Genomic DNA, 144,179 nt, shown 5'->3' with positions numbered 1-144,179 from the left:
CTCTCCCTCTTCGTATAAGTCACCTACCGTCTGAATTCCCAATTGCTCCCAGTCCTCGAGAGCAGATCAGTCACTCACATGAGGAAGTGCCGTCAGCATCCCCAACGGGATCTCCGGAGCATATGGATGGAGGAATCCCGCCTTACGCTGGCTACGATTCCAACATGACCGCAGAGTACTCTCCTCCAGTGACAAGTCCCTGGGTAGAAGGCCTGTTGTAGGACTATATATGAGAGGATATGCCTTTGCATCCCTGTACCTCTCATATGATCAGGGCCCCGGAACTCCAGTGCAATCGCTTGTGTGAGAACCTGTAACTGTGCCGCTAAATAATAAAGTTCAAAGTCCGGAACTGCTAGTCCCCACTCCAGCTTCGGGCGCATCATTTTGTCCAGTGCTATCCGCTTCCTACCAGATCCCCATATAAAGCCTATAACCATTGTTCTCAGCTCCCTGAACACCACCGGTGGGACCCATACGGGGAGTGTCCGGAAGTAATAAAGTAGCCTCGGCAATGCCACCATTTTAAGTAAGGCTATCCTCCCCAGAACTGATAATGGGAGCGTGGACCAGAATGCCAGGTTCCCTTTTAAGGCCCTTATACAACGCCCTATGTTCCCTTCCAGGACGTCCGTGGCATCATGATAGATCCGGACCCCAAGATAAGTTAGGCCTCTCGGTTCCCATTTTATGTTTTGGGGAAGGGCTGGAGCCACCGCACAAGGCCGTATCGGAAGCAGGCTTGTCTTACTCCAGTTTACTTTAAGCCCGGAAAAGTCTCCAAACCTAGTCATTAGAGTAACCGCCCCCCGCAGTGCCCCCCCCCGTGTCTTCCAGGTATAAGAGTAGGTCATCAGCATACAATAGATACGATGCGGTATCTCATTCCGCCACAATCCGTCAAAGCTCAATCCCAGTCTTGCCTGCACCGCTAGGGGCTCTATTGCCAGTGCAAACAACAGTGGGGATAGGGAACATCCCTGTCGTGTTCCCCTTAGGACCGGATACTGGACAGATATCAGTTTCCCCAGCCTCACCCTCGCTACCGCCAAAGAATACAAAACTTTAACCCAAGACCCAAACAGCGCACCAAGATAGAACCGTTCCAGTACTTTATAGAGGTATGTTCATTCTAGGCTATCAAAAGCTTTTTCTAGGTCCACTGAAAGCACCGCCGGCGCGTTGAGATCACGATAATCAGTGCCCATTATCCTCATGAGCCGTCGTATATTCGTGGAAGTGTTCCTAGTCGGAATAAAGCCAGCCTCGTCTGGGTGGACGAGAGTGGTCATGTGCGGTAATAGTCTAGTTGCTAGTATCCTACTCAGTATCTTATAATCGGTTGTCAACATGGACAACGGTCTTTATGATGTTACATCCTCTCCATTCCTGCCTGGTTTCAAGAGGGGAATAATCAACGCCTCGCGCATGGTGGACGGTAGCCGACCCAACTCCCTAGCCTCCTTATATACGTCAAGGAGACGAGGAGCGAGCAGATCTATATACAGTGCATAGAATTCAACCGGCAATCCGTCTACTCCCGGAGTTTTGTTCCGAGCCATGTGCTTGATTGCACTGCGGATCTCATCTAATGTAACATCTCGTCCCAATATTTCAGCCTGTTCCTCTTTCAAGTGTGGAAGCTGGAATTCCTCCAAATAGTCATCTATTGCTTCTCCCTCCACTCGTAAGCTACTCTTATGTAGTAATTCATAGTAGCTCAAGAACCGTGCCATAATCTCGTGTTGGGTATACACTATAGAGCCTGTTTCTGTTTCCATAGACAGCACTGGAAAACCTCTCGGTGTCGGATCAGCCAGCCAAGCTAACAATGATCCGGCTTTATCTCCTTCCGCGTGCACCCTTGCTGTATAACTCTTATAGTCGAAACTGCGCAATCTCTCTACCTCTGTCGCAGCTTGTTCCTTTGCTTCTAGTAATCATGTGTGCGCTGTTGGTTTCTCTGGTCGTTGTTGTTCCAGCTCCCTCAGTTTCCCCTCAGCTTTATCTACATCATTTAACAGCACTTTCCTCATCCCTGCATATTTGCTGATACATAGCCCTCTAACCACCACCTTGAAGGCGTCCCACTCTACTGCTCTAGAAGAAGCCATTCCCTCATTTTCTGCAAAATAGTGTTCTATACCTTCCTTTATCGCCGTCCGGTATGCCTGATCGTCTAGTGTTTCTGGACGTAAGCGCCACGTAGGGATGGATGACCTAGTCATCTCCCAATTAAGAGATATCAATAAAGGGTTGTGATCGGATATGGTCCTGGCCAGATATTCGGACCGTCCCACCATTGAGGCCAGCGATCGCGAGCACAGGATCGCATCTATTCGAACGTGGAGCTCATGTAGGGCCGAAAAAAAGGAGTAGTCCCTATCCCTTGGGTGCTGATTACGCCAGATATCCACCAAACCCCACCTTTCCTGCCAGTTCAATCTGCTCTGTGTGAGCCGGCGTACCGGTGAATCCGCCAGCGGAGGGTGAGACCTATCTAGTTCGACATCCGTGAGTGAATTGAAGTCTCCCCCTGCCAGTACCGGGTTAGTCAAATTATGTGCTAGGGCGCCCGACGTGTGCTCGTAGAAGTGCGCCTGATCTGCGTTTGGTGCATATATACTGCAGAGAGTGATGTCCCTCCCATGTAATCGGCCCTTTACTGCCACATATCTGCCCTCTGGATCCACAACATGTTGTGTAGCTTGAAAAGGAACCCCAGCTCGTATCCAGATCAGAGCTCCTCTTGCAAATGCCGAGTACGACGTGCAGAAGACCTGACCCCTCCATCTACGCTGTAGTGCTTGTCCCTCCGCCTTAGTGAGATGAGTCTCTTGTAGGAAGGCTATCTGGACTCCTCTCCTAACTAAATACGCGTGGACCTTGTGACGTCTTGTCATTGTGTGTAAGCCTCGCACATTCCAGGAGATGCTAATCAATTCAGGTAATGTTCCCATTGCTAGTGAGCCACCTCCCCCTGACTGTTTCCAAGCATCTGCCCACACCAAACATACCCGTCTTCAAAACATCCCCAACTTTCTGCCACTCCCACCCCCCCAGAACAGGACCCAATATCAATTCATCAGCCCCCATCCAAACGCAAAGAAAACAACCCAAACACTCACCTATATCTCACAGTAGTCACTGCGGGTTTGCCTCATGGGCTAGTGGGGTGCAACTCCAGCCCGACAGGCAGCTGCACCAGCTCCCACCCCCCATTGCCACAATCCCATGTTGGAAGACCTCGACATTTGGACCCTTTCGCCGAGAAGCATAAGGTCACCATTTCCCTGCTCTGAGCAGCTTCAGTGGTCCATTAGCCTTTGCATCCCCCACCCCTTTACGCATCTAGTACTCCGTCAGCCGTCCTCTGCGTGATCTTCGGGCCCTTGAAGCTGTCCGTTTCCGACAATTCAGTTTTTGAGCATGTTTTATGTCCTTCCGATTCAGTGCCCTGTGTCAATTGAGTTTTTTGCATCCCAGACAGAGCCAACACCGCCTGCGAAGCCGCCTCCCGAGTTGCCGCTATGGCCTCCAAAATGCGGTCCAGCTGTTGTTGCAAGTCCGCAGGACCCTGCGTTGTCTGGCCTTGCACATCTGAATCCATGGCCCCTTTCATTTTCCCCTTGGGCTTAACCATACTGAATGCTCCGTCCCTATGACTCAGTTAGCTCTACTAGTTCCCGTAGAGGCAGTGGCATGCAATGCGCGTTCTGGTATACTGGTCGTCCGCTGTAGGTCCACAAATCATATACCAATGTGCGTCAATAGGGCAGGTCTCTATTACTACCAAAACATATCCACCGCAGACGTTCCAGCCTTAATTATTAGCCTCATGCGCTTGATCGTCAGGCTGCTTTCCAACACCGATGCTCAGTAGTGTAAGCTCCGGCCCTCTTTGTTCATTGCGCGAACGCGTTGCATGTACAGAGAACCCTGTGATGGGTGGAGCAACGTTGGTATGTATGGTTCGCCCTGCTTTCACTATGAGATGCACCAGTCCGGCTCCACCTGCAGCGTTTCACATGCCCCCTCCATTCAATCATATATCTAGAGTCTTAGCGCCTTGCACAGTTCCTGTTCTAGTAGCTTGCTCCGTCTCTGGGTCAATCCGGCCGCACTCGGTGTTGTGCTTCCTCCAGTGACACAGCACAACACCTCTGCCCCCGTGCACCTTTCTGCTTGCATCTTAATGGCGGTAAATGCTGCCCCAGATGTGCTTTGCTGTTGCGGTGTCCCGCTAATTCACCCGTCGGTCGTGCCGCTCCCCCAGCTGGTGTTAATTACGCCACGTTTTACGGGCTTGCATTCGTCTTCCGCCAGCACTGCTTTACTCCGCCGAGGGCACAGGCAGTATCCACGTGGCCTCTTGGTTGCTGGTTGGTGTCCCCATTAGCTAGTCTGCTGCGCCGTCCCTAGCTCGCAGGACGCGGCCCGCCCACACCCTGCCACCACCTCCGCAGTGCGGTGCCCCAGGCTCTCCACGCCCCAATCACCCGGGTCTCTGTAGTCAGGCAATTCAGCAATCGCTGCGGCCGCCGCCTCCTCCGTAGTGTCTCAGCAAAGCTCTGGGGTTCGGGTGCTTCTCGGTGCTATTTGAAAGGGTCTCCGCCTTCTGCCGCTTGTTCCCCCGTGCTGCTCACTCAGGGGTTATTGCTCTTCTCCTCCCACTCAGGCTGCGGTCTCTGGGTGTTAGTGATGTGCGTTTCCTTCCCGGACGAGCGCTCTTCTCCTCACCAGGCCGTTTCGCTCTCCGCCTTTCGTTTGCCTTCACGGCGGGATCACCTCCATGTAGTCGTTGCAGCACTCGTTATTGCTCAACGAGCTCGGGTCCGGCAAGGGCTGTCCTCCCCGTGGTAGTCACAGCTTCTCTGGCGGAACGTACCCGTCCTCCACTGCTGTCGCGTTCGGCGGACTGCAGTCCCCACGATGCCTTCGGTCCGGTACGCTCGGCTCTGCCTTTTCAAGGAACCAGGCGGGCCGCCATCTTAGGCCGACTCAGTGCCGTAGCTCCTTTGTGCCGTTTATGTTGCTGCACAGCCCTGGGAGGATCCGCGATCACTCGCAGGTCCACCGCTTCCTTCTCCTACTGTTCCGATGCCTATTTGATCGGATCGTCGGGTCTGATCGTCAAGTTTTGCAGGATAATTGCGGGATCGGGCGCAGAGCTCCGAGCTCACGCCACCATTCCCATCGGCGCCGAAGCCACGCCCGTGGTCAGACAAGTTGATGATAAGATTTTCTGTTTCTAGGTTCTCTTGGTCCAATTCCTTAATGGATAGAATCTTTTTGGCCCTTGATCTTCGGGTTTTTCTTTTTCCTCTGAAGATTTTGTATCGTTTTTGCCAAACCCTCTGCCTCTTCCTCTCCCTCTGCCCCTGTATTGACCATGATTGTGTGACATGCTTTGGTCTAGATTCACTAGACGCATTTCCTCTAAAAAAGACAAATGAGGAAGGGTAGTTGTTAAGGCGTTCTTGGCAGTAGTTAATTCACTTTCGCTACCACTCACATCCGACTCACTTCCAAGTTCGCTCATAGGTTTAGATGTTTTTTTAGCGTAGTTTGATTTTAGTATTTGGAATCGCTTAGCAAAGGTGAGAATTTGCCCGTTTTTGTAATCTGCTTCATCACGGGCAAATTTGCATGGTTTCCGTTGCTGTATGTCATCCTCGTATTTTTCTAGCCGATCATCCATTTCTTTACGTAGTTTATCGGATTCTACCTTGTCTTTCTGTGTTATTTTATCTTCCAAGTTCTTTATTAGGGAGTATATTTCTTCCAAATCCTTTTCGGCATATTTAATTAATATGCGCATCATATTGTAACTGCACATCGTGTTATTCTTCCCCCAGTCCCCTAGCATGTCAGTTCTGGTGTCTGGATGCGTAGGCATGGTAAAGATCCTTAAGCCCCGAGGTATCCTTTCTACTTCGAGATATTTTTGCAAAGTTAAAGCCTCCCAGCTTTTGCTTATTTCTCTTTTATATTCATTTTCAATGGAAATAAATAGTTGTTTTAAAGTTGGATCAGTATTTAGTTGTACTACTGATTCAGTATTATTTGATGACTCTCCGCCGGTTTTTGTCAGAAACATTGTAGCGATTTTATCTACACGTTTATTTTTCCGTGCTTCCATTTTTTTTGGTTTTTAAAGAGATGCTTATAATGGTTCCAGACGCTACTGAAATAGTAATTCGAAAACCTTAATAATAGGGTGTTTTCCAACCGCTTGTGTTGTATGTTTGCAAAGGCCCGTGTTCTTGTTTCGATTAAATGTTGCACTCTTAGAGATGTAGGGCTGTTTGTTTTGTGTCAGAGTTAATCAACGTTCCTATTTTCCGGAAACCACCGCCAAAGACGATAACATCGCTTGAGACAGTTTACTGCAATGTTTCGATGGTCCCTTCCACAAATCGCTTCGAGGGGGAAGTATGGTGCAGAGACGTTACATGCAAGATTTACTGAGCACTTACCTGCCGGGGAGACTCCTGTTCGGGCGGCGTTCTCCACTCCGACCTCCAGCGCTCGACCCTGCAGGATTACTGGTGCTGACTTGCTCAGCAGCAGTGCACGTTAGTTTTTTCGCGTTTTCCCTCCTCGGGTGCTTCTGGTTTCAGGATCGGTTTTACAACAATGTGGCTTGATTTCCAGAGCAACACAGCAGCAGGTGCGACGTTGAGCTCAGCCAAGAGCTAGAATCAATTTTTCCACAAGAATACGCCGCACTCAGGAACTTTTAAGTTTCACGATTTTATTTCACATAGCCCAGTCTACACACCGACGCGTTTCAGTCTTGCGGCCTTAGTCACGGTTGGTGGTATTACTTTGAGCTACTGCTTTTATTTCATTTCCTGTTGACATACCCATGAATTCTGGGACATGTAGTTTAAAGATTTTAACATAGTATTTCCACAGTGCAGACATTCTTTGTTGATGTAACTATTTTTCGTTGCATGTTAACCCTTATTTACATATTTACACATGTTCATTTTAATTTTCTATAGATGTTATTGTGTCCCTGAGCAATAGTAACATTTTACAATGTTTGAATTATTTTTCAAGATTTTACATTTACCGTCCTTAGATGGAATATTTTCTCAAAAACCCTCATTTAGAACTGTCAATAGTTTAGTTTGTATGAAATTTGTATACAAAGTAAAGCAAACTCATAAGGTAATTTCAGAACCCTTAGTGGGGAGGGACTGGACAAAGCAAGCCGGTTTTGTGTGTGTGTGTGTGTGTGTGTGTGTGTGTGTGTGTATATACTTGGTCCACAAGCCCTCCTAGCACTTTCTTTAATTCCTACACAGCCGGATTCCTGGGAGCTGGTCAGAGATTCGCCAGAGACGTTTTTTTACTTCCTGTTCATTGATTGCACTGTCAATTACATAGGAATAGTTAATTTGCATACACTCCTCACAAAAATCTGTGGGGTCTTCTCCACTGTGCATACATTTTTATCACACAATGACTGCCGGGCATGAGCTTTAAAACATTTGTTTACAAACTTTAGGATTTACTTTGTGATGGTGAAGGCCTTGCTTCCATCTGGAGGGGGGTCTTTACTGCAGAATAACGAGGTGTGGTTTGTGCCTCTTTCATTGTGATTTACAATTTTGCCTTCAATGGCTATTTTCATTGCTCTAACTAAATTCTTTTTGAGTGTAAGTGTTAAGGAGTATGAATTACTTGTTAGTGCATTTCAATTCACCAGACTTTAACCAAGATATTGAGTTTATATATGGAATACTGAAAAATATATACCAATCTAAAGCCATATCACCAGTGTTCCTTTATGTTAATAGGCTCAAAGCGTTATACAAAATTTAGCTTATCACCATCTTTAAACCTCAATTGCAGTTATATCATGTATAATCACTCTTCTCCTCCCTCCCAAATAGCATCCTAGGGGATTCTCTATTGCCCTAACACTGGAGGACAAAGAGAAATCAGTGATGCAAAATCTGATCTGTTATCCAGTGTGAAGGATCAGTGCTTTTACATCCTGGCTGGGCTCACTGGGCATGACACTCTGAAGGGATCACTAGGCTCCCACACTTGATTGATTGCCAGGAGTGAATGAGACCCTTTCCCTGGTTTGGCTCTGGCATCCCATATTAGCCCATCGTTTGGCATTCCTACTGGTGATTTAACATGCATTGTCTACAATTACTGCTTCATGGGGGAGTCAGACACGCAGGGTTTGAGTTACCATCCCACCTGCCCCCACCTTTAATAATCACTACAGGCTATTCAACTGGTAGATCCCTCAACACCCTTTTCAGGCACTTACCTACCTCCTCCAAAACCAACTTAAGCCGCCGGGACACTCCTTCCACACCTCCAACCAATGCAATGCAATTCATTCTGAGGCCATCCAGAGCCAATCTCTTGCTGTGCTATAGTCTGGTGTGATGAAGAAGAGTGCCTACCAGACACAATTTATATGTACCATTGTAGAGTGTTGTGCTCTAAATGCATTCACTGATATGAAACACTGGGTACTTAGAGAGCCTGATTTAGAGACTGACCAACAGAAATTCTGCAGTTACTTCTGGATGGAAATTGTATATCTCCAATTCCAACAGTGCTACAGCTACCAGATTTGGACAGCTTTGCCATTGCTGCATGCAGGCATATTTCTGCCAGCTTAATTTCCCTCTAGTTTTCAAATTCCAGCAGTGAAGTTTCTATCGCAAATCAAATATATGTCTAAGATTTAGTTGCAGTTGTTTGCACCTGGAGACCTGGGTTCCTATCCCCCATTTGACAATTCACCAGAAATTAATGTGACTCTGGCATATTTCTCCTTCAATGCTTAAAATGTTAAATGTGCATAGTCGAACTGTTAAAAAACTGTTTTAATGTTTTCTAGTCAACCATCTAATGAATGTTTTCACCTTCCATTTCCTAAGATACACTGCAGTGCTTAAATTCTAAACAAAATAGTTGAGGGACCCAGGTTTGGTTAGGAGCCTGTCACCGATGATGCCATATCCTAGTAGCGATGAATACCAAGACTACATAGTCTTGATTTCACCTCTTACCTCTTTCTTTCACCACCTTACACTTCCCTTCACTCTGACTCACGTCAGTACTTTTTGGGAAACATCCTTTACCCCGCAGGCTCAACAACGACCAGCCTTTACAACACAGTCACTACCCCAAATGCGACGTTACCACACGCGTGTTGTTGGACAGGTGTTGGATTTTTAAATCCAACACCTTCCCTACTGTGGCATAGACTGAAGCTGGTGATGAAGCAAAGCTTCGCATCGTGACTTGCTTTAGTCATGAACCTCGCTCATGTGTAATCAATTAATAATTTGTACGTCTTACTAATCTTTATTTTATGTATGAACAAAATAGATGAAGCTTGCACATGTGTATTTCTAATACAAATTAATTCGAGTCTATAAAATGGCCGCCGCTTTGAAATAGCTTCTGCGCATGCGTCAGTCACACTCACGTGACCGGACGTATTTGCAGGTTTGGAGGGAAAAGATGCGCATGCGTAATACATAGCTTTGGTAATAACGTGGTACTGCTCGTGCAGTCGCTCTTGTGCCAGTGTATATGTTGCTAACATTTAAACTGCATAGTATATTTTTATAATGATAAGTTGAAAGTACAAACCCAATGATGTGTTTACATACATATATTTCTATGTATTAATTTGTTCTCGCTTACTTTTCATGTACTGCGGGGAATGGGGGCCCGAACCATTTGGGAGCCATATTGAAGGTCCCTTCTGCGCACACTCGTGGAGCACTGAAAGGTGGCAACATTGGACAGTGGAACTCAGCCAGCTGGCAGCCACAGTCAAGATGCTCATGAGAAAGCCACCTCTGCCCTACGAGAACGGAAAATGTTGCTCCTTATATGATACATTGTGTATTGCGCTACTGTTTGCCGTGCAGTTTCTCATGGGAACCCCAATCTCGCTAGGCGGTACCCTGAGATGCAAAGTAGGCCTCCAAATAGTCTGTTCTGATTGGTGTGTTACCCAAATCCTACCTTAGGACCAATCCAAATTGAGGGATTCTGACACTTTGCAACATTTTGGGGGTGGTACACCGTCCCAAACAGTATATCTACCCTGGGTTCACCTAGGGAAATTGTCCGACTTGTCTGGTTTAGCTGACCTGTCACTGACCCAACGCACTCAATAGGTGACTGAAGATACAGAGTACTGCGGAGAACTCTGTCCGAAATTGACCATAGACTAAGGTTTTACTAAACCTTAAAGTGCTGGCGAAGCACTTTGCTGGGAATTCGCTGACCCAATCGGGGTCTTGATCGATAACTGCAGAGAGGGTGGAGCGCAGGCGTTGCTTCCGAACTGCAGGTGCCGGTCCTGTCCAGAGGGTCCTGTCCTGAGGGGTTCCTGTCCTGATTCCTAATCTGAGGGTTTCCTGTCCTGTCCTGGGTGTCCATTCTACACCTGCTGTCCATTGAGGGGTATCCTTCCTTGAGGGTTTCCTGTTCTTAACTGACCCGTGGCCAGGGTTTGGTTTCCACACCAGTATAGGTAAATATTGCTCTGAAATCTTTAAATCTTGCACCTTTCTATTTTTCTGTCTTTTGCTTCAATAAAGACACACCTTTGCACATGATAAATTTCCATGCTGTTTCCGCATCCCTTGAAATTATAAAGTCATTGCATTTATTTCATAACGTGTTCCTATGTTACCCTACCTGTTAGAAATTATATTTTGCATTGCAGTTTGTCATTTTCTGATATGGTCTAGAACCTCCTTACTTAAACTGTCTAAAGAACTTTTGCCCTAAATGCATAGCATATTCCCGTTGCATCTCATATTAGCATTTCAATGATTACCCTGACTTTATTTCTCTATAGTTATGTACTTTTTATTATCTTGATTATTGATTGTCTTATTCTTGTAAATCTAATGATTTCTGAGAACGAACTTTAGATAAAGACTTTAAAACTTCCAGTTGTCCGTGGTCATTTTACATAGGATTTGAATGTTATTTGGGTTGGTATTTTGCTGCCTTTCCTTTTACAGCTAGCTCCCTGATCCATTGTGGTCATAGGTACCCGTGTCGGTGGATGGTAAGTCGGGTACGCTGAAGAATAACAGTAGGGAATTCACACAAATTGGTAGTAGACCGTGAAGTCACCCGATCAATGTATATGGTGAATTGAAATATATGGGCCCGAAGCCGGAAGCGGCGAAATTATTGGTTGGGTGACCTCGCGCGCTCTATCAGTTTTTCTGGTAGCAGAGGTATGGTTAGGGACTAGTTAAAGGTTAGGTAGGACTAGTTAGGCTAGTCAAGTCGATAGCTGCTAGTATATTGATGCTGCTATAAGAGCGGCCGTTCCGACGGACCTGATCACTCTCTTGAACTGTGTCGCTTTTAAAATTTATGAATTGTTTTAAAATTGTTATTCTTGTTCTTATATTGTTATATGTATTAATCCATGCATTTGTAAAACGTCTCGTTCAGTGTTGTCAGAACTACCCGGGGAATTGAATGGCAAAGTGGTGAATAGAATCCATTTGCCTTGAGGTCGCAGGCTTGAGGAAAGTTAGGTGCAGGTTAGGCAGACCGGGAAGCACTAACTAGGGCTTTTTCTGAATACATGTGTGAATAAATGTTAGTAACGAGGTTCATTGGCAAAATTCCCATAGTGGCGTAACCTAATAAGGGTCACATCGGAAGAGTAGCAGGTTCATCGGAGCTTGGGTGAAAGCAAAGGGGTCCGCTGGGAAACCTTAGACTCGGATATCCCGGAAAGAGTGGATGGGTCTGGGGAAGTAACAGGTTCACTGATGCTAGAGTGAAGGGTAGGCGGAAGAGATCTACCCGCAGCGTGTGAAAAGTAAATGGAAGTAGTTTACTTGCAGTAAAACAACTCTTTTTCTGTCTAGACACTTGAGCACTGTGGCGAATGTGTATTCGTTGTAAAATAACCAAGCACTAGCACTTTAGAAAGAAAGAAAGTTTCCGTTACCTTGTGAAGGGAGGGAGTCAGTCGCGAAGCGTCTCTGACGTCACTCCGTGCCGCGCTGGGATTGGTAGAAACAGCGGGCGGGTAGCGGGGCTGGAATTGTGAAGGAGGGGTGAGCGCCGAAGCATGAGAACTGTCTCGCGAAAAGGCCGCGCACCCATTGGCCGAAAATATTTGAACGCGTGCACCCCATTGGTCGCACGGAATTGCAAGACGCATTCTGATTGGAGGTAATTTGTAAACAAAGTTAAGCGTAGAAATCGTATGTGGCACTCGTATATTCCAGAGACTAGACCCGATCCAAGAAATCAAGGGTTTGAAAGGGATCAGTGGAAAGCCAATAGATACGATATTATGTACGGAACTAAGAGAAAAATGTCCCTTGTAAATAAGGTGAAGAATTACTTCAAAAAGGACAAACCGATTAAAACCAGAGAGGGCGTTATTGTTCCACCACCCAATACTCCCGCCTCTTTCATGATGTTTGACAGAGGGTACAATACCTGTGTGTGGTTGGAAAATTGGGTAAAGTACACAAAAGATGACGGAATATTGGCTTTTCCGTTAGACGGTACTTTCAATGGTAGGATTTTATTTAATTTGAGAACCCGAATGAATGAATTGCATCCCAGACCAAGACTAACGCAGTATGAGGCATTAGAGGAATGGGAGATTGAGGCTTTCCAAAGAGAAAAACCCCGAATGGACAAAGGTCTGACCAAGTGGTACCCAAAGCTGAAACAAGAAACGAGGGATAAAAAGATGAAACAGTGGAGACAGAGCATGATTGTTGAGGGTCTGTTTCCCATGATGCCAGCAGGTAACCCTTCTGCGGGAGAGAAAAGGACAGAAAAGAGTAAACATTGGGGGCCCCTTGGGGAGTCAGACGATGAATTGTTAGATGACATCTTTACGAGAAGTCCGCCCCCTTATAATGAGGGAGCCCGACCTTCCAGTGCAGGAGAGAATCGCCGACGTCCCTCTATTAAGGAGGAGGACAGATCCCTAAGTAGGGGAGGAGGTTGTCAGATACCGCCCTATTTTGAGAATCCCGGACCCGCGGAGATAAGGGATATATATCCCAGAGTGCCCGCGAGCCAGGAGGAAAAATATTCCCGTGAGAGAGTTTTTTCCCCAGACCTCTTTATGAGAACGAAGAAAAACCATCAAGTTCAGGAATGCCCTTTTTACAGCCTCCATATGAGGAAGAGCGTAGGTCATTCGGCACCGGAACTTTGTTCCCAAAACCAAACTATGGTGGGGGACCAAGTGAAACGCATCCTACTGCCCCGAGCTTTACCCCTCATCTGACCCCACAGATAATACCTGACAGAACATTAGGAAGGGTACTGGATGAAAGGGAGCAAGAGGCTCTAGCTAAACAGAGAACAGAAATAATTCAGAAAATCTCCCAGTTAAATACCAGTCCTGAGGCTTTGACTATCCCGGTAACAATTGGACCAGTGGTTCCGTTATATGGGAATAATCAGGGAAGTCCAAACCCTCCAGTTATTACCCCAATCGTGGCACCACCAAGACAGGAACCCATAATCATAGATGATCAGTCCAGTGAGTGCGAGTCTGAAGTTGTGTTCTTGGACCTGCCAAACAAACAGACCGGAAAGGGAATGCAGAAGAGGCATAATCCTTTTAATACGAAAGAAATTAAATTGGAGTCAACGTCAGGTACTAGGAGTGTCTCTCTGGTAACTCCGGAAGAAATTGAAAATTGGAGTCGTGAATTAGAAAAACAGACTCCGCAGACGAAACCTTTAGACCTCTACAAACTGAGGATAGAAATAGAGGAATTAATGGCAGGAAATGTGGGATTAGACAGATTAAATACCTACTCTGAAGAAGAGTTGCTGTTTATGTGTAAAAGCCTTACCCGAAGTACCAGAGTGCTCCACGAAAAATTGACAGAGACTGCAGCTAGTATGGGGGTAGATATTTCAAAATCCAAGCCCTTGCAAAAACCTTACCGAGCTGATTTCTCAGACAAAGATATAGAGAACCTGAATGTATCAGGGAACAAGTTGCAGATTAAAGAGTTGCTAGCAATTCTGCAAAAATGGGGAGATGTGGAAAAATGGAAAAACAGGTGGGCTCGAAAGAAAGATGAGGCTCGATCCAGACAAGCGACCCCTGAGTTCGCGTTGAGAGAAGTAGACAAACCTGAGCAGTTATGCCCCATGCGGGAAGTACCAGGTGGGAGGTATGTGCACGTTCCATGGTCCAGACAGGATATTGTGTCCTTTACTAACGATTTCCCGAAATTGCGTGAAAAGCCAGTTGACTGGTACAGACAGATGGAAAGGTTCGTAAAGGTGCAAAAATGCCTGTGGAAAGACCTGGATGGGTTTTTTGACATTGTGGTCCCGGTAGATCTATGGACCGAGTGTAAAATAGCCATAGCCTGGCCTAGTGAGGAGTACCCGAGGGACTCTAAAACAGGGGAACCGTCTATTGAAGTGATGAAAGAATATGAACAAGTAATTCAGCATTTGAAAAATAAGGTGCCCGCAAAGGAAACTGATTGGACCAAGATAGATAGAACAACGCATGAAAGAGACGAGACAGTGCACTCCTATTATGAAAGGCTGTTGCAGGTGTTTAAAACATACAGTGGTATAGATAACATCGAGATGAAGGATATGACGCATTTTATTTACAGGTTTGTAAATGGTTTAAGGCCTGAAATTTGTCAGAGGATAAAAGATAACAAAATTTGTTGGCAATCCAAAAAGATAGACGAGGTCCTACGGTATGCAAAATACTGTGAGGACGAGATGGCAGATAAGAAAAAGGCTCTCAAGGAAAAGGTTATGTGGGCTCAAGTGAAACTCGCAGAACAACAGGAAAAACAGTTGAGTAATATGGCCAAAAACACTCAGAACCAAGGTCCTGGGGGTGGGGGAGGAGGTAAGCCCCGGCCAAAAATGAGCAGGGAAGAGGCTAAGAAGAAATTTCCCTGCCATCAGTGCGGAGAAATTGGACACTGGCGAAACGAGTGTCCTTATTTGCCAGATGATAACCCCAAAACACCTGATTTAACTCCACAGACGCAGAAAGAAAGACCAAGAAAGACTCAACCACAGGTAAAAACGATTCAGCTGCCCCGAGCACCAAAGCAAGTATATAAGGGAAAATCCACGGAGGGTGATGAGGTAGAAGTCTGGGAAAGCAATGAGAACAGAAATGCAGCAACTTCGCAGTATTTGCTAAACGATACCTTCCTTTGTGATGACCAATACTGACGGGGCCTGAGAGGGGAGGACGAGGAGTGCGTACTCGGCGCCTCCTTGCCGGTAGACCAGTCCGGACCATACATTGAAGGAAAGGTTGACGGAAATGATGTCACTTTTCTGTTGGACACTGGCGCTACCCGTTCTACTGTGAGAACAGTGGACGTTCCAAACCTACCCCTCTCGGGAGAAGCCATCCAAGTAGTGGGTGTATCTAATCAATTGATTAGTACTCCTGTTACCGAGCCCATGGAGATCTCAATTGGAAACTTTAAAGAAATGCATAGATTTGTCGTTTGTGACACCAGTCCAGTGAACTTACTGGGACGTGATTTGCTGTGCAAAATGAACTGTACCATCTTTTGCACACCAAAGGGTGTTGAAATTCAGACCCCAGATGAAGATGGCATTTATAAATTAATGTTAATCAGACCTGACTCAGAAATTAAACGAATGACTATGCAGGATTTGCCCAAAGAACTCCAAGAAACAGTGAAGCCAGAGGTATGGGATTTTACTGGGAAAGATGTAGGGTTAATGAAAAACGTGGACCCCATACAGATAGCAATAAGGGACAATGCAGTATACCCTAATACTAAACCCTACAGAATGAATGCAGAAGTGAGAGCAGGTGTTACCCTGGAAATACAGAAATTGCTAGAAGGAAACATCATACAGGAAGTAATGAGTAGCCCATGTAATTCACCGATTATGGGCATCAAGAAGCCTAGTGGCAAGTACAGAGTAGTGCAGGACCTAAGAAAGGTAAACAAGATAGTGGTTCCCTGCTGCCCTATTGTCCCGAACCCAGCAGTGATTCTGTACCAGATTCCCTGGGATGCTGAGTGGTTCACTGTGATAGACCTGTGTCATGCATTCTTTTCCATTCCCTTGCATCCAGACAAGAAATTTCTTTTCTCATTTGCTTTCAACAGTCACGTGTATGTCTGGAACAGGGTCCCCCAGGGGTACACAGAGAGCCCCTCTATCTTTAATCAGATCTTGAAAAAATGTTTGGAAACTTTGGTCTTACCTGGAAACTCTGTCCTAGTGCAATACATTGACGACCTCTTGGTGGCGTCCAAAAGTCATAGGGATTGTGTGATTGACACCATTGCCCTACTGAATCACCTGAGTGAGAAGGGACATAAAGTGGCCCCTGAAAAATTACAGTTCTGTGCAAAATCAGTGAAATATTTGGAGCACCAGATAGAGAAAGGCATCAGGAAAGTAACGTCAGAAAGAGTGAGAATAATTCAAAAGATGCAGTTACCCCGTACTCAGAAAGAGATCAGAATGTTCCTGGGAGTGATAGGATACTGCAGGCAATGGATTCTGGGATTTGCAGTCCTAGCTAGGCCCTTGATAAAAATGACCAAGAGAGGAACACCGGATATTGTACAATGGGATGATGAAAGCTTAACAGCCTTCACAAAACTACGGGATTGTCTGTGTACAGCCCCGGCGTTGGGAATGCCAGACTATACCAAGGAATTTGCCCTGTTCTATGACACTCGCGAAAATTGTGCATTGTCAGTCCTAACACAAGAACATGGCACAACCAGAAGGCCTGTGGCATATTTCTCTGCCACCCTGGATCCAGTGGCTGCTGGATTACCAGGATGTCTGAAAGCAGTAGCTGCTACCTGCACAAGTTTAGAGCAGAGTGAGTCCATTGTCATGGGACATCCTGTAACTGTGTATGTTCCCCATGGAGTGGTAATTTTACTGACCAGAACGAAAACTCAGTATCTCACCCCTAGTCGGCTGACTAAATACGAGAGGATTCTTGTGGGTGATGCAAATGTAAACATTGTCAGGTGCAGTATTCTGAACCCCGCTACTTTGCTCCCCGACCCAATGGATATGGAAGATGGGGAGGAAGATGAGCATAACTGCATTGATTTAACGGAATCCAGCACAAAACCACGCCCAGACATTAAAGAAACACCTTTGCCTAAACATGACATGGAATTGTTTGTGGATGGTTCATGCCTAAGACATGAACAAGGAGGCCTGAGTGCTGCCTATGCGGTGGTCTCCTTAACAAAAATTGTAGAAGCAGGTTATCTATTTGAAGTAAAGTCTGCGCAAGTAGCCGAATTGATCGCTATGATAAAAGCTTGCAAAATTGGGAAAAACATTCGCCTAACAGTGTATACTGACAGTCAGTACTGTTATGGAGTTGTGCATGACTTTGGCCAATTGTGGCTACAGAGGGAGTTCCTGACTTCATCAGGTACCCCTATTCGAAATGGAAAAGTTGTTCAAGACCTTTTAGAGGCAATCCAGTTACCAAAGGAACTGGCAGTGGTCAAGTGTGTTGCTCATAAGAAGGGCATTGACTCTGTATCATTGGGAAATGATTTCGCTGATCGAGTGGCCCAATGGTGCGCCAGAGATCGATATATCATAAATCCAAAACGAGGGGGGCCAGGAACCAGCTGCCAACTTCGAGTGTTTGAGGAAGTGCCTACATGGGATGAAGTGAGAGAATGGCAGCAGGCGACACCCTGGCAAGAGAGAGAGAAGTGGAAGGAAGACGGGTGTAGACCAAGACGTGAGGATGGTGTCATCTTGGGCCCAAGTGGTATGCCTGTGTTACCTAGACACTTGCTTGGCACAATGGCGAGATTGATACATGAAGGATCACACATTGGTAGGGACGCCATGATTCTGGTATTTCAACAGACTTGGTACAGTAAAAAGTTCAGGAAAGTAGCAGAGTCCCTCTGCCAGAGGTGCCTATCATGTCAAAGGATGAACGCAGGCAAGAGAACAATGGTGGAACTAGGAAAAATTGGGAGGTCAGGGGGTCCCTTTGTGAAAATACAGGTTGACTTCATCACCATGCCACGTTGTGAAGGGAAGCGATATGTCCTTGTCATTGTCTGCCTATTTTCAAAGTGGGTGGAAGCTTTCCCTACTCCCCAAAGTGACGCACTGACAGTAGCCAAGTGTTTACTGAAAGAACTGATACCTAGGTTCGGGGTTCCAGTCACTATTGAATCAGATAGAGGCCGACATTTTCAGAATGATGTAATCGACGAACTCTGTAAGGCCTTTGGAATCACACAAAAACTCCACTGTGCATATCGTCCAGAGGCTTCAGGAGTAGTGGAACAAGTAAACGGAACTATCAAAAACAGACTAGCAAAACTGTGTGATGCATCTGGCATGACCTGGGTGAAGGACCTGCCTCTGGTCCTGATGGGACTCCGAAGTACTCCAGACCGAAAGACAGGCCTGAGCCCCCATGAAATCCTGATGGGAAGAGTGATGAGACAAGCATGGGTACCAGGAAGCAAACTGTTGAGTATTACTGATGATTTGGTGCTTGAATACTGCAAGAGATTAGGTGACCAAGTACGTTATATCTCTCGCCAGATCGGAGAAGACGCCATCCTCAATCCAACGACTCCTCTCCATAGACTGGTCCCTGGGGACTGGGTCAAGATAAAGAAGCATACTCGGAAGAGCTGCCTGGAACCAAGGTGGGGAGAGAAGCGTCAGGTGATCCTGGTAACAACCACAGCAGTAAAGTGTGCAGGGGTTCCACATTGGATACACGCCAGCCACACCCAGAAGGTATTACCAGACGAGGAGCCTGAAGAAGAAGGGCGTACAGTAGAGGACTCTGCAGGAGCCAGACCAGAAGTAGCTGACGACGTACAGCCCAGTACCAGTCGAGCTGCGGGATCAGCAGACGGTGGTCCAGGAGTAGTTGATGACGAACTACCAAGAGTCCAGCCTGCTGAAGGGGTCCAAGAAGTTGGTCCAGAAGTAGCTGAAGACGAGCTGCCGAGCATATGGCCAGAGGAGTGGATACCATTGATTGATCTCACCGAAGACCCCATCAGAACAAGAGAGCGACTTTGGGAAGGTAGAGAGTGGACTAGAGAGGAAAAGCAAGGCACAGGCGAAGAACCTCAGGCCCTTGAGATTCACATCAAAACTGAGGAAGGAGAAGGTCAGACAGGGACAGAACAAGTGATCGATACTCCTCCACTGACTCCTGATGTCGAGAAGGGACAGACTAGACATAGAATAATAGTTCGAGCGGAAGAAAATCAAGAGATCGAAGTGCTCGAACAGGATCAGATAGGATTAGAAGAACGTGTTCAGGAAATAGAAACAGAGACATTAGAAAAGCAAACACAAAACTGTCCTGAACAAGGCCAGATTAGTAACCAGGCAGAAGAAATAGATGCTAGCCCTGGAACTAGTCAGATAGAAAGGGAAGAAACTGAAGCAGAATTGCCACAAACTAATGAAAACAAGAGGGCAAGAGAAGAAAACGAAGTCCAAGTGCCAACTAAAAGACTTAAGAAAAGAAAGCACATTGAGCCTGGCTTCGTAAAGAAATTGAGGCTAAGGATAAAAACGGTGGAAGAAAAACGTGCAGAAGAAAGGAGAAGTGCTCGCATAGCAGAGCAACAAGAAGGTACCTCCAAAAGAAGGAGTGATCGAATAAAGAGACAAAACAAAAAGTACAAGTCTCCTGAATGGACGCTCGTGTTGGAAGAATTTGAAGATCTTGATATAACTGACGAAAGCGACGGAGAACCAGTCGCTGAGTACTCTGCCGAAGAAGAAGACGAGCCACCGTGAATTTGCACAAAGTAAGCTACTCGTGTGAAGACACAAAGAGGGGTCGAGAAACTTCTTCTGAGCCAAAATGTCTGATTCAAGCGTGAATGGTAGACCTAGTCGCAGTTGTTGCAAAACATGCTGCAAGGTATGTGTATGTAGTATAATTATAGTGATATTAGTTTGGATAGGACTAACAGTGTTCATTCCCTTTGCGGTGAGCAAAAATACTAATATTTACCCTACTGAAATTGTAAATACTGACAGTGAGGAGCTGACAACACAGAGTGTAGCAAGACATGAGAGAGCACTGAAGCAAACAAAACGAGACTTAGAAGCATCAGATGAGGGAGGACTACATTATCATGGAGTTAAAAACAGGACACATTTAAATGTTTTCGCAAACTTGTTAATACACTATGTAGAGACTATGGAAATTGAAGATTGCTATGTCTGCATGAAGCTACCTACCTCTGTAGCTGAAGGCGTGACATACCATCACCTGCCCCTGACCTATGGAATATCCTGTAGCATTTTAGCAAGTTTATTTTACAAAAGAGGACCGTTACAGTACTATTACTCTAACAATGACGTGATCTTTTCTGAACTTCCTATACGTGGGAATCTGAATCCTGTACATACCAAAAGTGACGTTACTCGCTATATGGGCGAATACTTCCTGACTATAGGTAATATAGACATAGGTGACGCACACAGAGATAACTTGACCTGTTCTTTGCGTGAGCAGGAAAAGATGTTCCTGAACATGGCAGAGAAGAGGAGAATAAAAATACAAAGAAAGGCAGACGACGAAAAACAGAAAAGGCCAAAATGGGCGGAAAACATGGAAGGCACCTCAAATGGTGGGGCGGGACCTGCTCTGTTGCTGGATTTTGAAAAGAAAGGAAAGCTATGTCTTCACCGCGAGAAGACTAGCTACTATAATAACATTTTCATTGGTTCCAGTGAATGTGAACATAATTACAAGGTAATTGGAGGATGGGGTTTCAAAAATGGGTCAGAGCCTGTGTTTCCCGGAATTTATTATATATGTGGAGACAAGGCTTATTTCAAATTGCCGGATCACTGGTATGGAAGCTGCTATTTTGGCATTGTCTTCCCGAAAATATACCATGTGAATGAAGTTGCTGGAAGCAGTGAAAATACTAATGGCTTAGTGCGTAGTAAAAGAGAAAGCGTAGGTGAAATAATGGGTAGTATTTTCAGTGCACTGATACCTGGAGTGGGAGTGGTTCTGAACACTCACAGAATTTGCAAATTGTCCACCATAGTGGATGTGCTGTCTACTGACACAGCTCATGGATTTCTGCTGGTCAATACCGAAATGGTTGCGATCAGATCAATGGTTTTGCAGAACAGACTTGCTCTTGACACCTTATTAGCAAAAGAGGGCGGAGTCTGCCGGATGTTGAAGGCGCAACATTGTTGCACTTATATTCCGGACAAAAGTGTGCAGCTCAAAAGATACGTGAAAAACATTACTAATTTGGAAAAGGAACTCAAACCACTCGAGTTTGACAGTGCCTGGAAGAGACTGGTAGATGGTCTCTCAAATGTAGGTCATTGGCTTGCTAGCTTAGGCAAAAGCTTATTGTTCAAGGTACTGATGCCAATTGGAATTATAGGTCTTATCCTATTCTTCATCTTTGTCTGTTGCAAATGCCGTAAGCACACCAGAAAGCATCAAGTGAATGCCAGAGGAGTGAAACGAAGTGTGGATGAGCTTGAATTGGAGGAAATGAATAATAAGATATACAAAAGGGTGAAGAATTCTCACCCTACCAAAGATGAGAAAGAGAGACTGAATCGCTTACTGGAAGAGATAGAATTGTATAAAGTGTGAGAAGTTGGCATCTGGTTCCATTATTTTTGTGATGATAGTAAATATCATCAAAGAGGGGATTGATGAAGCAAAGCTTCGCATCGCGACTTGCTTTAGTCATGAACCTCGCTCATGTGTAATCAATTAATAATTTGTACGTCTTACTAATCTTCATTTCATGTATGAACGAAATAGATGAAGCTTGCACCTGTGTATTTCTAATACAAATTAATTCGAGTCTATAAAATGGCCGCCGCTTTGAAATAGCTTCTGCGCATGCGTCAGTCACACTCACGTGACCGGACGTATTTGCAGGTTTGGAGGGAAAAGATGCGCATGCGTAATACATAGCTTTGGTAATAACGTGGTACTGCTCGTGCAGTCGCTCTTGTGCCAGTGTATATGTTGCTAACATTTAAACTGCATAGTATATTTTTATAATGATAAGTTGAAAGTACAAACCCAATGATGTGTTTACATATATTTATTTCTATGTATTAATTTGTTCTCGCTTACTTTTCATGTACTGCGGGGAATGGGGGCCCGAACCGGTTGGGAGCCATATTGAAGGTCCCTTCTGCGCACACTCGTGGAGCACTGAAAGGTGGCAACATTGGACAGTGGAACTCAGCCAGCTGGCAGCCACAGTCAAGATGCTCATGAGAAAGCCACCTCTGCCCTACGAGAACGGAGAATGTTGCTCCTTATATGATACATTGTCTATTGCGCTACTGTTTGCCGTGCAGTTTCTCATGGGAACCCCAATCTCGCTAGGCGGTACCCAGAGATGCAAAGTAGGCCTCCAAATAGTCTGTTCTGATTGGTGTGTTACCCAAATCCTACCTTAGGGCCAATCCAAATTGAGGGATTCTGACACTTTGCAACATTTTGGGGGTGGTACACCGTCCCAAACAGTATATCTACCCTGGGTTCACCTAGGGAAATTGTCCGACTTGTCTGGTTTAGCTGACCTGTCACTGACCCAACGCACTCAATAGGTGACTGAAGATACAGAGTACTGCGGAGCACTCTCTCCGAAATTGACCATAGACTAAGGTTTTACTAAACCTTAAAGTGCTGGCGAAGCACTTTGCTGGGAATTCGCTGACCCAATCGGGGTCTTGATCGATAACTGCAGAGAGGGTGGAGCGCAGGCGTTGCTTCCGAACTGCGGGTGCCGGTCCTGTCCAGAGGGTCCTGTCCTGAGGGGTTCCTGTCCTGATTCCTAATCTGAGGGTTTCCTGTCCTGTCCTGGGTGTCCTTCTACACCTGCTGTCCATTGAGGGGTATCCTTCCTTGAGGGTTTCCTGTTCTTAACTGACCCGTGGCCAGGGTTTGGTTTCCACACCAGTCTAGGTAAATATTGCTCTGAAATCTTTAAATCTTGCACCTTTCTATTTTTCTGTCTTTTGCTTCAATAAAGACACACCTTTGCACATGATAAATTTCCATGCTGTTTCCGCATTCCTTGAAATTATAAAGTCATTGCATTTATTTCATAACGTGTTCCTATGTTACCCTACCTGTTAGAAATTATATTTTGCATTGCAGTTTGTCATTTTCTGATATGGTCTAGAACCTCCTTACTTAAACTGTCTAAAGAACTTTTGCCCTAAATGCATAGCATATTCCAGTTGCATCTCATATTAGCATTTCAATGATTACCCTGACTTTATTTCTCTATAGTTATGTACTTTTTATTATCTTGATTATTGATTGTCTTATTCTTGTAAATCTAATGATTTCTGAGAACGAACTTTAGATAAAGACTTTAAAACTTCCAGTTGTCCGTGGTCATTTTACATAGGATTTGAATGTTATTTGGGTTGGTATTTTGCTGCCTTTCCTTTTACAGCTAGCTCCCTGATCCATTGTGGTCATAGGTACCCGTGTCGGTGGATGGTAAGTCGGGTACGCTGAAGAATAACAGTAGGGAATTCACACAAATTGGTAGTAGACCGTGAAGTCACCCGATCAATGTATATGGTGAATTGAAATATATGGGCCGGAAGCGGCGAAATTATTGGTTGGGTGACCTCGCGCGCTCTATCACTGGAATAGTAATTTATACTATTCCAAAGTCCAGCGCTCCCTAAAGCAAGTCGTTTCGACGACTTGCGTGGTAAAGTAATGTATGGTAATGTCGCAGTTGGGGTAGTGAGTGCGTGGTAAAGGCTTGGGGGATAAATGCAGGGTTCCGTCATACAAAAATACTTTTTCATTCCTGATTTCCCCATTTTCCAATGTTTCCTGTTTTTACCTTCTTCCTCATTTCTCAATTTTCTGTCCATCACTCTCTTGCTCTGGGTCACAGTCGGTGTTCGAAAAACAAAAAAATGCAGTCCCCAAAAATGAGGACCAGTGCCCACCAATGGCAACCAACAACACAAATTAAGCATAAATATTCTACATCCTGGAATTTGGCCTGATACTCAAACCACACACAGCTTGTGTTATGTATGCAATGCCATGTATGCTTTTGATGCAAAAATAGCCTGCTGCCATTTTCGTGGCAGAAGCAATGTTTGTAACCTGTTCATCTCTAAATCAGTCCCATCGAGGAATCTTAAAATATTATTGGCTTAAAAACACAACATAAATTGATCATTTGTTCCAAGAACTTTCAGCCACCAAAATCCAAGTGGTGGTTCACAACCAACCTTCCCAAAATTCTTTTCATAAAACCAATGAACCATCCAATTCGCATTGGTTACTCTTTCAAAAATCCTTCTTGAACTTACAGAAGGATGTATCTGAAAGATGGCCAAACTGCCAAATAGAGCAATTTTTAAGCCCACGGAGGTTAATATCTATTCGCCAACCCCTAATATGTGACATCAGTTGCACTTTCCTCCCCACTGAAGCCAAATTTTCTGATCAGTTTTGTTCCCAATGCATGGAGCGAGCTAAGAGAAAGAAAACACTTACACATTATTATGGAAGCCCATTTTCACAGAGTACTCCTGGCTCCCTGTGGGCTGGGAGAATTAAGAGCTATCAGTCGGGCCTGAGGGCCTGGCCGTCCAGTATGTAGGCACCTGTCATAATTAAACTAATGGAGCTGCAAATGTGTCTTGATATTCAATCTATCTTCTCCCGAGGAGGTCGCTAACTAAAACCACAGTCTGACAGTTAGCGATGGTTCGCTGCTTGCTTCACGCCATAGCTGGGTCAGCGGTACCCTCCGCAGCTCTCGACTGTCTTACTCTTGGGCCCGCAATGTCAGTTGTGTGTCAGTTCCCAAAATGCCAAGAGTAACTGAAGTGCTGATGAGTACCGTTTGACCCTAGTGACATCACAATGTTGACCTCATTATGCCACCTATGACCCTCCTACAGCCCCATTTAGGCTGCTGATGTGCTAAGTGAAGCAAAAGAGTGGAACAAAAGTTTGTGCAATTTTTTAACATTTTGCCGTCTTGTATTTTCAAAAAAGATGTACCTGCACGAGACTGGTTCAAGCAGAAAGTTGTCTCAGCACTCGAAGCTGTAGAACTGAAGCCCAAATACATGTTCTGCACAAATCCACCTCTTGCCTGCATCTTGCATGACTTTTGCTTAGTAAGCATGGCTTTGATTACAATTTTCAAACGATGGTTGGCAAAATGTATTTGGCATACATTCATTAAAAACTACCCATATCTTTCAAAGAAAAACAAAATTGGAATTTACCCCACCCCCTTCTCATGACTATTGAAATCAGGGATAGCAATAGCAGGCCAAAGGTAGCAGCTGCTGTGTATGGTTAGTCCTAATCCCATCGGTATAGAGAACTCTTAGAAGTTACACTCTCAATGTGACTGCAATAACCATCTATCACAAAAAAACACTGTTTGAAATGCATAAGTAAAAGGTTGGTGATGTTGGATGAAAACAGAATGCTAGCCCCCGGGGGAAGTTAGAGTTGCATACTAGTTTTCCCTAAAGGGTGCTTCATGCAATAGAGACAGGACATGGGGTAGGATAGGTTAGATTAGGGAGAAGAGGCGGGTTAGTTAGTTTATTATAAAGGAGTCAGGAAGGTCGGGTCTTCCGGACCTTTTCCTGACTCCAAGCACCACTGGGATGGTTGTCTGAAGCCAAAGACATTTAGGCCTTTTAGCAGGCGTTACAGGCGTCTGGCAACATGGTGGTGCCCGATAATGATGAGGTGAGGGCCACTTTGCACACTTTCGGTGCAGCAGGCAGAGCCAATGTCCTCAGGCCTGCCATCTTGGACGAGGCCCGGGTCAGTCTGCGGCCACCATCACGCTCCATGTCACGCGGAGTTGCTGCAGCTGTACTAGCATTATCACTCCCCCGCGGGGACTGGAAAGAAAACCGGGGCGGGAGGATCGTGCAGCGCTCAGTTGCGACTGCAAAAAAAGGTGAGGAGGCATCGCTGGTTTAAGGCCCCAGTGGAGGAGCAAAAGGCTCAAGATAGAAGCGAGGGGGCGGAGCCAGCTGAAGACTTGGACGCAAATACGCGTGAGGAGCCGGTATGTGACCGTCAAGCTCCTGAGTCCCCAAGGCATGAATTGTCTCTGGACCTTTCAGCCAGGCCTGTCCTTGGGGGTAATGCATTGACAGTGTCGTGGCCACCGGGCCCAGCCACCAAACAACAAAAGCCTGCTCAAGGGGAGGCCGCAGGCCTCGGATGTGGGTAGAGGAGTACAGGGTGTCTTTTCCAGTGGTTCTGACCCAATGGGGGGCACAAGCTTATGGGGCCTGTTCATGTGGTCAGTAAGTGGCAAGGGATGGACATTGAGGCCTGCTTTAGGGAACAGTGCCTCCTTATTCAAGGGACGTAGGAGTGATGGGAGCGCATGTGTAGGGCCAGGGAGGATGTGCACCACCCAGGTCATGCGGTGTGGGGATACTCAGTCTTAGGGAATTAAGAGCAGGGTCAGAGGGTGGTGGGAAACATCCATTACAACGCAGTCATTACATTTCACTGCTTTTACAACGCAACTGTTACAACACAACTCCCTTTACATTGCATACCATTACAACGCATGCCATTACAATGCATGTCACTACAACGCATACCATTACAATGCATACCATTACAACGCATACCATTACAATGCATGCCATTACAACGCATTATAAGGTAAATAATGGTTATTTTTTAGTTTTAGTGTGGGTAAGGGTTTTGGGGTAAATGGGAAGAGTAATTTTTACCCTTACACTATCCCTCACTTTCCCTACTGTTGCACTCATTGCAGTGGGAATAGTAATTTTTACCCCCACACTATCCAACACTAACCGGATGGTCGCAACCGCTCACGTTGAAAAACCATCCGTTTGCATTGTGGAAGCTGCAGCTCGAGTAGAATATCCATACAAGAGGCCGAAAAAAGCAGCGTCCTCTTGTGCAAACACCCGGTGCTAAAAATCAGCACGAACGGTATGACCTAACGTACTATGCGCAGCGCGGTGGAGTTTTTTGGTCTCTTCGTGGAGTTCCATACAGGTGCTATTTGTGCCTCCTTGCGTGACTTTGCAAAGAAATGTGACATAACACAGCAACTAGCACTGTGTAGCATTACATTTTGTCATGTTAGGACTTCCGTGGGTGGAGAATGGGCATTCATGTGCATCCACCCATGGAATTTGATGCAATCCCAGATTCACTTTACACATTAAACCCGGAATTGTGCCAAAATTATGTGCCTTCCACAGAGGGCCATGACAAGGAGAAATACCTTTATTTCTCCTCGTTTCTTCCTCTTTCTATGAGTAGAAAGGCACAATTTCCTCTTAGGAATGCTTTTTGCAGCAAGATATCCCTTCCTTCACAAAAACATTTCTGCCTGTAATGCAGGCCCCTTTGCAGCATGGCACAGGGGTGCCACAATTGGTGCCAAGCAGCAAACAGTGCACCAGCGCAGGTAGAGAGCAGAAGTGGGTCAACTCTTAGTAGATATGGTGAATTTCTGCTCTCTCCCTTTCACACAACACAGCAAGTTGCCTTACTGAATTGAGTTAAGTGAAATATTAATAAATCTGCAACTGAATTTTTAGAGCACAGGCGGGCGATTTTATCAGTACAGTATAATTTTTTTCCATTCACACAATGCTGTGCTCCACATTTCCCCTCAGCACTGTATTGTACTAGGCTTGGTAGATTAGGGCCCCAGTATCCTCACATTACCTCTCTAATTGAATATTTATTACACTCCATGAGTAAACGTAGAGGTTCAGAACTACAAACCTAATCCATTATTCTCTAAAGAGCACTCCCTGATTCTTTATGTAGAGAAATAGCAAAGATTGTGGCTGTTGAGGGTCTGGTACCCAAACACATTCATGCGGAATATGAAACATGAATGACAAGGTGAGCAAGACATGCACTTTACTAAATAAAATGTAGTTTAAAAAAAAAAGGAAAACATATGCTGTATTAAAAATCAGAGGCTGGTGCAGCTTCATATGAAAAGAAAGTATAGGGGGACCCCTTAGGAACAGATTGGGACCAGGGGAAATGGCAGAGAAAAGTGTAGCAATGTCCCTACGTTAGAAAATAATCAAAAGGTGGGGTACCTACAACGTAGGCCACCCACTAGGCAAATTCCTTTACTGGACACAACCACTAGAGTTCAGTTATCAATGGGTAAGTTCTCATAGCACCAGGTTTTTTGTTTCAGTCATAGACATGGACATATTAGCATATCACTGTGTAAGACATTTCATGTGACAAGAAGCAGTCTAAATCAAAAATTTGGTATGTATAAAATAGACATAAGTTTATTACACATTTATCTTGAGTTTTTTAAAAAAAGCAGTTATATTGTACACAACGAATACAACAAATACATAAAATTATACACAAAAAATTATTGTTAAAAATGTTCAAAGGAACACAGGTCGACGCGGCGTTTCGGTTTAAAAAACCTTCATCAGGACAGTTTCTAAAAAGAAACACAATATTACTACAATGTTGTAACAAGTGTACATCAATAAAAAACAATAAAGCAGCTGTCACATAATCTATCACATTCTTTCATTTCAGCGATTTGTCCTAGTGTCCTCTCATGAACAGTTACGAGAGATGTAAACTTGCGAAACGTTATCAAGAACAGTCGTTTTTTATGCTAATGGTTGTGCCATTGAATTTGCTCAAGGAGTATAACACAAAATGTTGTGATATTACTGGGAGTCTTAAGAATAAGTGATCTATTACGATTATTACTGGGCGGCTATGTCAATAGACCGGCCACTCGTATGAAGATGTCTTACCTTCAGATTTAGCGACTGAATTTCACAATTTATTCAGTCACCAGCTTTTGTGATGACAAAGCCTAGATGTGTCCTGGTTTGGGTCCACATATGAAGATAGTAACGTCCCATATATACGGGATAGGATAAAACGTTTCACTATAAGGGTACAGATAAATACCAGAGATAAATTAAGTGTCCACTATCATTTGTACACATAAGGTAAATAAAGGATCAATGTGTGACATAAATACCTCAATTGTGAGTGTTGATTACTTTGCGCTGTATCGGAGGGGCCACCAGAGGATTCGTACACTATTAAATCTGTGTACACTGCAATTTGGGAGAAACAAGGTCTTTTACTATTTTTAATCGAAAATTTCCCTCTTTTTGCAGCTATTGTGTGGATACTTAATCTGTTGTCTGTTGGGAATATAACTTACCGCTAGCAATTCTTGCGTAATCGCTATAGCCGTTTAATACATATGCTTCATGGGCTGTTTTTATACTGCTTGCGATATCGGTTCCATCTGTAAATTAATAAATTTTTTAAAAAAAATTTTTAAGCTCGTAGCCAACTATTTTACAAAAATAGTGTTATTAGCTGCCTATTCTATTTTTATTCCTCTCTTTACACAGCCAGCGGTCATCACAGTGGGATATTAGTATCATTGGAAGCGGGCCCTCATGATTGCCCTCCATACCTTAGGTTTGTACCAGCATCATCGGGGTTCTAAATTACCCAGTGTTGTTTTCATGGCTGTTTAACCACCCCCTATTTAGAGATTTCCACATTATTCTGTGCGTGGGGCTTGTTACATTATCACGAGTATTTTAAATAGTCGTTGCAAAACCCGTATGGTAGTGGGACTGGAACACGGCGTTACGCCTGCACCGCATTGCTAGTATATTCGTAACCACATCGCTCTTGCAGTCCAGTACCCTCCAGTATGCTTTAAAACTAACACGGAGTGCGTGCTACAGGGACTTGATGTAACCCTTAAAAATGCATTGATATACTGCTTTACTGCTAGCGCGGCAACTAACTAAGCGTAAAGGCATCATTTAAAACACCTAGCTGTTCAACCCTTCAGTGTTTCTTACCTGCACAGATAAAGCTGGCCTCCCTGCACCTCCGTCTACAGCGTTCTGGATTCTGATGATCCCAGTAGGAAACGCTGGCATTCTGTTAGTTATTCTTTAAATAGCAAACAGTCTGCTATTGGTGGATACACAGGGCTGTGTGAGTGGCTACAACCTGATCACGTGATCGCGATCTACTTGTTTTTTTGAGATGGAAAACTTTAATGTTCGTATTCTGTCTTAACCGAGTCTTTACAAAATCCTTTTAATTTATAAAGGCAACGGTTTACAGTCTGCATTGTAAGAGTGATACTCCCATAGTGCGCATTTGGGCTAAACGTTTTATTGTGTATCTGATTTGGGACTTAAAATAGATTATACTTAGCTTAGCGTCCATGCATAGTTGTATTCAATATATTAGCCACTGATAATATTTAAGCCTTCAGTTTCTATGCTTTACATTGCTTGAATGTTAGAGTTGCAAGGCAGCTATCGCTGCAATTATATGCACGTATACATGTATAGCTTTGGCTAGCGCGACTAACCTATGCTGGTTCACAGCCTATCCAGAAATTTTATTGACACGAGAGCATTCTGTATGGGATCACAACTGCTAATAAGCAGTGTTTTCATCTAAGTTGACTGTATTCCTACACTAGACCTCTTATTTTGTTCAATCACTTAATAACACGCTCCCAGTCTTCACGGCTATTGAGTCCTGACCTAACGCTATTAAACCTCGACATGTAGTACTGCTCACGCTTTTTCCTTTTCTGATTTATATCACCTCCTCTATGACTGATGGTCACAGATTCCAGGCAGCACCATCTGAAGTCATTGATGTTATGACCCGAGGTATGCCAATGGTCAGTAAGGGGTGCCCCTTTCTTGTTGTTCCTGATGGCTGATTTGTGCTCATTCATTCGAATGCGTGCTTCCCGTGACGTTTCACCGATATAGATTAGGTCACATGGGCACCTAATCATGTAGACAATATTTTTAGAACGGCAGTTCATGAAACTTTTAATCTCTACAGAGTTGTTCTTAATTTTGATTATGTTGCCCTTAATTATATCCTTACAGTTTGTACAGCCCGAACACGCAAAAGTGCCTGTTGGTAGTGGTGCTTTATTTATGCTCGGTTGGGTACAGATATTGTTGTCTCTATAGGTGTGAACTATGCTGTTCCTGATCGTGCGATTTCTGCGGTACGAGAACATCGGTTTAGGGTAGTTCTTTTGCTGTCCATCAGTGATAAGATGCCAGTTTCTATTAATGATGTTTTTTAACTGGTTGCTGGCAGGGTTAAAGTTTGTAACGAAAACCAGCTGTTGAGGACCTTTGTTGGAGTTTTGTTTACCACTCAAGAGACTTTCTCGGTTATAATATTTGGCTCTTTTATATGCATGTCTTATCATGCGGCGCGGGTATCCTCTATCAATAAATTTCTGTTGAAGAAGACTTGCGTGTTTATCAAAGTCTTTGATGGTGGTACAGTTGCGTTTTAATCTAAGAAACTGGCCGAAAGGGATATTATTGATTTGACTTGGGGGGTGGTTACTTTTAAAATGAAGCATTGTGTTTTTGTCCGTGGGCTTGGAGAACAATTCTACATTGATGAGTCCATCTACATGTTTTATTATTAAGTCCAGAAATTCACACTGTTGGTTACTTACATGGGAGGTAAACTTCAAGTTGGCATCTCCTAGATTAAGCCAGCTAATGAATTCTTGCAACATCTCTGGTGTCCCTGTCCATATAAAAAAGACATCATCGATGTAGCGTGACCACTCAGAGATGTTTTCAGTAAAGGGAGCAAGGTCGTTATAGATGTGTTGATCCTCGAACCTGGACACGTAGAGACATGCCAGGCTCGGCGCACAGGTAGCTCCCATGCTGGTACCCTTTGTCTGTTTATAGAGATCTTTATTAAAAATGAAAATATTGTTTTTAAGTACCACTTGTACACAGTCTATAATGAAAGTTTCGTGTGCATTGTGGTCTCTGTCGTTCCTGCTCAGCATTGATTTAATCATTTCGATAGTGGCGTCTTGAGGGATGTTTGTATACAACGCCTCAATATCGAGGGTAACGAGAATTTGGGTGTCTGGGTCAAAGTCAATTCCTTCCAGCTTCTGTATTATTGATGTCGTGTCCTTTATATATGCCTTTTGAGAAGTGACAAGAGGTTGTAGAAATATGTCCACATATTTACTTAGTGGTTCAGTAAGAGAACCGATACTAGACACAATCGGTCTCATTGGTGGATTTGTAATACTCTTGTGGACTTTAGGCAATCCATACAGAGCAGGTAGGGTGGGATTAGAATTGTTTAAGAAGAGATATTCTTCCTCACAAATTACATCGTCATCCTTCGCTTGTGACAGAAGAGTTTGTATTGATGTCTTAAGTTTACTCCATTCAGTGAAATTGGATGGTTTATAGTGTTGTTGATTAGCTAGCAATGCAAGCATTCTATTGTCATAATCAGAGGTGTCCATAACAACGATACCTCCGCCTTTATCGGCTGGCTTTATAGTTAGGTTGGTGTTGTTTTGAAGCGTCCGAAGAGCAGTTTTTTCTTCTCTAGTTAAATTGTGTTTTGGCCATTGTTTATGTTTCAAAAGGTCATCTACACTTTTGTCTACGCTTCTTTCAAAGGCTTCTATATCCTTTGATACCATATTAATGACTTGTTGGCACTAACCTGCTTATCTTTACCTTCAAAGAAGCTAGCCAAGCGAATCACGATTCGTTTGGCTAGCTTCTTTGAAGGTAAAGATAAGCAGGTTAGTGCCAACAAGTCAGGTTTGAAAAACAAATCAACCTGGACTCCAAACATTAATATGGTATCAAAGGATATAGAAGCCTTTGAAAGAAGCGTAGACAAAAGTGTAGATGACCTTTTGAAACATAAACAATGGCCAAAACACAATTTAACTAGAGAAGAAAAAACTGCTCTTCGGACGCTTCAAAACAACACCAACCTAACTATAAAGCCAGCCGATAAAGGCGGAGGTATCGTTGTTATGGACACCTCTGATTATGACAATAGAATGCTTGCATTGCTAGCTAATCAACAACACTATAAACCATCCAATTTCACTGAATGGAGTAAACTTAAGACATCAATACAAACTCTTCTGTCACAAGCGAAGGATGACGATGTAATTTGTGAGGAAGAATATCTCTTCTTAAACAATTCTAATCCCACCCTACCTGCTCTGTATGGATTGCCTAAAGTCCACAAGAGTATTACAAATCCACCAATGAGACCGATTGTGTCTAGTATCGGTTCTCTTACTGAACCACTAAGTAAATATGTGGACATATTTCTACAACCTCTTGTCACTTCTCAAAAGGCATATATAAAGGACACGACATCAATAATACAGAAGCTGGAAGGAATTGACTTTGACCCAGACACCCAAATTCTCGTTACCCTCGATATTGAGGCGTTGTATACAAACATCCCTCAAGACGCCACTATCGAAATGATTAAATCAATGCTGAGCAGGAACGACAGAGACCACAATGCACACGAAACTTTCATTATAGACTGTGTACAAGTGGTACTTAAAAACAATATTTTCATTTTTAATAAAGATCTCTATAAACAGACAAAGGGTACCAGCATGGGAGCTACCTGTGCGCCGAGCCTGGCATGTCTCTACGTGTCCAGGTTCGAGGATCAACACATCTATAACGACCTTGCTCCCTTTACTGAAAACATCTCTGAGTGGTCACGCTACATCGATGATGTCTTTTTTATATGGACAGGGACACCAGAGATGTTGCAAGAATTCATTAGCTGGCTTAATCTAGGAGATGCCAACTTGAAGTTTACCTCCCATGTAAGTAACCAACAGTGTGAATTTCTGGACTTAATAATAAAACATGTAGATGGACTCATCAATGTAGAATTGTTCTCCAAGCCCACGGACAAAAACACAATGCTTCATTTTAAAAGTAACCACCCCCCAAGTCAAATCAATAATATCCCTTTCGGCCAGTTTCTTAGATTAAAACGCAACTGTACCACCATCAAAGACTTTGATAAACACGCAAGTCTTCTTCAACAGAAATTTATTGATAGAGGATACCCGCGCCGCATGATAAGACATGCATATAAAAGAGCCAAATATTATAACCGAGAAAGTCTCTTGAGTGGTAAACAAAACTCCAACAAAGGTCCCCAACAGCTGGTTTTCGTTACAAACTTTAACCCTGCCAGCAACCAGTTAAAAAACATCATTAATAGAAACTGGCATCTTATCACTGATGGACAGCAAAAGAACTACCCTAAACCGATGTTCTCGTACCGCAGAAATCGCACGATCAGGAACAGCATAGTTCACACCTATAGAGACAACAATATCTGTACCCAACCGAGCATAAATAAAGCACCACTACCAACAGGCACTTTTGCGTGTTCGGGCTGTACAAACTGTAAGGATATAATTAAGGGCAACATAATCAAAATTAAGAACAACTCTGTAGAGATTAAAAGTTTCATGAACTGCCGTTCTAAAAATATTGTCTACATGATTAGGTGCCCATGTGACCTAATCTATATCGGTGAAACGTCACGGGAAGCACGCATTCGAATGAATGAGCACAAATCAGCCATCAGGAACAACAAGAAAGGGGCACCCCTTACTGACCATTGGCATACCTCGGGTCATAACATCAATGACTTCAGATGGTGCTGCCTGGAATCTGTGACCATCAGTCATAGAGGAGGTGATATAAATCAGAAAAGGAAAAAGCGTGAGCAGTACTACATGTCGAGGTTTAATAGCGTTAGGTCAGGACTCAATAGCCGTGAAGACTGGGAGCGTGTTATTAAGTGATTGAACAAAATAAGAGGTCTAGTGTAGGAATACAGTCAACTTAGATGAAAACACTGCTTATTAGCAGTTGTGATCCCATACAGAATGCTCTCGTGTCAATAAAATTTCTGGATAGGCTGTGAACCAGCATAGGTTAGTCGCGCTAGCCAAAGCTATACATGTATACGTGCATATAATTGCAGCGATAGCTGCCTTGCAACTCTAACATTCAAGCAATGTAAAGCATAGAAACTGAAGGCTTAAATATTATCAGTGGCTAATATATTGAATACAACTATGCATGGACGCTAAGCTAAGTATAATCTATTTTAAGTCCCAAATCAGATACACAATAAAACGTTTAGCCCAAATGCGCACTATGGGAGTATCACTCTTACAATGCAGACTGTAAACCGTTGCCTTTATAAATTAAAAGGATTTTGTAAAGACTCGGTTAAGACAGAATACGAACATTAAAGTTTTCCATCTCAAAAAAACAAGTAGATCGCGATCACGTGATCAGGTTGTAGCCACTCACACAGCCCTGTGTATCCACCAATAGCAGACTGTTTGCTATTTAAAGAATAACTAACAGAATGCCAGCGTTTCCTACTGGGATCATCAGAATCCAGAACGCTGTAGACGGAGGTGCAGGGAGGCCAGCTTTATCTGTGCAGGTAAGAAACACTGAAGGGTTGAACAGCTAGGTGTTTTAAATGATGCCTTTACGCTTAGTTAGTTGCCGCGCTAGCAGTAAAGCAGTATATCAATGCATTTTTAAGGGTTACATCAAGTCCCTGTAGCACGCACTCCGTGTTAATTTTAAAGCATACTGGAGGGTACTGGACTGCAAGAGCGATGTGGTTACGAATATACTAGCAATGCGGTGCAGGCGTAACGCCGTGTTCCAGTCCCACTACCATACGGGTTTTGCAACGACTATTTAAAATACTCGTGATAATGTAACAAGCCCCACGCACAGAATAATGTGGAAATCTCTAAATAGGGGGTGGTTAAACAGCCATGAAAACAACACTGGGTAATTTAGAACCCCGATGATGCTGGTACAAACCTAAGGTATGGAGGGCAATCATGAGGGCCCGCTTCCAATGATACTAATATCCCACTGTGATGACCGCTGGCTGTGTAAAGAGAGGAATAAAAATAGAATAGGCAGCTAATAACACTATTTTTGTAAAATAGTTGGCTACGAGCTTAAAAAATTTTTTTAAAAAATTTATTAATTTACAGATGGAACCGATATCGCAAGCAGTATAAAAACAGCCCATGAAGCATATGTATTAAACGGCTATAGCGATTACGCAAGAATTGCTAGCGGTAAGTTATATTCCCAACAGACAACAGATTAAGTATCCACACAATAGCTGCAAAAAGAGGGAAATTTTCGATTAAAAATAGTAAAAGACCTTGTTTCTCCCAAATTGCAGTGTACACAGATTTAATAGTGTACGAATCCTCTGGTGGCCCCTCCGATACAGCGCAAAGTAATCAACACTCACAATTGAGGTATTTATGTCACACATTGATCCTTTATTTACCTTATGTGTACAAATGATAGTGGACACTTAATTTATCTCTGGTATTTATCTGTACCCTTATAGTGAAACGTTTTATCCTATCCCGTATATATGGGACGTTACTATCTTCATATGTGGACCCAAACCAGGACACATCTAGGCTTTGTCATCACAAAAGCTGGTGACTGAATAAATTGTGAAATTCAGTCGCTAAATCTGAAGGTAAGACATCTTCATACGAGTGGCCGGTCTATTGACATAGCCGCCCAGTAATAATCGTAATAGATCACTTATTCTTAAGACTCCCAGTAATATCACAACATTTTGTGTTATACTCCTTGAGCAAATTCAATGGCACAACCATTAGCATAAAAAACGACTGTTCTTGATAACGTTTCGCAAGTTTACATCTCTCGTAACTGTTCATGAGAGGACACTAGGACAAATCGCTGAAATGAAAGAATGTGATAGATTATGTGACAGCTGCTTTATTGTTTTTTATTGATGTACACTTGTTACAACATTGTAGTAATATTGTGTTTCTTTTTAGAAACTGTCCTGATGAAGGTTTTTTAAACCGAAACGCCGCGTCGACCTGTGTTCCTTTGAACATTTTTAACAATAATTTTTTGTGTATAATTTTATGTATTTGTTGTATTCGTTGTGTACAATATAACTGCTTTTTTAAAAAAACTCAAGATAAATGTGTAATAAACTTATGTCTATTTTATACATACCAAATTTTTGATTTAGACTGCTTCTTGTCACATGAAATGTCTTACACAGTGATATGCTAATATGTCCATGTCTATGACTGAAACAAAAAACCTGGTGCTATGAGAACTTACCCATTGATAACTGAACTCTAGTGGTTGTGTCCAGTAAAGGAATTTGCCTAGTGGGTGGCCTACGTTGTAGGTACCCCACCTTTTGATTATTTTCTAACGTAGGGACATTGCTACACTTTTGGTGCAGCTTCATAGCCATCTGAGATCTGGCAAAGCAAATTGTTCAAATCTATAGTTTGCACACCATGAAAGGCATTTTCTTTAGTATTTGGGTGTTTGTGACGTCTGTGCATCAAAACCTTGAGGAACCAGGGGTTGAATGGTGTAACTTAGAATCTGAACAAAACTGTTCAGATAGACAGTTGTAGAATCCTTCAATATGTCTCATTGGCCATGTTCACCTGACATGAGAGACCAGATACTGGGTCATCCTTAACATGCCATTCTTCACCATCTTGAATAACAGCAAATCTTTTCATGCCTGAATCCATCCAGTTCTAATTTATACTTAATAATAGTATGTCAGGACCTTTCTGAAAGCCCTATGGTTTCATCTTTCTTGCCACAACTCAGCCTGCTGGGAGCAGGAGCCACATGTTTATATATAGCCCTGCAGACAGTGCCAGCAGAAGGAACAGGAACAATCCTGGACCTACCAATCGCCTCCATCTTGTCAAACTCTATTTCTCCTGATGATGTTGTCATGACTCAAAATCTTGGCCTTTCAATGCCTGTCATCTTCTGGCGGGAGTCTTCGGGAACATTGTTCGACGCACGCTTGTCAACTATCCGTGCTGATGCCCGTAGCAGCACAGACTCGGTGGCAGGCAGCAGCCAGTTGATCATTTGTACTGCTTGCCTCGGCAGAACCTGCCACCCGGATGACGCGCACAAGATTTCAGGTCATCCTTTTTCTGCCTTATTTATCATGGCTAGGATGACACTCATTCACTTGCTTATTTGACTTCTGTGCTCTTTATCCCTTTGTCTTTTGTCACAGACTTAACAACATGCACCGCAAACACCGATATGTCACCGCCTCTATGCCTTCCTCGCGGTTCCCACCTCGGCTTCCATCGCTTCATTATTTATAGACACCACTTCCGCCATGTCACTCGTGTTTCTGCGTAAGGCAGTTTTGTTATTTACGTGCTGTGGATTTAATGATGTGAAGCTCACAAGATACATCACGGGTCGGGGCTCAGCAATATGAAGGGTTTGAACATGTGTTAGGTTTTGAGAAGAGTGCGTCACTATAGAATTATTTTGCCTTGCATATACGGTGACTAGATCTTGAGATCCAAAAACTGGGACATTTTGCAAAAATAGAAGAAAGACTACAATTTTACATCAGCGGTGCTGTGCAGAGTGACAACTCTTATCAACATAGGAACACAGAAGAAGCACTAAGTAAATAAATAAAATGTAATTTCTGAAACCATCATCCCTGTTAATTAAATTGTTTACTTATAACAGCTGCTCACTAGCACAACTTTAGAACACCCAATAAGTGCCTCTCACTGGTTTAAGTCGAACCCCTCTAAAAACCAGGACATGAGCCAAAATTCCCGAAATCTGCAGGGACATCACGTGAAAACCAAGGACTGTTGGGGCAAATCTGGGACGCCTGGTCACCCTACATGCATACCAATCTTTCCAACATTATAGCTCACCACCTTGGATTGTTCCTTGCTTACGTCCTGCTCTAGGTTTGCGGGATCCCCAAATGAAGACACAGGGCATGAGTTGTATGTTAGAATATCAACTCCTGAAACATCAGCTTTCAGATTAGCTGGAAACATAATAACAAATCTTGGAACTATCATCAAAGTAAGGGCAGCTGTACTTTTATTAGCTCTTTAGTGATGATAGTTTGGGTTACCATGGTCACAATATTTAAATAGGTTGGCATTTGGACAGCAACATTTTGGCAAAATACAGGGAATGTGACAAACTGTGCTAATTAAATGTCTAGAAGCTCATCTTTTTCAGAGGTGGGTGACAATCTAAAATGTTCTTATTTCAGGAGTAGGAACTAAATCTGAAAGAATATTTACCAGTGGAATTTTTCCGTCTGCAGTGGTAGTGTACATTTGATGAACTTCCATCTTTTGATTCACCTCCAGATGTAGAACTTTTTAACTGTAATCATTGGAAGATCTCTTACCACCCAACACTTATTCAGGCCTAGAGGGCATCATTTATGAGACACTACCGTCACTATTGTGCCGCTGGAACATCACTTTTTTGACATTCTGGTCGCACAGTGTGCCACTGGCATATTTATAAGTCCACGTAAAGCCATGTTATGTGGCTTTTCATGGCCTTATAAATATGTTCCCCATTCACACAGAAAACTGTGTGACAGGGGCATTCAATGGGTGTTGCTGGGGGCGTTCCCAGCAACATCCATGGCTTTTTGACAATGCTCCAGATTTACAAGAAATTGTAAGCCTGAGGCAGTGCCAAAAACGTACGCCTTCCCCGAGGAGGCTTAAAGGAGGCACAATGAGGAGAAATATCTTTATTTCTCCTTGCTTTTGTGATTGTTTTTGTGGAGGAATGTTTCCCTTCTTGCACAAAAATAATCATCCAAGGAACACAGGCACCCTTGCACCATGGTGCAAATGTTCCTACGTTGGCGCATGGCAACCCATTGTGCACCGACACAGGGGAAAAGGACAGGAATGTGCTGTATCTAATAGATACAGAGCCAGGCCTGCTGTGCTGCCCTACAGCAAAAACCCATAAATGAGGCCCAAAGTTTTTAAGGACAGATTGGACTGACAGGTTCAACTGGACTGGACACCCGATTCTATGTTATGATATTATGTTGTGTTTAGGCCGCGGACGACATTTCCGGTACGTTGCGAAATCATGCCTAGTTTCAGAAATATTGCATTACACTTGTTATGCAAAATTCCTGTTATTATGCTATTAAACGTTGTGTACTTACACGCTGTTGATGGCAAAAAAAGTAGCAGGCCAGCACAAGAACAAGCACAAATGATCAAAACATGAGCAGCTGCTGTTTTCAGTGCTTGTGTTTTTCGTGCTATTTTTAGTGTGTCCTCGCATCCAAAATGGACATGATAATCAAACTGATATTAGTTAGCATTTCGTGCTAAAGTATAGTGCCAAATGCCGAATTTGCATTTTGTGTAATTACATAAAAGTTTCCTGAAATTTCGTGTAACTACGAAAAGGTAAATAAAGCACATTTCGCACACCTCCAGTTATGTTGTATTGTGTTATCATGTTATGCTTACTGTTATGCAATTATTTTCTTATTGTGTGTGTAATGCAGTTATGTTGCTTTGTGTTATTTTATCTTACATGTTATATGTATTTTATGTTATGTTACATGTAGTGCAGACACCCAGTGTAGTTAAGTTCTGCTTTTTATTATTTCAGTTTAGATGTTGTTCTGTTTACATTATATGTTATGTTACGTTATGCCATGTTATGTTATGTTAATTCCTGGTGAAGTAGCTTATGTAGTCCTGAAGACTGCTCAAAATCGTGGCTTAGAGTATTTGGTGGTGACAGAAAAAGTAAAAGGAATGAGAGGAAAGGATGAAACAGAGGGAACACGGGATGAGCCTTAGAAATACAATGATCTTCTCTAAAAGTCTTCACCTCAGTTGGTAGTTGATGTGGCAAAGGAGGTGTTACTCAGAGGTTTTGGGTGGGTTTCAGTGGTATTTTGTTGACAGTGGTGTGTGTGAGACAGTGATTTGTCGGTATACCTAATTAAAAGTTGTAGGGGCTCCCCATTCAAATGGCTATAGAAGCCTTTCAAGGGCGACTGGTGGACCGGAAGTGGGCACCTGAGCAACTGGTGGACCGGAAGTGGGCACCTGAGCGAATAAGCTGCTGAAAACACAAAAATTATCTATTGCTCATCCCTGCAATGATGACTTTGATCTTGGGTGTGTACCAGGCAGCATTAAGGGCAATAGTGGCCCCGGCCTTACCACAGCCCCTCTATGATCATAAGACTGTACCTTTTATCGGCAGGAAACTGCCGATAAAGAGGCGATAATGGCCTTGATAATATGCTCTATGAATTCCAATCGAAGCCCATGTTAGATGTGTTCACATCTAACATGGGCTTCGATTGGAATTCATATTATCAAGGCCATTATCGCCGCTTTATCGGCAGTTTCCTGCCGATAAAAGCGGCGATAATGTATCGCCTGTCCTTGATAATATGCCCCAAAGAGCCTTAACTATAGACGGTTTCTATAAGAAAAGAAGCACATAATAGCAAAAGAAATGGCGGTGTTAGCTCTAGTATTTCTATTTGGAAATTTAGGAAAATGGAGGGGGAATGTGGATTTTTAAAAATGTAGAGGGCTGTGAGAAGGTAGCTCAGGGTGATATCTGTCGTGTTTCCATCTAATGCCAATAAAAAATATTGTTTCCTTCAAATATATATACTCTGGCCTTAACAGGCTCCTATGGCACTGACAATCCTTGCACTGGCACTTGCATACACGTGTTTTATCATGTTTCCAGGTGTACAAGTAGTTATCATTAAAATATAGCATTCATACTTTGTCATCTAGACATACGAAATTATTTATATAGCTGCAAATATGTTCCTATAATGCGTAGTTAAAGTAAAAATAAACTTGAGTAAATGCATAAATTGACATTTCATGATGTTTTGCTGGTAAGTGCATGCCATAGCTGTGGCCCACACTCGGAGCATCATTAATAATATGGCCAATTAAGTTAAATTACATACTTAGTCTGATGGATGATTTTTTCACTGCCTCCATTGCAGAAGACACTTCACCGGCTTCTGAAAGAAAAGGTCAAGTGTAACAATGACTGATGCTCAAAGAGAAGAGAAGCATTGTCTATGGGAAGCCGTGTAAAAATCATTTTGGGTAAGTAAAGAGACAATCACGTGAATGTCCAACGAGATCGTGCAAAATGTGAATTGTGATTGAAGTTTGTTTCATGCAATTTAAGCAGTAAACCAAGTATGCCATCAGAAGGCAGCAGTAAAGGAAGGAAAAAAGAAAAAAATGAACTGAAAGGGATAAGGAAAGAAATAGCACTGCAAGCATTGGGAAAGCCAATAGGTTTAGCCTTGACAGGCGTGCACTGTTTTATTTAAATTATTCGTTTTCTGTAACCATACATAGTATGCCAAATAAATAGCGAACCTATAATAAATATGAAAATAATGGACTGGTCCTGCAGCTCAGGCACACAAGCCATGGCACTGAAGTGAACTTATTTTCAGGGGGCTGTGCACATCTGATCAGATAAAATACCGTCACTCACAGTGGAAGACAGCCAATGAAACTAGAGGGATGACCTACTGCCCCATGCTGTATGCTGTGGTGGGAAGAAGCAAAATGTGAATGACGCTTGAACAGACCAATGGATGAAGAATGCTGACCGATTGCCCCTTGTTGCTGTTCAGTGGTGAATGGAACAAAATATGAAAATGCTTGTACAGACCAATGGATGGAGAGGGCTGGCCGAGATCCATTGTATGTACACAGGTGCGCAACACCCATTGGACTCAAAGGGCTTCAGCCCTCCCCCCCTGTTGTGTGTGGCAGCTCGAGATGAGACAGCTTCCCGGGCACACACAGCCGCACCTGAGTACTTCACAGGTCTGTTAAGGACCTTTTGCTTGTTAATGAGGCTTTGATGGTTTTCACCCGTTTTTAGGGCCCCTGCAGCTCCACTCTGCCTTTTGCTTGAAGAATCAGCCCCCCCCCCCCCGAAATCTTTTCTTAGCACCCCCCCCCGCCGAAATTTGACTCTAGGTGCGCCTCTGTATGTGCATATATATTTATTATGATTTTTTGGGGACCCATATGGAAGGTGAGACAGAGAAAGTTGTCTCTAGAAAGACCTAAAAATGGCCCACAACAATGTTGTCATATTGGTATTGGCACATACAATGGGGTCAAAAATACACTGTAACATAAATCAGGGATCTGATTGACAAAGAAGTTATGATCTTCCGTATGTGAAGGTGTACATATATGCTATGCTGAGATGTACAACTGTGTATATAAGTGGAAGCTGCTTAATGTTTTTAGATGTTACCTCCCTAAAAATATAGGCCCAGATTTCCAAAGACAATCTGAGACAATAGTCTAACTTGATGGCTTTTGGTATTCAGAGAGGTAATTTACGTGTCATATCTTTACGTCCGCAGTCAGGCCAGAGTTTCCGGCTTGGGCCATACTCTCCGCACAGTGGCATAGCTAGGGGGGCATGAACTTTGGGGGCGGTCAACGTGGCCACAAGAATCGCCAGCACCCCCTCAAACCCCTCCCTTACCTGCAACCTGCAGCGGCGTATGAATCGCCAGCACCACCCCCCGCTCCTCCATCAGGCCGCTGCGGGCGGCAAACGCAGGGGCCTCCACGGGTGGCCTAAGGCCTAGCTATGCCAAGGTCTGCGCACCCAGGCTGTACTCCACGGCTGAGGCTGTACTCTCTGGCGTGGGCCGGACGAAGTGTAATCAGTGGGCCGAAAAGCAATTTTTAACAAGGAACATTAGAAGGTGTGATAAATGGTAGAGGAGGTAATGAAAATCAGTTTGGGCAGGCTAAAGGGTGTATCCGGACATAACATCATATTCCAGAAAAAATTGCTCCTTTGCATCACGGTACATGCAGTTCACAATTTGCGCTCCCCTTAGTGTTGCCTGCAGTCAACACTGACGGGAGCGCAAATTGTAGACTGCATGTATCATGAGGCAAACAAGCAAACTTTTCTGGGGTATGATATAGTGTTTGGCCACTCCCTTTTCCCTGCACAACATATTTTATAGTTTGCAAGACCTTCTCTACCATTTATCACACGTTCCTAATGTTGTTTTTTGTAAAAATTGCATTTCGGTCCATTGATTACGCTTCATCCGGCCCGAGCAGGAGAGTACGGCCCGAACCGGAGATTACGGCCCGGGTGCGGAGAGTATGGCCCAAGCCGGAGATTCCAGCCCGACTGCAGATGTAGAGATACAGCTTGTAAATAACCTCTGTGAATACCAATAGTCGTAAAGTGAGACTTTTGTCTCAGATTGCCTTTGTGAATCTGGTCCATACTGTTAATTACATTTATGGCAAGCGCAGTAGCGCAACACAAAATGATGAGGCCCTACTGCGAAATGCGAGGGGGCCCCCTGTCTCCAATATTTCATAGATATTCATTGATCTTGGGCTGAATGGGGCATCCCCTTAAAGGGAAGTGGACCCCCTGGAGGGCTGGAGAGCCTTGCGCTGCAGGGGCTGCAGGGACCTGGCTTATGCCTCTGGGCGTGAGCTCCATTTTCCTGGCCCTGTTTATGAGGAATGCCACATTGCAAAACTTGAGGAGCAAGATCTAGCTGTACCTCCCTTGGGATAAAGGACAAAGACACCAGAGTTTATTCTTCCTGCTAAGAGGTGGGGCTGGGCGTCTCCTAGGCTAGGCCAGCCTACTTTAGGCATTCAGTGTGCAAGGAGACCATATCAACCAGGTTCTAAAATGTATCTGCACTTTCACGGTGAAGCAGAGGATGTATTGTCCACTAGGACTTGTGAGACCATGGTCGCAGGCACCGAACTGAAGACCCACACATTATTAGTGTCTACCGGGTTGATCACGAATTGACTGGTATACCCGATCCAGCCAATAACTGGGATAAGAGGCAGAATCCTATTTATAAGCCTGGTGAGACAGTAACAGACAAGATCCTTTCACTCTGGCATTTCCCTGCTGGAAGCTGGCAAAATGTCCAGATGAAATTTTGCCTGAAAATGGCAATACCGTGTGACAATCTGAATGAAAATATGGGTTCCAGCATAATTATTTGCAGTTCTAGCTGCAAAACTCTGATACAGGTGTGGGAATGCCTGTCGGTAGTGGTAAAGTTCACCGATACTACCACGCCCCCTGTTGATAGGCCTAGAATACTAGCTTTCAGAACGCATTGTAAATGAATGAATTCAAAGTCAGACAAAGCATGGGAGTGAAGCTGGTCTCAATGACAACACGGGTCAGATTTTGAATCACCTCTCACTAGAATTGTGGGAAGTTTATCTGCCATTTCGAAAGTAGATGAACAGTCTCCCCTTTCAAAAAGCTTCTTTTTAAAATCTGCCCCTGTAGATTCCTAGGTAGCTTAATCTATGAGAGCTTGGAGATTTCATTTCTAATCTGGGCCGTGGAAATGCTTTGCAACAAGGACATTGTGCTTATAACATTACATAACATAACATGAAATTGAACATTGTACCTTAAGAGTTTGTATTTTTAGTGAAGTAGAGCCAGTGGGTAGGTGACAGATTTCATGATTTGGGCCTTACTTTCCCTGAGGAACAGAGACCGATTCATAACAACTGTAATCACAGAAACTCTGAATACGTGTCTCACATGCATTGAAGATGTGCCCTAATGCAAGAGTTCTTATGAACAGACACCAAACTAGCACTCAGTGTTCCATAGGGCACTGAATGTGTCCAGGATGGAACACATCAGTGTACCTGATGTCATAAAACAGAAATAGGTTTCTTTTTTGGGGGGGGGAGTTTTATATAGCGCAAACTCGACTTGAATGTATAAGAGTCCTTTACATGAGCATCAGTTGCGTTACAGACGGACACATTCCTATTGTTAGTCACGAGGAGATTAAATGATTTGCCCAGAATCACAGGAAATTGGGCGTCCCTGCCGAGACTCAAACCCGGTTCCCCAGCTTAGAGGTCGACCGCTCTGGCCATTAAGCCACATCCTCTCATGCATATGATTTGTCACTGTCAGACTACACTATGCAGTCTGTTGGCAGCATGGAGATCTGGTGGCACTGTTCCTGGTGATGGAATATAGCAGCGTTGCCCAAGTGCTTCACAAATCAGCAGGTAGAAGCTTTAATCCCTTCGGCGCCCATGACGGCTTCAGGCCGTCATGAGTCACAGTTGCCGTGTGGTCATGACGGCCTGGAGCCGTCATGACTCTGCCGCTCCACCCATGCATGATTAATTCCCCGCCTGTGCGGGCGAATTAATCAGTGGGCGGAGTTCTGACGAGTCCAGGTCGTCATGAGCACACGACTACTGTGACTCGTCATGAGCACCGCGGCGAAGGGGATAAGTTTCTGGAACCACAACAAATGATGGAAAAGAAAATGTATCCCATTCCTTAGAGTGAGAGTGAGGTTATTAACAGAGAAAACTAGGCCCGGGTGAAATGTAAATTATGCTAGAGTAATTGGGTAATTTTGGTTATTCTGCATTACTCTTTGAAGAGTAATTGCTGATAATAACTCAATTACGCCTGTTCATGTAATTAAGAGTGATATGGGGGAAAAAAATCCTACCACAAGAGCACATTTAGTCAGTGTGAGCAACTGCTCACACGGTTATTCATGCATTTAGCACTATTTATTAGCACAAAAATCATACTCATCAACATTTTGGAAGCAATGGTGCATTTTTTTTGTAAGAAAAGAGTGCTAAATGCAGAATTAGTCTTTTGATGTAATTCTGCATAGTCTCATGGAATTTTGGGGTATTTCCACCTGATTACGCAACACGGAAATATGCGAGTTACACCATACCCTAGAGATAACATAAAGTGGCTGAAAATGATGAACAGTCTTATTGGTAGCTTCAGAAATCTTAAGTTCCTATAACTAAATGGGTTTGTGCAGGAAAGGGAAAGATCTTACTGTCCTAAACATAAGTGTTACATTCTGACTGTAGCCCCTGTAAACCGCAGCAGCCTTTTATCTTTTTTTAAGAGCAAAATCGTACAATAAGTTTAAAAGGAATCTTAACATAACTACAGACCCAAATCCATCTCCCATCTGAAGCCCTCATTCTGAAGTGCATGTTTCAGGCACTCCTTGTTTGGGGATTGGTGTCCCTGCACTGAGGGGTACCCATGGTACCTCCTTGCATTTCCATGCACCAAGTAGCAGGCACCGCGTGGTGCCTGCGACGCGGTACAGGAAAATGAGGTGCAAGCACTTTCAACATAGTGGACGGAGCTGCAGCCAGCAGCACCGCCCGCAATGGTGAAAGCCCAGGGTGCGCCCGCCAGTTTGGCACGTGCATCATAATTGGGCTAGTGGGACGCCGCACGCCTGGCGGGCAAGCCCCATCACCGTTATGATGTCCGCCCGCCATCATAATGAGCCCCTAAGTTCCCATTGTCCATTGCTTAATTTGAACAGCTGGGTTTCTGGTGCCCGGCATCAGCACTTAATTGTCAACAGTGGAGCTAGTGACATTCTGCCACAAGGTGGCAGTGGCTTGCTAATTTAGAGATGACAACAAGAACAGGTAATTATTAATTCAATTTACATTAAAAATTACCATTACCTGCCGCCCAAACCAATCTTATATCTTTGGAGGCCTGAAATAGTCCAAATTGTCACACCTGTAGGAGTGTGATGGTTAGTAGTTGTGTTGTTACTATGATTGGCAGCATGGTAGAGGCAATGTGTGGTGCATGCTGCAGTGACTACCTGACGAGAGCTCTGACACTTATTAGTTTACAAATTAAGCACTGCCCTTGTCTCATAGTCTTTAGCTATCAACTGAAATCACTTTCAGTTGAGAAAAAGCCCAGCACCAGGAGGGGAAAGGGGATGCTGTTCTTGCCATCTCTTGGGTTCCTCAGCCCCCTCTGCAGACAACTATTTGTGCGCTATGCGTCTGATCAGCAGATGCCACCTGCCTTCCAGTCTGCTGTATGCAGTACTACATGCTGGCACTGCTAAAGAAATGAAAACAAATAACAGGTTATTACTTAGGCTTGTCAAGTTGAGTACTCTTTTCTGCTGAGGGAGCCAGTGAGTAGGGGCCCTGTCCCATTTTTTTCTTTGAGTGCCTGGGTGGTGGCTGTCTTGAGGTCCTAGTATGTGCGTATAGGCCCATCTTCAGAGTAGAGGAGACCCTCCCTTGCCTTCCTAATTGCCAGTAAGTAAGGTTAAGAGAGGATGCCTGTTTCTTGAGCTAAAAAGCTTAGGACGGCTCCATTTCACCTGTTCCTTGTGGTCAGCGGAGGCCAGCATGGCTCGTGGGTGCCGGGGCGGGCAGGTCTTGGGTTGTCCAGTGGGGGAGGTTGCGCACAATTATTTTTTTTAACTTAAAAAATAAATAAATAAACTTACCACTGTGTCGGGTCCAGTGTCTTTGATCTTCTCCGTCTCGAACTGATGTACAGCCAGGCCCCACTGACCAATTACAACACTGCAATGCAGCATTGTGATAGGTAGGCACCCAGGCTCGCCTGAAAAATCACAATGCTGCAATGCAGCATTGTGATTGGTTTTGAGCGTCCTAGTTGGATGTTGAACCAGGGAATGGGAGGCTGGGCTTGTTCTCCATGCAGGCTGTAATGCAGCATGCATGGAGAATGGGCAAAGTGCGCATTACTGGTCTGGGCGGCCCGAGAGGGCTGACCAAATAGTCATTGCGCACTTAGGAGTGGGCAAACCACTCCTCCCCTGCCCTGCTCCAAGAGCAGAGCAGCCCCGCCCACCGCTCGAGCGCAAAGCAGCAGGAAGCTTTAACGATAATAACTTAAAGTCATGATCATTTTATGTATCTTCTTCGCACTGCTTAAAAGCTCCTCCATACCAGTGGAGCCACCACTGATAGGGCCTCTTTTTTGACCCTGCACCAATCTTTGTTTAGGCGCAAATTCCTGATGCGCCTGATTCATGATTATTATTTCAACACTAAATACGCACCTTACAAGTATTGGCATGAACAACTTGAATTAGGTAAAATCTTGTGTCACTTGAGTAGGTAAACTGCAAAAATGTACAAGTTTGGATTCATTGGAATGAGGGATACATTGTCAGCACGTTATCCTGCAATAAGTAGTTGATCAACCCATAAATAACTCATTCGGTGGCATCAGTATTTGTCATGTGGTTGCTACCAGAGGTAGCTGCTACTTAACAGGGGTGGGGGGATGAAAAAACCACTTACCAGCAGGCCGGTCACCACCTCTAAGTCTCTTCGGCTCTTCAGTCGACTCGAGGAGCAAGAACCAGGAACCAGGAAGCACACAGGTTCCCTTATTCCCCTAGCCAATCACAACTCTGCGTTACAGCAGCGTTGTGATTAGTCTGAGCGCTGTGGTTCGGCACTCAGAGAGGGAATGGGAGGCTATGCATGTTCTCCACCCAGGCTGTTCAGTACAGCCGCTGGAGAACATGCAAAGTACGCATGGCTGGCCAGCGCAAGACGGCCGGCCAAACCCTCATGCGCACTTAGAGTAATAATATAATAATAATAATAATAATAAGAAGAAGAAGAATAATAATAATAATATCCTGGCAACGGCTCTTATAAAGCAGAGTACACAATGTAATAATGTTACCAAATAACATGCAACACCATGTACAAATGTCATTTGTACCAGGGTATTTTTGCTCTCAGAATTTACACAACTATAGCAGAGTGTGTTTTGAGCTGAATCTTTGCATTTCTGTCATCTGCGTCACAGGAGTATTTTTGCACTTCCATTTTCTTGTGACCATGAGCACATGGGACCTCATTACCAGCTCCACTGTAACTCAGATGGAACCTGTAACTCCATTTACCATCCCCCACGAGTATTAAGAAATCTGTGGATTTACCACAGACCTGGTCTGTTTCAACTGTTGCATATCTATTTTCTTGAGACCATCAGGAAATGGGACCTCATTACTAATGCCCCTTTAAATTTGGATCCAGTAATTCCAGTTACTGGTCCCATTACCATTACGGTTCCATGGGTTTGCCACGGACCTCACCTGTTTCGACCGGGAATTTTGTCTTCCCAAACAACACCTGACATTTTTGGGGTGAAACTATGGGGAAATGAGGAATTACTGGGAGGATCGGATGCAGAATTATTTGATTTCCAAGGCAATTTGTCCTTTCTCAGGACACCCTCAAGGTACACCTCATATTCCTCGGTATTACCACTCTACCCAACAGCTAGCGATACCTCCAGAATGGATAACTCCGGTGGAAGCGCGGGTTCGGTGGGGGTTCTAGGGGTGAGGGCTTGGGGGATAGAGAGGATGCCAGAGAAAAACAGAGGCACTCACTGACCCAGCCTTTGCTAAGATAGAGCCCTGGGCGTGGGCGGAGAGAAATTTGGGGCCCTTACTAATGGTAGTGAATTAAATGAGGCAGCAGAGGGTACCCTTTGGGGCAAATTTATGAAGGCCTTGCGCCGCCGGTGCGTCACTTTTTCCCATGTTAAAAATGACGCACCGGCGGCGCAAGGCCTTCATAAATCTGCCCCTTTTCAGCACCTGGATGAGCAAGGACTGGCCCCTGAACACAGACATCCCAAACCACCCCCAGTTCACCAAAATCCCTGCTAGCTTAACTGCCTCATGCGGATGATGGTTTAGTTGATGTGAGCCAGCAGAGGGTGAAGGGAGGGCAAGGTAGGGTGCTAAAGGGGTGTTAAAAAAATGCCTGCTGGATGATAATGATGGACTAAAACCACTTTAAACTGGCAAATCAGACAGAAACGAAAAGGCAGGACTAGGCTGGAGCAAGTTGAGAAGGGCACAGCTGTTGGAATAACCTTAATGCACACAGCTCCATGAGCCCCTAGGAAAATTGGCGCCCTGGGCCAGGGCACAGCTCACCCATGCTAAAGGCCAGCCCTGGACACTCCTAGCAAAGCCCAAGGAGCGTTGTGGAAACCTACCAAGTATTCGTGTAACTTTTAATGCATCTGTAGGTCACTTATCAGGCACCGATGCTGTAAACTCTCACAGCTAAAAGCACTCACTGCATATTACCACTCTCTCTCCTGGCCTGCTAATTCAGTTTGGTCGTAGAGTGGGAAAATGCGGCATATTGAATATTGAACTTCTAATGGTCTAAAATTACCAGCTGATTTTATCTGGTAAGTGATGGAGCCATGAGGGAATTATGGTTTATATTAACAGTGGTTTTCCTATTACATTACTGAATAGCGTCTGGACGAAGGCAGCCCAAAACGATAGAAACACAATTATCACGCGTGGCTCTTCCCATACCGATCTCATAAATTCGGAGATCTGTCCTGCGATTTCCATGGTAAGTGAGTTTTAAAAAACAGCTTCTATTAAAACAACCAACAATGTAAATAGAAACATCAGTCTGCTCTTGTGATTGCCTTCACGCAAAATAAGGATGCTTAGAGTCTGGCCTGCTTGGAAATGGTTATAGGGGCCGTGGGCTTCATGATTTCAATCAGAAGGATTAATCACTCGCGCGCCTGAAGGGGGGAGGATGTGGCATACCGGCCAGAGCTGTCGACTTTGGAACTGGGGAACCAGGTTTGGGAACTCGGCGTCGGCTTATCATCTTGTGATTCTGGGCAAATCACTTCATCTCTCCGTGCCTAAAACCAAAAACAAAAAATTGAAAGTGCCCATGTGTAATGTAGCTGGTGCTCATGTATAGTGCCTCAATACCTTCGGGTCGAGATTGTACTCCATAAACTGCAAAGTTTCCCGAAATGTTATTATTGATTAGTTAATTATTTGCTTAATTAAAAAAAGTGTGGGCTGTATAGTCTTGATACCACCTCATGACTTTTTCTTCTAACACCCTACATTCCCTATCTTGTACCTCACTCTTGCAGGCTTTTTATTCGTCCCTACTTTCTTATCTTTTTCTTTGCCCCTTCTTTTTGCCTTTTGTGCCTTTTCTCTTCCACTGGGTCATAGTCAAATAATGAAAAATAAGTCCCAGTGCTCAAAAAGGAGTGCCAAGGCCCACAAATTTAGAACTGAAATTGAATTGAAGGTTGTCAGTGCAGTACCCTGTCACCTTCATTTCCTCATGGCAAATTGCCCATTGTTTTGGAAGGTAATACTGCGCCAAATACATACAGATACTGCTGGGTCTGGTATTTACTTGATGCGGTATTCCTTCCTTTATCTGAGTTCACACATCTGAATGCCGGATAATGCTGTAACACCGCATCTTTTTCCTCCTTTAGAGGACAAATTCCCCAAAAATTGCACTATTGCTGCCCAAGAAGTTAGTTATACCGATTTTTGTGCAAACTCCCATTTGTGTCTGATTTACCAGCCTGATCTGACCAAGGAGGTGGTTTTGACCTCAAATGTAGCCTTCTGAGGATCAATACATTTAAGAAATGATTGTCAAAGCAGTGGTTGAGTAAAATTGGAAATTTGCTAGCAAATGAGTAGGATAATAAATTGCAAACAACAGAGGTAGACAACTGAAGTTAAAGCAGTAATGAGACTGGGAAATGAAGTGCAGCAAGATGTACTTAAAGATTACTTATGATAAAACATAAACTAATGAAATTGAGAGAACGGGACAAATGACCCGAACCCACGGCATGAACCACAGTTTTTTTCTTTATTTGACGCGAGTAGCACAGCATTTTGATCAGAAGTGTCATACACGATGACAAAGTTGAGCCACAGCATGATGAATACTTAAAATGGATAAGCAGGTCAGGGGATAATTTAGATGTTGTATGAAGATGCTAATTCTGGATAAGTGTGGTAGATACAATATATAGAAAGATTACATTGCATACTCTACCATCCTAAAACCATTTTTCCTACTCCAGCCCCAGTTGGAGCAACAATGTTATGTTCAATGCCGGCTTCTTGCAATGGTTTTAAATTGTTTACTGATCGCATAATCCTTGCTACTACAAATGTTTGAAGACCTGAAAAATGGAGGACTCTTTACAGGTGACCTCGATCATTGCTCAAGGTCATTGACGTCGTCCACTGACCCATTAAGGGGCTCAGCCAGGAGTGGTGTTTCAAGGTGGACATTCTACATTCTCCTCAATCTCTGCACAAGACAGAGGGAGGAGAAATGCAGCTTCTGGTAAGCTATCCCTCCTCCTGCAATTCCAAAAATGTACGGACAAGGATGCACACTGGGCTAGGACAGTATCCAGCCGCATTTCCAGAAGAATAGTCCTACCACTTTTTTGCCTTTTTTTGCAGTTTTGTATAGCGCAAACTCGACCTGCAGGTATTGGAGAGCTTTACATGAGCACCAGTCATGTTACACAAGGATACATACATTTTTGGTAGGCACGGGGAGATTAAGGGATTTGCCCAGAATCACAGGATATTGAGCGGACGCCGAGACTTGAACCTGGAGCCCTAAATCCAAAATCGACAGCTCTGACCATTATGCCACACCCTATTTTAGGAGCCTACTTAACTCTGAAGCGAGGAGTGGATAGTTTCAGCACCCAGTCAGTGTCCACAGCACTGTCTGTACATTTGCTGATGCAAAACTGCTGCCAGAAGCTGTCCAAAGACTGCAAGATTGCTTTTCTTATTGTCTATTGTCTGCCTCAATTAGTAACTCCTCACTGCAGGTTTAATGCTAAGTAAAGGGTCTGTCATGAGAAATGAGCAGTCTCCCTGCTCCTCACCACCTAACTAGTCTCATTCCATCTTCCTCATAATTAGAGGGTGGTTAATCGCCTCAGAGCAAATCTGTCACCACACTTTTTTTTCATGCATTCTGTTTCAGATCAGAATTAAGGATAGTATGCAGAATCAGTTTTACCCAAATTCTGCACATTTTCCTATGACATGCCGATATTTTCCAAAGCAAATTCCTCCAGGTAATACTCGGTGGAATTTATTCAGGTAAAACACGTTGGTGCAGAACTATGGCACAATTGTAATCACGTTTTGAACGCAAACATTGTTTGCATCCAAGTCCAGCATGGGATAGGTCATGCGTCCCGGTGTGACAGAACAATGAGAACACCAAATCTCCAAGTTGGGGCCTGGACATTTGACTTGTCCTGCGCCAGGCTGCAACTTGGAGATTTGGGGGCATATTAACAAGATGTGCGTTACAAAACGCACATCGCACATTTCACTATCGCCGGCTATCGCCGGATTTTTTTCGCCGTGTTAGCGCGTTATTATCAACGCGCAACACATAGGAGATAGCCGGCAATAGTGAACATTAGCGTGTGAAAACAAGCGTTGTTTTCACGCGCTAATGTGTGCCTTGATAATTTGGGGGGGTGGATTCAGCTTTATGATCCACACCCCCATGTTATCAATGCCTAACGCCTGGTCAGAGCAGGCGTTGGGAGACCTGCGATAAACGAGTTTATCGCAGGTCTTTTCGTCCCAACGCCTGCCTTGGTGATAGGGTGTTCCCACCTCCAACCACATTTCACATGTGGTTGGACGTGGGAACGCCCACTTTGCATGTCATTAGCGATGTTTCTCGCTGACATGCAAAGTGGGCTTGAGGCAGGCGTTGCAATGCCCTTGTTAATAGGGCGCTGGAATTATCGCCGCTTTCTCGGCGAATTGTGCCGAGAAAGCGGCGATACTTCAGCCTGTTAATATGCCCCTTGGTTCCTCTCTCGCACTACGTATGTATCACAATCGCTACCAAGCGACCCGCAGCCAGTTCCAGTCCGCTCTTCTACAACTTTGGATCCCCCAATCAAATCATTCCTAATCGCCTGGATACATCACAGGGATTGACAGACCCCCTCCAACCTCTCACACAAAATTACTTACGCTATTAGTGGATTAATGCTTGCCTCACGCCCCACCGCTTCTGGCCTTGCCAATGTTCTCATTGATCTATCATGCCTGGGCGCATGACCTATCCCATGCTCAGTTCAGCATTATTCTAAAACTAATGACCATTGTCCTGATGATGACCTGAAATTATTCAGGTTGAAATGCCGTCGACTACCTAGCATAGACCTTTGGCGCTTTTGTGGTCAATATATTTATCCTGAATCCAAAATACCAACATTGTATATAACAATTTTGTAATTTTGACCACATTGTTTTTTCCCTTACTCCTTTTCGCCTTTCACGCTGTTATTCTTCACCCCTGTGTCACTGTGCCGTTCACTATTACTAGCACGTTCAGTGCTCACTTGTGTGTTATGGTCATTGTATATTAAATTGTACTGTAGTGCTGTTATAATTAGTTACAAATAATAATCTTTTTACCTTACCCTCTCTGTTGTTGTCTCTCATCCTTTGCTCCCACCGTCTGTGATTTAGATCACTGCTTTTATTGCCCTGTTTCAATGGTTTCCAGCTAAGACATTGTTGTTTGTTAAAAGTAATGCAAAGCAGTCTTTGTAAATGTAAATGTAGAGGTACTTGTATAGCGCACGACTACCCGGAGGCATCTGGGCGCTTGTATGAATACTGATGAGGAACCCTTCCTGGCATTTCCCTGTGAAGTGCCCACTCCTGGGCACCCCCAAGGTGAAGCCAGGCATCCTAGCGCTGTTGGGGCCGTTGTGGAGATTAAGCAAGCTATTGCCCAGAGTTGCAGAGTGGGGCCCATGATTAGAATAGGCACCGAGGCGAGAATTAAAAGGTCCGAGGAATTGAGCCCAAGACCTGCTGAGGCAGGAATTGAACCCAGGCCCCGGGCCAGACTTCTGCATCAGGGTCTGCCGCTCTAACCATTGAGCCACACTTCTCCACTTCTCTTTCAACTCTTGCTCACCATTAACGTCCTGGAATTATTATTGATCAGACACAAGATGGTCTGTAATCAACGTATTTGGTTAGAGAAAATATTTTTCTCCAGTATGTTGTTTAGCAACATTTTGTACTGGTGAATCGACAGACTAGAATACTTATTATCCAGTTGGGGTTCGGCTGCTAGTGGATAATGGACAGAATAAAGAGATTTTCGATACAACCAGGGATCTTCGAAGAAAGCTTAGACACTGATATTGAGTTAGGTGGAATTCTATGCAGACATACCTTCTGGCTGGAATTATCTCTATAAGCTTGTGTCTCCACATGGAATTCTGCCTATTATGAGTAAAACTCCCTCATAATGAGAAATAACTGTAGAGACATGGAGCTACTGTGCAGTATCCCTCTGAGTATTCCCAAATGCTAGGGGTTTAATGCTGACATTTACCACCTCGTCTGAGCAGGAGATAAATGTGTGCTTGGGGTTCTCTGTTGGCCAGGACTGCAGGGAGTAGTGTGTGCAAGGTAGGGGAGGGAAGGAGAAGATGAGCTCTGGAATGGGGGAGCATTGAGGTTGTGGCCTTATGGCCAGAGCTGCCAACTTTGGAGCTGGGGAACCTTACTCAGGCCTCAAGGCATCAGCTCAGTTTTCTGTGATTCTGGGCAAATCACTTAATGTCCCAGTGCCTACCCAGAAGTTAACGTGTCCTTGTGTAATGTTACGGCTGCTCATGAAAAGTGTTCCAATACCTTCGGGTCTAGTTTGCGCTATATAAAGCTCCAAAACAAAAAATGCCCCTCCCCTTATCAAAGAACTTAGTTGTAGTGGAGCAAGGGTCAAGTTTTGTCTACTGTTGTGCCCAAACTTAACCTACTTTATAGAGACAATACTCTGAAAGTCCTAGGCCCTCATATAAAGACTTTGGAGGATATGTACAAGGAAGTGGAGGAGAGAAGCGTTAGCCTTCCTGGCTTATCGCCTCTCTCCTCCACTTCTGAAACGCAAGGCTGCACCATATTTACCAGAATGTGGTGCAGCCTTGCGTTTCCCCATGAGATGGCGCTAAGTTTAGCAACTTAGCGCAGAGTGCAAGGATGTCTGCGTGCTGGGGAGTATTGTTTATGTGTAGGAAGGTGTCCATTCCTGCACATAAACAATCCTAGAAAAGCCATCCTGTCACTTCCATGCGTGCTGCTTTATACCGCACAAGGAAAGTAACAAAATGACATTTTTAAAAAAGTTTGTTTATGTACAGGAACGGACACCTTCCTGTAGATAAACAAACCAAGGCATTTTGCTTTTTCCATGTGTGCTGCACAAGGCAGCACACGTTGAAAAAGCAAAAACGAGGAGAAATAATGCACCTCTCCTCGTTTCGCCATTTTGAGACCAGTTTTTGCCTGGGCTTAATTTTGGAGCTGCCTCCTATGTATGCCAACCTTGCACATAGGGGGCAGCATCAAAATTATTGGGTGTTGCAGTGGAACGCCCACCGCAACACCCACTGCCCACCACTTTCACGCTAACCATAGCGTGAAAGGGGGCCTTATGTACAAGGCAGCTTTAAGCCACTTTAAGGGCTTAATGCTGCCTTGTACATAAGGCGCAGCCCCTATCGCCAGCACAACATCAATATAGGTGGTGTTGTGGTGGCAATAGGAGCTTGTATATATATATGCTCCTTTGTTTTTGCGAAACAAAAGAAGTGTACCTGCCATGGTAGACGTTTTCTCTCAGCGTGTGGTGGTCATTTATTTGTTTTCATGTTCAGGACCACCAGGAGTTTACTGGTGGTCTCAAAAACAGGAAACATGTTCATTGGAATATCCATCATAAAAAAGGCAGATAAACTAACATTCTTAGGTCAAAGGTTTCAGCAGGCAGATCAACTAAGAAAATATAGCGGTTCCGCTAACTAATATAGTGGGGAACTGAGAGTTTGCCAGGACGGGGTACTCCACTTTTTTTGGTCGAGTACCCTCCCCTCTTTACTCTAAATATGGTCTCTAGTCTTCCAGACCATGACACACCACCCTTGCCATATGCTTCCTTATCATCAATAATACACCCACACTCTTAAAGAATAATGAGCTGTTTCTTTTTGAAGGGCTGTTGGACTTCTAAAACTGAGACTAATATATCATGCTACAAAAATAATACAGCTAGAATATCAACTGCCAAAATAACATAAAGGTAGGTATACAGAAAAAATTGGAGATTTGATGTATTTGACACCACAAATATGTACCTTGGAGATATAAATATCTGTAAGGTTCGTGGAAATGGAAATAAGATTAGTAAAATAATACGCAACTTTCTATACTTACCTTAAAGATATTATAATAGTCAATATTTTGGCTATGATATTTCTGATTTTTGTGTTTGATAGTCTGCCCTACATCTAAAGGAGTAGGCTGCAATCATACATGCCAGCACCAGAAAATATTCAGAGGTTCTGGAACTTACTGCAACCTAATCTCTGCATTCTGGTAAATACATTCTTTAAATTTGATTTTGTACTATATACCAGTATTATCTTGACCTGTTTGGCATGTAGTACAGATCATCTTCGTAAAAGAAATGTATGTTTTCAAGCTATGCTTCCATAATTCCTTTTGGAATCAATACCACCACAGATGATGGTGCTATCAAACCATCCATGTGAAAGCTGGCATAGGAAATTGGGCTTATTTACTAAGGCATTTTGGAGTACAAAAAGTAGTACCCCAAAACTACTCTTAAATGGCATTGTGAATTGGCACCAAAAATTTAAAAATAGGAATAAAAGGGGAACGTTCAGGTAATATTTATATTGAACTAATACACACGCTATATAAAACTCAAATAAATAAATTAAAAAAATTAAAAAAATGGATGTTGCCCTCTTTGCACTCTTAGCAACAGTGAGTTGAATGTGCCAGGGCAATAAACATGTAAAAGTTTATGTGGTTTGAGCTATAATAATAGTCACAGCATATGGATTGGTGATGTCTGTGTACCTCAGCTGTCAGTGTTACATGGTAGCCATTTAGTGCCTCTCGGATCTTCTTAAGTACTTGAGGTAGGTACAGGCCAGCTTTTCCATTCATATTTTTTTATGTCAATATTGGAGTAGCCAGTACCAAAGTGAACACCTTCTTAAGTAAGAACAAAAAAGAGCAAGTAGAGGTGATCACAAATTCATAAGATCTAAGGGCCTCATTTATGAGAAATGACGCATCGCTGCGTGTAAGCAGCGATGCGTCACTTCTCAGTGCGCACTCCTTGCGACATTCCTGATGCATCATATTTAATGTATGACGCATCATGTCGCAAGGAGTTACAGATACGTCAGTGTTTCTGACGTATCTGTAAGCGCAAAAGTGACGCATTGCTGGAGTGTGTCACAAAAGTGACGCAACTCCAGCAATGCGTCCTTTCACATGGGGCAAGCCCCATGTGAAAGGGCCTGCGTCAGTCTTACGCCTGCTGTGAGGCAGGTGCAAGATTTTGACGCAACGGCGTCCTAAAAGTGACGCATTGAAATCTCATAGATTTCAGTGCGTCACTTCTACGACCCTTCCTTGCGTCAATACGCCCCCCTTGCATACATTATACCTGGCGCAGGTATAATGTGGCGCAGTGGTTTACAAAGTGACGCATCTACCTAGATGCGTCACTTTGTAAATATGGTGCAACAAGGCACATTTTTTAAGCTGCTGGTGCGTCACAAAAAGTGACACACCGGCGGCGTAAAAGTGACGCATGGCCTCATAAATGAGGCCCTAAATCTTTAACGTTCATGAGTATGTCTTCTTAAGTTCATAAGTTTAATACATGGTTGTAGCTTTCATCAATGTAATCTCCAAATCAACTATTACAAGAGCCTAATACACGTTCAATCTTTCCAATGATTGAGTCCACAGCCCAATCTTTACAATCATTGAGTCCACAGCCAAAACATGTGTTGGGGTGCTTCTTTGTTTTGCAATTATCAAAAATATATTCACTCTTATTTTTTCATTGTCATTGAGAAAAGAAACTGCACAAAACACAACCAATAGACCAATACATAAACATTTTACCTTACATATAACAAACTAAAAGAGGTCAAAACATCTTTGGGCTGTCAGAAGCATCTCATGATAATAATTACGTGTTAGACCATTCATATGTGGTTGACTGTCCAATCGATGATGAACTGTTTCTGTTTCAGTCCACTCCATCAATTTTCTTTCACTATCATAAGTACTATGAATGCATGTGCATTATACATACTATGTGTATTGAAATGCTTATATTTCTTGCAGATAGTTTTATTTTGTTTTCTTTTGTTGGGTAGCTTTATACATTCCAAGCATAGCGTTATGCTATTTTTGAAATGCATCATTATATACTGGTAGAGAGACAAAATATCGAAATTAAAATATCGATATACAATAATATCGATGTTTTAATTTCGATGGTACAGAATATTGATGTGCAAAATATCGACAGACAGAATATCGTTTTTTAAGGTATGTATGTTACTAATATCGAAATTTACTAATATCGAAATATTTTGTTTAGTGTTATGTATTTTATTATGTTGTTTATATCTTTTTTAAATATGTTTTTTAATGCATGTTTGAAAATTAGTAATTTTGTTTACATTTTGCGTTTTAGTATCAGAGCGGGTTGTGGGTTTATAGGGGAATAGGGTGGGAAGTAATTTAATAATAATTAATTCATTAATATATTTTTAAAATATTTTTAATTAATAATTAATTGGTAAATAATATTAATTAGGTAATTAAATTAATTAGAGTTAATGTGCTAATATATTTAAATTGTTGTTATTGTTAATTAATATTTAATTGGTAATTAAATAATATTATTAGTTAATTAAATTAATTAGAGTTATTGTGCTAATATATTTAATTTTTTGTTATTGTTAATTAATAATTAATTGGTAATTAATAATTATTAAGTGATTAAATGATGTGATTTATTTATGTGTAGTGGTTTGAGTGTTTATAGGGGAATAGGGTGTGATATAATTAAATGTAATTAATTAAAGAGATTGTATTTATTTATTGGTATTTATTGTTAATTAATTTGTAATTAATATGTGTTAATTAGTTCATTTATAATTACATCCATTTAATAATATTGTTATTAATTGATTAATTGATATTTATATTAATTGTGTTTTTTTGTATGTGTAGTGTGTTGTGTGTTAAAGGGGGAGTAGTGTGGGAAGTAATTATTACCCCCATGCTATCCAATGCTTTCCCTACTGTTGCACCCTCTGGAGTGGGAATAGTAATTTTTACCCCTATGCTATCCAACGCTTTCCCTACTGTTGCACCCTCTGGAGTGGGAATAGTAATTTAAACCCCTACGCTATCCAACGCTTTCCCTACTGTTGCACCCTGTGGAGTGGGAATAGTAATTTAAACCCCTACGCTATCCAACGTTTTCCCTACTGTTGCACTCTCTGGAGTGGGAATAGTAATTTTTACCCCTACGCTATCCAACGCTTTCCCTACTGTTGCACCCTCTGGAGTGGGAATAGTAATTTTTACCCCTACCCTATCCAACGCTTTCCCTACTGTTGCACTCTCTGGAGTGGGAATAGTAATTTTTACCCCTACGCTATCCATTGCTTTCCCTACTGTTGCACCCTCTGTAGTGGGAATAGTAATTTTTACCCCTACGCTATCCAATGCTTTCCCTACTGTTGCACCCTCTGGAGTGGGAATAGTAATTTTTACCCCTACGCTCTCCAACGTTTTCCCTACTGTTGCACCCTCTGGAGTGGGAATAGTAATTTTTACCCCTACGCTATCCAACGCTTTCCCTACTGTTGCACCCTCTGGAGTGGGAATAGTAATTTAAATCCCTACGCTATCCAATGTTTTTCCTACTGTTGCACCCTCTGGAGTGGGAATAGTAATTTAAACCCCTACGCTATCCAACGCTTTCCCTACTGTTGCACCCTCTGGAGTGGGAATAGTAATTTTTACCCCTACGCTATCCAATGCTTTCCCTACTGTTGCACCCTCTGGAGTGGGAATAGTAATTTAAACCCCTAGGCTATCCAACGCTTTCCCTACTGTTGCACCCTCTGGAGTAGGAATAGTAATTTTTACCCCTACGCTATCCAACGCTTTCCCTACTGGTGCACCCTCTGGAGTGGGAATAGTAATTTAAACCCCTACGCTATCCAACGCTTTCCCTACTGTTGCACCCTCTGGAGTGGGAATAGTAATTTTTACCCCTACGCTATCCAACGCTTTCCCTACTGTTGCATCCTCTGGAGTGGGAAAATTAATTTAAACCCCTACGCTATCCAATGCTTTCCCTACTGTTGCACCCTCTGGAGTGGGAATAGTATTTTTTTCCCCTACGCTATTGAACGCTTTTCCTACTGTTGCAATATGTGGAGTAAGTATATATATTAATTTATATGTAAAGTTTTTAATTTATTTTAAATGTATATGTATTAGTTATTATTTTTTAAATATGTTTTAATGTTTTTATTTTATATTTGTAAAATTATATGTATTTTTAAATTATTTGTACATTATTATTGATACATTTAAAAATACGATATTTTTAATTTCGATATTTTTGTACTACGATATTTTTTTTCTGATATTTTTGTACTTACCTTTATGAAGATATAACTCCGATATTTTTGATGTCGATATTTTTGTGTCGATATTTTTGTATGTAGATATTCTGTCTGTCGATATTATGTCATAGATTCTTATATACTATATCAATTTTTCAGTGGCAATGTCAAACTTGATTCTTTCTTGCGATTGCCAAGCCTTGTTTCTATATATATTCACTAAAAAAAAACAAAAATGAAGTATTGTTATAGTTAGGTCGAAAATTTCAGTGACAACTTAACGTTTTAAACCAAAATAAAAAACATAAATTCTCCAATCATATTTAGCAGAGTTAACTATACATTTGCCTCGTGTTATCTATTACTTATGACCTCACATATTACATTACTCATGACATGTTCTATGACATCATTTACAACATCATTTATGAATCTCAAGTGACATCATTGATGACATCACCCAATGTGTGTAATAGATTGTTTAATACGTTATATAGTGGCAGGTAAGTATCATCCTTCTTGTGTACCTAATTGTGTGCAGCCTCTTTCTTGCTAATGGGTATAAGTGTTTACAAAATGCTTATGCTCCTAATGCTACATAGGTGTGTATAGATATCATGCATGTTATGAATGTTTGTTTACAGGACTAACGCTGTGTGCAGGTGACAGTTTATCACTTGTGTCCAGTATGCTGGGTGCAAGATTTTTGGGTTGCAAATAAAGATTCTAAAAGGGCAAAGATTCTATGTAGTTGATACTAAGGGCAGATTTAGGAAAATGTCCCTCAGTGCAGTACAGCAAGAAATCTAGCTGCACTGTGTGGTGCGTGACAGGGAGAAGACAGGAATAGGATAAAAAATGATATGGCACATACTAGTCTTTTAGTTGCGCTGGTGCACTATGTGCTGCCTAGCACCAATGCAAAGCACCCTTGCACCATGGTGCAAGGCTGCCATTATTGCAGGCAGGATTGTTTCTGTGCAGGAAGAGACACCTTTCTGCACAAAAACAATCAGTTTTTCTTCTTTCTGTTTGTGCTGCAAAAAAAAGCAGGAGAAATAAAGACATTTCACCTCGATACACCTCCCCTGAGAATGCGTAGCATTTTGATGCATTCCCAGGTCTACCACGCATGGTAAATCTGAGAATGCAGCAAAATCTATAGGTGGCAGCATGGTAACACCCATGCTCCACCCAGGAAACACCTACCTGGGGCAGAGTGATGCAAAGCAGCGACTCATGCGTTACTCCATGTTTACCTAGCTATGCTTGGCCACGCAAGGTTTTGTGTTGAGCGGCATCCCCATGCGTGGTGCAATGATCAAGCAAAACCTTTCATAAATCTAGCCCACAGTATAAGCAGTCTTGAGAATTTTGAGGGAATCAGCATCTACAAAGGGCAGACGACTGTGAGTACCAGGTACTTACCAATGTGCATGTGCTTGATTAGCCAACAAAGGTGATTTCTCTATAACATTTTCAGCAAAGTATGAAGGCTGTGGGTAGTATGACCTGTAGCACCTTCAGACCTTGGGTGTTTATTGTGAGAAATCTCTCATTGGAGCGGTTTTGCATTGAAGGAACACTGGGGAACATTACCCCCAGGTCCCTTATGTCATTGTCCCATTCATTACAAAGTGGAGATGACCATCTCCCGACAGTAAAAAACAAGAGGAATGCTGGGACATATACTGCCCCTCTCCCCGGGAGTACATAAGCAGTACTTACCCAGCAGCCCTCCTGTTCTTTTTTTCTGTCTGTCGACAGAATGGTTGGTGTGCTGGTGCTGCTCCTGCTGGGCTGGAGTGGCAGTGCTCTTTCTTTGCCCCCTGCCCGGCTGCCTGGCTGTGCGGGCGCGGGGTTCCCTGGACTGTCTCCTGGCCTGCCAGGCTTGCTGGGCGACAGTCTCTCCTGGAGCCGGTGTTCTGCTGTGCTCTGCGTGCACCTCCCGGTCCTTTGTGGCTGGGGCTTGTGTTCCCTAAGTTGCTTCCGGGTCGCGGACTTGTCTTCCCGAGTTTGGCCGGGGAGGCATGCCTCGCTGGATGGGTTCATGCCGGTGTCCTGGATTTCCTGCTGTTGGTGTAGGGGCCTTGTTCCTGGGGATGGCCCCCACTCCGGGTGCTTGACGGGTTTTGTAATCCTTGATGCTCGCTGGTGTCTGTGATCGCAGCGTGTGGGGGCATGCTTTTGCGGGCTATCTTGGTTCCAGTGTGGGTAGGATTGCTCGTGCTGTGCGTGCTGTGGGTTTGTGCCTCAGCGATGTTATTCCTTTCGTGCTGCTGTGTACTGGGCGCTGGGGTGACGTGTTTGTTTCTCTGTGTCTAATTTCAGGCATGCTGACATTCTGCCCGGCCCTTACTGCACGGCTGCTGTTTTGTTTTTTGCCTGGAGGAACGAACGAAACCACAGCTTTATGCCACGGAGGGGTATTCGTTGATTTCACGGGGGTCTCCAGGGGGTTCCGGGGCTTGTTCCTGGGTCTCGTACTTGGGAGGCATGCACTCTGCCGTGCTGGCCTCCTTCCTGTGCTGCAGCCCCGCTTCTGAGGGGCCTGCGCTGGGACTTTGGCGCATCCATTGGTACACACCAGCTAGGAGTGTAGTTGCGATGAAGTGAACGTTTACGTTCGGATCTTCCATAGGAGCATTTGCTTTTGATCAGTGGGGGTGTTGTGCTGCATCTGGCCATGCTGCTGCCTCCCTGTCTGCGCTGATCTCATGGCTCGCTCCCCTGTGCGGAGGGTCACCGTGTGGCTGGCGTTTGGTACTCTCCGATGGCTTCTGGTGCTTCGGGTGCTACTTGTGTATGTTTCTTTGGCGCTTGCTCTTCTTGAGGGTTTTGGATCCGGATCCCAAGGTTCTGGTCCCTGGGTGGCCTCGACGACCTGTGGTTCTGGGCATGTCTCTTTTGCTAGTCCCGTCCCGGGGGCTCGTTGCCCTGGTCACCCCAGCCCCCGCCTTTGGTGCTTCATTGTCTGCCCGGGGTCTGTTTGGGTGGCGGCTCCTTCTTATCATTTTAGTGTGGTGCCGCGATGCCCGTGTCTCGGTGCTGACCCTGCCTCCGGTTGCTTCTCATTCGTGTTCGCGGGTGTTGAGGCTGGGTTTTCCTTTCAGTCGGGCGCTGTGGTTATGGGTTCGGTGCTTGTTGTCTGCGCTGTTTCCTGGGCTCCTCTCCCTTGGTCTACGTGGTTGGGGGTTTTTGTCTCTGACCTGCGGCCTTGCCTCCTGCTCACCCCTGCTCTCGTTTGTTCTATGGGGTTGGGCGTTCCGGGGGGGCTTCTCCCTTTGGGTCACTTCTTCCTGCCTCGGGTTTGCGCGGGTTCCTGTTGCTTCTCTGGTGGCTGGCTCCTTTTTCGCTGGTTCTGCCTGTGCTTGCTCCTTGGGTTCCCTGTGTTGTTGGAGTCTCCCTGCCTGCTTGCTTCCGCCTTGCCCTCTGTTGCTCTTGTGTCGGCGTTGCTCTGGTTTCTTCGACGGCTGGCCTGTTGGGGGTGCCACTCTGTTCCCCCCTGCTTCTGGCTCCTCCATGGCTGCCTTCCCCCTGCTGGTGATGGGTCGGTGTTTCTGCTGTTTGGGCCTCTGGGGGGGGGGGGGATTATGTTGTCTCCCCAGGGTTCCTGTTGGCTTTGCTGCCCCTCTGCATCCCTGCTTATCGGGGTGTCGCAGGTAAGAGTGTCCTGGCCTTGCCTTGCCTTGGGTGTGCTGCGTGCATTTTTTTCTGTTGCTCTTCCCTCCGATGCGGGCTGCCTGTTGTGGCCTCTGCTCCGCTTGGGTGCCCTGGTTCTTCTCCTCCACTTCCGGGCTTCTGCTTGGTTGGTCGGGCCGCTGACAGGTTGGCTGTGTTGTCTCGGGCTCCGGGCTCTGGGGTGCTTGCTTGGATGGGCCTTCTGGTCTCCTCCTTCTTGGGGCTTCTTGTACCGGGCTTTTGTTGGACTGCGCCTGGTTCCTCTTGCTCCTTCCTATGTTCCTCCTTAGCCTGGGGCTTCAGGTGTTTGTCCCGGGGCCTTCGGGGGGCTTGAGTTGCTTCTGGGGTCTGGTTGCTTCTGCCCTGGCACTCCCTGTGCTTGCCTTTGGCTTGCTTCTGGGGTTCCTGGCCTCCCCCCCTGGTTCTTTTGGGGTTCCTGCCTGGTTGTTCCTGGCTGGGGTCCTCCTGAGGGTGTCTTCTGGAGGTTTTTCTGGCTGGTGTGGTTGGTCTCTGGGGTTCCTGCCACTGCTGTCTGGGCCTGTCTGTCTTTTGCAGGTCCCCCTTTCTGAGCCTGCTTTTGTCTGCTCTCTGTTTTTGTGCATGGTCGGGCCGGGTTGGTCCCTGCCTGGCCTCCTGTGGCTGCCGGGTGCTGTTGGCTTCTTGGTCCGTCTGCACTCGGGTGTGTTTGCTCCCTGGGTTGTTCTGGTCTCGTCTGGTTCCCTTGGTGGGTGCCTGGCTGGGGCTTTCTGTTCCTGTATGTCTGGCTCCTTTTTGGGCTTTGCTTCCTTGCCTGGGCTCTCTTTGTGTCCTGGCGGGGTGCTCTGCAGTTGGGTCCGCGTCCTGGTGGGTCCTTCGGGGCTTTCTTCTGCTGACGGCTCTCTTCCCCGGCTTGTTTCGCCTGTTTTGGGGGCCTGTGTGGGATCCTGTGGCTCCGGGTCTGCCGGCTTCTTGCTGGTTTGGGTTGTCCCCGGGCTGTGCTGTCGCTTTCGGCCTGCCGTGGGGATTGTTTGGCTGGGCGTTTCCGGGGTCTTTCCTGGTTCTGGTGCCCTGGCTCGCTTCTTCCTCCCTTGCTCCCCTGGCTTTGTTCATGGTGTGGGTCGGTCTGGGTGCCCCCCCACCCCTCTGGTTGGGTTGCGGTTCTGTGGTGCTCTTGCCTCTGTGGTGTCCTCCCTCCTGGATGCGGGTTGTCTGGGATTCCTGCTGATTGCCCTCTGCCTTCTCTTCTTCCTCTGGCTTCCACTTTGGCGGTTTCCTCTGTGTCTTTCCGGCCTTTTGGTTGGTCCGGAGTTGTGCCGGGGGTTTCCTGTTCCTCCCTGTCCTTTGCTTTGGCCTGGGCACTGTGTGGGCTCCTTCTGGGGTTTGGTTGGGCCAGCGGGCCCTCCTGCGTGGTCGGGTTGCTTGGCTCTGGGCCTGGCTTCCTGGTTCCTTTGGCGTCTGTCGCCCTGGTGGGTGCTGTTTTCTGGGGTCGGGCTTTGTTGGCTTTTGGTCTGGGGGCTGTGCGCCCTGGGGCGTTTTCTTTTTCTGCTGCTCCTGACCTTGCTGCTTGCTTGGCCTGGGTGTTGGGTGCCTGTTCGGTCCTCTGCCATTTTGGCTCCTGTTTGTTTCTGCCCTCTGTCCCTGGTTTGGGGCTGCTGGGTGTTCCCGGTTGCTCTGGGCTTCCGTCCTGCCTTTGTATCCCTCCCTTTTTGGGTTGGGGGTTTTCTGGGGGTTGTGGCCGGTGGTTTTGTCCCCGCCCTTGTTGGGCTGGTTCGTTGTTGCTTTCCGGTCTTGTTGGCCTCTCCTTGTTGGTCGGCTTTGGGCTGGTTCTTTCTGGGGGCTTCTCTGGCCTGTGGTCTTTGCATTGGCCTCCTCTTCCCCTGTTGTTCTGGGTTTGATGTCCTTCCTGGTTGGGTTGGTGGCCTCCTTCCCGGTTGGGTTTTTGGCCTCCTGGGGTTTTCGGATCTTTTTCCCTTCCCTGTCTGTTCTGTTTGGTTTGGGTCTCGCTCCTGTCCGGCTCCTGGGCTCTTGCTGCTTCCTGGTCCTCCGCGGTGGGGTTTTTGGTGGGTTTCTCCTCTGGTTTCTCTGGGGCTGGGTCCTTCAGTTTGGTGGTGTGGGTCGGTTCTGACCTGTGCTTTCCTCCTTCCTTGGTTGGTCTTGGTACTTGTGCCTGCGCTCTGTTGGCCTGTTTCTTTCTTTGGTCTTTTTCGGGGCGGTCTCGGATTTGCTCGGTGTCTGTGTGGCTGCCGGGTCCTGTGTGCCTTCCCGGTGGTTCGGGGCTTGGCGGCTTTGTCCGGTGGGTTGCTTCGCCATGTCCTTTGGTTCCGCTTGCCCTGTCTCCGGTTGCTCTGGTTGGCAGCCTCCTTGTTGGTGTTCTGGCCTTCTGTGGTCTCCGGTCCTTGTTTGGTCTCTGCTGTCCTGTTTCGGGTTGTGGGCCGGTTGTTCCTGAGGTCTCCCTTTCCCTCCTCCTTTGTGCTCCCTTGGGTTGCTGCTTTGTTGTGGTTTCCTGGGTTTGCTTGTGGGTGTGGAAGGCCGTTTTTTTGCTTTGGTATTCTCCACTTTTTAATGAATGGGACGAGGACAGGGACCTGGGGGTAATGCTCTATTACTTATCGGTAATCTTCATTACTCCGGGTCCCGTTGTCCTCGTCCCATTCATGCGCCCCTCCCTCCCTCGCGGCCGCCTTCCTGTCTTGGCTTGGAAGTACAGGAGGGCTGCTGGGTAAGTACTGCTTATGTACTCCCGGGAGGAGGGGCAGTATTAGTGTCCCAGCATTCCTCTTGTTTTTTTCTGTCGGGAGATGGTCATCTCCACTTTGTAATGAATGGGACGAGGACAACGGGATCCGGAGTAATGAAGATTACCGGTAAGTAATAGAGCATTATCAAGGCGGGCGAAATGAAATTATCGCCGCTTTAGCGGCCGTTTTTGGCCGCTAAGCGTCGATAATTTCATCGCCCTATTAGCAAGCTGTCGCTAACATCAGTTAGCGAAAGCTTTTAGGTGATAGCGAGCGGTTTGGGGCCTGCTTTGCATGTCAGCAATATTTATCGCTAATGACATGCAAAGTGGGTGTACCAACCTGTTAGCGACTAAAAACAGTCACTAACATCACTATCGCCTATTGTCAATGCAGACGTAGCGATGGAAATATTTGCGCTAAGCGCGAATATCTCCAAAAACTAACGCCTGCTCAGACCAGTTCTTAGCCATTATATCCAATGGGAGGTGGATATTATGGCTAAGACCCTATTGGCGTTAATGCGTGAATATCGCTGTATTCTCAGCGTTATTCACGCATTTCGCTGCTATCGCCGGATATTTTATCGCTTTAGAGATAAACGTTGCTAATAGTTCGTTATCTCTGCGATAATATCCGGCGATGCTTGGCGATAAAAAAAAACTCGCTAAGCCCATTTAGCGATAAATATCGCTAGTTGTTGGTAATATGCCCCATTATTCTTCGTGGATAATTTCAAAGAACTTGCGGTGTATTCCTCATGAAATGTTGGCTGTTGACAAACAGTGTGGTGCAGGGAAAAGTCTCTGCATAGGGTAAACAATGTTTACATTATTAGCTTTTCTACTCATATCCGCTTCATATTATATGAGAGGTTCGCTAACAGTGAAGGGCATGATATAGGCTAAATGCTGTCTATAGTTCTGCATTAGTTATGTAACAGGGCTTATGTGTCTGGAGGAAGATGGTTTTCTCTGAACAGTTGTAAACAGATTGAACACCAAGTGCAGTAATATTCACCTATTTATGTGTGTTTGATTGTCATCATGAGCTCAGCTACCCATGAAGTGTATAGTATAGTCAGTAAACAAAAAAAGAGTGTTGAGTGGTTAAGACAGACCACAGTTAGGAGCAACTAAGAAAAGGGGGGGTTGACGGCCAAATTCAGGACGTTTCAGGAAAGCCTTCACTCACCACCTAGTGATGACATGCTTCATCATTGGGCCCACCAAAGAGACAGAGTGCCTCTTTGGGTTTAATACACCAATAAGTCCTGAAGAATGCCTGGTAACATTACACCGTTTCATGGCTGAAACATGTAGACTGATTTATAAGGAAACTACCACTCAATTAATTGTGGACTTTTTTCCAAACACATAATTTTAATAACTTGTCCTTAGTGATCAAAAAATAAAATTGTTTCTGATACACTACTGACTATTTTAAACCCTCACCACTCATTAGTTTAATTTACTTTACACAACACGTCCGTATCTCACTATCCTGCTCCGCAGTAAATCTGGCGTCGCAGCACACTAAAGAGGCACTCTGTCTCTTTGGTGGGGCCCGATGATGAAGCAAGTCATCACTAGGTGGTGAGTGAGGGCTTTCCTGAAACGTCCTGAATTTGGCCGTCAACCCCCCCTTTTCTTAGTTGCTCCTAACTGTGGTCTGTCTGAACCACTCAACACTCTTTTTTTGTTTACTGATTATAACCGGGGACTAAGAGTGTTGCTCTACTCTCCCTACCTCTCTCCTTGTTTAAACGTGTATAGTATAGTGTCAAGGTTGCATTTAACAGAATCTTGCCCACCTAAATGGGTTGTATGTGCGGAGGCATTAATGATGCTTTGTATTTCGGCTTTCCTGTTCTCAATTTCTATTTTTTGTAAATTCTGGTGGGGTTTTTCAGTGATTTCAGTACCTTAAAAACAGTGGTTATCAATGGTTACACATTCTTGAGCCATTAAAAATTACAGAAACAGTGTTTTTCTGGTGTTTATGGAACATTTTGCTTTTATTATTGCTTGCTTTCTGCACTGATGCATAGACAGTGTACGTACAGTGTATATGAGGTCCAAATACATTTTCACAAATCAAACTTAATGTAGTACACCATACAATACTTCTTCAGTGAGTCTTTGATTATGCACACTCACTCTTTCCTTCCCATATAAACTTTTATCTGTGAAAAGTCCCTCTCAACATTGGCACTTGAGATGGGCACCGCCATAACAGCTAGTACACAATTTGCTAACTCTGGCTACTGACATAGATGTCCATGCCAGCACTGGTGCATTTGAGGATTACAATTCCCTGGGGCAGGTTCTGCAACCTATGTGTTGAACAGGGCGCATTTGCCCTCAGAGTTATTGAAGCGGTCACAGATGAAGGATCACTTTTCAAAGTCCAGAGAAAATTCCCCTTTACGGAAGGGATCTAAAACTTGTGCAGAGTACTACAGTGATGTTTCATTGATTTCAAATGCCATAGTTGGTGAAGGGACATTTCAATGCATCTTTGCAAGCCATTTCTCATGCATTGCAAAATAAAATGTCCTGAATGGATTCTCAACATTTCTTTGCTTACCAAGTGGCAAGCCTTCTAACATGGAACATGTTATATTGCCAAAGTTATTAAAAGGGCCACCCAGCCTACTCTCGAGGAGATGTTTCACACTTGGTAGAAAATGATGTTTCCAAGACCCTAGTTTTTTTTAGTATTTCCACTACAGAATGCATGTTTTCCAGTATAAAAAAAATGCAGTAGAGTGTACTTTTTTCAAATCACTATTAATATGCGTTTGAAGATCCTCACATTTCTTGCCTTTGGCATCTTCACAAAGCAAAAACTTTGTAAACAGTCGCCTCATGGATAATATAGCATTCACGGCCTCTGGGACTAAGAACCACCGGCTAAATTACACAGTTGGGATGATTCTTTCTTTGATGCTACACAAAACACAAAATGAGAAATATTTGCATTTTAGTTCCCGTGCATAACAACTCAGTGCACCAGAATGGACTACAAAGTCAATAGCATTCTTCATTAACTCTGAAGATTGTAAAGATGCTTTCAGGATACCATCTAACAAGTGGCAAGGATCTTTTACTGGGAATCACTTCAGATCATTTATTGATTTTTACAGATCATCACACAACTTTTTCATATACAGAGCTGAATCACTGCAAATACAAACAATATCACTCCAATATTTGGTCAACTTGGTAAGAACTTTTTGCAGCATTATTCCAAGTGACACTGCGTTCACCACTATCCCAGATGCTAGGTGACAGCACTCTTTTCACATATACCTGTCACTACACCTTGATTTGAATGTTTAAAGCCTGGTGTGTTTGACAATTCACCTACTATCAATACTGACTCACTAGAAAATGGGGCTGATGTATTAAAGTTTTTTCACCCATTCTCTACCTTCGGGTAAATGTGATGGTACATATTGAGAAAGATTCTTATGAAACCAGCCATTTTACCTATCAGTGAAAGAATCAAACGTAGCCAAAAATCAAATATGATTTTGATATTTCCTGATTCTCGACAGTTTCTGAAATAATTAAATAAGACGTTAAACATGCTTCTAAACCCTGCATCTATAGACCAAAGACCACAAACCTCAAAAAAGCAAAAGGAAGAAAAACAAAATTTTAGTGACATCCCTAAACAACAAAACTCCAGCAGAATAATATAAGCCCAGTCTATCTTGCTGCTACCTTGTATAACACACTTTCATTGTATTGCCCCCTTAAAGAAGAAATAAAAATGACCTTTTCACTCTCCTTTTCCTTTTTTGAATGGCATTTAGTCTGTGGTTGTTCAGGTGTTTATCAGTGTTTATATGTTTACACTGGCAAGGGCTATTTCCCTTTTGGTGGGGTTTTATCATATATGATAGGTTTAAGCCTAAAACAGGAGAGTTATGTTATACTGAGCTATTAGACACTAACTTTCATACGTCTAATGCCATAATTCTTCATAGAATAATGTGCACAAAGTAGCTTGGATGATGTCATCAGTGATGTCATCAATGAAGTAATTTGAGATGTCATCAGTGATGTCATAAATAATGTCATAGAACATATCATGAGTGATGTACTATGTGAGGTTTTAAGCAGTGTACGGCGGGGCACAAGTTATAGTTTTTTACCCAAATATTTTACAAGCAAGCATCCAGAAGTAATAATATCTTACTTAATGAGAATGGAAGATAAGAAGCTGATTGCCAACTACTAAACCTGCATTAGTAGGGTGTGGGGAGAGACTGGCCTCTCCGCTGGGACCTCTGTCTTGGATGATTGGTGTGTGTAGTAGGGTGTGGGGAGGGACTACCCTCTCAGCTAAGACTTCCCTCTTAGATGACAGGTGGGCATAGTACGGTGTAGAAAGCGACTGGCCTCTCCACAGAGCCCTCTCCCCAGGGTGCAAGCCATGTATAGTACAGTCTATTAAAGGGGGGCCTCTCTACTCCGACTCCTTCCAAGGGAGACAGGTGTAAACATTATGGTATGGGGCGGGGGTGACCATCCCACTCAGTCCTCTCCACAGGGGGGCAGGCATGAGTAGTGGGATGTCGAGAGGCAGTAGCCTCCTCTTTCAGACCTCTCACCAGTCTGACAGCTGTGCATAGTAGGGTATACTCTCTGGTTAGATCCCCAGGGTGATAGACATGTGTAATAGAGTGTGGGGAGGGAGTGGTGTCTCTGCTTAGACCTCTCCCAATGGTGAAAGACTTATGTACCAGGGTATGGGGAGGGAGTGACATCTCCACTCAGACCTTTCCCCGGGTGAAAGGAATGCTTAGTATGGTGTAGGAAAGGACTGACCTCCCAGCTGAACCTTCTTCCTCAGGTCACAGGCATGCATACTAGGGTATGGCGAGGGAGTGACCTCTCTGCTGAGAACTCTGCCCCAGGTGATGGACATGCGTACTAGGGTGTTGGGGGAAAGAGTGACTTTTCCGCGGAGTCCTCTTCCCAGGGTGACACCCATGCATAGTACAGTGTGCAGAAAGACTGCTCTCTCCACTGACACTTCCCCAGGGTGACAGGTGTACAAAGTAGGGCATATGGAAGGACAGGTTTGTTAGCTGAGACCTCTCCCAAGAGTAACAGGCATGCATAGCATGGTGTAGGGAGTGACCGGCCACTCTGCTGAGGCCTCTCCCCAGGGTGACAGGCATGCATAGTAGGGAGTGGTGAGGAAATGGCCTGCCCACTAAGACTGCCCCCTACAGTAGCAGGTGTGTGTAGTGGAGAGACACTGCCCACCCCTTTCTAGTGTTCACAATTCCGTGAGAGTCCTGTGGGATCACAACATTAAAAAAATAAGTATTTACAGTTTTCTTCATCACAGTAATTATGCCTTAGACCTCTCATTACCAAGGGGACTCAAAACCTTTATCCTACCCCCTTGTATATCTTTTAATGTTCATTTTCACAATACCGGTAAATTTCCAGGAATGGCCACCATTTCATTTCAAAACTTCCAACATGCAGTCAACTAGATCCTTGCTCCCTCAGGTCTCATAGGACTGAGATGGCTGATGGGAAAAAGAGACCCTTCAACAAATCACATTGCTACATCTTTATTTTTGCACTCATGCTGGACTCTCTGGAGAATTCCACCTAGTTAACTGTCCAATTATGCAAATATATTTGCAGCTTAAAATCTCAAAAAACTGCTGAACTGATTTACACTAAATCACAAAAAGCATGCTTTCTTGACCAAGATCTAACTTCCTATCAAATTTCGTGTAATTCCATCCAGCAGTTTTTAAGGTAGCACAAAGTTAATAAGTCTATGGGAAATAAATGGGGATTTTGCATTTCGGGAACCTTCTCTTTTTCTTGACCCCCATTTGGCAGATCACCCCGAAACTTTCAATGCACAAACTAGGCAAAAAAAGAACATTTTGGAAATGTTTCCAGAAATTCATCAAACGGTGCCAAAGTTATTAGTAAACCAATAAATGCTCTGTCTATGGAAAAGCAGACCTAACTTTAACTATCCCACTGGAGGCTGTGGTTCTGAAAAATATGGATCCGTAATAGTACCGGACTCGAGAATAAAAAACTTCGTCGAAATAGGACGAATTTGGTATCAAAAGACCGGAAATGACGAGTACATCAAGTACATGTATTTTCGGCATATTCGAGTGACAATTTCACCTCGAAATCGTCATTTACCTTCTGAACCCTTAGTTGCATGTTGCCCTCTACATAGGCCTTAATCCAGTCGAATTTGATTCCACAAGGACACATACTCCTTAATCGACTTCTTCCTGACCCCAGTACAAGTTAGAACCATTGCCCCAGGCCGAGCTCGTTAGGTCAGTTCCCTCCCAGTGGCCAAGCAAGATAATATCTAGGCCCAACCGGCCATAAAGCCATTTCAGCACGCACACCTGCCATATCTCGCTCACATCTTTCTTCACTCCTTTTTCTCTCTTATTTTATGGTGGGGAGGTGACCATTTTTATTAGGGGTCCAGCGATATCTGATGAAATGTTGGGCCTTGCCGGATGATTTGTTATGGGCAGCACAACGTGAAATATGTACTTGTCATCATGACTCTGCTTTCTTTTTGTAATCAGTAACCATAAATGAAATACCACGCACCCAAGGAATGTTTCGCCAAAGGGTAAATATTGTGTATAAGAAGAGAAGCCTAACTTTGTGAAAGTGTGCAGTCTCCTGAATATACTTGTATCGTACTTCTAGGACCCTGTCACCTTGGTTGCAGCCAATAAACGAATCTTTGACTTCACCTGGAAGACTCTGAAGTTTCTGTGGGTCTGACTCAGGAGAACCCGAGGTCTTTGGTGTGTTGATCCCCTGGCACCGCTGGGTTACCGGTTCGGTACCGGTTCTTAAAAACCCAGTACCTCATTTGGCGCCCAGCGTTGGGGCGATTCCAGTGGTACCAATCAGCCTGAAGATCGTGAGGAGCTTCGTGTGAAAATTCCGGAGGAGGGCCCACCACCTCATCGACCCCTGCATGTCGTCGTGGTCCGAAGGTCTTTACTGCGAGGTTCCCCGCTTCTCGACGGCTACAAGGACTGCTGCCCTGGCTATCGCCCTGATGTTGGACCCTTGACATTTTCGGTAGAGCGAAACGCTGAGACGAGTCTTCTGGTGAAGCCATCGATAATTTTCAGTTAAGTATAAGTGGAGCGTCTCCTAGTCCTTAGTTGGACTTACTTTGTGATATCTTAGAGATACATAAAGGTTGTTATTGGTTCTTGCAAGCACCATAACCGAAGGACTCGTGTTTTCACGAGCAATATCGTAATCGATAACTCCTTTGAAGTTTTGGAACTAGACTAGAGAAGAAGGATGCCTAGTCTTAGACTCGGGAATTTGTTTTGTCTTGGTAGTAATAATAGGGACTCCCGATTGGAGGACTCATGTCCGGTTCCTCCAGTTGGAACTCCGACTTACGAGCTGTACGCTAAACATGGGGTAGGCCCCATCGTTTACAACAAGGTATGGATTAAATACACTAGGAAAGACGGTGTTTTGAAATGGCCCCAATATGGTAGCTTTGATTCTGAAATCTTAGACAACCTTGAAGTTAAACTCTTCAAAAAGAAAGCCCGGCCGGCGATGTTTGACTCTTTCCGCATATGGCGCAAAGAAGCCAAACAAAAAGAAATTAAATTAGCTAAGAAAAATAAGAGAGAAGAGGGACTTTCAGTAATGCAAGCTGCCGTGCAGTTTAAAGATAATGAGGAAGAGCAGATAAATGAACAATTGCACAGGCAACGTAAAATGGCAATAGATAAGTGCTATCCAGTTTTGCCGTCTCTTCAGCAAGGGACAGCAAAAGAGCGTGAAAAAGACCAATTAATGTCGCAATTGTTAACTTCACCACCGCCCTATGCGCAGAATGCTACAGCACCCCCGCAACCTTTAGTTGCACAAGCTGCGCCTCTGGCTTTTCCACAGCACCCACCAGCTGTTCTTCAGCTGGCTCCTACTTCTTCGGTGCAGCCTCCTCCAGGCCCACCGACCACTTCTGTTGCCCCTGTGTTTTCTACGATCTTGCCTACTGTACTTTCTACAAATGCCCCTTCTATGATTTTGCCTAGTACCACATCTATTATTCCTCATACCTCTCCTGCCATCTCTGCACCCGCTTTACCTCACCCCGTTCTTTCATCTGTTTGTTCTTCCGTTTCACCTTCCTTTCGGCAGAAAATGGCCAGTACTGTTACTAATCTTCTTTTACCACTTTTCGGGTCGCCTGCTACGACCCCTAACATAGGAAGAAGACAGTTGCGAAGTCAACTGCCCGATTATCAGGAGAGAGATTCCCTGAATAGTTTAGCTCGGAAATGGGTCATGGACACTGCAAAATATGATTTACAGTCTGTCATGGAAGTTTTCCATCAATGGGAAACAGCGACACAGAGATATGTGTTCGAACAGATGTGTGTTTTTCTTTGCGAGGATTTAGAAGACAATGATCAGGATTGCCTCCCACAAGAGATGTGTCGTATAAGGTTTAAGTTTAGTCTGGGTATGATTGTAGGTCCCGATGTAGAAGAAGCAGTTGAAATGCTATTATCACATCGAAGTAAGGGAAGTAGTTCTGGGTCACCATCAGAATCTAGTGCATCTAGTAGGAAAAAGGCACGACAATACCCTATGAGAGAAGTTCCCCCACAGTGGAGAGAGGGTGACGCGACAGCTGTCCCACCTGTCCTGCCCCACTTTCACCGAGTATGGGTACATGTTCCATGGAAGCGAGAAGAAGTTTTAGCACTCAAACAAACACTACCAGACCCGCGTAAAAATCCTGCAGGATACTATAAAGAATTGTCGCAAACTGCCGGATCATGTATTATGAATTTAGCCGATATCGATATGTTATTCGGGAACGTCGTTCCACAGCCTTTATGGGGAAAAATTCGTCATGAAGATCATGACCAGGAATTAGGTGACACGTGGGCTAATATTACTGTTGCAGACGCATGACAAGTTGGTGGTGCCAAGCCTGAGCCCCTGATAGCGGAACTACCTGGTAGGATAGTAGATTACATGAAGACAATAATGCCTGCGATACGTGTAAATTGGGATAAGTTATCTGCATGCAAGCAAAAGAAAGAAGAAACTGTGTCAGATTTCTTCACCAGATTTGAAGAAACATTCATTGACCACAGCGGTCAAGATATGACCACAGAAGGTGGCCAGAGATTGTTTGTCGATAAATTTGTGCACAATCTGCTTCCAGACTTGTGTAGAAAATTGAAAGATTCAGAAAGCTCTTGGGCAGTCTCATCTTCAGCCCAGATATTAGCTACCGCACAGTACTACGAGAATAGAGACAAGGATGAGAGAGATAAAGTAGAGAAGAAAACTAGAGAACTCAAAACGAAGGTTTTGCTATAGCAAGCCTATCCTCCACGTGGTGGTGGTAATAAAAATAATAATGGTCCGAATCACTACCGGAACACTTTTCAGCAGCCTCAGAGAAACTTGCAGAGATTCGATTACAATCAAAACCGCGTAGGTCCCAATCAGTGTTTATACTGCAAACAAGAAGGTCATTACAAATATGACTGTCCTGCCCTGCCACAACGAACAAACAAATTTTCTGGTGTAAGAGGTCGTGGTAGTCAGCAAGCGCCTAGAGGTAGAGGGCGTGGAAACACCCCTCAGGACGCACGTCCCCTTCCACCACAAAACTCTATGAACAGGTTTGACCAGCAAAATAACGTATCTGACAGGACAGCTCAATACTACGTCGATGAGTATTACACAGAAAATGAGCAGTGGGAGAATAACGATTGCTAGGACAGCCTTAGACGAAGAGAGGGAGTTGTTTCAGTTCCAGTAGATCAGAGTGGACCTTACGTTGAGGTGATTACATCGGGTGTGTCAGAACCTTTTCTGTTGGATACTGGTGCTGCAAAGAGTTCTATTATGCACTCCAAACTCCCTGGCGCACCTTTGTCTGGCGAAATGAACGTTTCCGTAGGTTTTTCTGGCGCCCCGGTTAGAAATCCGATTTCTGACCCTTTATCTCTTTCTGTTGGTCCTTGTGAATTCGAAGCACCCCTTATTTTTACAACAGGTTGTGGTGAAAATTTGCTAGGATTAGATTTGCTAAAACGATTGTATGCGACTTTGTACTGTTCTCCCTCAGGAGTACAACTGACTTTAGGTAAGAAAGTGGTTTCTCCCATGTATTTGTCGAGAAATACGCTTCCAGCAGAATTGGCACTTCTGCCAGATATTATTTGGGCTACTGGTCCGAATGATGTCGGTCTTTTAGAAATTCCACCATATGTTGTAACATTGAAGTCGAATGTCAAAATGCCACGAATTCCCCAATACAGAATATCCAATGAGGGCGAAAAAGCTTTGCTAGCGATTGTTTACGAGTTAATTGAGAAAGACGTAATTGAGGAAACACGAGGAAATGTTTGCAATAGTCCTGTTCTGCCTGTTTTAAAACGAACTGACCCTTCTCAGCCACCAATGTATAGATTTGTGATTGATCTTAGGGAAGTAAATAAGATAGTGGTGCCACAATTCCCAGTTGTCCCCGACATTACAACATTATTGACTATGATTCCAGCATCCGCATCCTGGTTTTCGGTGATTGACCTGAAGAATGCTTTCTTCAGTATCCCGATTGCTGAGGAAAGCAGGGATATTTTTTCCTTTAGTTTAGGTGGTCGCAGTTTCCGCTTTAAACGCGCTCCTCAAGGCTACTGTGAGAGCCCCTCAATATACAGTCAAGCTCTGAAAAGTCAGCTTGACGCAATGGTTCTGCCCAAAGGTGCCACTCTCGTACAGTACGTGGACGATTTGCTCATAGCCGCGGATACTGAGAAAATATGTAAAATGGCCACATTGGCACTACTGCGTCATCTATGTGATCTACATCACAAGGTGTCACTTTCCAAGCTCCAATATTGCCGACAAGAAGTGACCTACTTAGGTCATCTCTTATCGAAGGAGGGAAGGAAACTGACCCCAGAAAGAATTCAGGCAATAGCGAAATTAAATGTGCCAAGAACGCAGAGAGAAGTACGCGCTTTCTTGGGCATTACATCGTACTGTAGACAGTGGATTCCAAATTTTTCGTTATTAGCCAAACCCTTATTGGCATTAACGTGTACAAATACACCCAATCCCATTCCTTGGTCCGATGAGTGTCAGAAAAGTTTTCTCGAATTACGCACAGCATTATGTTCGGCCCCTGTGTTAGGTAACCCCAACTACAGTAAGCCTTTCACATTATATGTCCACGAGAAGGAGGGCTGTGCATTGTCTGTGCTGACTCAGTTATACGGAGATAGACAACGGCCATGCGCCTATTTTTCGTCAACTTTGGATCCGGTAGCACGAGCATTGCCAAGTTGTCTAAGGGCCACAGCAGCAGCAGCTGTTTCTATTCGACAGTCTGCAGGTCTAGTAATGAATAATACACTAATCGTGATGGTTCCGCATGCAGTAGACACATTGTTAAATAGGACTAAGACACAGCACTTAACTAGTGCTCGACTGTCCAGTTATGAATTGACGCTACTAGCAAGCCATGTGCACATCAAAAGATGCAGTACTCTGAACATAGCCACATTGTTACCAATTGCTGAGGAATCGGATGTTTCAGAACAGCATGATTGTTTCCTCAGAACGGAGGAGGAAACCAAAGGGAGAGTTGATCTATTCGATACTCCTCTCGCTGAATGTGATGGTACATTATGGGTGGATGGGTCATGCTTTAAACTCCCAAATGGTAACGTGACTACAGCATATGCTGTCACAACTCTGCACACAATCGTTGAAACTGCGCGAATACCACATGGTTCGGCTCAAGCCGCCGAACTCGTGGCGTTAACAAGAGCATGTGCGTTATCAAAAGGAATGAAAGTGACTGTCTATACCGACAGTCAGTATGCTTTTGGAGTGGCTCATAGTTTTGGTCGATTATGGAGAGAGCGTGGGTTCCTGACTTCGCATGGAGCTAAAATTCAGCATGGTCAGCTGGTGAATGAGCTTCTTGAATCACTGACGTTGCCCCTGAAAGTAGCGGTCGTGAAATGTAGTGCACACAAGAAAGTGATTGATGATGTTGGTCGTGGAAATGCATTTGCTGATGAAACTGCTAAAGAAACGGCAAAGAATGTGATGAGCCGAATGTATGTTGCGAGCCCAGAAAGATGGACTGGTGATGTTGGAATATGTGAAGACACAATAGAAAGTGTGAAGTCCATCCAAGCTGAGGCCACGGAGAAAGAGTTAAGCATGTGGAGAGAAAGTACAGGGAGAATGGATGCAAATGGTTGTTGGATTGAATCGACAGAGCAACAAAGATGGTTGTTACCTGATGCATATGTGCCTGCAGTGGTTACAATGGCTCATGGGATGGCCCACATCAGCGCAAAAGGGATTTGCGACTTGTTGGCCCCAGTGTGGAAGAATTCAGGGATTCCCAAGTGTGCAGAGAATGTTGTCAAGAATTGCATGGTATGTCTGAAACACAATCCTGGTAGGGGAACCCCAACTCCAGCTGGTCATTTCGCACCTCCTACGTATCCGTTCGAGGTTTTGCAGCTAGATTTCATACACATGGAGAGGTGCAACAACTTAAAATATGTGCTCGTGGTTGTTTGCGCATTCTCAAGGTGGGTAGAAGCCTATCCCCTAAGGGACAATACTGCCTTGTCCACAGCGAAAGCCCTTGTGAAAGAGTTCTTCCCCAGATTCGGAATGCCTAGAATGGTCTGGTCGGACAACGGAAGTGAATTTGTGGGTTGTGTGATGAAACGAGTGTGTGAAGGGCTAGGCATTAGTCAGAAGTTCCACGCTGCAAATCACCCCCAATCAGCTGGATTAGTGGAATGTTACAATGGCACGCTTAAACTTAAATTGGCCAAAATCCAAGCGAGCACGGGTCTTAAATGGCCCGACGCTCTACCCTTAGCACTCCTATCCACCAGAATGACTGTGCATTCGCGAATGAAACTCAGCCCCTATGAAATAATCTTTGGTCGGTCAGCCAACATATGGGGAGTGCCTAGGCCCACGAAGTTTAGCGAGCTGCAACACCCCATTTTGCTCGACTATCTGTATGAATTGACGGCTAAATTGCGTGTTTTATATCAACAGGTCCACAACACCTTGCCTCCGGTTTCCGAGACACCGGGTCACTCCATTGACCCTGGCTCCTGGGTTCTGGTCAAGAATTTCCAGACGACAAGAAACGACCAGCCCAGATGGACCGGACCGCACCTCGTCCTCCTGTCTACAAGGTCGACTGTTAAAGTGGAGGGAAAGGCCAATTGGGTCCACGGGATCCACTGTAAGAGAATACCTTTCCCTCTGCCACATGACCAATGGGTCCGGACAGGAGGCACTGACTCAAAGCGTACAACTGATGAACGTGTCAAAGAAGTTAAACGTGATTGTGACAGTAAGGACATTTTTCAAGAAACTACGCCGCCATCAGAACAATTGAACTCTGTGGAACCTGAGCTACTATTTCCGGACCAGACAGCACCCGGGAAAAGACGCTATAATTTCCGACCGAGAAAAACAGACTAAAGTAAAAGTGATTTATTTTTTTGATCCAAGAGAAAAACCTGTGGACTAATAAAATAATAAGTTTTTCCTTCCAAAATGCTATTTTGAAAATGCAGATTCTCCCATCTAGGTAACTTGCTTATTTTTGTTTTTTTCGAACCGCCATCCGGGTTCCGCTGCTAGGGTCGCGGTTGATTAAAGACTTTTGGGTGCAGCTGACAACAATAGGTTGCTGGTTCCAGTTGGTCGAAGGGAGCCACCCTAGACTGACGGAAGCATCCTTTAGCAGAAACAACCTACCGCCGCGGGCAGCACCTTAGAGAGGATGGAGTTTCCTGATGTGGAGAGAACTGCCAAACAAATGAACTTTAAGCAGAGACTTTTGAAAACAATGAGAAAGAAATTTTTTATAATGATGTGTATTTTTATGCTATTTAGCGTAATGGTGTTTTTGATAAGCTATGTTTTATTCTCTTCTCATATGACATTCACGCCTACTACATCGCCCATACCTCCCCCTACTGTTTCCTCTCATTCTTTCCACTCTTTGCCTGACCACGAATCAAATAGGAGATTAGAGTTCATTAATAACTCCTTCGTTCAGCTATTACACCAACACCAACTTGTAATGAACACAACCAACTGTTGGGTGTGTGGTCTCATGCCCCACACCACGGATAGAGGTATCCCCTATTTGGTCCTGCCATTTAGTCACAATGGGTCAGTATGGGCATATAGGACAATGTTCATATATGCACGAGAAATCCAACCCCTACGTTCTGTAAAAGACAACCTCAAGACTAGCGCCCTAGTGAAGGGTATAGTTGACATGATCAAGGAAGTGACTTCTTACGAAGATACCCCAGATAATGAGATACTTGCATATGTAGGTTGGAATGTGACCGGATATGGCGCTACATTGAGTGAGAAACAGCAAGCCAAGAGATCGTCCCCTATCTGGATCGTACCCCATCAAGGTCACCTGTGTCTGCAAGGTATTGGTAGGAATACCAGAGCTCAGCTAGGGAAGAGTGTCTGCACAGAAACGTATGTTTTTGGATCTCAGACTTCCCCTGCCTTCTTAGCCGCAAAGGGTACTTATTTCATCTGCCACGATAGAGCCTATACATGGTTGCCCCCTGACTTCTCGGGCTCATGTTTTGTTTCATTCCTGTTACCCCCCACCTACACAGCAGCGGCGGATTACCATCGGACAAGGGTAGTTAGAGGTGTTTTGAGTAAAGAAGACACTGCGGGTCAAGAATTTGGTGACTTTGCAATAGGTATTCTGCCGTTCTGGGGAGCCATGGTTAACAGCAGAAACATAAGGCAATTGACAAGGGTAGTTGAATCCACCGTGATTGAAACTGCCGGTGCCCTTAGTAACCTGACTGCTGAGCTCCAGTCGGATCGACTGATGACCCTTCAGAACCGGGTCGCTTTGGATGTAATACTTGCGGACCGGGGTGGAGTATGCAAATTGATCCAGTCCAGTTGTTGCATTTTTATTCCAGATAATGCTCCAACAGTGTACAGGGCCATCTCCAAACTACATAAGATTTCCGAATCTATCCATGTGGACAAAGGAGATTGGTCATTAATGGGATGGTTCTGGGGGCTGATATCTGCCTGGGGATGGAAAATTCTGATGGTCATTGGGATGGTCTTAGCCATTCTTTTCCTGTTCTGTCTATGCATACAGTGTGCTCCTGCAATATGTGGCCTCTGTGCTACATCATGTGTAAGGAAGCCTGTGTCAAGACACGAACTCAGCACTAGAATGATGTTGCAGCAACATCTCAATGACTTTAGGAATATAGATCTGGACTCAGATTAACATGAGGATAGATTAATTGCCTATGTAAGGGCAAAAGGAGGGTCTGTGGTTCTGAAAAATATGGATCCGTAATAGTACCGGACTCGAGAATAAAAAACTTCGTCGAAATAGGACGAATTTGGTATCAAAAGACCGGAAATGACGAGTACATCAAGTACATGTATTTTCGGCATATTCGAGTGACAATTTCACCTCGAAATCGTCATTTACCTTCTGAACCCTTAGTTGCATGTTGCCCTCTACATAGGCCTTAATCCAGTCGAATTTTTTTTCCACAAGGACACATACTCCTTAATCGACTTCTTCCTGACCCCAGTACAAGTTAGAACCATTGCCCCAGGCCGAGCTCGTTAGGTCAGTTCCCTCCCAGTGGCCAAGCAAGATAATATCTAGGCCCAACCGGCCATAAAGCCATTTCAGCACGCACACCTGCCATATCTCGCTCACATCTTTCTTCACTCCTTTTTCTCTCTTATTTTATGGTGGGGAGGTGACCATTTTTATTAGGGGTCCAGCGATATCTGATGAAATGTTGGGCCTTGCCGGATGATTTGTTATGGGCAGCACGACGTGAAATATGTACATGTCATCATGACTCTGCTTTCTTTTTGTAATCAGTAACCATAAATGAAATACCACGCACCCAAGGAATGTTTCGCCAAAGGGTAAATATTGTGTATAAGAAGAGAAGCCTAACTTTGTGAAAGTGTGCAGTCTCCTGAATATACTTGTATCGTACTTCTAGGACCCTGTCACCTTGGTTGCAGCCAATAAACGAATCTTTGACTTCACCTGGAAGACTCTGAAGTTTCTGTGGGTCTGACTCAGGAGAACCCGAGGTCTTTGGTGTATTAAAAACCCAGTACCTCAAGGCCAGTGGGTTTTATATATCTATGGGTGATTGTTCAGTAGTTCGTTTTAGAGGACCAATGGTGGTAAGGTCTCTTCCACATTTTTTGGGGAATCTACATCAGCCTCCTGGCGGCATCCAATTGTTACTCCTGGGTTATTTTTACAAACCTCCAAACTGATGGCAGACTTTTACTGTTGAGCCTACCTCCAGTCCTTTTAAATCCTGTGCCAGATATAACATTCTAAGAAGAAATTATGTTGATGTTCTAGCCACACTAGAAGACATCGATTGATCAATCAATCAATCAATCAGGGGTTTCTTAAAGCGCGACTACTGACCCGTATGGGTCTCAAGGCGCTAGGGGTGGGGGGGGGTGCAGGTTCAATTCCATCAAGGAGGGGGTCTGTCGAAGAGCCAGGTTTTGAGGTTTCTTGCGAAGATGGGGAGCGATGTTGTCTGTCTGAGGTGGAGCGGAAGGGCGTTCCATGCTTTGGCAGCGAGGAAGGAAAAGGAGCGGCCTCCCGATCTGGTCTTTCTGGTGCGGGAGACCACGGCGTAGGAGAGCTGGGCTGATCGTAGGGTCCTTTGGGGTGCGTGGAATTTGAGTCGGCTGTTCAGGTATGCTGGTCCGGTGCCGTGGAGAGCCTTGTGTGCGTGGCGTGAGCATCTTAAAGGTGATTCTCGCCTCGACGGGGAGCCAGTGGAGTGTGCGCAGGTGCTGGGAGATGTGGCAGTGTTTTGGCAGGTTGAGGACCAGTCTTGCGGCGGCGTTCTGGATGTTCTGTAGCTTGCGGATGAGGTTTTTGTTTATTCCGGCATAGAGTGCGTGGCCGTAGTCGAGTCTGCTGGTGACCAGGGCGTGAGTGACTGTCTTTCGGTGTTCGAGGGGGATCCATTTGAAGGTCTTACGAAGGAGGCGGAGGGTGTGGAAGCAGGAAGATGAGACAGAGTTGATCTGGCGGTCCATTTTGAGCTCGGAGTCCAGGATGATTCCCAGGTTGCGTGCGTGGTCTGTGGGGGTTGGCGGGTTTCCGAGGGCGGTGGGCCACCAGGTGTCGCTCCAGGCGTCGGGGTTTGGGCCCATGATGAGTACTTATGTTTTGTTGGTGTTTAGTTGTAGGCAGCTGTTTTTCATCCATTTGGTGATGGCTTCCATGCCTTCTCGAAAGTTGCGTCTGGCGGTGTTGGGCTCGTTGGATAGGGAGAGGATGAGCTGGGTGTCGTCTGCGTATGACACGATGTTGAGTCCGTAGGTTCTGACGATGGGGGCAAGTGGAGCCATGTAGACGTTGAAGAGCGTTGGGCTGAAGGAGGAGCCCTGGGGGACTCCGCAGGTGGTAGGTGTGGGGTCCGAGAGGAAAGGGGGGAGTCTGACCCGCTGCTGCATTTAGATTGAGGCCAATCTAAAGAGCCACGCGTATCCAAGGATACAAACTCATTGAGTTTAACCCAGCCTCTACTACAATTATTGATTTTAGTATTTTGGCCGTCAATAGTATCTACCAATATGTTCATGTTTCCAGACCAGGGGGCTGAGCAAAGCCATAGGTACTGAGGGCCCATTGCTAACTGATTCAAATATGTACACTGAGAGCTTACTTAGTATTATCTCATGGAATATTGCCGGGGCTCATACAAAAATGTTAAACCCAATTTGGATAAAGTTAATCAATCGATACAAGATCCTTTGCTGTCAGAAAACATGGTTAACAACTGATTTCCACATTGATGGTTTTTACGTGTGTTTTCAACTGGCACTTCCGTGTTCGGCCGGTAAAGCTAGAGAAGGCCTTGCAAATTTCTTCTCCATAAAGGTGCCAGACTTAAAAGCATGAAAACGTTGGTCCTCCCCTCATTTTATGGTCTCTCTTTTATTACTACCTGTGGACTTTGACATTCTGTTGATCAACTTTTATTACAATAACTTTAATTTCTCAACAAGGGTTATTATTGATCAATTGATCAGTTTCCTAAGGGAGTTTTATAATCAAACCAAATGTTCTGCCTATAATATTTAGGTCGGGGACTTCAATACTAGCACTTGTATATTGTTTAGCACTCGTGCTTGTGGCCTGTTTAATGTACGTAATCTCAATTTAGCTCACTTTACTCGTTCTGATTATGGGAATGATTTAAATGAAGTATTATTGATGTTCGATCTAAAGTTTGCTTGTGATGCCCATAGTCCCAGTAATTCTACAGTCCCTACGTTTACGGGAAATCATGCTGGTAGTATCATCGGCCATATCTTATTATCTTCTGAACTCCTGCCCTATTTGAGTGGTTTTTAGGTTCTTGGCAGCTGTATTAGTGATCACAATCCATGTATTATTTCCCTTGATGCCAAGGTCCAAAAAGAAGGATCATTTGGAACTCACTAGGAATAAGGGCCTAAAAGTTAAATGTGAAAAGGTCAATTTAGCGATCTTTACCCAAACCATCATAAATGACTCTACTGCTGCCTTCCTGTCTTGTTTAATTGACAACAGGGGACTTGGGAGATTATTCCTGCCTATAAGAGCATCTGCAGGTCAATTTTAAAGAATTTCACAATAACAGCCCCCCAAGAAAGATGGCTTCTTGTTTCTAGTTAAACGCTGCTTGTTCAGCAGCTCATAACAAATTACTGACTGTACTGAAGAGCCAACCACAGGTAGCACATGATGTTAAGTTGGCCAGAAATACCGACCAAATGATACTCGAGGCAGGAAAATTAGGCTGAACGATTGTGAGGACCTCTCATTGGCTGGAGCTTTTTAAAGACACTGCTAAATTCTGGGAGATGATTAATATGCCTTTTTTTAAGAATCTGATGCCCCAAATGTAACCTCTAATATTGAAGTAGAGGCTTGAGTCTCTCATTATACCAAGATCTTTGCCCCAGGGGAGTTACCATTCAGAAAGTGGATAATCGTCGTTTGGCCACAGTACCAGCATGTGATTTCCAAAACCTGATCAATATTGATGAAATTAGTAAAGCACATTTCTAAATATATCCTCTGCAAGGCGCCAGGCCCAGATTGTTAAGCCAAACATGTCTTTATGGGCTCCATTATTAACAAATGTATTCAGAGCGGTAAGCCAGAGCCCTACCCCCGATTCTAGGAGGAAAGCCCTTCTGGTCCCAATATTTAAAAAGGGGACAGGTCCCAGCCAAAATGTCATAGACCAATCTCACTTATAGACATAAGGGCAAAACTCTCGGGCCAATCTCTTTTGTTCCGGCTTGAAAATTGGTCCTCATCAAACAACATTTTATCTGATGTCTAATTCGGCTTCAGACCTGGCCTGGGGACAATAGAACAATGTCTAAATCTTAACGTAATACTGGGGAAGTACACCACGGCTAAAAATGAATCACTGTAACCCTGGCTTTTATAGATTTTTCAAGTGCATTTGCTCTTGTGAACCGTACTAGTTTGTGGGACCTAATGGGAGAGATGGACGTAGAACACAGCCTTTTAACCCTTATCCATTGTTTACATCAAGATTTGTCAGCACGGTCAACTATGGCCCCACAGGTGAATGCTCCCCTTATATTAAATCCATACAAGGGAATTAGGCAGTGGCGCATCTTGGCCCCATTCCTTTTTTGTTATACATCAACGGGATAATTCAGTTTTTTAGAGAAAAGGGGACGGACGCCCCATGCATGGGGAAAAAGAGGGTACCCATTCTATTGTGTGCAGACAACGTGGTGCTGATCGCCCGCACAGCAAACGGGCTCCAGATTTTATTGGATTTATTCCTAGAATTTATGAGGGATCTGAATCTTCAAGTTAATTATACAAAGTCTTTCATAATGATGTGTGGTCGTCCGAGCACTAAGTCTAAGTATTTGAGTATGGGAGGTCACACTTTAGTTAATGTTAAAATGTTTAATTATTTAGGAATTAATTTTAACAATTCTCTTAGTTGGGTCCCCCTATTTACCTTAAGGCTGCAGCTTTTGAATAGGAACATAGAAGCCCTATTTAGAATTGCCAGAAAATTGCAGAATAAACCAATACCAAAACGTTGAGCCTTTACAGGAATAAGTGTATCTCGGTTGGTTTATATATTGCTGGGATGTGGGGATTAAGCAAGGCTGGGATTTTTCAAACAGCTGAAAATGGTTTTACTCGTAGACTGCTCTTTGTTCCAGGAAGCACAGCCACTTTAATTTGCCATGATGAACTAGGGCTGACAAACTTGAAAGACCCGATTGGCCTTGCTCCCCTATTACTCTGGATTACAATTTGGGTTACACCTAAGAATGTCTTGACCAGAACTTGCCTGGCTGATTGCCTGTCATTAGATAAAGCCTCCCAGATACCATGGTTTACTTATATAAAAAACACATTTAAAGCAGTAGACCTTGGGGTGAGGTTCTGAGAATTCTGAACCCTTGGGTTCCATTTTGTGCATGGTAGCCATTTTGTGGTTGCCCTCACATAGGCCTATGACTGTGGCTGAACAAGTCTTTCAAGGACATGTACACCTTAGCTCGAGTTTGTGCTGACTCCTGTTTGACCTGAGTGAACTGACCCTATTGCCTGAAGCTGACATTGTTAAACCAGTTCCTGCCCTTTAGCTGATCAAGATTGAGGATCAAAGCACAGGACATTGTAGAGTTTGGTATACACACACACACCCCTTATCCTGCTTCTTATCGGTTTCTGTTCCTTCTTTTATGGTCTGTTTATGATATGGGTTAAGGTCCTTTTATTATGGGTTTGTCCGGCTTGTGTAAGAAGGAATGTTAGGTATTTTGCATGCTTGCAAAGGCTAGGACTGCCCCTTACTTGAATGACCTCTGTTCTCTGTACTCCTCAGACTACCTCATTCAGTTGCTACGGCTTCTGTGTGACTTGGCCTCACTTATTAAATTTAATAAAGATGTCTTTTTATATTTTCAGCTTCTGTGCCAAGTTCTTTTTATTAGTAAGTATTCCCTGAGAATGAAGATTTCAGTTCTTCAAATGGCGCGGCCAACGTGGGCTTCATCAGAGAAGTGACTTTCTGTGGGAGTGATCTTGTCAGAAGACTGAAATCTACTGAGGAGGACAGGACGGGACTCTACTACTCTGTGCACAGGAATTCTGGAGATTCTTCATCTTTGCAGCCCAGTATATTTCTGCTCTTCCTGATTTTGATCCTCCACATGATGTCACTCCTGACTGAGAACCTTTTTGGCGTGAGTATTCTAAAAGAGACTGTTAGGTCATGTAGACCTTGACAGTTAGAATGTGGATAACCTTTTGATTAATAAGAATAAGAAGTACAAGTGGGTCGCTCCCACGACTTTGTTTGGTTTCTTGGTTTTGATTTGGTTATTGCAATTACCAAAACCTAGGGGTTTGGTTTCTTGGTTTTTGATTTGGTTATTGCAAATTACCAAAGCCGAGGGGCTCGTATATTTGCGAGTGTATTGGTAGAGATAACCCCTTGAAGTTTGAAGCTAGATTAGTGAGGTATAAAATGCCTAATCTTAGCAAATTTGGGACTGTAGCTTTGGAACTTTGGAATTTGTGTTGGGCAACTTTGGATTTGTATAGGTTTGGATATGCGAATTGCAATTTGTGTAGGCAGGTAATGAGGAGATATTTCTCCATTTGGTTTAGTTGAACGGTGCATGTACGAAAAGTACCTTAAGCACCACTTTGATTATAATACTTGCGTATTCCGCAGTATTTTTGGCATGCCTGTTTGTAAGCTCACATGGAAAAATGTGTTGCTTTTTTGGAAGGTACCATAGTGTGATGTGAAGTAAATTAGCCGGCCCCCCTAAAGGGAATATCTAAATAGGTTTAGAGTTACAAACATATTTCTTCCTTGGTGATTTTGTATCCCCAGGGAATTAAAATATGACATAATACAAAACAAGGATCCTTTGTTCTGCGCAGTTTTATGAATGAAGATATGCAGAACGGTTTTGTTTGGTGTTCTGCTAGCCAAAGCTAGTGAATTGAGTGTATTTTTGCTTCTTTGACATACATCAGTCTGTTGGGCTGTTTTTGCAGTCTTTTTGAAACACAATTGAGAAGCATTTCTTGTAAATATGACTTACAACTAATATTTACAAATGGTTTGGTTTAAGTACAGTCTGTGGGCTATCCTTTGTTTTTGTTCTGAGTATTGGTTTGTGGGTTAAATGTGTGTTTAAATGTCTATGTGGTTTTCACATTAGTGCAAACTTCTGTAAGTGAATAGCGATGGCGCTATTCACGAGATGCATTGCTAAAGCGCGCTGTATTGTGTGTCCTGAGTGTTTTGACCCCTTTCTGTTTATGTCTGAAATGAGCTCAATGTCTGTTTGTGGTTTTTCTTGATATTTTCAGTCTACTAACCAACATTTTGTAAGCATATTCTTGGGTCTGTTGCTAAATAAAATTGTCCTTTTTAGAAAGAAAAAAATGGCGCAAACATTTTGTCATGTTTCAAGTTAGGCGTCTGTGCTTGGGCTTATAAATGAATGTGTCTAAAAATGATAGGCAAGGGATGCAGCTTGCTCTTATATGTGGAATTATCAAAAATAATTGGGTTTATTAAATTTTTTTATTAATTATGAAAAATAATTATTAAAAATAAGTGCTACAAAATTTGTTTTTTACTATTCATGAAGCTTAATGCTCATACTACACCATCCTAGCATTAAAATTTAATTTAAGTTGTGCTATACCGCATAATGAGAACATTAGCATATGGAATTTCACTTAGCGCAGGCGTACAAAACCCATTTTTCTAAAGATTTACATGGGATATGTCTGATTAAAAATCTCTGTAATTTGTAAAGAACATTCCGAGGATGATTAATATGTATCACAAGTATAGGATATTTATTTTTAAGTGCCCCAAACATCAAAGTCGAATTTCGGTAAAATAGACCATTTAAAACAGCATTCTTGCCATTTATGATAGCTTTAAAGTGCTTTAGGCTTCAGTAAATGCATACATTTAGGTGTAATACAAATTTGCAGACTGTCCCCATTTGGGGTTTGCTTTTAAATGACCCAGTGAGATCCATTTAAGGTTGATGAAATGAGTACCATTGCAACAAGCATTTGTTCTAAAACTGGTATGTGTGTTATTAGGTTCGGTGAATTATTCACAGTAACTGTTGTTTAATAATCTGGGAATAGAGATAATTTTTAGCGCCTAAAAAGGAGAAATTATTTTTCAAAATAGAGTGAATTATTGCAGGTTAGGAGGAATTAGGACGGCCTATCGCCTTTGTCAGCCTCAGAATGAGCAGATGCTGTGGGCTAGAAGAACAGGCTGCTCAAGTTGCGCTAAGATGCTATCTTTAGTTTTCCTGTAAACAATGGAAGAGGCTGTCATGTTGACATTTGTGACCTTTTAAATTAGGGCCTTGTCTCTGTGGAATGCAGAATGACCTTGTCAAATAGGCCTCTAAAAGGTGGGGTTTCTGGTCTCTAAATAAGAACATCAATAAAATTAAAGAACTTAATTCGAAAGGGAAAATATAAAAAAAGGGTTTCTTTGAAAGTCCCAACATCATGTTAAATGCTCTGCAGAACTGATACATTTGTATTTCTGCTCTAAAAAATAATGTCTGCTAGTTGCTTTATTTGACAGAAAATGAAGCATTGCATTAAGTCTTAGACAGAAAATAATACAAAGCTTTTTATTGAAATTTTGAAGGCTACATGCCTAAGTAAGAACGAATTGTGGGGCAAAGATAACATGGAGTGTCAGTGAAAGAATTTTACTTTTGGAAAGTTAAAATGGCTTAATGTTGCAAGGTGACTGACAAGATGGTAACAGTTAAGTAATGGAAATTTATTTTTGTGTCTGTTAATGTGTATCATGTTTTGTCTTCTGATTACAAGTTATATAGGATATTTGTTTGTTATTAGAAATGTCTCTCTTTTGTGTGTTGTTTATGTTTTTTTTTTTGCTTCTGCCCACAGATCATTCATGGATTGTTCTGGGTGATTTTAAGGCTGACAAGACACGTGAGTTTGGTTGGTTGAAAGGAGATGTGTTTTTTCATAAACTCCCTTGGAAAGAAATGTTCATGTATTTTTTATGTTTGTGTATTTGGTCCTATCATGAATTGTTCTTGCTGGTCCTGTATGTTAGAAGAGAGACAGTATAATAATATTTGACAGAAGATATCCACTAAATGGTTATCTACTGTCAAAAGGAGGGTAGAGATTTTAAGCCTGACAAATTAAGCAGGCCTGAATCTTGGTAGTACATGACCTGGTGTTGTGCTTCACCGCTCATTTATGTATGCTATTGTTTTACAGCAAGTATATCTGATGGCTTGACATGTGCGTTTTGTGCGTTTTTTTTGTGTGCATGTTTTTGTTTTATGTTGCTGCTCTTGGTACTATTACAAGTTTACCGGTGTTGTGAAGGGATATACATGATGATGCATATCGCTCCACAACAGTTGGGTTGATTTGCTAAATTCCACAGATATGATATTTTCATTTTGTGAACACGACACAGACAACACTTCACCAGTGTATGTCAAATTTGGCTATAATAGTATTTAAGAAAAATAAAAGAGATATACAGAATCAAAGTGTGTCATCTGCAATTAGTCACGATACTGTCCTCTTCCCTTACAGGAACAGACAGCCCTAAATTTATGTATCCTGATTGGACGTAAGGATAAATTATAGATTTGTGACTCTTGTATATGGTGACCTAATTTCTATATTACATTACTCAGTTTTGTTCTGCTTCCTAAGTAGTATATGGCTTTGTACCATAAAGGAAACCAGGTTTAATTTTTCCCTGAAGAAGGAACTGGAACATTAGCTGAGATTACCGTATATGGTGTAGCGGCCAGCGGTAGAGTTTAAATTTGTGTATTATTTTGACCTTTTCTGTATCATCCATACTCTTGGTATTGTGTTACATGCCTGACTATCACCCAAGCGTATCGTGCCAAGTTATTGGGATTTTAGCTGTGTCCTAGTTCCATTTCCCTTTTCCATATTCTTTTCACCAGTTAGCCCATTTCTTTATTTTTGGTGAATTATTCAGGTTCACACTTTCAGATTGCAGTAATGTACCATGGACCCCCATCTTATGTATAATTCCCTTTTGTATGACTAGACTGTTTTTTTTTTAAAAGAATTTTCTTTAGGCCTAACTCGATGTTTTCCAGTCTAACCGTCATGGTAGTGATGGACTGGTTAACTGACTCAATGCTATTATAAGACAAGTTTCCACATTTTGATTATTAGCCTGTGTATTGCGTAGTGCACTTGGTGCACAGTTATTAAAAGGGAGGTATCTACACGTCCCTGATAATCTATATTATGCAATTATTCTTTTGAGATGTTCTAGATAAGGAATTTAGGAATACCTAGACTTAATCATGTCGCTATCTACCCTTAGATGGTGGAGGATATGCTCTCACTCGGAAACCCAATTGAAGAGCCTAGAGGCACTGTTTTGCCTACTGCCTTTGTCTTTGTATTGCCTTTGAGAAATGACAGTGTATTCTAGACCAGAATTGTCCCATGGCATATGGCCACTCCTTTGAAGATTGCAGGCCACCTGCTTGCAGTCTCCTTGTTATACAATGAACTGTTTAAAGCATCGCACTTGCTCCATCAGACGGCATTGGACATCACAGAACAATAATTTCAGTGCAAAGAGCAAAAGAGAAGGATTCTTGTTATTTGAGGCTTCAGTTCTCCACCCACCTGTCATGTGCTGGCAACCTCTGACAGTGTGCAGTCCCTTGAGTCCCTTGGCCTGAGTTTTGACCACACAACCCCTTTTCCTTTGCTCCAACGGAAGTGCAGTGTGTTGGAACTGGGGTCACCAGCTCCCCATGGGTAGCATGGCACGAGCGGGTAGGCATCCGAAAGCTTATGTGTAAAGTGACCATACAGCACACGCATCCACTGAGACAGTAAAATTGGGCACGCAATGACTGACGCCACTCCATTGAGTTTGTATAAAAAGCAAGTAACTTTTATATAGAGTAGGATCAGGGTAATCAAAAATTACAGTATCAATTACTTATTCGTTTTCCTTCAGAATACATATGTTTCAACACTTTGTAATAAATACTCAGAGGAATAAATATTAAATATCAGATAAATATTAAATGTTAAATATTAAGTAATAGATAATCACAGGCCTGGCCTCAGCCTTGCTTCTTATCAGCACCTGTAAGGAATACATCACAAAGGGCAACTAAATGACATTACATCATATTAGATCTGTAGGCATTTTACCCACTTCTCACCAAGCAAGGGTGAGCGTTCCACAGCAATAAACATGTAAATAAATAACTGTAGGCTTCCAGTTAATGCGGCACTAAAGAGGGGGAAAACATTTCATTAAGAATAAACATCCCCTTGTGCAGGATTAATCATTTTAAGAATCACTCCCAGCAGGAACGAGCATTAAGCAGTTCCATAGTAGAAATAGAACTTTTCATTAGTTATGCACCAACATTTCATCCAGGAAGTAACCACTTCTCTGAGCAGAAGTAAATATTTAATAACAGGTGAACCATGCATAAGGCCTAGGCTGAGCAGAACACTAGGCAAAATATGGATAATCCCAAGGTTTGGGCCTAGCCCTCGCTAATACTCTTCATCCTGGTACTGTAGGCATACTATTACAACCCCTAATCAGGGGTTAACCTTTTATTAGCTGAGGCCCCCACGGTGTCTTTTGGGGGGGTCCTGGCCCAGTTCCAGTACTTGAAGGGGCCAATGGGGCTATTCCCCAGTTCAGGGAGCCTTCTGACACAGCGCCAGGCAGCAAATTCAGGCCCTGGGCACACAGCGCCTCGCTGATGCAGCGCTTGAAGTTAATGACAGATGCTGGATGTACAGCGCTTCACAGTACCTCAAGGGTCCCCAGGCAGCAGCAGAGCTCTCAGGTTCACAACGCTTCGCAGTAACAGCGCTGGTAATGGCTTTCTGGTGTCAGTTGTAGGGGAAGGGAATATGGCAGTCCTGGAGATAGCGCTTCTCTGGTACAGCGCTTCGCAGGGGACACAGCAGTTCTGGGAGCTAGCGCTCAGACAGCAGTAGCGCTTGGGCAGTTTCCACAATAGCGCTCCTGGCAGCCACAGATCCTCAAATGAGAGCGCTGGGCACTCAGGGTTAGTTACAGCCCCAGCGCTTCGCAGGCACAGCACTTCTCTTGGGCCATTCCCATAAATAAGGCAGTTCAGGTAGCGCCAGCAGGACAGGCAGTCCAGGGTGCTAGTGCTAGGGAATAGGAGCGCTTAGCCAGCAGGCAGTTTATTTTAGTTGGAAGCAAACCAGCAGATCAGACAGGACAGGCCACACGACAGTGGCAGGTTAGCGCAGGGACCCAGGTGGCGTCAGGGAGCGCAGGAGGGTGACTCAGCGCCAATACCTGGTTGTTTTCTCAATAGTCCTGTGGTGATTTGGTTTCTTCTCGGCGCTTTATGTTTCTTGCGCCCTTGTAAATAGCAGTCTCTGGGTTCCTTGAAGGGGGGGGGTTGGAGTTGATGGCTGGTACCAAATCTCCTCAGCCGGTCTCCTCAGGTGGACTCTGGGTTCCCCTCCCGCCGGGCCAGATCAGGGGGTAAGTGCAGGATTCCTCAACACTTGGTAGGCAGCACCTAGGCCCTGTCACTCCCAGTGTCATAGGTCCCTGTCTAGGCCCCACTGCCTAAAACTCCTGCGTAGGTTCTCCCCCAGGTCTGTGCTCCCTCAGTCTGACAGGAAAGTTTCCCTCCCTTTCCTTATTTAGTGCCAGTTGACAGTTGGCAGTGGCAGTTGGTGTCACCTCACCTGTTCCAGAAGGATCCAGGAGGTTCTAGGAGGTTCCACCATTCTGGCTATGGGCAGGCTAGTATTGATACATTGTTTGAGGGTTCTAGCCAGCTCCTGGCTACTAGAATGCGCCCACAAAGACCACACTGCAGTTGCAGGGGTCAGTGACGGCCATGTTAGGGGAAGAAAGCCCCTGCACCTTAACATTAGTTTGACATTACACAGGGCTTTCTCCACTACACAAGGCCTATACTCTTTTATTACAATGGGGAACATCCTAAGTTAAGGGAATAAAAAGCGAAAACATTTCTGGGAAAAGGGCCAAGTCCTACACAGTGCACCGGAGGTTCCAAGATTGGAAAAAGGCACTACATCCTGGTGCCCATGAAAGAGCAGCCTGAGCATTCTCTGACACTGAATAATGACTGTTGGAGCCTGAGAATGTAGACCCGGATCTGCATAAGATGATCTGTGCCCTTGATCAATGAAGTTGAGAACCAAAAGGGGATAGGTCTATAAACACGTAGAGGGGGCTAGACCTTATATTTAAATTGCAAAAACACACAGTGCCCACACCACAATTACTCATTCAATATTCAAGAAGGGTAAGAAACCAGTTTATTGTAACCACCCTTAGACAGCATTACTCAGTGTCTATCATTTTATGCTTTTTTTCAAATTTCCAAAAAATCATAACAGAATAAAGGACTACGTATTGGAATATTTACAAGACTAAATACAGTTTGTACATACATCAAAAGACAAACATTATTTACACACTAAAAAACGTTTCTGCATCAAACATTACAAAAAATTATAATTACATCACAACCAACAAATATTACAATAAAAAACATGAAGAAAAATGATTTCCAAGGGGGTATAAGCAACTTAATAGCTTGTAAATGCTTAAATACTGGACCAGCTGGTCCTAGTGTCGTGAAGTTGACAATTTATTCCACCCAAGAAAGAATGCCGACGCGTTTCAAGAACCAGGCACAAAGTCACTGGTCTATCATCAGGGCTGTTTATTCATTGTATCAAAATTGTTTTAAAGAGGGGCGTGATGGTTAATCTTCTTGTGGTCCAACTCGCTAGTTATTGTGGTGGCCAAACAGAGATGTCTTATTTTTTGTGAACTGCCGTAGCACGGCGAATTTTGCTTGTACGACGTCACCATCAAGGTGTAATTCTTACTGAAGTATCTTGTTCTTAAAGATTTAAAGGGAGAAACCGCAGTCACCGTCCTGCTCCTCTGCCACAGCACGCCCGCGCTCGAGTCTGCTTTCTTTTAATAAAGATCTTTACGGCAGTTCACAAAAAATAAGACATCTCTGTCTTCATGTTTTTTATTGTAATATTTGTTGGTTGTGATGTAATTATAATTTTTTGTAATGTTTGATGCAGAAACGTTTTTTAGTGTGTAAATAATGTTTGTCTTTTGATGTATGTACAAAGTGTATTTAGTCTTGTAAATATTCCAACACGTAGTCCTTTATTCTGTTATGATTTTTTGAACATTTGAAAAAAAGCATAAAATGATAGACACTGAGTAATGCTGTCTAAGGGTGGTTACAATAAACTGGTTTCTTACCCTTCTTGAATATTGAATGAGTAATTGTAGTGTGGGCACTGTGTGTTTTTGCAACTTGATCAATGAAGAGCACACTATCTGTAGTGCCTGCCGTAGAGGAGAGCTATTGGTGCACTGCCTTGAGACATTGAGACTTTCAAATGAGCTGTGAGTGTTTGCCAGGAGGGCACTCCAACGGATACTGAAAAACACTATTTTTCATGGGAGGCCTGAATCAAGAGGCCCATGCAACAATTGGGGCAGATATGATGGACAATAGAAGCCTGCCAGAGAGGCTTTTGAACGGACTCTGAGCATAGTTGGTTTCACAAGTGGTTTCCGTGTGATTGCATAAAATGGGTTTGAGGAGACTGATCATTATTGTTTTACTGGCATTGTTTTAAAGTAGTATTCTGTTTAGTAAAAGCAGAAATAATCCATTCTTTGTGGAAGAGTATCCCATTTTCACCTCAGAGCATTGATGAGGATCGCCACTGTTTCACCTGAATATACAATAAGTTACTGAAATGCATAGGAGCCATAAAAATGTTACTAGATAATTTTAGGATTTGCTTTCTGCTTAGGGTTGTGAAAAATTATAATTTTGTTTGTAATAGTGGTCATTACTTTCTCCTGTTGTCTATATGTTCTTAATCACGTGTTTGCTAGTATTTTTAAGTATGACGTTGTCTTTTTTGGGTTAAATTGTTTTTGCTACCCAATTGACATCTGTACCCACCTCGCAACCTATGTCTCTTCCTACTACTACTTCTTTGCATTCTTTCCATACTTTACCTGAACATGAACTGGTTAGGAGGTCAGAGTATATTAATAATTCCTTTGTACAGCTTCTGCATCAACACCAGTTAGTAGTGAACACCACTAATTGTTGGGTGTGTGGTCTTATGCCACATACTACAGATAGAGGTATTCCCTACTTGGTTCTGCCATTTAGTTACAACGGGTCTGTATGGGCATATCAGACGATGTTTATTTATGCCAACAAAGTCTATCCCTTGTGTTCCATGAAAGATAACTCGAGTAATAGTGCCTTAGTGAAGGGAATAACGGATAATATTGATATCGATTCAGACACAGACTGAGTGATTGCCTATGTAAGGGCAAAAGGAGGGTCTGAGGTTCTGTGAATTCTGAACCCTTGGGTTCCATTTTGTGCATGATAGCCATTTTGTGGTTGCCCTCACATAGGCGTATGACTGTGGCTGAACAAGTCTTTCAAGGACATGTACACCTTAGCTCGAGTTCGTGCTGACTCCTGTTTGACCTGAGTGAACTGACCCTGTTGCCTGAAGCTGACCTTGTTAAACCAGTTCCTGCCCTTTAGCTGATCAAGAATGAGGATCAAAGCACAGGACATTGTCGAGTTTGGTATGCACACACACACCCATTATCCTGCTTCTTATCTGTTTCTGTTCCTTCTTTTATGGTCTGTTTATGATATGGGTTGTGGTCCTTTTATTATGGGTTTGTCCGGCTTGTGTAAGAAGGAATGTTAGGTATTTTGCATGCTTGCAAAAGCTAGGACTGCCCCTTACTTGTATGCTGAAGTTTGTAACCCTGAGAGCATATAAAAGACCTCTGTTCTCTCTACTCCTCAGACTACCTCATTCAGTTGCTACGGCTTCTGTGTGACGTGGCCTCACTTATTACATTTAATAAAGATGTCTTTTCATATTTTCAGCTTCTGTGCCAAGTTCTTTTTATTAGTAAGTGTTCCCTGAGAATGAAGATTTCAGTTCTTCAGGGGATCTGTTTAACAATCCTTCCTTGATTGAACTCAAACATAAATTGATTCTCAAACAATCCTACCTGAATCACTGCCTGAACATTTGTTTGGAAGGTGTTCAGGCCATGGATTCTGTCATTAGGTATGCTGATGTTTCTACAACACTCAGCATTGAGCCCCATTTAGGGTGGATTGAGAATCCCACATATCGACATTGGTTAACTACTTTAAGATTGGGCACTTTGCATTTTATATTTGCATTTCCATCACCAGATCTTCTATAAAAAGCAGTTGCCATTTTATTTTATTTTGCACTTTTTATATGCTGGATTGAGCCACTCCTTTTTAGTACCCATTTTACGCAAGCCAAATTTTAGAAACCAAAAGGAGGGGCTTATATTTGTGCAATCTTTGGGCTCGAGGATCGGTGCTTTGCATTATTACATTTTATAAAATGTGCCTTTTACATCCGAAAACACTACGGAACTAAAGGTAATATTCAGTTTATGTATTTTAGTATACCTGAGTTGTTTTTAACTGGGTTTTTTTACAATCAAGGTATCGGATGTTGAATTTCTTCTTTTAGGATTGATTACTTTTGAGCACTGAGGGGCAGATTTATGACGACTGGCACATTCCTGCAAATCACCAGGGATTTGCCAGGTAAGATGCGTCACGCAAGTTTGCCCTTGCGCCACCACAAATGCGCCCCATTTACTATGTGGCGCATCGTAACGCAAGGATTAACAGATGCGTGACGCATGTCCCGTCGGAAGGGTGGTGCATTGCTGGAGTCGTGTCGCAAGTACGATGCAACTCCAGCAATGCTCGTGGCCAGCCCATACATAACGTGATGCATCACGCCTTACGCCTGCTTCAAGGAGGCGCAAGGTTTTGACGCAGTAGCGTCGGAAAAGTGACTGAGTGGAATCTTGTAGATTTCACTCAGGCACTTTACCGAGGCTTTACTGCGCCGGAACACCACCCCCTGCGCCGTAATGCCCACATGTAAACCTGACACAGGTTTCATGTGGCGCAGGGCTTTACAACGTGATGCATCTCCGTAGATGTGTCAAGTTGTAAAGAGGGCGCAACGTGGTGCATTTTTTACGCCTCCGCTGCGTCACAGAAGTGACGCAATGGCGCGCCCAAAAGTGGTGCAAGTGGCTCGTAAATCTGCCCCTGAGTTTTGATAACCTTACACTTTATTGTAGTTTTGTGCTTTGCAAGTATTTTTTGTAAGTACATTGAGTGACCCCGAGCAATAGAGCAGAACTTTTTTGGGTGAAGTTGAGATGTTTAGAATTAACTAAGGCACTTACAGGAGCCCATATTGGACCCAAAATGAGATTTTGTCCCCCTGTGTTTTGCTTTGTTTTTCTTTTTATCTTTGAGCTCCACTTTTATAGGCTATTTAATCCTAATGCCTTTGGACAGCCGTTTGCTGTTTAACAATAGAGTCTATCCCTGTTCTGGGTTATTTTTAACACACTTTTAACTTTTTTTTTTAGCTATAATATGCCTCTGCCATTTTAAAATGTATTTCATTATTTATGTTTTCAGGCTGTTTGCACTTTACTACCTAGGGGCTATGTTGTATATACTCTCTGTTGAGCTCTTCTTGCTCTTGTTTTAATTTATTACAATTTCAAAGCAAACTGTAGCATTCCCAATGAGCTGGTGAATGATGTTTATTTATTGTTCAGCTGTGCATGTTTTGGTTTACTTTTATGACCTTTTGGCCAAATAAAGTTTATTTGTCTGATATATATATGTGTGTGCGTGCGCGTGTGCGCGCGTGTGTATGTGTGTGTGTGTATCTACACACATATATATACTATATATACATATGTATATATATTTATAAAACATCAACAGTAAAACTAAGCATTATTTCCCTAAGCAAATATTTATAAACAAACAATTGAAACGTGTTTCTTCTTTACATTGGCAATATGTTTTTTAAACCCACTAAAATAAAATAAAAACATAAACAATATTTTCATAAACTGTAATTTAAGAAGCAAACATTTGAATATTTCATATACAATATTTCTAGCATATTTCATAAAAATATATAACAAATTAAAGGGAAAAAGATTTACTTTACAAGCATAAAAAAACGAAAGCAAATTGTTGACAAACCCACAGAGTTCTGATGCTTCTCACCAGGGCCATTGCTCTCACTTATACTTGCTACTGAAAACTTTGAGGATTACATGCTTGGATTCTGACACCCGCGCTTCTTCTGTGGGGAAGGGTAAGTGAATAGGTCCACGGATCCCAGAAACCACAGTCCTTTAACCATGCAATCATGACACTGTATCTATTTATGACGCGGGGCCCAGCCAATGCAACATAGCTACATAACAGTCATCCTCTTCCCGCCAAGTCACTTGTATTAGACCTACGCAAGTATTCCTCTTCTTGAACTTCTCTATGTCTCAATTCTTTCTCACTTTCTTTGAGATATAGTCTCTCTCTCTCTCTCCTTCTGTGGACCTGCCACTTCATAGCTTCAGTTTGTTTAGCTCTAGTTCTAAAGAGAATATCCCTGACAGTCCCTACCCAGAAATTCTGAGGCAGCATTTACAAACCTAACAAGCAGACTCCAATAGTGCAACTTTTAGCATTACACTGCAACCCTACAGCATGAGTGGTGACCTGGTCAACCACAAAGCACCCAGCTAGAAACAAATAATTCAGTGGGGCTGTTGCTAAAAAAACTAACTACTTGCAATAGTATTAAGAAGATAGTGCAATCAATGAACAGTAGATTTTTTACTTTCAGCCAAGTCAAGACTGAAACTCGGGCATTGTGTGCAATTTAGTTGTCCGAAACCATAAGGAAACTGCTTTTATTGAACTTATTGTTACATGAATTCTACATTGATATTTCGAATAACTTTGCTTGTATGTCATACTGTGCAGATAAATTGGGTGAACTGCTTCAAGGCAGGCAAGGCCATGAGATGTGCTTGCAACATACACAGTACATGGTTAAAGATGATACATTATCAGTGTTCAAATGATGCATGGTTGTAATCACCGGTAATGTCCTTTCGAGAACGTTTTTCATGCCCAACAGATATATCAGATTATTGTGAGCTCTGCTGTAGACAGTGAATGACAGAAGGACAGTAATGGTTGGCATAGGAATATATGACGTTACAACGCATGCAATTACAATGCATGCTTATACAACGCAGTCTTTACATCACCACTACCATTACATTGTATGATTTTACAACGCATGCCATTACAAAGCATTTTTTAAAACTACCATTACAACGCATTCCATTACAATGCATACCATTACAACACATACTATTATAACCCATAATACTTTTAGGGCAACAGTAAGGTAAGTGTTGGATAGTGTAAGTGTAAAAATTGCTATTCCCAGTCCAGTGAGTGCAACAGTAGGGTAAGTGTTGGATAGTGTAGGGGTAAAAATTACTATTCCCATGTACGCCAAAACCCATACCCACCCTAATACTAAAAGAATCTCCATTACTTACTTTATAATGCGTTGTATTGGCATGCGTTGTAATGGTTTGCATTGTAATGGCATGCATTTATTTTTACAGAGTTTCATATAGCGCAAACCTGACCCGAATCGGGTATCAGAGCACTTACATAGCACCAGTTGCATTACATGAGGACACATTCGTTTTTGTTAGGCACGGGGAGATTAAGTGATTTGCTCAGAATCACAGGATGTTCAGCGTCATTGCCGCGACTCGAACCCAGTTCCCCAGATTCGAGGTCGACCGCCCTAACCATTAGGCCAACTCCTCTCCCCTTATTGAAATGGCATGCGATGTAAAGGCAGTTGCGTTGTAAAGGAGATTCGTTTCCCCTGGCATAGACCTTCTGCTCCAACATTTCAGTGTTAGTTTTAAAATGTCTTCCTCTTTAATTTATGGTTTAAATGTTTTTATTAAGTTTATTGATACCCATACCATCACCCACAAACCACCGCCTGGCGATGATCGATGTAAACATTATATGTCACATTCCCAAAAGGAGAACAAAAACCAAAGAATAAGAACAGTCCCACTTGACCATCTTCCTTCTTCCCTCTTCCCCTGACGACAAAACTAAGTGTAGAGTATCAGGGACAATGAAAGGACTGAATAGGAAATGCTTTAAATGTTATGATTCAGCACTAGAATAGTATCCCAAAGACTCTTACTCTATGATGCAGGCTGATTCCTCTGAGATGAGCTGAAGTACTCATACATATCAGGGACAGCCCAATGCAATTATCTGCGCTAAAGAAATGTAATGAAAGGGTCCCAATCTGCTCCATAAGCCTTAAGTCTATGGTCAAGACTGATATAAAGTTACCTTTTCCATAGGAAAGGGTTTTCCACACCAGTACCAATCCCTTAATGTTGTGACTGCCGTCTTCCCCCAGTGTGTCAGACTTGCCTGCATAGCCATTAAAAGTGATGTTGTCATCAGTTTCCTCTCAGGTATCTGGGTGACCATGCACTTGTAATTGGTAAGCATAGTAGGAACGGTTGTAGGTTCTCTGCTGTGAATCAAGCTTAGAACTCGAATAGAATGTCTTAAACAACGTGTATAGACCATAGCAGAAGGGTGCAACACTATTTTGCTCTTTAGCAAAAAATATCACATTGTGCTTCCAAAAAACTGCCTCCTTGTGATGCACAGTATTAGATTTAAAACTGTGGGTATAACTTAGAAGGCCATTGGTGTATACATCGAAAATATTTGTGGAGACTAGCCACTTATAACATCCCAATCTGAATATAAAGATTAGGTTTCCCAAGTCTGATTAACCCTCACATTCAAAAGAAAAAACTGGAAAACCATATGATCACAGGGCCTCATTTACAAACTTTTGACGCATGGCATGCCTTCCTGCTGTGCTCCCGTGCAACAAAAGAAAAGGGTAGGAATGTGCTATATCTACATGATACAGCGCATTTCTGTCCTTCGCCCCTGTCCCGGCGCACAAACAGCAGCTGTGCACCAGCGCAGGCATCCTTGCGTCATGTTGCGCAGGTGCCTGCGTTGCGGGGATGATTGTTTTTGTCCAGGAAGAGACACCTTCCTGCACCACAAAAACAATAATTGGTGGCATTCTCCTCTTTCTATGTGTGCTGCAGAATGCAGCACGCATAGAAAGAGGAAAAAATGAGGAGAAATAAAAGTATTTCTCCTTGTTGCGCCACTCCTCAGCCTCCCATCTGGGAATGCTTCAGATTCCATGGGTGTTGTGGGGGAACACCAACAGCAACACCCATGAATGCGCCTTTCACAAAGTGTTCTGCATGAAAGGAACTCATATTTAGAAGACCATGAAAAGCGGCTTTGTATGACCTTGTAAATATGCTGCGAGACATTGCGCCACCTGCAACGCAAACGTGACTCTAGCGCCTCGTAAATGAGGCCCACGCTCTTTGGAAAGTGTGGATCCTGCCCAACTGCATTTTTCAGAGACTTCCCCTTGCTCTAAAAAGCCTTCTCTCAAACGAACCCCTACCATCATCCTCTAGCTTGAATGTGGTCCCACTCCCCGACTCCCACCTGGCAGTGAACAAAACCACCCCTCATGAAAAGTATGGTGTCAATGCTTTTGTGGTTCCTCGTCACTCAAGACACCAGGGTGACTTCTCCGTGTAGCTCTCTGCCCTTTTAACTATGCTGCTGCACTTAGCAAAACGGCTGAAATGCGACATGCGGGCCCAGTAAAACACACCTGAAAGAATGAATAAATATGTAAATAAATTACAAGCGATCTTCACAATTACGAAAGAAAACAATGGCAGGTTTCCTGTACGATACTGCTGGTGGCGTGCACAGGGGCTTATGCACGTAATTGATGCCTTCTTTGCTTTTTTTCATTCCTGTTTCTAAATCTGCCATCACCCTTTGGAAAAAAAAGACACCTTTCACTTTCAAATGTACCAGCCATGACACGGTAATGGGATACGCACTCTATAGCTCTGCTAAACCAATAAATCTCCAGCTGACGGTTCAGCAAACGGACTCCGTTTACCATGTCAATATCAAAGCAAAGTCGTTTTAGTCTTCCTTGCAGTCCGTAACGGGCCGCGATTGCCTGCCAGGCTGCGCTGCCGATGCGCAGTGAAAGCTGTCAATAGGCTTGTCAATACAGACACGGGGATATTGATCTGCGCTGCCATTTAGGGGTCATCAATCAATGACTCCTCTTGCCAAGAGATGTAGAAAATGATAGCTCACAAATAACGGTAGCGAAGTGAGCCTCCCGCAGGACGAATCACACAGGCTCAATTTTCCCACCCCTGCTGATTGTCAATTTCCTTCAGTCTGAGGAGCAGGGAATCGAGTGTTTGGCTGAAAACATTTCAAAGACAGAAAAACAGCAGCCGCAATTGAACCGCAGGCTCACACCGAATACTGCCTGATGAGGAGCTATGAAGACGCCGGGGAGCAGAGGCGGGACAGATTAGATGTGTCCTTGCACAATAACAGACCCGCTGTCTCCCGCCCTGCTCATGTGTTATAAGTAATTGTAGCGGCTTCCCCAGGCTTAGAGCATGCAAATGAAATACGCCACACTGTTTGTGCGTGCCACGTGTGCCTTAAACCCTTGGGCGCGGCCGCGATTCTGCGCCTGTGTGGCCGTTTTAATGAGTGGGCGGGTTCATAGCGGCCCCCAGCCATCATAAGCACACGCCCACCGTGATGCATGACGGACGGGGGCCGTCATCAGCATGGAAGGGGTTAAACAGAGGCTGGTACATGTAGAGTCAAAGCCCTGCTCCAGCGCATACACGGCCAAAGAAGAAAGCTAAGGCCCTACAGAGGAGCACATTCAAAATGCCTACCGAAACTGCCAGTGAAGCAGTCGACGGAAACGCTGTGGTAGACCCTAAAAATGGAGCAATTACTCAAACAAAACAGAAAGATAATGGTAGCGATGACCAGGTACAAGAAACAGAGAATTTACTCATCGTCAAAGACAAATGAAGCATTCTACGACCTCAAATGGGCCTGATAATCCAAGCCCAAGAACAAGGGTTGCACTTGCAGAAGTTGCAGAGATCGGTGGGTACAGCGAAAGCTGTCTGAACAGCATGTGCTCTCAATGGCAAAGAAAGAGCGCAAAATAAAATGAAGCCGTGTTCCTGAAGTCACCATCGCCTTTCGATACTTCTAAGAAGCAGAACATTGGTGCCCGGTGGGCTGCGTGGATCAAAACATTCAATCACTTCATAGATACACTGGAACAAGAAGATCAAAAGAACATACTTATTTTTATTTTGCAGAGTTTTATATAGCGCGAACTAGACCCGAACCGAATCAGGTATCAGAGCGCTTTACATAGCACCAGTTACGTTACATGAGGACACACTTTCATTTTTTTTTTTTTAGGCACGGGAGATTAACCGCTATATGTATCAACAAACCATTTTGCATTTCCTAAATAGCGAATTTTAAGGAATCGCTATTTAGGAAATGCAAAACGGTATGTATGTACAAAATCGCTTTCCAATAGCGATTCCTTAGCATTCCTAATTTGAGATTAGCAAATTGTCATTCGCAAATTACCCCTTCATTTCCATGGGCCAGGAGGCCCATAGGAATGAAAGTGCAATTTGCGATTAGCAATTTGCTGATCGCAAATTAGGGATTTTTCCAAGGGTGCAGGGGTGTCTCAAGAACACCCTGCTGCACCCCTGAAAAAGACATTTGGGGGCATATGGCGCACATACATGCCCTAAGGGCATGTATGGGCGTCATATGGCACCTTTGGTTTTTTTCAAAAAAGCTTTTTGATAAGAATTCGCAAATTACCACCAACTAGAAGTTGGTGGTAATTTGCTAATCCTTAATGGCATTTTTTCCATAATATTTGTTTGATACATTGCATTTAAGGAATCGCAAAATTTGCAATTCCTTAAGTGCAATCGCAAAATAAGGATTAGCAAATTTTGCTAATCCTTATTTTGCATCAAACTTGTTTGATACATTCCATTTGTCTATTTAGCATTCGCAAAGGCCGAAATTCGCAGAATTTCGGCCTTTGCGAATGCTAAATAGCTTGATACATATAGCGGTAAGTGATTTGCCCAGAATCACAGGAGGTTTTTGGTGTCGTTACCGAGACACGAATCCAGATCCCCAGGTCCGAGGTCGAGCACCTTAGCCGTTAGGCCAACCCCTCTCCCCTACTTAAATACTCGAAAAACCTTTCAGGTAATGGTGTGAAAGAGTTGGTAAAGAAAATTTCACAGACTGATGAAAAATCTTAAAAGAAGGTAAAAGAAGCATTGGACGAATGTCGACAATGAAAGTATAGCTTCAACCAAGCACAACAGGTTGGTGAAACAATGGTCACATTTATTGAAAGACTTGATATACTCATTAAACATTGCTAATTCTGTGATTTCACCGACGAAGAAGCCATGTGCCTCAGAGTAATTGATGGTTGCCTTTCAGATTCGTTTATAAAGTATATGTTGAGAGAAAACCACAGTCTGGAGAAAATGCTGATGACTGTGATAGCAGAAGAACAAGCAGACTGACAAGCTGCTGAAATGGAAGCAGGAACAGTCCACCATGAATTGGCTTTGGCTGTGAAAAGAGCAAGCACAAACATAATTTAGATTATTATTATTATAGGACATTTATTAAGCGCCTGATTACGCCACTGGCGTGTCTCCGCGCTATGGCAAGTGGTGTGCACATAAGTCGACATCTTCGAAGACTATGCGTCTGATGTGGATTATCATTTCCCCATGAAGGCAAATGTCCAGCCATTGTGCAGGTCTGCAGAGGTTGTGGAAGAAAGAATTATTTTAACTGTGTGACAAGCTAAAAAAATCTAGTGTGTCATGATGGAAAGAAAAGATGGACGCAAGAACATTCCAGAAGCACTCTCGCCATGACCACTAAACCAAAAAGCAACATCAGCTACGACAAGTAAAACCAGGCAAGATCAATCACCTTCAATGTCACTGTCAAGTATCAGCGAAGAACATGGGTGTGTGCTAATGATGTCTACCAAAGAACAGTGTGCACATGGGGGGTGGTTAGCTGCCTGTAAAGTAGACCACAACTCCATCCTGTCTCACCAAGCGAGCCAGCATCGCTCCCATTCTCTTTCCTTCTGCGTGCAGGTGCTGACGGTATTCCTTGTATGTGTGCTTCTGAAGCATACGCCAATCATCTAGTAGTTCCTTACAACACCGCTGCCATTTCGCTAAGTCTCGCAGGCAGTGTTAGAAGATTCTTTTCAAATTACCCCAAACGCTTCTCTTGGTGCCCCACATCCCAGTCCAGTTGGCATCTGACGCTCAACGTAGTCATAAGATAAATGCCCCTGAGGACAACCTTTATCGCATGCCTATCAAGGGCCCTACTACCCAAGCTCTACCAATTCTCTGTGAAATAGTGCGAGAGTACCTCTCCCACTTATGCCACAAACAGTGGGTCTGGGTGTGCTTCTGCCCTGGGTTTCCAAAGGGGGTCAGCTGGGCAGGCATGTACATTCCCCACATACAGTACCGGGAAATGGTCTGACAGGTTTCTGCCTGATAGGAGATTTCCTTCATTCCCTGTGCCAATCCGCACTATAGAAAACAGCAGTCCAGATGGCTGTAGTTCTCAGTTACTAGTGTATAACAGGAGTATTCCCTTGACACTTGGTGCCTCTCCCTCTAGAGTCTGACAAGTTCAGGTCCTGTAGCATGTCTTTTAGCACCCTAGTCATGTTAGGCTTAGTCTAATTCTTGGGTGTTTCTCAGCCATGTACCCCGCTAATAACAGTCACAGTCTCCTGACCAAACAATATTCAATTCTATGTAGGGCGCTGCAGCTTTTGATAACCTGCATAAAAATCAAGGCAGTCATTGTTTGGAACATATGCATTCACCGAAAATACCTCGCACCCATTCAAGGTGCCAAACAGGATCACATATCTGTCCTCTGGGTCAAGCATTTGCCCTTTATGCAGAAAGGGTGTTCCCTGGGGCCACCCAAATCATTGCACCACACACAAACCCAGAAAAGGAGGTGGTATATAGTTGTCCCCTCCACCTCTTCAAGACACTGGGTACACAGTCCCCCCTAAATACATTTCTTGTAGGAAAGCTATGGACATGTTGGAGCATCTTAAATAGGCATGCACTCAGGGACTTTTTTCCAACTGAGCATCAAGACAGAAATTGGAACATGTCATATGCCATTTTCATTCAGCATTAAGTCCGGACCCGGGCCAGACTAATAAGGCCCACAGGCATAACACAATCTTTCAAGGCACTGCAGGGGCCAGGACAAGGGCTTCCATTTTCCAGAGCAGTTTGCAGTTCCTCAACTCAGTGAAACATTCAAAATTAAATCTTTCCCCAACACCTCTACCCCATGGGCAGTAATGACAACATGCCCTGCCCAGAAATAGGCAGCCTATGCACTTCCACCCACCACCCATTCCCTTAAACTTAAAAATCAGATATCAATTAAATCAAGTCCCTTCAATCAAGATACTCTGCACTGTGCTAGGGACCAAGGGCGAGGCACTTCAGGGGAGCCACAAGGGCGAAGCACTCCAGCGGCTCCCCTTACACCTGTGCCCCTTTTTCCCTTACGACTCCCACCAGCCAAGTGCATGATACAGGGATTAAGTACAGATCAAACATTTCCACCCATTTTCCAGAGTAGTGTGCAGTTCTTCAACTCAGTGAAACATTCAAAATGAAATGTTTACTCAACACCTCTACCCGATGAGCAGTAATGACAACATGCCCTGGCCAGAAAAAGGCAACCTATGGGATACAGGGATTAAGTACAGATCAAACATTCCCACCCACGCCATTTCCCCCTTTGGACTCATGCAATAAACAACATTGAACTAATAATCAACCAAGCCCCCCCCAACCCCCTCCCCGAAGCATTCACAAGCTATAAGTGGAGGGGATGTTTGATCAATTCCGCAGACTCCCCAGGGCTCCTCCAGCAGGCAATCCATGAACTCGACCTCTTTTGGGCCCTTTCACTACTGTAAATGTTTCTGGATGTCCAGTACCTGGCACCAATGCGCCCCCTAGCCAGCTGCTACAAAGCTGGTATTAGGAATGACCAAGGGCTTCCGTGCCACTCACCCAGTTTCCAGGCACCGGGGTTTGGGGCCACAGTGTTTTTACTGAGGTCTCTGTCCGCACCCTCCAGGTGAGATCCCAAATGTGGGTATTACCTGCATGCCCCAGGACGTTTCATACCCAGATCTACCACCACAGTCTCTACACGGCCCTGATGGGGTGCTAGGAAGATCACCACCACACTCAGCTGTATGTGGTTCCAGTCGTTATGACAAGAAGGCGCCCCTCCTCTGGCCGGTAGCGCCAAGGAGCCCACTCAATGTACTGTCTGCTGCCGTTCGGATTCCACATCACGGTTTCGAGGAACCCAGCGAACACCCTTTACTAGGCGTGTCTCTTACTATGATACAGGTCTGGGCCACAACTGTGCTTTTCACATTCATGGGACCAGTGCCACGAGGGCAAGATCTGGGGGCCAACTCCTCCTCACAGTATGCCAGGCCAGACTTACAATCCAGGAGCTGGGACTCAGGGGGCCCCATGCCCTGTGTCAGCCACCCCTCCCAGAGTTCAAATAGGGGCTCACTGTGGTCATGCTGTCCCTCTCCTTCACTCTGTTCAACCAGTGAGGGTGGCAGTACTCATATGTGTCCTCGGGGCAAGGTGCATTAGTGGCAGTGGAAGCCAGCCACCTTTACTAGACAATCTCAGTGATCTCACCTCCGATTATCCCCGCATCCATCATCATAGCCTGACCTGGCCTTCACCCCGTGTCACCCATCAAGTGGTCCCCAACTCCATAGACCAGTACCGTCTTTCAGAAGGCCCCCCCAGTGGATGCACCAATGCGCACACCTGTGCATGTTTAGCATAGTCATTTGGGGGGGTGCTCAGCACTAGAAGGCCGCAGCACTTCACCACCAGTCTTGCAAGTCAGTCCCACCTCCCAGCCTCAATCGCTTCAGTTGGCTTTAGCCAGGGCCCCTGTGGCCCTGCAATCCATGCTTCCCAAGCACAGCTTCCCTGGGCAGCCGTGTTCGACTCACCCCACCTGCAGGCAATCTTTGAGGTTTGTGCGCCAACCCCTCTGACTTAGGACTCTCTCCGGGGCGAACAGCTCTCTCATGCACTGCCTCACCCCTCTGGGTGAATGTCAGGCCCCCGGCTTATCTCTGCACCGCAGCCCAGACTGGGGATGATCCAGTCCAGGCCAGCCGGTGTTGCAGCACTCTGGGGCTCGGTGCGATGCTCCTCATCTCATGTGTTAGGCCACCGCTCCCAGGATCACCTGACATGGAGGAGCTCTGTCAGCTCTAAGACAGGCAGCTCCTCCATTCCTGCATCATATCAATCTTCTTGGGGACAAAGATGGTCCCAGATGGGGTCTGATAGTATAGGATTCCGGTGTGTCCAGCGGGAGCTCCGCGTGGAGCCACTAGTCAGCTATCTTGCATAGGCCACGCCCCAATCCATCACTTGGGACACATCACATTTTAAATATCTAGTGCAACACTTGTTGAGTCCTGAAAGCATGCGTGAGGTACCCCAGACAGCAGGTCCAGCTCAAGCACATGAGCCTATGTCGCTGTTGCCTGATCTGGGTGAATCTTGGTCATCTTGGATCCCTGAGTTGGCAAACAACTGCGAGCACCTCACTGATTAATCAAGGAAATGTGATTTCAGTGATGTCTGCACCTTTTTAATTAACAAAGAGGGAGGTGTACGATATTGATGTTAAGAGTTCTAGTACCCTAATTGTTCTTGGCGGACTCTGAACAGGGACTACGTCATATGCAGGGAGGTATTAGCATGTGGTTAATGTTGAGTATGAGATCATGAGCGTTGTGTGAGTGAATGCTGAGGCATAAAGAAGTATTTGACTGCCGCTTCCGTGTGGAAACAGCCTTTACAAAGAAGCAGGAACCCCGCATGCCTTTACCACGCAGGGTTTACTACACAATATCACATTACACTCATGCCATTACCACACGTCTTTAAAACAAATATGCCTTTACCACGTATTCCATTACAACACATTTCATTGTAAAGGCATGAAAGGAAAAGGCATATGTGTGGTAAAAGTTTTAAAGGTAATTACTAAGAATCATTTTGGGGTATAGGGTGGATATGGGTTTATGGGTGGTAAGGGTATTTTAGGTTTTAGGGTGAATATGGGTTTTTGCCCAACCTAAACCCTAATTAACCTTGCTACTCAAAAACCCATACCCACCCTAAACCCTAAAAAATCCCTTCCCACCCTAAAATCCAGATCCACCCTGAATTCTGAAAATTCCCTTGCCACCCAAAAAACCATAACCCTTCTAAACCCTAAAACAATCCCTTACCACTCAAAAACCCATACCTACCCTAAACTCTAAAAAATACCCTTAGTACCCAAAAACCCATACTCACCCTGAACCCAAAAAATACCTTTACCACCCAAAAACCCATACCCACCATTAAGGCCTTTTAGTGAGACTAAATTTAACTAAACATATAAACGTGCACTTCAAATACATGGCTATACTTGTGCACATGTAACTCAATAACAAATGCAAACGTGAGTAAAAGCATAGATACTTACGCTTTCAAATATGACTTTCAGGATAAATGCAATTGTGACTTAAAGTATAAATCCAAACTTGAATACATAATACTTCTTCATCTTTAAACAGAACATTAGTTCACAGGTTAATATAGCTTCAATTTCTCAATAGTTACATTTCCTTAATGCATCTAAATGTTCACGAACATTAATATTATTAAAGGCACGCAATAAATATAATGTCAAGATAAATGTGAAATTCCACAATGGTAATGTCTAAAGGATGAAGTCTGAATTGCGCTACTCCATGCTCAAATTTCCTCATTGATGAATGATGTCTGGCAATATAAAAGGGTGGCTTTAACACAGTTGAGGACTGAGGCAACCCAGTGAGTTCTGCATTGCCATAGTCTAAATGTGTTATTATGATGGCGTGAGTCTTTAGGTGAGGGATGAAAAGTGAGTTATAATTTTTTTGACAAGTTTAGGAGTAAGTTGGCTGCATTGGTGACTTAATGTGTAAGTGGAATCATTTTGAGAGAGCGATATTAAGGGCCTGATTTAGATCTTGGCGTACGTGTTACTCCGTCACAACGGTGACAGATATCCCGTCAGCTGAAATAATAAATCCCATAAGACCTAATGGGATTTAAATTTCGGCGGACCGGATATCCATTACTGTTGTGACAGAACTACCCCTCCATCGAGATCTAAATCAGGCCATAGGTGTGAATACAAGTGAAATCACTGAAAATGCTAAATAGGGCAAGAAATCTTTGAGTTTCATTTAATTAAGCAGAGAAGGACTACATTTTCTTTTACATGTCGGTGACAGTAGTATGAACTCAGGACCTTATTTATGAGCCCTTGCAACACTTTTGCACTGCCGTTGCGCCACTTTTTGTGACGCATCAGCGGCGTAAAAATGCGCCAAGTTGCACCCTATTTACGAAGTGACGCATCTAGGCGGATGCGTCACTTTGTAAACTTGTGCGCTACCTTATACCTGCATCAGGTATAATGTATGCAGGGTGGGCGTTCCCCCGCATCAGAGCCTCGTAGAAGTAGCGCAGTGAAATCTATAAGATTTCAGTGCGGCACTTCAAGTCCGCCATTGCGTGAAAACGTTATGCCTGCCATGGGCGATGTAGGCCCTTAATCAAGCAGAGAAGGATTACATTTTCTTTTACATGCCGGTGACAGTAGTATGAACTCAGGGGCTTTTTTATGAGCCCTTGCGACACTTTTGCGCTGCCGTTGCGCCACTTTTTATGACACATCAGCAGCGTAAAAATGCGCTAAGTTGACCCTATTTACATAGTGACGTATCTAGGCGGACGCGTCACTTTGTAAACCTGTGCGCTACATTATACCTGCATCAGGTATAATGTTTGCAGGTTGGGCATTACCCCGCATCAAAGCCTCGTAGAAGTAGCGCAGTGAAATCTATAAGATTTCAGTGCACCACTTTAAGTCCGCCATTGCGTGAAAACCTTACGCCTGCCATGGGCGATGTAGGCCCTTAATCAAGCAGAGAAGGACTACATTTTCTTTTACATGCCGGTGACAGTAGTATGAACTCAGGGGCTTATTTATGAGCCCTTGCGACACTTTTGCGCTGCCGTTGCACCACTTTTTGTGACACATCAGCGGCGTAAAAATGCGCCAAGTTGACCCTATTCACAAAGTGACGCATCTAGGTGGATGCGTCACTTTGTAAACCTGTGCGCTACATTATACCTGCATCAGGTATAATGTATGCAGGATGGGTGTTACCCCGCATCAAAGCCCCGTAGAAGTGGCGCAGTGAAATCAATAAGATTTCAGTGCGCCACTTCAAGTCCGCCATTGCGTGCAAACCTTACGCCTGCCATGGGCGATGTAGGCCCTTACACATGTGTGAATGGACACATTGCTGGAGTTGCATCTGTTTTCAGACATATGCCAGCAATGCGCTACCTTTGTGCATACCAATACGTCAGGAATACTGACGTTTCTGTAACTCCTTGCGACATGATACGCCATACTTTAAATACGGCGCATCTATGGTGTCGCAAGGAAGGCGCACTGAGAAGTGTTGCATCACTGCTTTGTCGCAGCAATGCAACACTTCTCATTAATGAGACCCTCAGCCTTTTTGGGGTTGAGTTCCAGGAAGTTGTCATAGGTCTAGGCATGGAATTTGAGGACCATAGATCATAGGATGAGGATGCTGTCTAAAGAAGAAGTTTTTAACCTCATCACTGCGGCGTGAATTCCGCCACAGTGCTGAGCATTCCGATCGCGGGCGTGGTCATGACGGCTCCCGGCCGTCATCAGCACACGCCCACTGTGACTCATGACGGCTGGGAGCCGTCATCAGTATCGATGAGGTTAAATAAAGTTAGGTGTCGTCGTCGTACTGGTAGATGGTGAAGCCTATAGCCTCGTAGATTGGGCTCAGAGGTTTGAGATACAAATTGATAAACGATCAATAATCCAGCCATTGTCATCCTGGTGTTGTAAGGTTTTTTCCACTAATAATAACTGGCAAAGTTTATAATGAGATGCGTTACCCTTTCAGTTTTGCCGGAGGGAAGAGTGCTAGTCTGCCTACCAAAAATAAGACCGTTTTTGGTTAAATACGCGCAGTCACTGCGTTAAATAATGCTGATTGCTCCTCTAAAACATCACACAACACAAAACATCATGTCAAATGCACAACTTGGGTACATTGAAACATAATTGAATACTTTAAAAAATGCAAGATGGGATCACAGAGCTTGTTTGAATGAAAAACAGTTCATTAGAGTGAATGAGTTTCCTTTCATTGCCAAGAGTGTAAATTGACCGGGATTTGACCTTTGATTTAATGAAGAGTTTTTAAAAAAATCGAAAAGAAAATCTAAGTAATAGGGAAAGTGGGTATATGGGCCTTGCCACTTTGTGCAGTCAAAATCCTGCCATCCACATTCTGGATGCTTTGTAGCATTCTCAACAAGTATCAGTTTTGGTAAGTGATATTGACATAACCAAGTAATTAACATGTCAGATCTATTGGTATAGCCGGCCCTGCTGACTGAAGGTGCACGGAAAAGGTATTGTGTGCAGTTCCAATGTAGAATAAAACAGGCTGAGGCTATAGGCGTCCCCTGATAAATCAAAGAAATGTGTTACCTGTGATTCTGCCCGATTTTTTTGTGTGAGCAGCCTAGTTTAGGTAAGCCATTAAAAAGTGCAAATGTTGATTCTCTACTTGTGCACTAGGTAGTGGAGATACATACCTTGCGGGTGAGATGAACTGTCTTATTAACGGTTAAGCTGGAGGGGGCAGAATCATTTAACACTCTTTGGAGGTTGCATAACATTTTGGCTGTAACCCTAAGAGGACATGATTACAATAGCGTGTGTGAGAGACATCCATTGCAAGTCAAATCCTTGTCATCCATACCCAGTTCACTTATTTGTTAGCCATTCACCTGAATCACGTCTCCGACAGTGTAAGTAAAACCTTGGGGTCATCCTCAAACGATTATAATATAAATTGCGGTGACATACAGTCTCAGTCTTTAAGAAATAGTGGACAGAGACGAGACCCGTGGCACCTTTACAGATAGCGAACAATGTCAGAGGAAAAGGATGCATGGCACATCTTGACTCTACAAGGCACAAAGAAGCTGATACTGTTTTGGAATGTAGGCCAAAGTTGCTTTGCTCTCGACAACTCTAGGCAGACTTGGTCAATGACAGTGTCAAGCACAGCTGACAATGGCACATAAAGCAAATGTGTTAGTACAGCCCTCCTGTTGTAGACTACTAATCACTACAACCAAAAAGGTTTACATTCCATACCTGGGGCAGAAGGCTGAAGGACCGGGTTATTTAAGACCTGGCGGCGCCAGGGGCACGCCCAAAGGCTTCGGGTATCACCTGTCTTAGAACACAGAGACACGGAAACTTCTTGGTGGCGTCAAAGATCGAATTTATTGGCTGCAGCCAGTAACAGAAGTCCTGGAAGTCAACACCGTATGAGTTCTCAGGAGACTGCTCAATTTTACAAAGCAAGTCATCCCCTTTAATGCCAAAAATTACATTCCAGACAAATACCTAACATTTACAAACTGTCCAATCACATGTATCCACAACCAAAGTATCGCATGACGGCAAAACCCACTTTTCAGTTACCCGGCCCATGATCAATCATTGGTCAAACCCAACATTCTTCTTAAGACAGGTTAAACGAACCCATAATAAACAAGCATTTACAATGCAATGGTCTCGGCATCATTAAAAGTAGAGCTATTGGCATTGCTCATGACATTTCTTTTTTTTCCCTTAAATCATAAATAACAGCACTCACTGCTCTGCGCACTCACTGCTCTGCGCACTCACTGCTCTGCGCACTCACTGCTCTGCGCACTCACTGCTCTGCGCACTCACTACTCTGCACTCTGCACTCACTACTCTGCACTCTGCACACACTACTCTGCACTCTGCACTCACTACTCTGCACTCTGCACTCACTACTCTGCACTCTGCACTCTGCACTCACTACTCTGCACTCACTACTCTGCACTCTGCACTCACTACTCTGCACTCTGCACTCACTACTCTGCACTCTGCACTCACTACTCTGCACTCACTACTCTGCACTCACTACTCTGCACTCACTACTCTGCACTCTGCACTCACTACTCTGCACTCTGCACTCACTACTCTGCACTCACTACTCTGCACTCTGCACTCTGCACTCACTACTCTGCACTCACTACTCTGCACTCACTACTCTGCACTCACTACTCTGCACTCTGCACTCTGCACTCACTACTCTGCACTCACTACTCTGCACTCTGCACTCTGCACTCACTACTCTGCACTCACTACTCTGCACTCTGCAATCACTACTCTGCACTCTGCACTCACTACTCTGCACTCTGCACTCACTACTCTGCACTCTGCACTCTGCACTCACTACTCTGCACTCTGCACTCACTACTCTGCACTCTGCACTCTGCGCTCACTACTCTGCACTCTGCACTCTGCACTCACTACTCTGCACTCTGCACTCTGCACTCACTACTCTGCACTCTGCACTCTGCACTCACTACTCTGCACTCTGCACTCTGCACTCTGCACTCACTACTCTGCACTCACTACTCTGCACTCTGCACTCACTACTCTGCACTCTGCACTCTGCACTCACTACTCTGCACTCTGCATTCACTACTCTGCACTCACTACTCTGCACTCTGCACTCACTACTCTGCACTCTGCACTCACTACTCTGCACTCTGCACTCACTACTCTGCACTCTGCACTCACTACTCTGCACTCTGCACTCACTACTCTGCACTCTGCAATCTGCACTCTGCACTCACCACTCTGCACTCACTACTCTGCACTCTGCACTCTGCACTCACTACTCTGCACTCACTACTCTGCACTCTGCACTCACTACTCTGCACTCTGCACTCACTACTCTGCACCATTGCGAAGATTCAGCCTTAATGTATGGACATTCGTACTGTCCAGCATATGTGTAAATGATGCTCCACTTACACGGTCACGGGTATAGATAACCAGCACTACACTTGCATAGAATACTATGAGAAGTCGAACATTCCACAAGGGTTTTAAGCCACTTCTGAGGTACCAGCCAAGTATTTCTGCCTCTTCAGAATCACCAGTGGCACTTTTTGTACATGGTGTGAGGTAAGGGTTACTCTTTTGCTGAGATACAGAATCGCAGAGGCCTCCTAAAAGCAAAGTCGTTCCCCTGTGCAAAACAATTATCTTATCAGGCAGCCCGTGAGACAGTAAGCATGTGCGCAATACGAAGAAAGTGGAACGCGAAAGAACGCAAAATTGGATCGTTTCCCCCGATTTCTGTCGTTTCCCTCAATTTCTGCTTAGGGTCGTGTGACCGAGACTCGAACCCGGGTCCTCTCGGTCCGAGGTCGAGCGCCCTAGCCGTTAGGCCACCTCCTCTCCGCTATAAAAGCGGCATGCGGGGAGCATCTTGTGGTTTTCAAAACCCATTTGTGCGGCCTACTCTCCGCCTCCGTATCCCGTGTAATCGGAAATGTGTGGCACCGTCACAAGCCTCTCCGTAATTAGCACCGGGGCTGAGTCTCGAGAGAAAGGATTACTCCCTTATAAAGTGCTTCAAACCCGGCTATCGGTATAAAGCGCCACTTAGATAAACAAGGCCACAGTTAATTGAATGCCCTCCATTTTTTAGGTCTAAATTCAATCGCGGGCCCTATGCTTTATCCCGTTCTCAAAGAAAGGGAACTTCGTATCCTTTAATGTAAGTTCTTGAACTGAAAAGCTTATTATTCTTTCAACAGTAGCATGTCTCCCTCTTGTTTAACTCCACCAAGAGTTTCATTTGCAAGAGAGTACCCAAAGCGCTACTGAGAAACTAGGGGCTGTTGCATTTAAATATCCGCAAGCATTTAAATATCCGCAAGCCCAACACCAAGGCTGCCTAGTCTTGAATTTGTCTTGTGCTTTTTTACTACGGAGGCCGCTAGCAACCCTTCCGCCTTCCGGCCATGTCGGAGGCTGCCCCAAGTATTACATTATTTATCTTGGCGCTGTGCAATGGAGTTTCTTGTTACCCATCTCAACGAGCGTCATGTTATCGACCTTAGACGAATGATAGGCAGGGCAGCCCTACAGGATCGGTGCCTCCTGGTCCTCGTGGTGTCCAGCTGGAGGGCCTACTCTTCAGGGTGCAATTGAGAGACCTGAACTTGCCATCACAACTGTCAGTCGAAATAGGGGGCGGGTTATGCCTCTCACCGTGGCCTCGGTGGCCTGCGCAGTGCCTACCTCCCGGTGCAGGAAGGTATTTCGTGCGTAATAAATTGGACATAAGCTGGGCAGTCTTTAATAAGAGGACGTGCAAGATTATCCCTTTCACCCGCCAAAGCTTATCTCTCAATGGATGGCTGAGGGCCATTGCTCTACAGTTAATTAGCAGCAGAGGTAAATCAGGCTCTGGTCAGAGGTCACAAAGGACCGATGTGTGAGGCGGGAGGAGGCCCGAGAAATGAAGAGCAAACGGCTAGAAAGGATCCCAGTGCATCTGAGAAAACCCAGCGCTGAACACTGTGTATTTCAATATAAACAAGAAATCACTGAGGTCCGTTTTTTTTTGCCGAGTTTTATATAGCGCAAACTTGACCCGAATCGGGTATCAGAGCGCTTTACAGAGCACCAGTTACGTTACATGAGGACACAACACTCACCTTTAAAGTTGCTGGGGACGGCCGCCGGTGCAATCTGCAGACTGCAGAGTTCACAGGAGAGGAGGGGCTGGGGCCGGGAGGAGCAGCTCAGGCTCGCAGTCCGTAGTCGCAGGCTCCGCTCAGCTCGAAAGGAATTTGAAAAGGAGGAAGTGGGGGGGGGGCCCCAAAGATAAAGGGCAAGATTACCGTGTCACTGTTCTGTTGCATGCAATGGTGTACGCGCTCGCACCATCTGGATTGCATTACACGGGCACTCTGACAGCTCGTAATTAAGATTAATCACTCTGCCGTGCTCGTTCTCGCACACAATATGCCACATCGGGCACGCGTAAATTACTTACATCCTATCACGGCAACGCTACTACATACACAGCACAGCGAAGACGAATCACTAGGCAGATGACAAAATACACTAAGGAATGTGTCTGTTCAGGCCCCTAGAGATCCTTTCTTTCTTCTTTAGCATTAGGAGCTCGAAGCTCCACCCCCTTCGTGGGCGGAGGCCGAGCCCTAAAAAGGGCACATCCCCATCGTAAATAGACCATAAAGAAAGGAGCAGAAACAGGTGTGAGTAGGATAAGGCATATTTGTGTGCAATAAAGGTTTTACGATGTCCTGTGCTCTGATCCTTAATCTTGATCAGCTAAAGGGCAGGAACTGGTTTAACAAGGTCAGCTTCAGAAGTATTCCGTGTCTCTGTATACCAAGGCAAGGGAACCCAGAGGACTTTGGGTGTGTCCCTGGCGCCGCTGGGTACTTGAAATCCCAGTTCTTCAGTTGCCGAGGCCAACGTGGGACGACTACAGTGGTACCGGTCCAAGCCCGAAGATTGCGAGGAGCCACGTGAGGAAATTCTGGAGGACGGCCCCCACTTCATCGACCCCTGCATGTCGACGTGGACCAAAAGTCTTTTCTGCGAGGCTTCCCGCTTTCCAATGGCTATGAAGGACTGCTGCCCTGACTGTCGCCTTGTCTTGGACCCTCCAATTGATGTTTGTAAAGCGAGACGATCGACGGTCTTCTGGTGGCGTGACAGATATTTGGTTAAGTATAAGTGGGTCGCTCCCACCACTTTGTTTGTTTTCTTGGTTTTGATTTGGTTGCTGCAGTACCCAAAGCCGAAGGGCTTGTATATTTACGAGTGTATCATTTTTTGATTCCCTTTGAAGTTTGAAACCAGACTAGTGAGCAAGATGCCTGGTCTTGGTAAATTTGGTAATTGGTTTGTTTGTGGTAGTAACAGGGATTCCCGATTGGAGGATTCATGTCCGATACCTCCGGTTGGAACTCCGGCTTATGAGCTCTATTCAAAACACGGAGTGGGCCCTATTACTTATAATGAAGTATGGGTCCACTACACTAAAAGGGATGGTGTTTTGCAATGGCCCCCACATGGTAGTTTTGAAACAGAGATTTTAGACAATCTAGAAGTTAAGCTATTTAAGAAGAAAGCCCGGCCGGCAATGTTTGACTCTTTCCGCCTTTGGCGTAAGGAAGCCAAACAGAGAGAAATTAAACAAGCAAAGAGAGATAGGAAAGATAAGAATATGTCAGTACTACAAGCTGCTAGACAGTTTAAGGAAGATGGAGAAGAGCGTGCGAGTGAAGTTTTAGATAGACAGCGTTGCATGGCCATAGATAAATGTTATCCGGCCTTGCCGTCTTCTCCTCCGAAAGTGATTGAAGACCCTGAAAAAGATCCTTTGATCTCTCATTTACTGAGATTGCCTCCTCCCTATGTGCAGGGTGCTACTGCGCCTCTATTACCCTCGGTTGTTCCACCCTTTGTTGTTCAACCTCCTGCTGTTGTTCAGCCACCCGGTGCTCCACAGATGGTTTTGCCTCCTCCTGCGCAACCCATTCTAGGGTCGCCAGCTTTGCTACCAGCTTTGCCTCAAACTCCTTTGCCTTCTGCTTCTGCATCTTCGATTTCTACTGTTCTTGTCCCTACATCTTCCTTGCCTCAGAATACTTATTCTCCTGTTCTTATGTCCGCTTCTTCTCCTTCTGTTTGAAAACGAATGACAGAAACTGTTTCTAATTTGTTGTCACCATTGTTTGGGTCACTGAATATGACCCCTTTTTCGGAACGTAAACAGAGTCGTAGTCAGCTTCCTAGTTCTGAAGAACGGACAGTGTTGGATTTGTTGGCTCGTAGGTGGATTTTAAATGCTCCGAGGTATGATTTGCCAGCAGTTATGGATGTTTTCTTTCAGTGGGAACCACCTAAGCAAAGGTATGTTTTTGATGTAATGTGTACTTTTCTGCGTCAGGAATGGGAAGATAATGAGTTGGGTCCGATTCCGCAGGATGTGCTCGATGTTCAGTCAGAGTTTGCTAAAGGGATGATAGTGGAATCTGATGTTACAGATGCCGTAGAGACGATACTTGCTTTCAGATCTAGGCTTTCGCCTCAGACATTGTATGAACCTGATTCCTCTGTTAGGAGGAAAGTGAAACAGTATCCTATGAGAGAAGTTCCTCCTGTATGGAAAGAAGCAGTTCAGGCTAATGTAAATCAGGGTATTCAGGCCGCTCTGGCTCATTTTCAGCGAGTATGGGTACATGTCCCTTGGAAGAGAGCAGAGGTCTTAGCTCTTAAGCAGACCTTACCTGACCCTCGTAAGAATCCTGCTGGTTATTACAAGGAGTTGCCCCAGACAGTTGAAGCGTGTATTATGAATTTAGCTGACATCGATATGTTGATGGGTAATATAGTCCCTCAACCTTTGTGGGCGAAGATTCGTCATGAGAATCATGCTGCTGAATTAGGTGATACCTGGGCGAATATTGTTGCTGCAGATGGTAGACAGGAGGGAGGTGCTAAACCTGAACCTCTAGTTTCAGAATTACCAGGTAGAATTATTAATTTGATCAAAACGATGATGCCCGCTTTACGAGTGAATTGGGATAAGTTAGCAGCATGTAAGCAGAAGAAAGACGAGAGTGTATCTGATTTCTTCACTAGGTTTGAGGAGACGTTTATTGATCATAGCAGTCAGGATATGAGTACGGAGGGTGGTCAAAGGTTGTTCGTGGATAAATTTGTCTTTAATTTGCTTCCCGAACTTTCTAATAAGTTAAAGGACTCTGAGAGTTCATGGACTGTCTCTTCGTGGGCCCAGATATTGGCTACTGCACAATATTACGAGAATAGGGATAAAGATGAGAAGGATAAAGTGGAGAAGAAAACGAAAGCGTTAAAGATGAAAGTTCTTTTGCAGCAAGCTTATCCGCCTCGTCAGAATCAGCCTCAGTTCCAGCAGCCTCCACAATTTCAGAGATTGTTACAGAAGCCTGAGCCCTATGCTCCGCGATTCTTTCCTGGCCCTAATCAGTGTGCTTATTGCAGAGAGGAAGGTCATTACAAGAATAGTTGCCCGGCTTTGTTACAACGTGTGAATGGTGTATCTGGTCAGAGAGGTCGTGGTAGTTTTCAGCAAGCTCCTTGGGGTAGGGGACGTGGTGTGTTTCCCCAGAATGAGCGTTCCTCTTCCCTGCAGAATTCTGCGAATTATTTTGACAGACAGAATGTTCCGAGTGGTCAGTCTGCCCAGTATTATGCTGAGGATTACTATGTCGAAGGTGAGAGTTCTGGTTATAATGATAACTAGGACAGCCAAGGACAAAGTGAGGGAGCAGTGTCAGTTCCAGTATATCAGAGTGGACCTTATGTTGAAGTGATTACATCAGGTGTGGTAGAACCTTTTCTTTTGGATACTGGTGCGATGAAGAGTTCTATTATGCACTCTAAACTTCCTGGCGCACCTTTGTCTGGCTTGACCAATGTTTCAGTAGGATTTTCAGGCACCCCAGTTCGTAATCCGGTTTCTAGTCCTTTGTCCCATTCCATTGGCCCTTGTGAATTGGAAGCTCCACTTATTTTAACAACTGGTTGTGGTGAGAATCTGTTGGGTTTGGACTTGCTGAAAAGATTGTATGCGACATTGCATTGTTCTCCTTCAGGAGTACAACTTACCGTTGGTAAGAAAGTGATTTCCCCAATGAATTTGTCTAAGGATTGTTTGCCCCTGGAATTGCTTTCGCTTCCTGATACACTTTGGGCTACAGGTCCAAATGATGTTGGTCTTTTGCAGATTCCTCCGTATGTTGTTACTCTTAAGTCGAATGCTAGGCTGCCTCGTATTCCCCAATACAAGATCTCGAGTGATGGTGAGAGAGCTCTTTTAGCGATTGTTTATGATTTGGTTGAGAAGGGTGTAGTTGAAGAAACGAGAGGTAATGTTTGTAACAGTCCTGTTTTGCCTGTCCTTAAACGTACTGATGCTTCTCAGCCACCTGTGTACAGGTTTGTGATCGACCTTCGAGAGGTCAATAAGATAGTCGTGCCACAGTTTCCTGTGGTACCTGATATCACTGCTTTGTTGACTTTGAATCCTGCTTCGGCAGCTTGGTTTTCTGTCATCGATTTGAAGAATGCTTTCTTCAGTATTCCTATTGCTGAGGAGAGTAGGGATATTTTTGGCTTCCCATTAGGAGGCCGAAGCTTCCGGTTTAAGAGAGCTCCCCAAGGTTATTGTGAAAGTCCCTCCATCTATAGTCAGGCGTTGAAAACTCAGCTTGACGGTTTTGTGTTACCTGTTGGTGCTACTCGATGATTTGTTGATTACTGCTGATGATGAAAAGATTTGTAAAGAGGCTACTCTTTCTTTGTTGCGGTATTTGTCCGACCTTCATCATAAAGTGTCTCCTTCAAAGTTGCAATATTGTCGCCAAGAAGTGACCTACTTAGGTCATCTCTTGTCGAAGGAGGGAAGGAGATTGACCCCAGAACGAATTCAAGCGATTGCACAAATGAATGTGCCATCCACGCAGAGAGAAGTGCATGTCTTTTTAGGTATCACTTCGTATTGTATGCAATGGATCCCCAATTTTTCCTTGCTAGCAAAACCACTGTTGGCATTGACTCTGAAAGATACTCCACATCCTCTTCCTTGGTCTGACAAATGTCAGAAAAGTTTTTCTGAACTACGCGATGCATTATGTTTGGCTCCTGTGTTGGGTACTCCAGACTATAGTAAGCCTTTCACGTTGTACGTGCACGAGAGAGAAGGTTGTGCGTTGTCAGTGTTGACACAACCATTTGGGGACAAGCAGCGTCCATGCGCGTATTTTTCAGCAACGTTAGACCCAGTTGCTAAGGCGTTACCGAGTTGTCTGAGAGCTACAGCTGCAGTGGCTGTTTCTATCCGACAGTCTGCTGGTTTGGTATTGGACAATACGTTGATTGTGATGGTCCCACATGCAGTGGATACCTTATTGAACAGGACTAAGACACAGCACCTTACTAGTGCACGTCTTTCAGGTTATGAGTTGACATTGTTGGCTAGCCATGTTCACATTAGAAGATGTAATGTGTTAAATCCAGCTACATTATTGCCGATCTCTACAGAGACAGATGTGCAAGAACAGCATGATTGTTTTCTTCGTACAGAGGAAGAAACGAAGGCTAGAGTTGACCTGAGGGATACTCCCCTTACGGATGTTGATGGTACCCTATGGGTAGATGGTTCGTGTTTTAAGCTTCCAAATAGTGAAACGACTGCAGCGTATGCTATTACAACTTTACACACAGTTGTTGAGACAGCACGCATACCACAGAATTCTGCGCAAGCGGCAGAACTGATTGCACTGACTAGAGCGTGTGTGTTGTCAGAAGGAAAGCGAGTGAATGTTTACACCGATAGCCAGTATGCGTTTGGTGTTGCCCATAGTTTTGGGCGTTTATGGAGAGAGCGTGGGTTCCTTACTTCGCATGGGACAAAAATACAGCATGGGCAGTTGGTGAATGAACTTTTGGAATCTCTCACTCTCCCAAAGCAGATTGCAATTGTGAAGTGCAGTGCGCATAAGAAAGTTGTGGACGATGTTGGTCAAGGGAATGCGTTTGCGGATGAAGTTGCGAAGGAAACGGCGAAAGACATGATGAGCCATATGTATGTTGCAGGCCCAGCTAATTGGGTTATGGCTGGTGGAATGTGCGAAGACACAATAGAAAGTGTGAAAATGATTCAGGCTGAAGCGACTGAGAAAGAAGTGAGTGTTTGGAGAGAGACTACGGGTATGTTGGATTCGACATGTTGTTGGGTTGAGTTGTCAGAACACCAGCGATGGCTGTTGCCAGATGCGTATGTGCTCCCAGTGGTTACAATGGCTCATGGAATGGCTCACATAAGTTCGAAGGGAATAAGCAAGTTGTTGGCTCCAGTTTGGCAGAATGCTGGAATTCCGAAATGTGCAGAGAACGTGGTGAAACATTGTATGATTTGTCTGAAGTATAATCCTGGTAAGGGAACTCCAACTCCAGCTGGTCATTTTGCTCCTCCGACGTATCCGTTTGAGGTGATACAGTTAGACTACATTCACATGGAGAGATGCAATAATTTGAAGTATGTCCTTGTGGTTGTTTGTGCCTTTTCCAGATGGATAGAGGCCTACCCCCTAAAGGATAATACTGCCTTGTCTACAGCCAAGGTTTTGCTGAGAGAATATTTCCCTAGGTATGGTTTGCCGAGAATTGTATGGTCGAACAATGGGAGTGAATTTGTGGGTCAAATCATGAAGAAAGTATGTGCTGGTTTGGGAATAAATCAGAAGTTCCATGCAGCGAATCACCCCCAGTCTGCTGGACTTGTTGAATGTTACAATGGTACCTTGAAGCTGAAATTAGCTAAGGTACAAGCGAGCACTGGTCTTCCATGGCCGGATGCCTTGCCGTTGGCCCTTTTGTCAACAAGGACGACTGTGCATTCTCGAGTGGGACTTAGTCCGTATGAAATTGTGTTTGGTGGTCCGGCCAATGTTTGGGGTGTGCCTCGTCCTAAAGAATACAGCAGTATTGAGTACCCTATGTTGGTGGATTACTTACATGACTTGACTGCTAAATTACGTGTTCTCCACCAACAGGTCCATGACAGTTTACCGACAGCTACTACAGATCCAGGCCATTCCATTGAACCTGGACACTACGTTCTCGTTAAGAATTTCCAGCGCACCAAGAATCTGGAACCAAGATGGATTGGTCCCTATTTAGTTCTTCTGGTCTCTAGAACTGCTGTTAGAGTAGCTGGTAAAAAGAACTGGGTGCATGCCACCCATACGAAAAAAGTTCCTTTGTCTTTACCGTATGATCAGTGGGTGAGGGGAGGTATAGCCGATTCTGAATGTGAAAAAACTCCTAGATTTGTTCCATTTAGTGATGCTCATTTGACATGGACACGGTCAGAACGCGAGGATGATGATGTTCTGCAAGCTGCTGTGCCTCCTCATCTAAAGATTGACACCACCAATCCGGAACTTTTATTTAAGGATCCAACTGTACCTGATAAAGAACGCTACAATCTAAGACCGCGAAAGACTGTACATATGGACAAATAAACGTGAAATTGGAATATTTTTTTAGATAGTGAATTTACACTTTGGCAGATCAAGAAACTTTTTTTTTTGCTTTTTCCCTTTTTCGAGTCACCATCCGGACTCAGCTGCAGGGTCACGGTAGGAAGTTGTTAAGGGGTGAGCCACGTATTGACACAAGGTCTGTGGTTCAGGGTCGTTAGTGCGATCTTGGCGCACACTTAAGTGAAGAAGGAAAATTTCCGTGAGCAGCACGTTAGAGGATGGAGTTTCTTGAATCTGATAAATGTGTTAGGAAAGTGGATTCTAAAGTCCAAATGTGTACATTGGTTCATAGCAAATGTTTTTTAATAATGTGTTTTCTTATGCTTGTGAATATTACGTTAGCTTGTGTGGGTTGGATTTTCTATGTCACACAATTGCCACTTACATCTACCTCCCAACCTACTCTTTCTTTTTCTACTGTTTCTCCACATGAGTTTCATACGTTACCTGAACATGAACAGACACGAAGATCAGAATTTATGAATAATTCGATAATACAGATGTTGCATCAGCATCAGCTAGTTATAAATACCACAAATTGTTGGGTGTGTGGTCTTATGCCACATACTACAGATAAGGGAATGCCATATTTGGTTATGCCTTTTTCACCTAATGGGTCAGTTTGGGCACTCCAATCAATGTTTATCTATGCGAATGAAGCCTCTTCTGTACGTTCTGTCAAAGACAATGCAAGTAATAATGCCTTGATACGGGGAATAGTTGATATGATTAGAGATATCGATGCGTATAATGCTATCCCTAGAGATGAGGTACGAGCATATGTCGGTTGGAATAAGACGACATATAGTGTTAGCTTGACGGAGAAAGAAAGGCAGCCAAGGTCTCCTCCTATTTGGAATATACCCCACCGAGGTCATCTTTGTTTGCAAGGTAATGGTCAGAATCCGAGAGCTCAGCTTGGTAAGAGTGTGTGTGTTCACACATACGTTTATACGTCCCAGAAATCTCCTCCGTTCATGCCAGCTAAAGGCACGTATTTTGTTTGTCACGATAGAGCATACACATGGTTGCCATCTGATTTTTCCAGCACATGTTACGTGGCATTTTTGCTTCCCCCTACATACACTGTTGTTTCCGATTACTATAAGACAAGATATGGTAGAGGTGTAATCGATGCGAAAGATACTGTCGCACAAGAAGCTGGAGACTTCTTTAAGGGTTTCCTACCCTTTTGGGGTCCTATGGCTAATAGTAGGAATATTCGTCAGCTTACGAGAGTGGCTGAGGCCACTATTAATGAGACTGCAGGTGCCCTTAGCAATATTACAGCTGAGCTTCAAGCGGATCGCCTTATGACATTACAGAACCGCTTTGTTCTAGATATTATACTTGCAGATAGAGGTGGGGTATGCAAATTGATTAGATCTAGTTGCTGCGTTTTCATACCAGATAATGCCCCGACATTGTACCAAGCCATCTCTAGACTACATAAGATCTCTGAGTCTATTCATGTGGACGAAGGAGACTGGTCGTTGATGGGATGGTTATGGGAATTGCTGTCCAAATGGGGATGGAAGATTCTGATGTTCCTTGGTATGGCGTTAGCTATCCTTTTCTCGTGTTGTTTATGCATCCAGTGTGGTCCCGCCATTTGTAGTCTTTGTGCTACGATCTGTGTGAGAAGACCAGTCCCGAGAGAAGTAAAGGATAATAAGATGATGTTACAGCAACACCTTGATGACCTGATGACAATAGATATAGACCTAGATTCAGATTGACATGAGTTTAGGTTATTGCCTACGTAATGGCAAAAGGAGGGCCTGAGGTTCTGTGATTTTGCGTGCTTTTAAAGTGCACGACTTTCTTTTCTAAACATGGGTTTTTGCCATGCGTCGTGACTGCCATCTGGTGTTGCCTTTTACGTAGGCCTCAGAAGTTAGTCTGCGAGCAAAGCAGTCTGACCTTTTGTGGGTCATGTGTACATTAACTAAGGTTTCCTTCGTGCGCTGGAGTTAATTTCAGAAGCTGGCCTTTCACCTGGAATTGACCCTGCCAAGCCAATTTCCCTGCAAGATCGTTATCCACTTTCCCAATCACCATTCAAGACATTTGTTAACTTTTAAGTTTCCTTACGTTTCTGTTATCTTGCACATTATCTGAAACTACTTTTCTTTACTGTTTCTTCATTTCATGGGTTACGCTTTCAATTAAGGGTTTGTCCGGGCCTTCCAGATTATTATTTAGATATGCCTAAATATTAACTTGTGGGTTGGGACACTGTAAAATGAGCTTTACTATATGATGCTGTGTGATGTCATGTATTTTCTATTGGTTGAAATTTGGTGCAGGGGCGTGCATTTTAAATGTACCTTTTTGTGTATAAATAGGGATGTCTTGGCTTAGTAAAATTGAGCAGTTTCTTGAGTTGTACACCGTGTTGTATTACTGGGATTTCTGCTACTAGCTGCAGCTAATAAATTTAATCTCTGACGCCACCTAGAAGTATTCCGTGTCTCTGTATACCAAGGCAAGGGAACCCAGAGGACTTTGGGCGTGTCCCTGGCGCCGCTGGGTACTTGAAATCCCAGTTCTTCACTAAATACAAAGTGAATCCATCAGTCTAACATGACAAAAACACTCATACTTGCTGCACTAACTAGTTACGGTTCGCTAATATCAAATTCATAACGAAACCATGACCTTTATGGAACGGGTTCAGAATTCACGGAACCTCAGTCCCTCCTTTTGCCCTTACATAGGCAATAACCTAAACTCACGTCAATCTAAGTCCAGGTCTATATTTATTAGATCATCAAGATGCTGTTGAAGCATTATCTTGTTCCTCTGTGTATCTCTCGAGGCAGGCGATCCCCTGACACACATAGCAGCACAAAGGCCACATATGGCGGGACCGCACTGTATACAAAGACAACACGAGAAAAGAATTGCTAAAGCCGCACCAATGATCGTCAAAATCTTCCATCCCCAAACGGATAATAGTCCCCAAAACTATTAAGTTAACGACCAATCTCCTTTGTCCACATGTATAGACTCGGAGATCTTATGTAACCTGGAAATAGCCTCGTAAACTGTCGGAGCATTATCTGGGATAAAAACGCAGCAACTCGATTGGATCACTTTACATACTCCACCCCGATCTGCGAGTATGACGTCTAAAACCATACGATTTTGTAACGTCATAAGGTGATCCGCTTGAAGCTCAGCTGTCAGATTACTAAGGGCACCAGCAGTTTCGTTTATGGTGGATTCAACCACTCTCGTCAATTGTCGTAAACCTCTACTGTTAGCCATAGGTCCCCAAAACGGTAAGAAACCCTTAAAGAAGTCTCCCACTTCTTGTCCAGCAGTATCTTCCTGATCGAAGACACCTCTAACAACTCTCCTCTTGTGGTAATCTGAAGCAACAGTATACGTAGGAGGCAACAAGTATCCAACATAACACGTTCCCGAAAAATCAGGGGGCAACCATGTATATGCTCTGTTGTAACAAACAAAATATGTGCCCTTAGCTGCCAAAAACGGCGGGGAAGATTGAGACGTAAAAACGTACGTCTGAGTACAAACACTCTTCCCCAGCTGAGCTTTCGGATTTTTGCCAATACCTTGCAGACAAAATTGACCTCGGTGGGGTACGACCCAAATCGGAGGTGACCTCTTTCGTTTCTGCCTTTCATTCAGACTAACACTGTAACCAGTCGTGTTCCATCCAACATAAGCCGCTAACTCTTCCTTAGGAATAGTCCTATACGTGTCGATATCTCTGCTCATATTCATAACTCCCTTCACCAAAGCTTGATTACTTAAGTTATCTCTCATGGAATGTAGAGGATAAACTTCCCGGGCGTAAATGAACATAGTCTGAAAAGCCCATATCGACCCATTATGACTAAACGGTAAAATCAGATAAGGAACAACTCTACCTGTAGTATGTGGCATAAGACCAAACACCCAGCAATTAGTAATGTTCACTACCAACTGATGCTGGTGTAGTAGCTGTATGAATGTGTTATGTACAAATTCTGACCTTCTAATCTGCTCGTGTTCAGGTAGGACATGAAAAGAATGCACAGAAGTAGCAGTAGAAAAAGACATAGGCTGGGAGGTGGGTGCAGAAGTCAATTGGGTAGCGAAAACAATCCCACCCGCCAATGCTAACGTCATGCTTAAAAACATCAGGACACATGTTATCAGAAAACATTTGCTGTACATTAATTTACACAGTTTCATTTTAGAGTTCTTTCTCTCAGCAACTCTCTCTGTCCCAGGAAATTCCATCCTCTAACCGTGCTGTTCGCGGCAGTTGGTTCTTCCGTGCTAAGGAATGCGTCTGTCAGTCCAGGGAACGCCCTGAAACCAACCAGAACCGTCGACCTTGTGTCTATGGCCTGCAATCCCAAGTCTTTATACCGCGACCCTACAGCTGAGCTTGGATGGCAGCTCGAAAAAGAAAAATAGGCCAAAACAGTTTCTTGGATGAGAGAGTGCAGTTCTCCAAAAGCAAAAGGAGGAAAAAAATTAAACTTTAATTGTCAATTGTTTCTCGGTTGTAAATTATAACGGTCTTTATCAGGCAATGTCTGATCACGAAACAAAAGTTCAGGCTCAGTAGTGTCCAGTCGAACTGACTGTGGCACAGCTTCTTGCAGAAGATCGTCACTTTCACGCTCAGAACTCGTCCCAATTAAACGTGCATCGCTAAAAGGCAGAAAACGAGGCACAGTGTCAGTTTCTGAATCAGGAATACCCTTCTGGACCCACCGGTTGTACGGCAGAGGTAAAGGCACCCTCTTACAATGTACGCCGTGAATCCAATTTTTCTTCCCGAAGACCTTCACCGAAGTTCTTGTGGACAGGAGCACTTAGAGGGGGCCGGTCCAGCGGGGCTGCTCGTTTTTGGTCCGCTGAAAATTCCTCACTAGGACCCAGTCACCGGGATTGATGGTGTGACCTGGATCCACAGATGCTGGTGGCAAGTTATCATAAACCTGTTGATGCAAGAGACGCAATTTAGCCGTCAAATCATACAAATAGTCCACCAACACAGGATATTCGATGTCACTAAACTTCACTGGCCTCGGCACTCCCCACACATTCGCCGGACGGCCAAAAACAATTTCATAGGGACTAAGGCCAATCCGGGAATGTACTGTAGTTCTAGTTGACAAAAGTGCCAACGGCAAAGCATCTGGCCATTGAAGACCAGAAGTCGCCTGAATTTTGGCTAATTTTAGCTTCAGAGTGCCATTGTAACATTCCACTAGTCCAGCTGATTGGGGGTGATTTGCAGCGTGAAATTTCTGTCGTATTCCCAACCCTTCACACACTCTCTTCATAACCTTCCCCACGAATTCACTCCCATTATCATTCCACACCATCCTTGGCAACCCAAACCTAGGGAAATATTCTTTGAGCAAGACTTTAGCTGTGGACAAGGTGGTATTGTCTTTTAGGGGGTATGCCTCTACCCATCTAGAAAAGGCACAAACAACTACAAGGACATATTTCAGGTTGTTACACCTTTCCATGTGGATAAAATCCAATTGCAGAACCTCAAACGGATACGTCGGAGGCGCAAAGTGACCAGCTGGAGTTGGAGTTCCCTTGCCAGGATTATACATCAAACACACCATGCAATTATTGACCACATTCTCCGCACATTTGGGAATTCCAGCATTCTGCCATACTGGAGCCAACAACTTACAAATTCCTTTCACACTGATGTGAGACAAACCATGTGCCATAGTAACCACTGCAAGCACGTACGCATCTGGCAACATCCATCTTTGGTGTTCTGACAATTCAACCCGACAACCAGTCGAATCCAATCTACCCGTAGTTTCTCTCCAAACATTCTTCTCACTTTCAGTAGCTTCAGCCTGTATCGATTTCACACTTTCAATCGTATCTTCGCACATTCCAACATCACCAATCCATCTCGCAGGGCCTGCCACATACATTCGACTCATCAGATTTCCTGCTGTGTCTTTCGCAACTTCATCCACAAACGCATTACCACGGCCAACATCATCCGTAACCTTCCGATGAGCACTACACTTCACAATCGCAACTTGCTTTGGCAAAGTAAGTGACTCGAGAAGTTCATTCTCCAACTGTCCATGCTGAATCTTAGTCCCATGCGACGTCAGAAATCCTCTTTCTCTCCACAAGCGTCCGAAACTATGGGCAACACCAAACGCATACTGACTATCGGTATACACATTCACTCTCTTTCCTTCAGGCAAAACACATGCTCTAGTCAGTGCAATCAACACTGCTGCTTGCGCAGAATTCTGTGGTATACGTGCTGTCTCAACAACTGTATTTAAAGTTGTGATAGCATACGCTGCAGTCGTCTCACCATTCGGAAGCTTAAAACACGAACCATCAACCCACAGCGTACCATCCACATTCTCAAAAGGAGTGTCTTTAAGATCCACTCTAGCTTTTGTTTCTTCCTGCGAAGAAAACAATCATGCTGTTCTTGGACATCCGTCTCTGTAGAGATCGGCAATAACGTAGCTGGGTTCAACACGTTACATCTTCTGATATGAACGTGGCTAGCCAACAGTGTCAACTCGTAACCTGAAAGACGTGCACTAGTAAGGTGCTGTGTCTTAGTCCTGTTTAATAAGGTATCCACTGCATGTGGAACCGTCCCAATCAGCGTATTATCCAACACCAAACCAGCAGACTGTCGAATAGAAACGGCAGCTGCGGCTGTAGCTCTCAAACAACTCGGCAATGCTTTACCAACTGGATCTAACGTTGATGAGAAATACGCGCATGGACGCTGCTTGTCCCCAAAAGATTGTGTCAACACTGACAACGCACATCCCTCTCTCTCGTTTACATACAACGTGAAAGGCTTGCTATAGTCTGGAGTATTGATAATCACAAAGGTCCACCTCCTAGAAGGTTCTTGTGCATCCTGTTGGTGTTGGAATACACATGATGTGTTCAAATACCCCTCACACACCAAAAGGGCCCTTGGTGTCATGCTTCATCATCGGGGTCTTCCCGCTCGGCTGCCGAACGGGGCAGTGCTGCAACAAGCGACTACACCGGAGCACCTTTTCGAGTGAAGGTGCTATGTGAGTGAGTGGGAGTGAGTGTCAGTAGGGTCAGGGGTGATAGGGTGATGTTAAAAAATACCTGGCCTAGTGTAAAGAAAAATTATTTATTAGGCACTGGCTGGTATTATTAAAAAAGTGATGTCGGAAAGGTTAAGCTAATTAGTGGGCTAACTTTCCTGTGCGGGTCAACATGTTTCGGGGCTCCATGCCCCTTCGTCAGGACCGGGGTCAGATCCCCCTGTCACTCACTAGATGTTGTGCCACAGTGTGTGTATGTACCCTCAACTGCGAGGTACTTACTTCTATCAATGTGTATTGTATTATACTTTAATATACACATACATAGCTCTTGCTAGTACTGATATACTTGATTGTATGCCTGAAAAACAAGAGCTGAGTGTTAATAGTGCGCGGATCCCAAAGCGCTTCGCTTAGAGGTACCTGTGAAAGAAAAAAGACTAATACACATAGTACATACAGATGCTGCTGGGTGTCAAATGGGGCTGAACACTTTTTTATAGAATCTGTATATATTGCTGTATACGTAGTGTCAACTAAGGGCAACACTCAAACAGATACACACACAGTTCGGTACATTGTTGGAAAGGTTGAGCAAAGCGGTATATACATACTAGGTAGGTAGGGGAACAGTGCCCCATGAGCCAGAACTGAACAGACGGGTAATTGGAGGTCCAACTGCAGTTAGGGAATAAAAAGGAAGGGAGGAAAACAATTGTGTCTCTTGGTTTTCCATATCTGTTTAGTTACAAAGGAAAAATGACATGGACAACAGAGTTTTGTCTATCCTCGGTCGGCTATGCCGTACTTACTAAACCTCCTGCCTCGTGGTGCTTCCTCCTCTGTCCGTGGCTACCGTGATATTGAGGAAGGGAGCTGGGGCGGGGATTTATGTAGTCGGATTTCGATCGTAAATTGCTATGCTTAATTGGGTAATCACCATTAAGACGGGACACCTGTGTTAGCAAACAATGGCTGACCCCGAGGGTAAATGTGGCGGCCATTTGTTAGTGTGCAAAATCACATGAGGATCAGAAGGAGTGTGTTGTTATTAATGATTGCCTTTCACTCAAATGCCTTCTTTGCTGTTCGGGATAAAAGGACCGGTAGGGGAGTGAGGACCGGTGGCTCTGGTGGAGTTTGTTTCGTTGCGAGGTGTGCCCAATGCTGAAGGCGCATGCACGGAGAAAGGGCTCAGACCCCGCGCATGCGCGATGAGCGTCTCGCTCAATCCAGTGGGTGTAGCAAATGCGTGGGGAATAGAGTGTCACGTCCACGCATGCGCGTAGGTGACATTGTCAGAGTGAATGACTGACATTATTATACTGTCGGAATTGGGATGTAAAACAGTCCTTATGCTCAACTGAAAAAAATTAAATAATAAATGAAAAGTTTAACTTTCAGATTTACTAGATAAGGGTCTTGTAGATCAAGATGCAAGGTTTTAAAAAAAGAGGGTCTGGTAGATCAAGATGCAAGGTTTTTTAAAAAATTGTTATTTCCAAAGTGGTACTAGATATGGTGTCCAAAGGTCACAAACTCGATTGCTAGTTGAGTTTTGACCAGGGTATATCGTCATTCAGGCCTGAATGATGGGTACCCAGCCTGTGCACCCAACGTTGTTCCTTTACAAGGAGGTTCTGGTCGTTGTTGAAGGCCTCTATGATTGTCCATTTTAGGTCCTGGACACTGTGTCCCTCACTTAGATAGTGTGTAGACATTTTCGTGGTGGTTTTCTTGCAGCGTATATTGCTGCGGTGTTCCCCCATTCGAATTTTTACTGGTCTTCTGGTCATACCCACGTACTCTTTTCCACAAGGGCACGTAATTAAATATACCACATTGCGACTGTTGCAATTGGTGAACTGGCGTAGCTCCCATGTGGTTTGGTTTGAGAACGTAATCACACGGCTTTTCTGTGTGGACTGGCAGGATATACATGAGCCACACGGATGGTGGCCTCCAACCGATGTTAGTCTGGTCAGTGTAGCCGGTCCAACACTTCGTGGTCTGGTGTGGACCAACATGTCTTTGAGGTTGGGTGCACAGGCTGGGTACCCATCATTCAGGCCTGAATGACGATATACCCTGGGCACAACTCAACTAGCAATCGAGTTTGTGACCTTTGGACACCATATCTAGTACCACTTTGGAAATAACAATTTTTAAAAAAACCTTGCATCTTGATCTACAAGACCCTTATCTAGTAAATCTGAAAGTTAAACTTTTCATTTATTATTTAATTTTTTTCAGTTGAGCATAAGGACTGTTTTACATCCCAATTCCGACAGTATAATAATGTCAGTCATTCACTCTGACAATGTCACCTACGCGCATGCGTGGACGTGACACTCTATTCCCCACGCATTTGCTACGCCCACTGGATTGAGCGAGACGCTCATCGCGCATGCGCGGGGTCTGAGCCCTTTCTCCGCGCATGCGCCTTCAGCATTGGGCACACCTCGCAACGAAACAAACTCTACCAGAGCCACCGGTCCTCACTCCCCTACCGGTCCTTTTATCCCGAACAGCAAAGAAGGCATTTGAGCGAAAGGCAATCATTAATAACAACACACTCCTTCTGATCCTCATGTGATTTTGCACACTAACAAATGGCCGCCACATTTACCCTCGGGGTCAGCCATTGTTTGCTAACACAGGTGTCCCGTCTTAATGGTGATTACCCAATTAAGCGTAGCAATTTACGATCGAAATCCGACTACATAAACCCCCGCCCCAGCTCCCTTCCTCAATATCACGGTAGCCACGGACAGAGGAGGAAGCACCACGAGGCAGGAGGTTTAGTAAGTACGGCATAGCCGACCGAGGATAGACAAAACTCTGTTGTCCATGTCATTTTTCCTTTGTAACTAAACAGATATGGAAAACCAAGAGACACAATTGTTTTCCTCCCTTCCTTTTTATTCCCTAACTGCAGTTGGACCTCCAATTACCCGTCTGTTCAGTTCTGGCTCATGGGGCACTGTTCCCCTACCTACCTAGTATGTATATACCGCTTTGCTCAACCTTTCCAACAATGTACCGAACTGTGTGTGTATCTGTTTGAGTGTTGCCCTTAGTTGACACTACGTATACAGCAATATATACAGATTCTATAAAAAAGTGTTCAGCCCCATTTGACACCCAGCAGCATCTGTATGTACTATGTGTATTAGTCTTTTTTCTTTCACAGGTACCTCTAAGCGAAGCGCTTTGGGATCCGCGCACTATTAACACTCAGCTCTTGTTTTTCAGGCATACAATCAAGTATATCAGTACTAGCAAGAGCTATGTATGTGTATATTAAAGTATAATACAATACACATTGATAGAAGTAAGTACCTCGCAGTTGAGGGTACATACACACACTGTGGCACAACATCTAGTGAGTGACAGGGGGATCTGACCCCGGTCCTGACGAAGGGGCATGGAGCCCCGAAACATGTTGACCCGCACAGGAAAGTTAGCCCACTAATTAGCTTAACCTTTCCGACATCACTTTTTTAATAATACCAGCCAGTGCCTAATAAATAATTTTTCTTTACACTAGGCCAGGTATTTTTTAACATCACCCTATCACCCCTGACCCTACTGACACTCACTCCCACTCACTCACATAGCACCTTCACTCGAAAAGGTGCTCCGGCGTAGTCGCTTGTTGCAGCACTGCCCCGTTCGGCAGCTGAGCGGGAAGACCCCGATGATGAAGCATGACACCAAGGGCCCTTTTGGTGTGTGAGGGGTATTTTAACACATCATGTGTATTCCAACACCAACAGGATGCACAAGAACCTTCTAGGAGGTGGACCTTTGTGATTATCAATACCTTGACAAGAGGAGGACGTGCCCACCTCGGTGCCTACCAGCACCACCTCTTCTATCCCCCCTTTTTTTGATTTCTTCTTATAGTCTGGAGTAGCCAACACAGGAGCCGAACACAATGCATCACGTAATTCCGAAAAACTTTTCTGACAATCGTCAGACCACGGGAGAGGATTCGGTATATCTTTACAAGTCAATGCCAACAGAGGTTGGCCAGCAAAGATACATTCGGTATCCACTGTCTACAATATGACGTGATACCCAAGAAAGCACGCACTTCTCTCTGTGTGCTTGGTACAGTCATTTGCGCAATCGCTTGAATTCGTTCTGGGGTCAACCTTCTTCCCTCCTTTGACAAGAGATGACCTAAGTAGGTCACTTCTTGGCAACAATACTGCAACTTAGAAGGTGACACTTTATGATGCAAGTCCGACAAATGTCGCAACAAAGAAAGAGTAGCTTCTTTACAAGTTTTCTCATCATCAGCGGCCACTAACAGATCATCCACATACTGAATAAGAGCAGCACCAGCAGGCAACACAAGAGTATCAAGTTGAGTTTTCATAGCCTGGCTATAAATAGAAGGACTTTCACAATAGCCTTGGGGAGCTCTCTTGAACCAGAAGCTTCGGCCTCCTAAAGAGAAGCCAAAAATATCTCTACTTTCCTCGGCAATTGGAATGCTGAAGAAAGCATTCTTCAGATCTATAACCGAAAACCAGGCAGCTGAAGCAGGAATCAAAGTCAACAAAGCAGTAATATCCGGAACAACTGGAAACTGTGGCACGACAATCTTGTTGACCTCTCTAAGATCGATCACAAACCTATAAACAGGTGGCTGAGTAGAGTCAGTGCGCTTCAGGATAGGCAAAACGGGACTGTTACACACATTACCTCTCGTTTCTTCAATCACATCTTTCTCAATCAAATCATAGATGATTGCTAAAAGCGCTCTTTCACCATAGCTGGAAATCTGATATTGGGGGATGCGCGGCAATTTAACATTCGCTTTAAGCGTTACAACGTAAGGTGGGATCTCCAAAAGACCCACATCATTAGGACCAGTAGCCCAAAGAGTATCAGGGAGAGAACGCAATTCCGGTGGAAGCCGATCTTTAGACAAATACATCGGAGAGATCACTTTCTTACCCAATGTAAGCTGTACTCCCGCAGGAGAACAACGTAATGTTGCATTCAACCTTTTCAACAAATCCAAACCCAACAAATTCTCACCAAAACCTGTTGTTAAAATGAGAGGTGCTTCCAACTCACAAGGCCCTATAGAAAGAGACAAGGGACTAGAAACTGGGTTACGAACTGGGACGCCAGAGAATCCTACTGAAACATTAGTTAAGCCAGACAAAGGTGCACCAGGGAGTTTAGAGTGCATGATAGAACTCTTCGCTGCACCAGTATCCAAAAGAAAAGGCTCTACCACACCCGATGTGGCTACTGCAACTTAAGGCCCACTCTGATCTACTCGAACCGACACTACTCCCTCTCTTTGTCCATGGCTGTCCTAGCAATCATTATAATCAGCGTTCTCACTCTCAACATAATAGTCATCAGCATAGTACTGAGTCGACCGACCAGATGTCATTTTCTGTTGATCAAAGCAATTCATAGAATTTTGTGGAGGAAAGGAACGTTCGTTCTGAGGAAATGTACCATGTCCTCTACCCCTAGACATTTGCTGAAAACCACCACAACCTCTCGGGCCGGCATACCACTCGCACGGTGCCGTAAAACAGGGCACTCTTTTTTATAATGACCCTCCTCCTTACAATACGCACACTGATTCAAACCCAAGGATGGTCTTGGAGGAAAATACCCAACGTTCTGTTGCGGCCTCTGAAACTGTGGAGGTTGCTGAAATTGTGGGCGTTGCTGTGACTCTTGCTGATTCGAGCGAGGCGGATACGCCTGCTGCAAAAGAACCTTTGTCTTTAAGTCTTTAGTCTTTTTCTCTACTATATCTTTTTCGTCCTTATCCCTATTCTCATAGTACTGTGCAGTTGCCAATATCTGGGCCGACGAAGAAACAGCCCAAGAACTTTCAGAATCTTTCAACTTATTACATAGTTCAGGCAGTAAGTTAAAGACGAACTTATCTACGAACAATCTTTGCCCACCTTCCGTACTCATATCCTGACCACTATGATCTGTAAATGTCTCTTCAAACCTGGTGAAGAAATCAGATACACTTTTGTCCTTCTTTTGCTTACATGCTGCTAACTTATCCCAATTCACTCGTAACGCTGGCATCATCGTTTTCATTAAATTAATAATTCTACCTGGCAATTCCGTAACCAAAGGTTCAGCTTTAGCATCTCCTAATTCTGCCGCATGATTCTCATGACGAATCTTCGCCCACAAAGGTTGCGGAACTACATTACCCATCAACATATCGATGTCGGCTAAATTCATAATACATGCATCTACTGTGTGGGACAATTCTTTGTAATAGCCAGCAGGATTCTTACGGGGATCATGTAAGGTCTGCTTAAGAGCCAAGACCTCTGCTCTCTTCCATGGCACATGTACCCATACTCTTTGAAAGTGAGGTAGAACAACTGGATTAGCGTTTGGGTCCCCTTCCTTCCAAACTGGGGGAACTTCTCTCATGGGATACTGTCTCGCTTTCCTTCTAACAGAGGAATCAGGTTCGTACACTGTCTGAGGCGGAAGGCTAGATCTAAAAGCCAGTATCGTCTCTACGGCATCTGTAATATCAGATTCCACTATCATCCCTTTAGCAAAATCCGACTGAACATCAAGTAGTTCCTGCGGAATCAAACCCAAATCATTATCTTCCCATTCCTGACGCAAAAACATACACATCACATTAAAAACATACCTCTGCTTAGGCGGTTCCCACTGAAAGAAAACATCCATAACCGCTGGCAAACTATACCTTGAGGCATTTATAATCCATTTACGGGCCAACAAATCCAACACAGCCCGTTCCTCGGAACCAGGAAGCTGACTACGACTCTGTTTACGTTCCGAAACAGGGGTCAGATTCAGTGACCCAAACAATGGAGACAAGAGATTAGAAACAGTCTCTGTCATTCGTTTTCGAACAGCAGGAGAAGAAACAGTCATAAGAACAGGAGAATAAGTGCTTTGAGGCAAAGAAGGTGTAGGAATAAGAACAGTAGGAGTCTCAGATGCAGAAGCGGAAGGCAAAAGAGTTTGAGGCAAAGCTGGTAGCAAAGCTGGTGACCCTAGAGCGGGTTGCGCAGAAGGAGGTAAAGCCATCTGTGAAGTACCAGGTGACTGAGCAACAGCAGGAGGTTGAACCACAAAGGGTGGAACAACCGGAGGTAATAGAGGTTCAGTAGCACCCTGCACATAAGGAGGTGGTAATCTCAGTAAATGAGACATCAAGGGATCTTTTTCAAGATCTTCAGTCGCTTTTGGAGGAGGAGACGGCAAGGCCGGATAGCATTTATCTATGGCCATACAACGCTGCCTATCTGAAACTTCACTCGCTCGCTCCTCTCCATCATCCCTATACTGCCTAGCAGCTTGTAGTACTGACATATTCTTATCTTTCCTATCTCGCTTAGCTTGTTTAATTTCTCTCTGTTTGGCCTCTTTACGCCACAGGCGAAAGGAGTCAAACATTGCCGGACGGGCTTTCTCCTTAAATAGTTTAACTTCCAAATTATCTAGAATCTCTGTGTCATAGCTACCATGATGTGGCCATTTTAAAACACCGTATTTCCTAGTGTAACGGACCCATACTTCATTAAACATAATGGGGCCCACACCGTGTTTAGAATAGAGCTCATAAGTCGGAGTTCCAACCGGAGGTATCGGACACGAATCCTCCAATCGGGAATCCCTGTTGCAACCACAACCAAACCAAGTACCAAATTTGCTACGATTAGGCATCTTCGCTCTCTAATCGAGCTTCAAACTTCAAGGGATTATCTCCACCGATACACTCGTAAATATACAAGACCCTCGGCTTTGGATATTGTAATTTTCAAATCAAAACTAAGGACTAAACAAACTAAGAACCAAAGGACCAAAAACTAAGGACTGGGAGCGACCCACTTATACTTAACTGAGGTATCAGTCACGCCACCAGAAGACCCGTCTATCGTCTCGCCGTACAAAGCCTCACAAATGGGTCCAAGACAGGGCGACAGTCAGGGCAGCAGTCCTTCGTAGCCGTCAGGAAAGCGGGAAGCCTCGCAAAAAAGACCTTCAGTCCACATTCGACATGCCGGGGTCGATGAAGTGGTGGCCGTCCTCCAGAATTTCCTCACGAAGCTCCTCACGATCTTCAGGCTTGGACCGGTACCGCTGAAGTCGCCCCACGTTGGAAGCGCCAACTGAAGAACCGGGTTATTTATGACCCGGCAGCGCCAGGAGCACGCCCAAAGTCTTCAGGTATCACCTGTCTTAGAACACAGAGACACGGAAACTTCTTGGTGGTGTCAAAGATCGAATTTATTGGCTGCAGCCAGTAACAGAAGTCCTAGAAGTCAACACGGTATGAGTTCTCAGGAGACTGCTCAATTTTACAAAGCAAGTCATCCCCTTTTATGCCAAAAATCACATTCCAGACAAATACCTAACATTTACAAACTGTTCAATCACATGTATCCACACCCAAAGTATCGCATGACGGTAAAACCCACTTTTCAGTTACCCGGCCCATGATCAATCATTGGTCAAACCCAACATTCTTCTTAAGACAGGTTGAACGAACCCATAAAAAAAAGGGCACATCCCCATCGTAAATAGACCATAAAGAAAGGAGCAGAAACAGGTGTGAGTAGGATAAGGCATATTTGTGTGCAATAAAGGTTTTACGATGTCCTGTGCTCTGATCCTTAATCTTGATCAGCTAAAGGGCAGGAACTGGTTTAACAAGGTCAGCTTCAGGCAACAGGGTCAGTTTGCTCAGGTCATTCAGAAGTCAGCTAAAGTGTACGTGTGCTAAGGACTCGTTCGGCCGTAGTCATCGGCCTATGTGAGGGCAACCACAAAATGGCTGCCATATACAAAATGGAACCCAAGGGTTCAGAACGAAATCCCTAAATACAGAGTGAATCCATCAGTCTAACATGACGAAAAGACTCATACTTGCCGCACTAACTAGTTACGGTTCGCTAATATCATATTCATAACGAAACC

The sequence above is a fragment of the Lissotriton helveticus genome, chromosome 11 (assembly GCF_964261635.1).
Source record: "Lissotriton helveticus chromosome 11, aLisHel1.1, whole genome shotgun sequence".
In the NCBI taxonomy this organism is placed as follows: domain Eukaryota; kingdom Metazoa; phylum Chordata; class Amphibia; order Caudata; family Salamandridae; genus Lissotriton; species Lissotriton helveticus.
The sequence above is the reverse complement of the archived record's forward strand: the minus strand, read 5'-3'. Positions refer to the sequence as shown.